Genomic DNA, 144179 nt, shown 5'->3' on the forward strand with positions numbered 1-144179 from the left:
TGAGTGAAGATTTCCTTAATTGGTTTCCCCTTGTAATTCATATTTTTTTCATTAAAAAAATAACTAACGAGTCGGATTCGGATCACATTTAATTCAAACCCAAACTTCAATTCTAGTTAGAAGACCAACGTAGAAGAAATTGAGCAATGTTTGAAGAATCGGGTGAATCATTCGTCATCGATCCTTGTTACGATTAGGATCAATTTGATATGGCTAATCACTCTCAAAAACCTTGGAATCACTGTGTTTAGTATGCATTCTAGATTGATTTTGCATTTTCACAATAAAATAACTATTTTTAGCATTCCAGAATATAAAATCAACCTAGAATACATTCAAATAATGTATACCAAACACAACCATAATCTATCAACTAATTCTAGCGTTATTGGGAGTTCGGGATCGATCCTGTCTGATCCGGATTGGAATCGGCATCCTATCGGTCTTTTTAATACTTTGAAACTGAGCCGTCCATCAATCCGACTTTTAAGTCAGTGTCGAAAACGGCAGTAAAATCCTAGTGCAGCTAAGCTCAGGTGCAATTATGCAAGTAGAGTGAGAAGCACCATAAATTCCTCTCTTAATGATTAATTGCCACAATTGATCAATGAGAATAATTAACGAAGAATACATTTAATAATAATTTAGCTCCTGTCCTTTCGACGGCGACACCTGAAAGCTGTGGAGTTTTGAGTTCGCTTTCTGTAAAACACTCTCAAAGCTGACTCCTTTTTCTCCATTTGTTCTATTTTAATACTTTCTTTTCATCCGCTACTTTCTGCAATTCCCATAAACCCTTGAGATCCCCGCTACTATTACTAACATGCCGTTTCGCAATCTCTGTGACCTTTCACCAATAATTCATTTTAGCTCCTCTTGAGGTGAAAGCTTAGGCTGCCTAGCTCTCGCTCTCTCTATGGTACGTGTGGGTTTCTGTATGATGTAGGTTCATTAATAGCGGTTTTTTTCTTGACAATCTCGGTAATTTGACTATCCAACCTCTACGTTTCTTGTTACAGTAATTGCTGAGGTCGTTAATGGTGTTTCTGTTGCGACTGAGCTTTAGATCTGGTTGTTGAAACGAAGAGAGCTACCCATATGGCTTGCTTAATTTCTTCGACTTTTTAACTTTCAAAATTGGAATTTCGAGCTCTGCTCGAACTTTTCCTGCGTCTCTATCTTCCTCTTTGAGCTTTGACTCTTTTAGTCCTGCAAGTTTTATTTTTTTAATATATCTGTTCGTGGTGTTGGTTGGAACTTGGAACTTGGAACTTGGGGAGTTCTTGTTTCTGGTGGAAGAAGAGCTAGGACTTTGCCTTTTTCTCCTTTCCGAGCTCTGCCCGTGTTCTATCCCTCTTTACAGAGAGTTTTTTCTCGAAGAGTGAAGAAGAGTTCGTGTCCGTCCAAATGCATTTGCTTGGGAGCCTTACCAGTGTCCATACGGACTCCACTTGCAGTGCTTTACTCAGAGAGCTTCAGGTATGTATTCCTCACCTCCTTCATCATTGTCATCTTTTCTTTTCTTTTCGGTTTCAACTCTAACTCAATTCTTCTTTGCTTCTCTTTTTCATGATGAGTTCTGATGTAAAGTTGTGGGAGATTATTGTTCTTAGTGGAAAGAAGCGGCGGGTTTACTTAAAATTTGAAAGAACAAAAGGAGATAAGAATTTGTTAAATTTTGTGGAATCATAACATGACTTTGAATTGTGTTCTTTGGGAAAGTAACCTGCAGGGTTGCAGAATTACTCAATTCTATGAAAAATAATTGATTTCTTATCATTCTCTTTCCTTTTTGTTAACTGAGAATATTTAAATAGTAGTAGAAGATTTCGAAGGTAAAGTGCACAAGTCTATCATTTTCCTTTTCTCATTTTCGTGAGATGTTTTCAAGAAATCGTGCCTTCTCTACCGGCTGCGACAATACTTATTCATTTAATTTTTCTGGTTTTGTTTGGTTTGCATGTTTCTCACAGATTCCATCCGATGGTTTTACGAAATTTATGTAATTCTGTCATTATTGTTTCTTTCATCCTAAATTCTCATTATTTACTGGTCTTTTGCTCTTCGAGCCAAAAGAAAGAATGTTCTGAAGTTTATTTCGCCAATGCCTGTGAGAGCAGCACATATGGAATGAGGTCGGTGAGACAGAACTGGAGAAGGACCGCGTGCTGTTGGAACTTGAAAGGGAGTGCCTGCAAGTGTACAGGAGAAAGGTTGATGAGGCGAGCAATGCCAGGGCACGCCTCCGTCAGTCTGTTGCGGTCAAGGAAGCAGAGCTTTCAGCGCTTATGGCTGCTCTTGGGGAGCTTGCCCTTAACACCCAGGTACGTTCGATATGGGAACAAAACCAGATTATGGCCATCTTTCCTCCTAGTTCTTGGCCTCTTACATTCATCCATGAATATAACTAATCTCCTTTTCCACTCCCTGCTGTTTATTTATTTTATTTTTCCTCCAGAGTTTTTGTCTCTGAATGAACAGGGCATTGTAGTGAGGAGACCTTTGGTTCACCAGAAATCTGATCCTTCTGCTTGAAAAATGGGCAATCATCAAAATTAATCTCAACCCATCCTCCTTGACTTAGACACCACAATATGGGGAAAAAGAAACTGCAGAGAAACTTTCAATGGTCCAGATTAAGTGAAAACAGCCAAAAATGCGGGCTTCATTTATGCTGCGTGGCAAAATCCTTCTGGATTTAGTTTTTAATGCAGGAGTAGGTGCCCTACTTGTCTGGTTTTTGTTCTCCATATGAGCTGCCAAGTTAGCAGATATGGTGCTAATTCTACTAAGCTTGGGGGACTTGGCAGTTCCATCAACACATGCCCAATTTTTTGTTGCATGTGAATAAATAAATATTCATGACTTGAGAGTTAAAAAAAAACCAATTTTTATTTTTACTTTTTTGGTCTTTGAGAGTAGAAAGAAGTGCAGTGAATACATGGAGACATTTTTTTTCTTATACTTGTTAGTTGTCCAATTTTTTTGTTTTAAAATATGTGAGTAGAACCTAGGATGCAAATCAAATTAATTTTTTCCCCCACCATTGTCTTCCTCAACACCATTAATTTTGTATCAAATAGTTGCAAAGTCAGTGCATAGAAATTGAAAATGTGACAGTAATTGTTGATGTTGGAGTAGCAAAGTTAGGAAGCTGGGACTGGAGTTAAGGTGCTAACAAGTGTTTGTAGGAAAACTATGCATGTACGACTTCTTCCTGTCGGAACATTCGCAAAAGTAGTTGTGAACACTCTGATTCTGTCTGAGAGCTGAATCCCTAAATTTATGGCAATAGACTTTGGCGTTTCTGGACTATAACTCAACCTTGAATCCTGATTCTTCATCCATCCTGTTCACTTGGTGAAATTAAATGCATACAGAATCATACAATAGTAGAGTAAACCATGGATTGTGTAGAATTCTCCATCCCTTCCTCTGAATCTGATACATGAATTTGCATGCTTTATGGTCTCGTCTTACAAGTTCTGGAAACATAAGTCATTGAGATGGAGAGAAAGGAAGAATTGAATTTTTCAATTTAACAGTAAGATGACTGACATAAGAACTTGATGAAAGCACTCAGCCTTGCAATTCTGGGTTTAAAGTGGAAGTGCAAATTGGAATGCATGGCTTAAATTTAAGCAATTGATGTGATTGGTAAAAGGAGTTGTATTGGTAGAAATACTGCTGGTAAGAGTTAGAATTTCAATTGGGGGTGCAATTATGAGAACTATGGTTAGGTTTGATTTCAGCAAAAGGTCTGGAAAGAAATGAAGGATATGGTCTTCTTGGTTTCCTTTTCTTTCATAGGTGGTGCATCTAGGTTTCATACAGTTTTCATATGAAAGAATGATTTCTCCATACATGCAGAAAAGGATAAACTCTGAATCTTAAGCAGGTGCAGCATTGTAATTTTTGTTGGTGCAAGTGTGCAACGGTAAGGTTGCTCCATTGTGACCAAGTGATCATGGGTTTGAGTTTGGAAACAGCCTCTCTGTGAAAGCAGGGGTAAGGCTGCGTACATTATGACCCTCCCCAGACACCGCAGTGGTGGGAGCCTCGTGCACCGGGTACGCCATTTATATGTTAGAATTGAATGATGATCCAAAGAATGGTGTAGGGTCGTGGGTTTTGTCTAAATTATAGTGGTGAACAAGGATATATTAACGGCATGAAAGGCTGAAAATTCTGGAAAAAATAAAAGATAAAAGAGGATGAAGAGATGAAGCAATGAAGTTAGTTGAAGCAATCACGTTTTTTAAGGCAACTTGTTCAACAGCTGAAATCTCTAATTTATTAAGCTTGAGTTGAAGCAATTACAACCTTAAATAGACTTCTCCGATATCCATCCAGCCACTCGTTTATTCTAAATTGAATAAAATACCTCAAAGACCATGATAGACGGAATTATATGAAATAAGAATCACATTCATGATGAACTCAAACCCAAGGACAAGTTCTGCATGATTACATAATTGCTGCTAACTGTAATTACTAAGAAACTATTAAATTAAATAATTCTATGTGAGGACTCTTTCCCGATCTTGACCTACTACTTATTTATCATAGTATGTAATTCGATCTCTCCACCCTGGCATCTGAAACTAATCATAAGTAACCAAAAGTACCAAAAGGGTGGACAGATATGCACACAGAGTGGAAGGGGCAAAATTTTCAGGGCATTGGAGAAAAAATGAAGGTCCAAACTAATTTTGGATGATCTTGACTTTTGCTGTCCTCTGCAACACAAAGTACAAGAATCTTTGATTGGAAATCTCATCCCATCCCATGGATGTGTTCTGACATCTCTTTTCCTGACTAGGCTTATGCATTTGAAATAGTTCTTCTATGCTGACAAATGAAAGGCAGCGTTGGATGTTGTTTCTCGGCCCATACTCCATGCCTGGAAGTGGATATTCTTGCTAAGATTTTGCAATGGTCAAAATTGACTACTCCTTGCCCCTTTCTTTTTTTATCTTGTGCATTCCCCTTTGGTTTTCACTTTTGCTTCTGCAATACAATATCCATCATATTCCATGCCATCTCTTTGTTCCTTTGATTTTGTTATGCATCTCTTAAATGGCCTTTTCCCCCTCTACTTTATTACTGTTGATCCCTTTTTATTTTATTTTTTATTATATGCAGAGTAACCTGCTTTTACTCTTGTAGAGTGATTTGTCCATGGAACTCCTTTTGATTTTTCTGTTTTATAACTGAATTTTCTACTTATGTGTTTTTTTTCCAGGTAATAATTAGTTAGGCCTTCTAAGGTGACTGCAACATCATATCATCTTATTTGCTTGATTGTAAACTCAAATAAGATAAGTTTTCATTGTAACATAGTATCTCATGTCTATAGGAACTAAACCGATATTTGTGCATTGCTATATTTTCATGATAAGAGAGCGGGCCTTGGTGCAACGCATAATTGTCAAGGTGGCAAGGCGACCCAAGGAGGTGGAGGGGTGCCTAAGAGTTTAGGCGACCAAGGTGCCCCCAAGAGTTATTTTTTATTTCCCCCCTTTTCTAACATTAATTAGTATGCTACGTTATTTTAGTATGCTATAATATACACCTTATATCATTAAAAATCAACATTGAGCCTCAAGTCATCTAAAATCAACAGTAAGCCACATCAAGTCATCAAAAATCAACATTAAGCCACATCAAGTCATAAAAAATCATTATTAGCCACATGAAGTCATAAAAAAGTAAGCATAGAACTAGAAGACAGCAAAACTGAAGAAGCAAGCTATTAGAAATTTGAAACAATTAAAATATACAATTGGTTTATAATAGTCTCACATTTGGTTTATACTGTTCTTAGAAAATATGATATTATCTGTAAATAATTAAATTGCTCTCGATTTAGAGAAATGTTCATGTTCTCTAAGCAGTTTGACTAATCAAACGATTTTATTTTTATATGAGACTTTTTTGCATTAGGTAGAGCACAAATCCAGCTTTCCAACAAATCCAAAATTGCTTAAGTCTGATTTATATTGAAGAAATTATGTTTCGATCAGACCTTTTTTTGTATTCGCAAATGCTATCAATATCATTATGAATGAAAATATTTCTTTAGATATCAAAACGAATAAATATTTTACCGCACTTTTGGTTTTTAACAATGTTTTACCATATTCAATTTTATGGAAGTTTTAGAATTGAGAAAAACCCCAACATTTGAAAGTTGAAAATTTCACATACCGTCGATCCAGTTTTTGTTATTGAATTGGGGGTTGACTTTTTATCCTTTTGGAATTTGATTTTTTAACTATCTTTATTGGATTCAAATAGGGGGTATTTTCTTATTTATGAATAAAATCTTAAGTAAATGATATTTGACATAAATAAGTGTTAGAATCAGGTTCGATACCAATAAAACCAGTGCAAGGCACCTTGCACTAAGGTGATAGTCGCCTAGACCCCTACAAAACCGCTTGGATACAAAGGCGACGCCTTGACACTACGGTGCAAGGGTAAGGTTGCTCCATTATGACCAAGTGGTCACGGGTTCGAGTCTGGAAACAGCCTCTTTGCGAAAGTAGGGGTAAGGTTGCATACATTATGACCCTCCCCACACCCCACAATGGCGGGAGCCTTGTGCACTAGGTATGGCCTTTTGTTTTTTTTTTTTTTTAATATTTTCATGATAAACATTCTGCCCTAAAAAATTACTCACCTCAAATAACCATAACATTTAGTTGGAATCAAATTTGTCTGCAATAAACAACTGAGCTCATTTTTTGAGCAATAGTTAAAATGTATAATAGATCTTAGTTTGTTCTCAGTCTCTCAACTACAACAACAACTCAGCCTTATCCCAACTAAATGGGGTAGGCTACATGGATCCTTTCAAAACAAAGTAAGGAAAACTAAGATCCACACAAAGGAAATGAAAGTAAGAGGAATGAAGAATAGAAATGAAGAAATGACACAAGAAAAGTGAGAGATGGAAAATGAAAAATAAACGTATGAGGAAAGAGGATAGCCCAGGAAATCAAGAAAATCTCAGCTACATGGTGTCAACGACGTGGATCCTTGGCCTCGAATAGGCTCTATCTGAGGTCTACTTGGCATAAGACCAAGGCTATGCATGTCATTCTTCACAACCTCACCTATGGTCATTTTAGGCCTGCCCCTAGCTCTTTTAGCTCCTTCAATTGAAATCAGATCACTCCTCCTTACTGGGGCATTCCTAGGCCTCCGCTACACACGGTCAAACCACCTCAGACAACATTTCTGAGCTTGTCGTTCATCGGGGCGACTCCCACATCAGCTCTAATACGTCCGTTCCTCACTTTATCCTTCCTAGTTTTGCCGCACATCCATCTGAACATCCTCATCTCTGCAACACATAGCTTCACTAAATGGCACTTCTTAACTGCCCAACAGTCCGCCCCGTACATCATAGCAGGTCAGACAATGGTCCTGTAGAGCTTTTCTTTAAGCTTTAAAGGAATGTTTCGGTCACACAGTACTCCAGCCACACTCTCTATTTCATCCATCCCATTTTAATTCTTTGTGAAACATCATCATTAATGTCACATTCTTTGTGTATGATAGACCCCAGATATCTGAAATAGACACTTGGTGGTATCTCTCTCTCCTCAATTTTCACCATGTCATCATCCATCATAGTGTGACTAAAGTTAAACATCATATACTCTGTCTTTGATCTACTAATCTTAAAACCTCTTGTTTCCAAGGTCGATCTCCATATCTCTAACTTAGCATTAATCCCTATTTTTGTCTCATGCAGCAAGACGATATCATCGGTGAAGAGCATACACCACGGTTCCTACTCTTGGATGTTCTTGTTCTTAGTTAACTCATCCATAATAAACGCAAACAAATAAGGGCTTAGGGCTGATCCCTGGTGTAACCTAACCATAATTAAGAATTCCTTGCCCTGGCCTCCCATAGATCTCACACTGTTCACCATACCCTCATACATATCTCTAATTATTTCTATATGTTTACTTGACACCCCTCTCTTTGTAAGAACATGCCGGATTAAATCTCTAGGGACTTTGTGGCTTTCTCCAGGTCAATAAAGATCATATGGAGATCCTTCTTTCTAACTCTACATCTTTCCATGAGCCTCTTCAGTAGGTAGATAGCTTCTATCGTGGATCTACATGGCATAAAACCAAATTGATTCTTCGAGATATGAGTCTCTCTTCTCAGACGGACTTCAATAACCTTTTCCTAAAGTTTCATAGTATGATTCATTAGTTTTATGCTTCTATAGTTATTGCAGCTCTGGACATCCCCCTTTTTTTTGTAAACCAAAACTAAAATGTTTCTCCTCCAATCATCTGGCATTTTCCTTGTGATCATAACCTTGTTAAATAACTTGATTAACCAATATACCCCACGAACTTCTAGTCCCTTCCACACCTCTATATGGATCTCATCCGGGCCTGGTGTCTTGCTGACTTTCATATTTCAAAGGCTTCTTTAACTTCCGCCGCACTAATGTTTCTTACATATCTTTGAAGTGTGGTGTCTTGATGAGTAATGCAAGTAACCAATTCAATTATATTCGAACTATCTCTATTCAGAGAAGTTCACAAATATACTCATGCCATCTCCTCACAATGTCCTCATTCCATACCAACACTCTTCCATCCTCCCCTTTTATACATCTCACCTGGTCGAAGTCTCTACTCTTCCTTTCGCTCATTTTAGCTATTTTATATATAGCTTTTGCCCCTTCCTTTGTGTTTAGATTAATATAGAGCTCCTCATATTTCCTCGCCCTAGTCATCCCCACCATCTTCTTAGCTGCATTTCTGGCTTCATTATACCTCTTTTATCTTCTGTATCTTTAGTCCGTTGCCATGTCTTAAACCTCTCTTTGTTGATCTTGATGACTGCTTGGATCTCCTCATCCCACCACCAAGTCTCTCTAGGGGCCTAACGCCTACCCTTTGCTTCTCCTAGAACCTCTTTGGCAACCTTCTTAATACAAGTCATCATCTAGTTCCACATCACATTGGTGTCTCCCTTAAAGTCCCACTTTCCTTGTTTGACCATATTCTCAGTCTCTCAATTGGTATACTGTATCTCCAAAAGTACTGCAAAGTACAGCTTATATTAGAAGAGAGGCGGGAGGCGGGAGGCGGGAGGGGGGAGGGGGGGGGGGGGGGGGCAGTTAAACTGTCAATTTACAGCTTCTGCGTAAAAGTGAAAACTTGTGCATGTCACTATGTATTTGTGTTTGCTGTGTGTATGTGAGGCAGAAATGTCCAAACAGTGATTGTCTGTGCAACTTATCATTTACTCCTGCTAATCATCATTGGATAAAGCACTTATAATTTTTATTCATGTATTACTTCAGTATAATGCTCTGCATAGAGGAGATAAGATTGGGATTTCATTTAGTAGTATATCATTTCATACTAATATCAGTGATCACAGATCCTTGTTGCTGGTTATTTACTATGTCAAATTTACAGACACAAACAGACAAGCTTTCTGCAACATTGAAAGAGCAACTTGCATCAGTCTCGCCACTGGTAGAAGATTTGAAAATGAAGAAAGAGGAACGCATTAAGCAATTTTCTGATCTAAAGGCACAGATTGAGAAGATCAGTGGAGAGATTTCAGGATACACTCAACCCAATGGTGCTGTGACCATGGAAGTACAGGACTTATCGTTACGAAAGCTTACTGAATATCAGACATGTCTCCATAACTTGCAAAAGGAAAAGGTATCCATGGTTATCAACTCTCTTTACTCATTCTTTAAACTTTTATTTCCCACTTCAATCCTTAAAACTGGAAGCTTGCGCATTAGTTTCTAATTTACAAAGTGCATTGTAATACAAGACCAATTTATCAATTCAATGATAAAGGCCACCTTAGATAAAAGGAAATAATGAATAAATGCCACTTCACTGAACATGTGCGATTAGTTAACCTAAGACGAGCACAAGTGCACAAAATGGTATTTTCTAAGATTTGAAGTGAAGAATGCCGAATATTGACTCTCAATTAGGCCTTGAGGACCTGAAATCCTACTGCTACATTATATTGCTATGGTACTAATTACTATTGAAAATTCTGAGGTACATAGAAGCAATCTGTCTGATTATATGTTGGAGGCATAGTTCAACATTTCGTTTCATTTCGGTCATAATTTCGAATATTTCGGTCGAGTCGAAACGAAATGCAACCTCAAATTGAAAAAATGCAATATTTTGGAAATTTTGGTAATCTCGTTTCGGTCTAAAAAATGCACTGTTTCGTCAAAATTTTGGTTATTTCAGCAGTTTACACCCACAAATGGTCAAGCAAAACTCAGAAAAATTACAATATTTCGATGAAATTTCTGGGAAATTTCAGTATCTTGGAAATTTTTGTCTGGCCGAAATGGCCTTCCAAAACGAGATTTAATACTATGGTCGGAGGACATAAAAAGATCTTGCTCATTGCATCAAAGAACAAAGTCCCCCCCCCCCCTCCCTTCTCTTTGATAAATATCAAAGAAGTAAGCATGTTGGAACAACTGACTTAGCTCCCATGCATTACATTTGTTGCATTGGTGTGTGTTTTATTTAGTGTCTGATTTCTTAGCATTTTCACTTGCAGTCTTGTCGCCTTAATAAAGTTCTGGAGTATGTGAATGACGTGCATTCTTTATGCGGTGTGCTTGGACTGGATTTTGGGAATACTGTGAGTGAAGTGCATCCAAGCTTACATGAGGCAGGTCCTGAACAATCCAGAAATATCAGCAACAAAACTTTGGAAGGTCTAGATCAGGCCATCCTCAAGTTGAAAACAGAAAGAAAATCTCGCATTCAGAAGGTGATTCAGACTAATGCTGTTGTACATTTGCTTGTTTATTATTATATAAGTAAATCCCTTTTCCAAAATTGTAGGTGAAAAATATTGTGAGATCATTATTCGAACTTTGGAATCTGATGGACTCACCTGAAGAACAGAGAAGTCATTTTAGAAGCATTACTTTCATCCTTGGATCATCAGAACCAGAAATTACAGAGCCTGGGGTTCTGTCTCTAGATGTTATTGAGCAGGTTTGACAGCCTTACAAACTTTTTTTTTCTTATTTCTCTTTTAATGGTCAACTGAACGCCTGTTTTAATTGAATATTTAGAAGATGGATCTGTAGGTCTCCTCTTGTTTTCTGTCAGGCGGCAGCTGAGGTTGAGAGGCTGACTAAACTGAAAGCCAGTAGAATGAAAGAACTGGTCATGAAAAAGAGGTCCGAGTTGGAGGAAATATGCAGAAGAGCACATATTGAGCCTGACAAAAGCACAGCTGCTGAAAAGGCTAACGCTTTGATTGACTCTGGTATAACAGCTTCCTGCCAGCTGCTGTCTAAAGCTAATGGTGAAGATGCATTTCTCAATGTTAACTTTTGTTCAGGTCTTGTTGATCCCTCTGAACTTCTGGCAAGTATTGAAGCACAGATAACTGAGGCAAAAGATGAAGCTGCTAGTCGAAAAGAAATTATGGATAGAATAGACAGGTGGCTTGCAGCCTGTGAGGAGGAAAATTGGCTAGAAGACTACAACCAGGTAAGGTTTAATTTCCTTGTATGGTGATATTGTATTTGCAGTACTTTCTACTTTAATCAAACTTATTAAAGGTCAAACGAATAGCATAGTTGCTCAATAGGATCATTCAAGTCATCAGGATGAAAGCCTGCTTTGGAATAAGCAATTGTGCTGGATTTCAGGATGAGAGTCGGTATAGCGCAGGAAGAGGTGCTCATATAAACCTTAAACATGCAGAAAAAGCTCGGATCATGGTAACCAAGATTCCAGGTATTCCATTCTTCAGTAAAACCTTCTGTTGTCAATCTGAGGACCACTAATCTTTGTTTATCTGATTCTTCAATGTCAGCAATGGTAGAGAATCTGATCAACAGAACACTAGCCTGGGAAGGTGAACAAAAGATGTCATTTCTTTATGATGGGGTGAGTTATAGATTTGCTTAGATTGCCATGTCCATGAACTTCTTTGAGAATCAATTTTTGAAGGAAACCTGCTTGGTGGTGTTATTTCAAGGTCCGGTTGGTCTCATTATTGGAGGATTATAAAGTAACCAGGCAATTAAGAGATGAGGAGAAGAAGAAATGCCGGGTAATTGTTGATTTGTACTTGCAGTTTGAATTTTTTGGTTTTTGCTCTCCCTATACAGTACAGATTGACCTTTCCATTTGTTTTAGCAGGATCAGAAGAAGCTTCAAGATCTGCTCCTTACCGAGAAGGAAGCCATGTATGGGTCTAAGCCAAGCCCAAAAAGAAGCAACAGCTTTAAGAAACTAGATGGCTATCGGGCTAATGGAAATGGATCCATGCCTCCCACACCACGAGCTAATGGAAATGGATCCATGCCTCCCACACCACGAGCTAACAGAAATGGATCCATGCCTCCCACACCACGAGCTAACGGAAATGGATCCATGCCTCCCACACCACGCCGGAACTCAGTTGGGTGTGCAACACCTAAACTAACGACACCAAGGTCGCACTCTGGGCGTGAAAATGGATATCTCAGGGAAACAAGAAGGTTATCGACTGCTCCATTGAACTTCGTGGCCATTTCTAAAGAAGATATAATGTCATATGCATTCACATCTGTTTGTGGTTCTGAGCCGGGGTCTTCTCCTCAAGGTTAAATCCTTGAAACCCAAATTGGTATGATTTTCTTCAAATTCTGAAATTTAAATGCCATTAATGAAGTTCCTTTGTTCTACCTTTTGTTTCTGCAGGATTGAACTAGTTTCTGTATACTGGATTGAAGCGGCATAAAACCTTGTGAATAAGAAAAGAATGTACACTAGCGTTTGATTGTGATTTGTTAGGTGTTCAGAGGTAGTTAGTAGTTTGGAACTACTGGTTAATTTTTTGTTTGTGTCTTTCAAAATAAGGGCTAAATATGGAATGGTGTAGTACTGACCACATAGTTTTGAGGGTTTGTTTATGTTTCCAAAGTGCTGACCATGTATTTTGTGGGTTTGCTTGTATTACACATATACATGTATATATACGTATTGGTGTGGCTAACAAATTTTTTTTAGGCTTAGTCAATTGTAGGGCTTGTGTAAACCTCCATTGAGTGCCTGCTATGTAGGTTCTGAACTATACCACTGTATCCATTACCTTGTTATTGCAGTCCCTTGATGTAAGAACACATGGATTTAACCGTGTAAATAGAACACGGGCCAGGCCCAGTCCAGGGGTAGGCCGGACCCGACCCGACCCGACCCGCAGCGCATGGAGTGAACCAGCCACTTAAGTGGCTCGGTCTCTTCCCCCCTCTTAGATCGATTCCCAGTGGGAGTCTAAATAGGGGCAGGGGTCTTAGGGTTTTGGCTTTAAATAGAAAGTTTGTAATCCTAAGACCAAATTATCTGAGAAACCAAATTCTCTCTCTCTCTAGTGTTTTGTATTTTCTATGGGATTCTATCTTTTCCTAAGGATTTGTGGCGTGGAGTTCTTTGTGGAAAAGCCTATCGTGATCGTGGAGATTCGTTCGTGTGCTTGTAACTATAAGCTTGGCTTTTGATTCTTCTTCCGCTGTGTTTCTGTACACATTCAGGTATGATCCAAACCCGAGTCTATTTGGATTTGGTATATGTGATTTAACAATGACATCAGAGCTATTGGTTTATAGTTCGCTATTGATTTAAGAACTTTTTTTTTTGGTTTCTTGAGATCTGCAACCAGCGGTGATGCACGCTGCCATGGCAACGTGCGTGCACCGCAATTGGTTGCCGCACATGTTGGCCCCTTGCGCATGCCTGCCGACTCCGCAGCCCCTCATTGCCTCTCTGTGCGCCTGCGCTTTGTTGCGGCACTCGCGCGATTGTCTGCAGGCTTGCACCTTGATGGCCTGCACACGTGGCTCCCATTACGCACAATTCCTATGTATATATAACGATTACACCAATCATTATGCTTTTTTGTTTTATGAAAGGCCATACTCAAGTTTATGAACAGTAACAGCCTCCAAAGGGTGTACGGTTATTTAAAAATAAAAATACAAATTTGCAGCCATGTTGTTTTGGCCGCGCCTCCTCATGGGCAAAATTGAAGTTTTTTTTTTTTGTAAATGTTGATTTTAGGGTTTTTGGGAAGGAGATGGGTGAAGGGGGAATCTCCCTTCACATTCCCCCTTCACCCACCCCATTTCTTTTTCTCTAATTGATTGTAATTGTAATTGTATGTCTAATTGATTTTAATTGTCCTTATTTTTTATTTTTGCTATTATGTGTTTTCGAATTTAAATTAGCAATTTTACCCTCTCGTGGCGATATTGACTTTGTTTGACCCACATCATATGGGTAAGAGGTCAAACCCCATCCCATGTAACCTATGTTTTTTTTTTGTTTTTTTTTTTTTGTATTTCATGGGATGGAATAGTGGTGCTTGTATAAGGGATGTGTTTTGACGTATGTGCGAGAGAGTTGGTACCTAGACATGATACAAAGTGCGGTGCTCTCCAGTAGTGATGTAGTAGGATTCTTGAATGTAAAGAATTGGTTGTAATTTTTAATATTTTATATTTTGAGAAGTCATGTAATGGGAGCCTATTGCACTGTGTATTATAACCTCGTATTGACTCGGCATATCACTCCAAGTATCAATCTGGGTCTCTTGTGTGAGTCCCTTGCGCACCTGATGTATGACACATTAAAATGTGGTTTGGAGATGCACTTTCTCCTATTTTGTTCGAAATCAATTAAAATTATACGTTTCTAAACCCACACATTGTAAGATTTGATTATGAGCCTAGCGAAATTTTTGGTCTCACCGTGTGAAAGAGAGAACCATTAATTTTAATTAGGATTTTTTGAACAAATTTTTTTTATGAATTTATAATAAATGTTTTCCCTTGCACACTGTACTGATGGTTATTAAGAATGTTGTTGCTGACCTTAACCAAGGCAACAAGTTGGATGGAACCAACTATGATATGTGGCATCGTAAGATGAGGTTCATACGTAATGAACAAGATTACCTTGAACACCTGACCAATGAAATGACTAACCCCGATGAGGGTACTACCGCCCATCACCGTCAAGAAAAGGAAGCCTATGAGGCTTAGTTTAAGAGAGATCCTAGTGTTCGCTTTATTATGTTAACCTCGATGCACGATGATCTCATCTGCCAGTATGAAAAGTGCAAAATTGCCAAGTCCATGTGGGATCTGGTTAAGTTAGACTTTGGGGGTACATCAACTACAAGGTTGCAAGCCATGACCTTGAAGTTTGAGATGTACCGTAAGGACCCCAAGTACAACATGGTTGAATACTTTAGGGTTGTAAAAGACATGATACGAAAGTTAGATGATATCAGGGTATACCTTACCAATGAGCAGCAAGTTCAACCCGTCATTAGGACGTTACCTGATTCCTAGGCCCAAATGAAAGTGGTTCTCACACATAACGACAGTGTCAAAACTTTCAATGACAGTGCTGCTCATGTGGAGCTAGAGGCGGAGCGCCTAGAGGCGACCTACTCATATGCCCTTGTCGCCCAAGCGGAGCAGCGCAAGACTTCTGAGTCTAAATGCAAGAGGCAAAGGAACACAGGAAATCAGAGACAGACTCAGAATGCTGCACCAAGTGGAGACAAATCCGTCAAGCGCAAACGTGGCAAGCGAGGTGGAAAGAGAGACATCATCAAGGTCAAGTGCTATAACTGCCAGAAGATGGGGCGCTTCGTTCGTGATTGCACTAAAGTGAAGAAGGTGTCATTTCTTTGCTTCTCTCCCTGTACTTTTGTGTGTACGCATGTTTTGGTTGCCCAAACCCAATCTAACTGGATTGTGGATACAGGAGCAACAAGACACATAGCGCGCGATCAAGGGGGATTCGTAGATTATAAAAAGATTTTGGATGGCGTCCAGAATATCTACATGGGGAATGGCACGAGTGAAGCAGTTCGAGGAGTTGGTACCTATCAGCTCACATTACGCACTGGGCGCATCATGCTTCTTCATAATGTGCTGTACGCACCGAAAATCCAGCATAATCTACTTTCTGTTACTGCACTTTTGACTTTAGGTTATTCATTTATTTTTTATGTGATACTTTTGAGATACGTTTGGATGGTAGTTATTTTGGACAATGTTTTTTTGAGAATGGTTTTATTAAAGTAGATTTGATAACTCCTATGGTTGCTTCTTCATCTTTTGTGATTAATGCTGATATTAGCTCGAAATCAATTGCATGACATGCTATACTAGGACACATAGGTCAAGATAGGATGGGACGGTTAGCTAGAGAAGGGCTTCTTGGCCCACTCGCTAAAATCAACCTATCGACATGCGAACCATGTTTAGCTGGCAAGGTCCACCGGAAGCCTTTTGCAAAGGCAATCTGAGCAACCTAGACCCTAGAGCTTGTCCATTCGAACATCTATGGACCAATGAATGTGAAGGCATGCCACAGTGCTTCTTATTTCCTTACCTTTCATAGACAATATTCGCGATATGGCTATGTCTTCTTGATTACTCACCGCTACGAAGCATTAGATTGCTTCAAACGCTCTGTAGCAGAGGTTGAGAATCAACAAAGCAGGAGTTTAAAAACTCTACGCACTGACCGAGGATGCGAATATCTGTCAAATCAGTTTAAAGAACTGTGTGAGAAAAAAGGAATCACCCGACAATTAACTATTCCTTCTACTCCGCAGCAAAATGGTGTAGCAGAGCGAAGGAATAGGTTAATACTAGATATGGTTAGATCGATGATGGCGTAGGCCAACCTCCCAATATCCTTCTGGGGGATGCTCTTTTGACCACTGGCTACATCCTTAACCGCGTGTCCTCACAGTCAGTTCCTTTCACTCCCTATGAATTGTGGAAAGGCACAAAGCCCGCTTTGAGGCATATGCGACCATGGGAATGTGCAGGATAAGTTTATAGTACCTCCCTTAAGTTTGGGAAACTTGGCCCTAGAGCTAAAAATAATATCTTTATAAGATATTTCAATACTTCAAAAGGCTATGTAATGTATGGTGAATATCAAGATGGAGGAATGACTGAGACTGAGTCCCGCGATGTTGATTTTCTTGAAACCGACTTCCCTAGTATTAAAGGTGTTGGCAAAGTTCTTGATCTCTTTGAGATAGAGATTGATGAAAATGTTCCAACTACTCTTAGCGAAGCTGGGGAATTAATAACTCATTATGAGATCACTAGAGAGGGTGAGAGTGATTATCAGCCCAGTGCGAGTGTGCCACTTAGTGAAAGCGCACAACCCAAAGGATAAGATCCCTTCACGCGAAGGAGCACACGTGGACATGTTCCCCGTCGTCGTTTTGAGATTGAAGGGGACGCCCTTGTTTGCATTCCAAGGGATGGATGAGCTGACCTCAATAAGTAAGGCACTCTCCTCGCCAACTAAGGAAATGTGGCAAGCTCTTATGGAAGATGAGTTGAGTTCTATGAGTAAGAACCAAGTCTTGGAGTTAGTTGACCTTCCGCCTAGACGCAAAGCCATTGGGAACAAATGGGTCCTGAAGGTCAAGCACAAGGTAGATGGTTCAATTGACAAGCATAAAACACGCCTTGTGGCGAAGGGATATACCCAAAGAGAGGTAGTAGACTACGATGAGACGTTCTCCCCTATGGTGAGAATGACCTCCATACACCTCATTCTAGCCATTGTCGCAAAGTTGGATTTGAAACTCTACCAAATGGATGTTAAAACTGCTTTTCTCAATACAGAACTGGATGAGGAGATCTTTATGGCTCAACCCGTGGGTTTTGAGAAGGAGGGACAAAAGCACAAAGTATGTCGTCTCAAACATTCCATCTATGACCTTAAGCAATCGTCTAGGCAGTGGTACATTAGATTTCATCATGCCATTACCTCTATAGCTTTTGAAATGATTGAAGATGACCACTACGTATATGATAAATGGTCCTAGGAAGGTTTCCTTATCATATCCTTATATGTAGATGACATCTTGCTGGCTGGGAATGAAATTGAGATGGTTGTCGCCACTAAAGAGTGGTTGTCCTCTACTTTTGAGATGAAGGACATGGGTGAGGCCAACTTTGTGTTAGGCGTGAAGATTGTGAGGGACCACACTAGGAAGCTTCTTAGTTTGTCTCAAGAGACTTACATAAAGAAAGTCTTGGAGCAGTTTCATATGAACAACTCGAAACCCATAGACACTCCAATGGACAAGGCATGCACTTTAAGCCTAGACCAATGCCCTAAGACTGATGAAGAGAGAAATCAAATGTTCAAAATACCCTATGCGGCAGCAGTAGGTAGCCTGATGTATGCGATGATGTGCACACATCCAGATATATGTTTTGTTGTTGGCATGGTTAGCCGTTACCAAAGCAACCCAGGACCAGTTTATTGGCAGGCAGTAAAGAGAATCTTTCGATACCTACGTGGAACTACAGACCTCTTGCTCACCTTCAGTGGTTCAGACTTGAGACTGAGAAGCTATAGTGAAGCTAATTGGGCTAGTGATAGAGACGAGCGTAAATCCACTTCAGGGTCTGCATTTGTCCTAAGAAGCGGAGCTGTTACTTGGAGTAGCAAAAAATAGACTTGTATCACCCTATCCACGATGGAGTCGAAGTACGTCGCATGTTTGACAGCAATTCAGGAGGCCCTTTGGCATAGAAGGTTCTTGCAGAGACTTAGTGTTTCTGCTTACTCAGACGACGATGTGCTTATACATTGTGACAGCACGACAGTACTTACATTTACAAAGGACCCCAAGTTTCATGGTAGAGCTAAGCACATTGATATACGATATCACTACATTCGAGATATAGTCGCGCAAGGTGAAGTAGTTCTACAGCATATCTCCATTGGCAATATGTTGGCTGATCCTTTGACAAAGCCCATTGCCAGAAATGTTTTCCTAGTTCATGTTAGGAACCTGGGACTCAGGTAGGTTTGATGTGTATTTTTGGGAACACTTTTTATCGATGGACATTTATTCGTATTCCTCTTACATTTATTAATGAGAATATTTGTTTGAGCAATTTTGTGTGTATACATTCATTATTGTAAAGATGTCACCAGGCACTGAGTTGACCCACTCACACGGGTGATTCGCCTTGGTGCTTGTAGATTACGAGCAAGATGAGCCTATAAGCATTTGTGCTTCAAGGTGCCTTAGTTAGAGCTAAGATGAGACCTTATCTAGTTCAACTTAGAAGATACCACACTTCTATGTAGCCTATGGAAAGTCGGATGTGAGGTTTCAGGCAAAAACCATGAGGGTGACTGCGCTAGAAACTCAGATTAGGTGCTTGAAGTAGAGACTAGACTAAGATCTGTATGGCTTTATATTTTCGTAATTGACATGCCCACCTCAGTGGGAGTTGTGCTATAGCATGCATATCATACTACATGTGCTTATGCCGATCGACTGTGAGAGTGATTGAATGGATCCCTGCTTCGTCACTGTGTGAGCCACGTGGATTATATTAATCCCATAGTACCCTTATTACCTGACACATTGTCATGAAGAGGACATCTAATGATGCTACTTTAAAGTCCTCCTTAAGATCATGGATGATGCGGTCCAGCGGGAAACGATTGGAAAAGTTGTTGGAGATCATTATATTGACATGAGGGGCTCAAGGAAAACCATCTCACATTAAACCTTTGTTTTGTGACACATTGCCTAGGAGACTTGTTGTATTTGTGATCGACGTAGTCATGAGTGCATTACATATAAAGGGTTAGCACTGCTAATCATGAGGGATCGAGAGTGCTAGAGTTGGTGTAATTGGATTGTTTGGGGTATTTCGAGATTGCTTGTGAATGATGTACTATGATGGTTAGATGGAAGCTTGATATAGTACTCCTACCCTGTATTATCTTGTTAGGTCGCACGCCCCATTTCTTGTATAAAGAGTTACACAATTGAGAGAAACTTAGAAGCATAGTTAAACTAATGCGCCCCATGTGGGCGAGTGGGAGATGTAAATAGAACACAGGCCAGGCCCAGTCCAAGCCACCCACAAGGGGCAGGCCGAACCCAACCCGACCTGCAGCGCGTGGAGAGAACCAGCCACTTAAGTGGTTAGGTCTCTTCCCCCCTCTTAGATCAATTCCCAGTGGGAGTCTAAATAGGGGAAGGGGTCTTAGGGTTTTGGCTTTAAATAGAAAGCCTGTAACCTTAAGACCAAATTATCTGAGAAACCAAATTCTCCCTCTCTCCAGTGTTTTGTGTTCTCTGTGGGATTCCATCTCTTCCCAAGGATTTGTGGTGTGGAGTTCTCTGAGGATAAGCCTATCGTGATCGTGGAGATTCGCTCATGTACTCGTAACCATAAGCTTGGCTTTTAATCCTTTTTCCGTTGCGTTTCTGTACACATTCATATATGATCCAAACTCGAGTTTATTTGGATCTGGTATATTTGAACTAACAAACAGTAATTTACACTTTCTATAGCATGGTGGATACAATGGTGTTGGGGACGAATATGTAACCACGAGGAAGAACCCAAACAAACAATCACTCAACGTAAGAAATTTATCGTGGTTCAGCAAGATTGCCTACATCCACTTGAGAGAATCAAAGATTTTTTACTATTTCTTGAAAAACTCTCTATACCATTCTCAACTTCACAAAGTGTTTTTCTTTGCTTGTTACTAGGGTTTTCCACACAAAGGCAACATATAGGGAAACCCAAAACCCTAATCTCCACATAATTATAATTTTATTCTGTACATGTAATTGACTCAAAACCCATCTCAGTTATAAATATAGATCATTTACAATTGTGGACCCGTAGAATACAAGACATACCCAACCCTAACAAATGGTTCATCCATTTTTGAATTAGACTCTGCACAAGGGTTGTCCTGATTTTTTTTGTTAGGAGTGAGTGAGTGAGAAGCACAAGAAGTGTCAGAGTTTGAATAGAAGAGTGAAGGACGTGGCCCTTTGGAAAGAGCACGAGAAGAGGAAAGGAAGAGTTGTAAGGAGAAGCAATTGGTTCTTAGTTCTTACATTGTTTGGCCACTTTCTTCACCTTTGAGTAGCTGCAAATAATGTTATGGAGGAAGAGACCTTCATCTCCTATTATCGAATTAATATTATGGTTCACCCTCTTGGGAATTTTTTGTTGTCAGTCATAGGATCACCTCTTGGTTCGCCCAATCCCCTAGGGATTGAAAAGATCAAAGTTGAATTCTCTTGATCACCTCCATGGTTGCCCATGGGAAACCAATAAATTTATGCTTGAGTTTGATATAAACATTTTATACAAACCATCTCTTTTCTTGTCCCATAAAAATTATGGGAAAGAAACAAGAAAAGAGAAACATCTCTTTCCATCCCATGGAAAAAGAAAACCATCCTATACCCGAATGCAATGCGAAAAAGAATCGATTCGGGTTTTCTTTCACATCCCATGGGATAATAAAAATGCAATTAACCACTAAAAGAAAAATTAGATTGGCTAACCTGTTGAGCCTCAAGTGTTGCTCCTCCAATAGATAGTGGTTCTTCCTCCAATGAGCACACCAGGTAAACAAACTTGAACCTCCATTGGTGCAACCAAGGTTCTCCAAGTCAATCCTACATTCTCTTCTTTAGATCTTCAAGAACAATACTAGGTTTCCAAAACCCTAACTCTCAAAAACTAGAGAGCAAGAAGGAGAGAGAGAAGAGAAAGGCAGAGAGAGAGAGAGAGATGGAGCCAAAACCATCCAGGGGGGAGGGGAGGGAGCAGAAAACGTCCAAGCTTGGAATGGGCACCCCCTCCTCTTGGTGTGTTTATATAGATAGGATTTTCAAATCTTGTTTGGATAAATCCTAGTGAGAGTCAGTTTCTCTCTCCTTTTTGACTTGGACCTGTTTAAACCTGATGGACTTTTAATTGGTGAAGAAGCAAAATCTAATAGAGAATAGTTAATTAATTATTTGTTATATTTTTAATGGATAAATATAATTAGCACCACATCCATTAAATAAAATAAATAATTAATTAATTAGCAAATTCCAATTATACCCTCATATAATAATAAATTATTATGTACAAACCCACCACTAATCAACATCAGCATTATGGAATCTAGGGGATGTACACATGTACGGCCAAACCCCATTCCATAGTACATGTCCATATGAGAGCATCTATGTACATGATCGGATCCCATAAAACACGATAAACTATTTTTAATCAAAACTACATATAATCTATCATTTTATGTAAAATATGTTTTGCAAAAACCATTTCTGAAACGGTACTGGATCCAGATTTCGATCTGACCATCCACAGACAATCTCTATCTTGATGTTTCCCAATCGAGCAATGGTGATCATATTGAGCAACTCTCTCACTCACGAAATTTTTGCACTTTCTTAGAACACCGGCTTTGACTACCTTGAATCCTAGCCATTGAATCCAAATAATGTATTCACATTTTGTAGTGACGGGGTCCTCTCTGGTACAGGGTTTCGGTGACACATGTCTATCCCATCCTATATGTGGCAGCAATACATGAGGAAATCAACAAATCAGATTCTTCGTCAATGCACATAATTATGTGAACTCGCATTTATATCCCGACATCAACATGTCTAGGCATACCCAATGCGACGACCATTTGATAAGGATGCCCAGCCCAAACCCTAGTCATGACTACCATTTTAAGTAAAACTTACGAACACAAAATGCTCAAAAATTTATATCGCATGTGATAATATTAAACCAAAATGTATCAACGGTTCAATAAAATGTAAATCGTACCCAACCAGAACAAATCGGGTTTGATGGACACATAATGTTACCCCCCAGCAATGGCGACAATCGGACGCGAAAGACTGGAAATGCCCTTTAAACCCATTTTCTTCAAAGTAACCCAGACAACCCCTGTTCCACCTCAAAGGTACACACAACCCCATAGTCTTTGGTGCAACCCCGCGCAAAATCGTGGCCCTGTACGAAACCCGCAGCCCAGCATTGTGGCCCCATGCGAAACCCTAGCCCCGCACAGCTGCGGCACCATACGACAATGCTACGCGTAGTTGTGGCCCCGTACGGTGGCCTAGCGTAAAACTGCGGCCCAACATGGTGGCCCCGTGCGAAACCGCGGCGCATGTAGCTGCGGCGTCTTGCGGCAGTGCTACACCCCATAGGGAAAACTACCCTACGACCCCGCATGGCAGCGCCGTGCCCCGAACAATGACACCACGGGGGACCCCAAAAAAACTTTTTTTCACTTTTTTTTGTCCCGTAGTGCCTCAGATTTCACCGCGGAGCTGCCAAATGCGATTTTTACGTATAAATACTCACCCTTCACGTCTCATTTCAACAAGTCCAAGTAGTGGGAGAGGGGGTACCCCTAGAGCTCCAGTTTTTCCTTTTTTCCTAGTTTCCTTGTTTCGGGGCCTTTCCCTAGTCCGATTTCGAGCCTTCGAGCCTCGTACCTCTGTCCAAAGTTTGGGTCCCCAGAATCCGCCTTCCCTAACCCATTTTCGCCCAAACCCCCGAAGTCTCTCATGGCCTAGTCATTCTGTCCGACGTCCTAATGCCTAGTTTTCGAAGCTTTTCGATGCCGTTATTTTGTCTGAGGTCCTAGTGCGCAACACTTGTGAGCCATTACTCTGCCTGACATCCGGGAGATTACTTTCCAAAGCTTTCTGATGCCGTTACTCTATCCGAGGTTCTAGTGCCCGACACTTATGAGTCGTTACTCTGCCCGACATCTAGGTGATTACTTTCCAAAGATTTTCTGATGCCATTACTCTATCCAAGGTCCTATTAATCGACATCCGTAAACCGTTACTCTGTCCGACAAAGGGCAAAATAAGTCTTTTGCCTCCACCTGAGCTGGGGGACGCGAGCTATCCCGTATAATTATATTGTTTTAAAGAATATAGGTACAAATCTTTTTCATTGCATTTTAATTTCGTAACAATGTAGAGTTTTAAATTACTCTTATGTAGCATACAATAGTTAATTTAAATTCGTTTAACTTTAAGCAGTTTGTGCATCATTTTAGCTAGCATCTAGTAGAAAGACCGGTTTACCTAGGCGAGATAGGTGCCTAACACCTTCCTACTCTCGTATCCTGACCACTTACCTCGAATCTCTGACCAGACCAAACGAAGTCCTGTAGCCCTTCACAGGGCTACACCAATGGGTCCTAGGCCCTAATCCTAGGTGACGACTCCATTTCACTTGATTATATGACCCCCATCCCCCGATAAATCATAACATTCGAGAAGATGCATTCCTTCTCTCTCCAACCGAGGAGCATAATCCAAACCCTCTGAACCAAGCATTGGAACGTGCAGTTCCGAGAATGGACCCTCATAGTGGCGACTCCACTTGGGATTGATGGTCAAGCTTTCAATACTAGATGCTACCGTTGAACATAAGAATATTCTCCCTTCCACATTGTTTGATTGATAATGTGTTTGGCTAACCCCTTTTGTTGTACTAACAACATCATGCATCGTGTTCGAAGTGAAATCAAATGACGAGGGTACTTCTTATTGTGTCTCTACCCCTGGGGAGGTGGGGTAAATCATACTAAGTACTCTGAGATTGAATGATAGTCGCTTCCTACACCACTATCATGCACACACAACACTTCATGGGAACACACAACCACGTGGTTAGTCGCTGGACCCCATGTGTAGTCATGGATAATTCGCGACGAACCCACAACCCTTGATATTTATTGTACGGGTCTAGAATCATCGATGAGGGTATTCGTTAGTGTGCTGTGGGATACTCGCTACCCAAAAAGGGCACTAGCTACTCTGAGATCGCGTAACCTATTCCCTAGGTATATTAAAAGAACCACGTACTTACAATTTGAGACCACGAGCGATAGGTATATCGGTTCTATCAAGGGTAACGTTGTTCTATCCTATCAGCTTACCTATTGCATGCATCATGTAGGAAATTAGACCATATATGATTAGGATACACCACAAACTAACATAGTAGGGCTGAAAGCGAGATTCCCGGTGGTCTACCTTTCTTAATATGGATTGCCTGTCATAAGAAGGGGCTCTATCCATCCCTCGATAGTCGCTCATCAAAAATGACATATCCCTCTGGGCTAGTGTATCAAAAAAAAAATGTTGCCTCGATTGTCCCTCAAAGAATGATACGCTATCCAGTATGGTACATCAATGACAAAGCTCTGAGCGTCCCGCGATATAAGGCATCCCGTATTAGCAAAGGATAGACTACTGAGAGATTCAGAACCAGGTTGTTTTGTTTGCTGTTGTGTAACGATTCCAATTTGACCTAAACCATCGAACAACGAAGGATTTATGGTGTCACTACATCAATTCTAAGATTATAAGGGCCTTCCCTGATTAATCCTAGGTGTCGGCGTAATTACACCATTAATTACCTGAATAAGATGAAACTAAGAGGTCAAACGCAAATTGTTGTGCAGACTAACCTTGTTTGTATTTATTTGTTTATGTATATCTTCTAGTACAAATAAAAAAATATAAAATATAAAATCATAAAAAAATCTTTTCAAGACCTAAAATAAGTTTTATAAAGCACAATCCACGACAAGAGATATTCTTGTTACTCGTGTGGGCCTATCATGATAATGGGCTAACCTGAGTTGGTCCAATTTGATCCTCAGAGGTCTTAAGTACTTCCATTCCTCCACTTAGGCAGAGTCTAGTAAGATCATCACCAAGTGTGGGCACCATGGATCCGTCAAATGTCAAGCCGTCAATTGAAGTACTGAATCAAGAAATGGTCAGCATGCGGAAAGAAATGATAGAGATGAAATAGTTGGTCGCACAGATGGTTCAGGTACTACAGGGCCAGTTTAGAGGAGATAATGCGCAAAGCCCTGGAGAACCTAGGATGACACCGACGGTACCTAGGGTGCAGCCCAAAGTCATGATAAAAGAAGAGGAGGTTGTGATTGTCAATACCCTACAGAATCTGCCTGAGATTGAAAGGGAAAAGCAAATGAGGGAAAAGGTCGAGAAACTGGAGATCGCCGTGAGAGGCAAAACAGTTACGAAACCAAAAGATGATTTGGTTTTCTTTCTGACGTGAAGAATACCCGAGGATTTCTTATGGAAGCTTGACAAGTTCGACGAAACTGGAGATGCCAAAGCCCACTTAAAAATCTTCATCACTGTCGCCAAGTGGGAACTCACAGAAAACCAAATGGGTCAGGCCTTCCTTTACTCATTAGCTGGATCAGCTCTGAGGTGGCTCACTCAGTTAGACCAGACTCAAACTCAAACCTGGTCGGCAGTTGTGAAGGCATTCACAAAGCAATATTCTTACAATACTGAATTGGATATCACACAACGAGAGTTGGAGACACTAAGGTAAGGACCAAATGAAGGGTTCTACAATTTCATCATGAGGTTTAGAGAGAAGGCCACAAAGATATAGAGCCGCCCAACAGAAGAAAAACAGGTGGAGATGATCTTGGAGAATCTAATATGGAGAATATCATGATTATCTCTACTGTCAGTACCTCACAACTTTTGAAGCACTCATAGCTACAGGGAAGCACATTGAAGATAAATTATTCAGAGATGCCAATGATCAAGACAATCACACGATGCAAAATCAGAACCAAAACCCAGAGGTGAATATGGTAAATTTAAGTATGTGTGAGTTCACTGATTTGGGCATGACTAGGTCTATGGCATACATCGAATTGAAGAAACTAGGGCTTCTGGGCACAATTTGACCACGACCAGTCAAAGATCCTCCACCTTCTTGGTATGACCCGGATCACTACTGTGACTATCACACCCAAAAGGGGCACCCTACTATTGAATGCATTACACTCGGGCCTACTATCCAAGACCTGCTAGAAGCAAGAAAGTTCAAGCCAAGTGTAGAACATCAATCTGTTAATCAAACAATCAACGTCCTCAAAGAAGATTTAGAAGGGTTTGACCCCACCTCCTTGATCTAAGCTTCGCCGGTTCCTTCAGAAGAGGTAGTGACAGGTCGAAAGTCTTCACCAATGATGTTCACCCAGGATGTCCATGAATCTTCTCTTCCTTCAACAACCGATATGACCAAGCCAAATGGGCCTGAAGGTAATGAAGAGAGATCAAGGAAGAAGAGGTTTTGGCAGGATTGGAATCTCGGATTGAGCTTTTGCCTCTATCTCCAATAGCAGATCATGCATCAGGCCTGATAATCAAGGAGTAAAGATTGCCTAGAGCTTTTCCATGAAATTACTCTCTTCAGTCATGGGAATGATGACCTCCAAGGACTCCCTATCCATCCAGATTATCCTTTCTTCAATATCTTTGAGATAAGAAATCTATACCAATTGTCTACTGAAGCCCTTTGTTTCCTTTGGTACCTCTGCGAAAGATACGTGGTAGCATTCGGCTTCCGTGTTCCAGAATTGTTGACCTATATGAGCTAGGATGAATCATATCCAGAATTTGTTCCCCCTCGGTCAAACACAATGAAGTTCCTTCTTCAGTTTCAGACGTAGACTCAATGGCTCGAGTAATTATTTGGTTGTGTAAAATGGAATGTCCTCTATACCCTCCACAGTCCTCACTGAATACAGGATTTGTAAGAAGAACCAAATACAAATCAAATCCTGTGTCGACCTCACAACACTTTTCATTCTGGTACAACATTCAGTTTGGTGGATTTCTTTAACAGAGGATATAGAAAGGATGATTGAGAGAAGATAAGGAATCATTTGTATGAGATTAACGGAGTCCCTAAGGAGCGAATTCCTCTAAATTTATGGAAAAATCCTTTTGATGCTACCACAAGTTTTAAAAGAGAATACTTCTTTTGCATTGCCAGCCTACAAACTGATAGAGTCGTCGAAGAAAGTTCTCCATATTCCTCCGATGGAACATGGACAAACACTGATTGAGGACATCACTGTCGCCCGAAGGCGTTAAACTACGATCATTAACTTGATGAGTATCAGTCTCGCTGGCCGACTTAAAATGGATCCAATACCTAGCTCTGGTTAGAAGGGCACTTTTGATGGTACAAACTGCACAGTCCCATGACAAAGTAGTGGCAATACTTCACTCTTATGTAGACAGGGTCGCACTGAAGACATCATTGGGTCCGCGTCCCTTAGGTCTTTAGGTCTTTTCATTCAGTCAAATTTCCACCTGTAATCTCATCCAATGTATTGTCTGTTAGCTGTCAATGAACATTTTTTCTCTTTCCATCTATCCAATTTCTTTCTTTTTACTTTCATTCGAATAACAGTTTAGGACGATCTCCTAACTGTTAATATAGAAAAATTCATTACTGCTTTCCCCAATGTCAAAGTCTTGTTGGACAAAGATCTTGAGCTTTCTATACATCTGATCCCCTTCAAACGAGCCGAAAGCTTAGATGAAGATTTCATCTTGTAAAACCTATTAAGGGAGGCCCTCTTTGGCCCCAAGTTATCCTGGATAAATCCTAAGATAACAAAACCAGCTAGTCCTAGCATTTTCTAAAAATAAAAAAAAATTATCTTGGCCCACCTACACCCCATTACCCATATATCCTCTTGCTTATCAAATATCCCACTAGCTTCTAGGGTCTGATCGGAAGAAGTCTCCTCGATGAAGTAAGATTTCAAAAGGGCAATACGTTTTCGAAGGATTTAAAAAAGAAGTAGCTCCATCTCCACAACCAAAATTGGGCCAATCTCAAAAGAAAAAAAATGAGAGCAACAAAGAAATGAGAGTTCAAAAAATAAAAAAAGAGAGGATGCATTGGCTCAAGATATTGCCGACAATTGGGACCAATTAGACCATGGGGTAAATATTGCCAATTTTCCTTCAGGAATGGAATTGTCAAAAGTACCAAGGTTGAAATTACCAAACTCTTCAGTTGAAACACGAGGGGGATTGCCAAACTTCTTGTTTACACTACTGAAAAGAAAAAGTTCCCCAATAAGTTCAATTACCAGACTCTTGGTAGAATTTTAGGAACAGAAGTGTCAAGTCATGGTTGGATCCTAGGGGCATATTTGAGCCTCTACCATCCTTTGGAACCTAGTGCTAAGCCCCATTACAACCTAGTAAAGCCCTCCCGGGCTAAATGATGATAAGACTCTCATCCACAGCTTTGAGCTCACCCGGCTATGATAGAACTAATTATCAAGGCTTCGATGTTGGGATATCTTTGTCCCGAACTACGTTTGACCTGATCCCTAGTCAGGGTATGTGGGCGACTTGATTAAAGAACAATTAAGTTCGGTCCTCCATCCATCCATTTACTTCTCTATCTTTTTACCCTCCATATTTTGGCTCTATTCTCTTCTTCGTCAATATCTCTCTCTTTGATGAAACCCAATGATAAAAAATAAAAAAAAGGAGCCTGTCTACCAAGGTCATGGGAATTTATGACTTGGAACATCAGCAGCAGTGTACTCACCCTTTTAACCAGCAAGGTGACTAGGGGAACCAGAAGAAGAATCAAGTTATCACTGGGGCAATTTCTATTTGAGATGACGGGGCATGAGGAAGAAAGTTTATTTCCCTGGGGCAGTCTACAGGAAAAAGAGCATCTAAAATATAAGGGACATCCTGTCCATGGAGAACAGTTCCTAATCGTTGAAGAACCTTGACGATCACACAAAAAAGAAAGATAATGCTACCCATAGAGGAAGGGAAGAATGACCTATCCACCCATCATGGTCATATCCATTTTGACTCACTGGGGAAAAATTCTACCCATTCAACCTTGGCCCCTCAATGTTTGATGAGCCTATGCATGTAACAGGGATGTGAATAATATGCCTACGTGGAATTGTGCAATAGGGTTTCAAAATAAATGCTTTTGCAAAATAAAATGTTCTTTCAAGAAAAAAATAAAAAAAATAGTAAAAAGTGTAAATCACAATCATGGAAAACGCTTAACTCCCAGATTGTCTAGGTTTTTTATGATTCCATCACAATTGTTCACTAACCTTTTGTGAAGAACAGGTGTTGTGCAGTACAAAAATGAAGGATATTTGGTAAGTATCTCTAATTGTATGTGATTGCGTTTTATTTGTGCATGTTTACATCATAAACATTTGCATAGGATTGTTTTCTCTTTACATAAAATGTTTTTTTTTTTATTTACATGGGGTTGTTTTCACTTTTCCAATTTCGATTATGTTTTGTCACTGTAGTACCTGTGCAATACTTGACTTCTCATGGTATATATATATATATATGATTGATTTTCAATTTTCATCATGCATAAGGATTGCACTGTCATATGTATCGTCCAGTGCTTTGATTTCTGTTATGCTTACATGCAACCTACTCATTTGATCACCATTGAACTCGTGTACAACTAGATCTCATATTATTTAACTCCCACCAGACTCACGTTTGGCTTGAGCAAACCTTCGATCTCTTCTGCACTCTCGTGCAATTTGATTATTCGATCACTACTGAACTCATCAATGACCTTTAAAAATTCTGCACTCTTGTGCAACTTGATCATATACTCGTGTATAGCCTGATCATTCATTAAACCCATTATACTCATGTATAATTTGATTGCCCTACAAATTTGATCCCCCTTGTACTCGTGTACAAGTTAATCATTGACTTTTCTGATCCTCGCTATACTCATGTGTAGTTTGATCGTCCCATCAATCTTCGCTCTCAGCTATACTCTCATTCAAATCAATCCATCAAAAGATCAAATCCGACCGAGCGATGCTCAAATGTTCGCACATAGTCCTTCTAATCTCCACTATACTAGCGTATAGTCCGACCTCCCATGGTCCCTTGATTTCTGCTATACTCGCATATAGACCGACCTCTTGTGGTCTTTTGATTTCTGCTATACTCGCGTATAGATCAACCTCCCATGGTCTCTTGATTTTCGCTATACTCGCATATAGACTGACCTCCTGTGGTCTTTTGATTTTTGCTATACTCGCGTATAGACCGACCTCCCGTGGTCTCCTGATTTTCGCTATACTCTCGTATAGGCCGAACTCCTGTGGTCTCCTGATTTTCGTTACACTCGCGTATAGACCGACCTCCCGTGGTCCCTTGATTTCCGCGTGTAGCCCGACCTCCCGTAGTCTTCCGATCCCCACTATACTCATGTATGGTTCGACCTCTCGTGGTCCTCTGATCTCCTCTATACTCACATATAGTCTGATCTCCTGTGGTCTTCTGATCTCTGATATACTCGCGTATGGCTTGATCACTGGTTGACCCCATCCTTCTGGTTGAGTGATGCCACCTCATCCTTAAAATCAGATTCTCGCTGAGCGTTGCTTAAAATCAAAACCCTACTAAGCGTTGCTCAAAACCAAAGATCCTTGTCGAGCGTTGCTCGAAATCAAAACCCTATCGAGCAATACTCAAAATACAAAAATTCCTACCGAGCATTGCTCAAAATCAGAATCCAGTAAAGCGTCACTCAAGGCCACTGCCATTTTGAGATCTGATCAGCTAATTGATATCCGATCCTTGGATCACTCATTGCTATTTGATCTATTGATCACCCATTGTCATCTGATCCTTGGATCGGCCATTGCCGTTAGATGCAATTTTTTCCTATAAATACCCCCCTTCACTTCTCATTTCAACATGTCCAAGTGGTGGGAGAGGGGGCACCCCTAGAGCTCCAGTTTTTCTTTTTTTTCCTAGTTTCCTTGTTTCAGGGCCTTTTCCTAGTCTGATTTTGAGCCTTTGAGCCTCGTCCCTCTGTCCGAAGTCCGGGTCCCCAGAATCCGCCTTTCCTAACCCATTTTCGCCCAAACCCCCTAAGTCTCTCATGGCCTAGTCACCCTGTCTAACGTCCTAATGCCTAGTTTTCAAAGTTTTTCGACACCGTTATTCTGTCCGAGGTCCTAGTGCCCAACACTTGTGAGTTGTTACTCTGCCCGACATCTAGGAGATTATTTTCCAAGGCTTTCTGATGCCATTACTCTGTCCGAGGTTCTAGTGCCCGACACTTGTGAGCCGTTACTCTGCCCAAAATCTGGGTGATTACTTTTCAAAGATTTTTCGACACCATTACTTTGTCTGAGGTCCTATTACCCGACATTCATAAGTTGTTACTCTGTCTAACAAAGGGCAAAGCCAATCTTTTGCCTCCACCTGAACTGGGGAACACGATCCATCCCATATAATTATATTGTTTTAAAGCATATAGGTACACATCTCTTTCATTTCATTTTAATTTCGTAACAATGTAGACTTTTAAATTACTCTTGTGTAGTGTACAGTAGTTAATTTAAATTAGTTTAACTGTAAGCAGTTTGTGCATCATTTTAGCTATACATGTGGGAATATGACATTTATAAAGGGAGCATATTCGAAAATCAGCATTTAGTAGAAAGACCGATTTACCCAGGCGAGATGGGTGCCTAGCACCTTCCCACTCTCGTAACTTGATCAATTACCCCGAATCTCTGACTAGACCAAATGAAGTTTGGTAGCCCTTCACAGGGCTACACCAATGGATCCTAGGCTCTAATCCTAGGTGGCGACTCCATTTCATTTGATTGTATGACCCCCAACCCTCGCTAAATCATAACCTTTGAGAAGACACATTCCTTGTCTCTCCAACCGAGGAGTATAACTCAAACCCTCTGAACCAAGCGTTGGGACATGCGGTTCTAAGAACGAATCCTCATAATATCCACATCCAAAGTACACCCTAATTTTTTGGACTAAACTGAATTTTCATTGGTTGGTGTTGCGATGCTGACAACTTTTAACACCTGTGACCTTGGGTCGTGGCAGTCAAGGGGATAGCTGGAATAAAAGGGGTAGAATTTCAGTTTGATGGGCAATGACACCACCCAAGGGTGAGATTTTAACCCTAGATCTTATGTATATGTACCCCCTCAAAGTCCTCGAAATGCGGGCCAAGGCTCGATGCCCTTGGCCTTATGATTTACATTTTTCAGCAAGAACAGACCCACGAATGGACTCACTGCTGATGAATCCGTTCGTGCTGTTTGGTAATTTTGTGAAGGGAATCTCATGGGACCCACTTATCTTGTGTCTAAACCTTGTATTTATGTTCTCGGGCATTGTAGACCCCACCCCCATCTTTCCCCCACCATATTGGACCAAATGGGTGGGCCCACAGAGCCCAAAACTTGAATTAAATGGATTCTTAAGTTTAAGGACCTAGGCAAATAGGCCCTTAGGCCCATTTCAAGTTATAAAAGAAGGGCATGAGCTCCTTAGCTCTTTCATTTTTCCCAAATCAGAAACTGTGGGAGAAAAAAGAAAGAATGAGGAAAGAAAGAAGAGGGGAAGAAGAAGGGAGAAGAAAGAGAGCTTGCTGCCCTCTCTTATACCTCATCTCCCTCCTCTCTTGCTGTTCGGACAAAGAAAGAGGGAACCGTGGAAGCCAAAGAAAGAAGAAAAAGAAGGAAAGGAAGGAGAGGAAAAGAAGAGAAAGAGAGAGAGATCAAGGGGGCTCAGTTGGCCTTGGCTCCTAATTCCTCCATTGGTAAGCACTCCTTCCATCTGTCCCTCTCCATTCCTCTATTTTAGTTTTGGGTATAACCTAGGTTGGATTTGGACTTGGGTTCTTCCGGGAACCTAAGTGATGGTTTTGTTCTTGATTGTAAACCCATTGTGAGGTTAATGTCTCCCCCTAATGCCCATTGATCTCTCCCTTAACCCCATTTAGAGGCTTAGACTTCAAAGACAGCAAAAACCTAAGTTTAGTTCTTGAAATGGATTCAATCTATTGAATCTGGTAATCCCTCGGTTTAGATGTGTTATTTTGACCCTATGTGGCCTTAGAACACTTTTGCCAAGCCCTTGGAGCCATTAATGGCCTTGGGAATCAACTAGGATGAAGTTTGGGCTAAAAACCTGTGTTCTGGGTGCGAACTGACTCAGGAATGGACTCACCATCATGCCTCCATTCGTAAGTCCTTTTCGCTCAGTTTTGTTTGATTGAGAATGGACTCATGAACGAACTCACCAGCCTGCCTCCTTTGGTAGATCCGTTCGTTACTGAGTGCTTGACCTCTGCTCACTATTTTGGCCATAACTTGGTCTATACACATCCTATCGACATGATTCATTGCATTGTAAACTAGAATTAAAGGGCTACATTTATTATGAAGTAACATTGGACCCAATCTAAGTGGAAGGCCCTTGAAAGTGGGCCCAAACTTTCTATTAAGCTTTGACAGCAATATTGGAATTTGGGTTGTACCCAGGTGACCCCGCTTGCTTCGTGGTCGTTAGGTAGACTTATAAAAGATTTTAGTAAGGGGTTTATACATCCTATAACACCCTCCATATATTCTAATTAGGTGACCTATTGTGGTGCCAAGGCATTCCCTTGATGTCCCATCGACCTTCCCCCTTTGTTTTGGGTTTTGGGAGCTATGGGTTGGGTTTGGTCTTGGGTTCCATTTGGGACCAAAGGATTGGGTGAACACTTCAATGTGGATCCACTCATGGTTCTAATGACCCTAATTCAATACACTTGAGACCCCCATTAAACCCCTGTAATAACTCAAGTATAAGCTAATGCCCAATTATTGAACCCTAGAGACCCCATTCCATTTTGGGTTTAAAGACTTAGCATCCCAAACTCTAGAAATGAATCCATAGGGGTTTCCAATTCATTTGGGTCTTATAGCCCTTAGATTAATAAGATGATTGGCTCTAATGGGTCAAATACACTAACTTAATACAACCATAAGACCCCTTGTGATTGAATCATAGACCTAGGGTTCTAATCTTCCAAACCCTAGGTTTGGGTATTAGTACTTTAAATCCCTTAGACCTTGATCCATTGTTTTGGATATGGTAGTATAACCTTAAGAAACCCTAGGGCATCCTTCCATGGCCTCTATGACCTTAAGTTCCAAAAATGGAAGTTGGAAAGTGAAAATCATAAATTCGAGCTCATTCTTGAACAGAACCACGACCAGATCCACCATCGTGTCTCCATTCGAGGTTTCGTTTAAAGCTATTAGAATTAAACTGTGAACAGATCCACGACCGGACCCACTTATGTGAATCTGTTCGAACTCTATTTAGCTGTTCTAGCAAGTAAACTTTGGGGATCCTTTGTGGGGCCCTCCTACATCTGCTTATGCTATTTTCACACATTCCTAGGCTATTTAACTAATATGGGGGAGCGTGTACCAAGGCGATCATTAGCAAACACTTCAAACCTTATGCGAACTATTGGTGAGTGTGTTTTGGATGACTATATGGGTTTACTTACTATTACTTATACATGTATCATCTTACTTGCATTATCATTCAAGCATGATTGCATATTTGCATTTATTATTACTTAATTGATGATGTTGTGGATTATAGCGGGTTACGGTGCCGGAAAGTACCGGTATTGGAACCCCAGGTTTATGTAAATTTCTAATTGCATGTCATTCTTGTATGTATGCACAGTGTTGTACTGGTACCTGGGTGTTAGATGGAATGGGACGTTGATACACCTAGATTACCTTTCGACATGATAGAACTAATGTAGCATTTCTGTGGTTAGGATCAGTTCCCTATGCTATGACCCTTACCAACAGGGGTTTAGGTGTTGGGTAACCAGAGCACCTGCCACCTGTGGAGAGTTAGAGAGGCTACGCTAGGGGTAGTAATGGTTATCGGAGTCTCCTTCTGGGTGGTTTGAGGCTATGGCCGGCGCGGGCCCAAGGTAAAAACTGAGGTTCCCTGTGGCAAGAATGGAAGGACCCACAATGTTTTTCGAGTTATTGCAGTAGCATAAACCCTTGACTTAGAATTGTGTGATAGGTGAAAAAATGTTAATAATATCATGCACCATGGACTATTTGTGATTTGTATGTGCTTGTGCATCCTTTTTCCACCTCACTGGCTCAATGGAGCTAACCCATGTGTACATACTTTTTTAGATGTTAATGCAGATGATAGATATTTGGCAGGTCTTGAGGTTTATTCTTCAGACTGCGACACTATTGGATCTGAGGACCTAGAAGCTGTGACAGAGGTGCATGAAAATGGATGTCCTTGAGATGACTGTGCCTATGGGGTACCCTAAGTTGGGACTTGATCCCTTTTTGCTTCTTATGGGGCCTTGTGCCTTTGTTTTAAACACTTCATTACTTCACTTATATTTGAGTAGTCATGTTATGGTTAGTGGGTTAACTAGTAAATTTTGTATGTATCACTTAGCCGATTTAAACATGTTATAACTGTTATTTAGACGCTTCTGGTATATTTGATCCTTTTGGAAATGTAATATTTCTTTCCTTCCGCACTCGGATATTATTGTGATGATTATATTAGTTTTGACTGTGATTTGGGACACTGCATTTATGATCCTGGAGGTGATGTGGGATGACGTGTGTTGTCCCAATCATACCCTTTGATTGTCGTTAACCACATTCGACGATTTGTCAGAGGCGGGCCAGTAGATTGAGGATGCTATCTAGATGTTGCCCTTTTCATTCAATGGTTAGAATGACCAAATCATTTTGCCACAAGACAAAATTACATGGGTCAACCAGATAAGCTTATCTAATTGGGCTGTGAAACACATTTTTTTTTAAGGGCAATTGGAAAATTTCCAACTCCTACTTACAATTGGTTAAAAAAGATTTATAAACCCCTCTAAGAAATTGTGCAAATCAATTAAAGCATTGCCATTTGGAGTCTATTTGACGACTCCCATATATTGGGTTGTACTCCCATGTACAATTTTCCTCTCTCCTATTTTCTTGTCCATTGTGCACATCTAACTTTAATGCAGAAGAGTAGGGCAGGGCAGGGCAGCCATTCTGAAGATCCCAATATCGATATGAGGAAGATAGATTGCTCTAGGGAGCCTTAAGAGATGAAAAATTATCGGTGAAGTCAGAAACCCTTTTGTTACAAAACTCCCAAAATCAGATTCATAGTTTAAGACAACCTCTTCTTGCACATCAGCAGATGGTTTGCTACTCCAGCTTTTATGTGGAAATTGGTATGGAATTGTCACATGTTACCCAAAATTAAATCTTTTCTATGGCGTGCATGTGTGACTAGGCGTGCAATAGGAGAAGGCCTCCTCCAACGTAATCTGGCTTATGATAATGCCCTAGCTGTGGAACTATGGTGGAAACCCCTGATCATGTAATCTTTCAGTGCCCCTTCGCCCAAGTTGTTTGGTTTGGTTGTTCCCTCACATATAGAGTTCCAAACCATGAGGAATATAATCTATAGGATTGGATCCAATCTTGGGACTTTTGGAAAATATAGGGAAGACACAATATAAAGAGCTAAGCAGCTTTATAGATTCATAGCTTGGTCCTTGTGGCTGACTCGAAATGATAAGATCTTAAGCAGAAAAGAGTGGAATCCTAAGTATGTTATTACCTCAACAAGTATAGCTCACAAAAAATTCATCCAAGTCCATCAACCCACTGTGGACAAAGCCCAACCTCCAAAGCCACCCCAAGAGTCAGCTCAGTTATGGAGGCCTCCTACCCAGCCCTTTCTTAAGTTCAACTGTGACGTATCATGGGAACCTGACCACTAATAAGGAATTATTGGTATTGTTATTTGTGACTATAGGGGCCAGCTTATCTTTACAAAATCCGAGATCCTAGCGATGGGGAGGCTTTACCTACCCACTCTGGTCTTTTGATAGCTTTCTCTTTGTGTATGGATATTATTATTGTCGCTTTAGATTGCATGGAGGTTATATATCCTCTTTTCGATCAATCAAGATTGGCTCCCCTATCTTCTCAGCCAATCTTAGCCGATATCCTCCACTTATCATCTTAATTCAGAGATTGTAAGTTTTGTTCAATTCCTAGAGAAGGTAATTCCTCAGCTAATTCTCTAGATAGGAAGACCCTGTCGTTGGCGTGCATGACGGTTTGACCTCTATTCACTCTTTGGTTAAAGGAGATGTGTAATCTTTCTTCCACGAGTTCTTCACATCAAAATGAATAAATTCCTATTAACAAAAACAAAACAAAACAAAAAAAAAAAAAAAGTTAGCTAACTATGTAACACCAAACAAAATGACAATATCAAAGTTGGAATGTTTGGATGTTTAGTAGAAAAGATTCATTGTCCAACAATTTCTTATCTCCCCCTTTTCCCTATATTTAAGATATGGTCTCATATTTACTATTTGAATGATGAACTTCTTGCGGCTTCTTACCCAGTCCACCTCCCTAGCTCCTACGTCAAAGTAGAAAGGAAAGTTGCATCTTTCTACTCCACCCCAAAATCCAACCAAACAATGTGAATAATACGAATAAAAAAAAAAGTAACATTTTTTAAATTTCACTATTTTGCTTTAACACTCCACAATATGTGAGTCCGACAAGTACCCTTTTTTTTTGGATATTGAGTACCATTTGTTTTTTAGGTACTTTGAAAAAAAAATAATAATTGTGTTTCCCTTTATCTATAGTGAAAAAAGTATTTAATTCACGAAATCTAATCTTGCGATTGGTCTTTCATCAATAGTGATGGCATTCTTTGTGGTTACAGGAGGACCAACTGTATGTTACAAAATTATTAGTTTAAAAACCAAATCAGATTGGTTGAACCAGATACCAACAAAAACTCGAAAGCCATGGGAATAGGATCTGACTCCTTTCTAATGAGCCTACTGGCCAGAGTGTGCTCAATGAGGCATCCGATGGCTGGTTGGTTGGCATGTACACATCCCCAAATATGCCGATGAATGCCTCATTGGGTAGATTCCTCATTGGAGAGGAGCCTGACGCATGGGAATATGAGATTATTTTTTTTTTGGGAAGCAGTTTTTCTGTCAAGGAGTGTGGCCTATGCCAACACTTCCATGTGTCTATCTCTCTCCTCAAAACAAGGGGGTAGCATAGTTGGAAAACCAGGTTTTGACTCTGCCGAGTCAAGTATAAAATTTTCAAAACCTGGTCAAGAGTCACGTAGACTTGGTTTATATAAAAAATGACCAAACTCGTGTGAATCAGTCCGAGTCATATGAAACTCGGTGTTTTGACCTGAGTCACAGAAAACTCGGTGAGTTCGGTCCTTTTTTACTAGGTCTATGACTCTAAGCTTAGCTTCCATCCTTTACTTCTCTTTTGAATCAACTCTCCAATCGACAATAGTGAGGTGAGATGAAAGGTTTGATGGTCAAGTAAGATTCTTCTTGGGCCTCTTAGTCTCTTTCTCTGTCTTCCAATGTCATTGACGCATAGGCATAAAGGGACACAAGCGGTTGGTGGAGGAGATATGATTGGCAGTGTAGTCCAATGATGGAAGAGTGACGATGAAAGGTAGGAGCAAATGAGTCGATCGTGTACGAGATGTTGTAGATTGAACCAGAAGGTACCATACAATATGGGATAGCAAGGAAAGAAGGGGGCGGTGCTGCAACATATTCGCTACCAGACATTCACCGTGTTGTCCAACTGAACTTGAAGGCTGAAGCGACCAAAATAAAGAAAATAGAGAAGGAAAGGAGAGGGGAGTTAAAATCAGATCCCAAATTGTAATCAATGGCCCAAAAGTATAGGGAAAGTAAAAAAGTCACTCTTTTTTTACATAGTATACACACTGATGAGCAGTGGATAGACTGTCATGTGATGGCCTTTGGGTTTTTTTTTTTTGATTAAAAGAAAAATATATTAAACTAGGGAATAAACAAAGTATTTACAGCATCCAGTTCATACAAAAAGTGGCGATGGTGAATCATAGCTTTCCTAGCAAAGTTAATCATCCAAACTAACATGGTACTATCAGGGTTTTCTAAAATGTACATACTATCCGGGACATACTCATTAAGATCAATCAACAAAGGCACCATATCCCACGGCCAAGAGTTTTTAGATGGTTGTGGAATATGCTGAAGCAGCTCCTTTGTTGAAACCCAAACTTCTTTGATCTTAATATCCATACTAGAGATATGTCGAAGGCCAAAAAATAAAGTTGTCGCCTCCGGTTCTAGGGCATTATACGCCATCAAAAAACTCGCATGAGCCGAGATCAACCATCCCTAGAACATAATGCAAAAAGCCCAAGTGGAGGAGTCTACGCTTGGTTGGAAGCTTCCTGCACATAATAAAATAGGAAAATCAAAATTAGGTAAACTCAAATCAGAGTTTATCATGGGTGCACTATTACTATCAATAATCAAGGGTGGTTCAAGATTGAGATTTGTTATCCAATGATTGATTAGTGTCATGGTTTTAATTGGATCAACCTTAGCATTTCCAACAACAACTTTGTTTCTTGAATCCCTTGATTATTGGTAGTAATAGTGCACCCATGATAAACTCTGATCTGCCAATAACTATTATTGATTTGAGTTTCCTTAATTTTGATTTTCCTATTTTATTATGTGCAGGAAGCTTCCAACCAGACGTAGACTCCTCGGCTTGGGTTTTTTGCATTATATTCCAGGGACGGTTGATCTCGGCTCATGCAAGTTTTTTTTTTTATCATCTTCCTAATCTGTTTATAGGGAATACCATTGTCTTTCCTTTCTTTATCCTTACTCATGATGACATTAATAGCATCTTACACGTTTACCCAATATCTTAGTGTTTTCATTTACGGTGTTAATATTCAAAAATAAAAAGTACATGACTCGTTATGACCAGGTTTGACTCGTTCGAGTTACCAGGTTTTGAATAAACTGAGTCGAATAAAAAAACCTGGTTCCAACTATGGGGGGTAGAGGTGCCTTTTCAGGGAAGAGAGAAATAGACTCATAGGAGTGCTGGTGTAGGCCACACTCCCATTTAGAGATCTTCTTCCTATTTTTTTAGGGTTTTTTACAATTATCACCCCAAAAACTTTGATATCTACTATTACCCCCCTAAAAACTTTCAAACAACTACTACCCTCCCCTGTTACATACTAATAACTAACTAGGCCCCACCGTTACATTCCCGTAATGGAGAGGGTTAGTCGTGAGAGTATGCCGTTGTCACAGATTTTTTAGGACCAAAATGCCCTTTTGGGGTGGTAATTATAAAAAGGGTTTTTTACCATTACCACCCCAAAAACTTTACTATCTACCATTACCCCCCCCCCCAAAAACTTTGAAACAACTGTTACCCCCTCGTGCTGCATACTAATAACCAACTGGCCCCCGCCGTTACAGACCCGTAACAGTGGGGGTTAGTCGTGAGGGCTTGCCGTTGTCACGATTTTATTAGGACCAAAATACCCTTAGTAGTGAAATAAACCATTGTCACAGATTTGTTAGGACTAAAATGCCCTTAGTAGTGAAATAAACCCTAGTTCAAAGGATATCTTCACTTTCTCTTCACCTCATCCGCTTCACTTCATCCTCTTCGATTCAACTGTTGCAGCAAACCAGAGGAAGAAGAAGAACTTCGGCTCAGCCTTCTTCTCAGGCCACCATTTCTTCCACCGTATAGAGAGGTGCCACCGTTAAAGCTCTCGGAGCAGGACAGAAGGAAAAAATGCAGTTGATTGCTCTCTAAGAAGCGCAGAGAGAACCGAGAAAGGGCACAAAGGTATATTTTTTGGCTCAAACTCACTAAGAACTAAGGTTTTTCGACTCAAATTTCTATTCATTTTGAATTTTTTGAAAAAATTCTGTCAATTTGTTGCTACCATGTCTCTGCATCATAAGCCGCGTCATAGGAAAAAGGGGGAGGGGGAGGAGGACGAGGACGAGGAGGAGGGTAATGGGGATTGGGAGATGGGTATGGATAGGGAAACAATTTACTGTCAATTTGTTGTAGATAGAGATCCTGAGTCATAGCTTGTTTGTCAACATCTTAACCTTCGATTCTCAACTAAAACCATTTGCCTAAAATGTAGTGTCTTCAGTGAAAGATTAAAGAGGGTGCAACTACATTAAGAGAAGCTGATGGTATATACAATATGCAAAGAATACAAATTTCTATTTCCTTCCCTCCCCCTCCCCCCCCCCCCCTCTTGCCCTCTTGCCCTCTTGCATTTCCAATGAACCGGATATATATCCACCTGACTGAACATTTAGAAAGCCACATTTTCCTCTTCAGCCAGCTTCCCACAAATACAGTGAACATTTACAAACATTAAATAAATAAATAAAAAAGAAGAATTAGGGCAACAACGACAAAATTGAGAGCCAACAGACAACTAATACACATTATACATTGGCTGTGATTAGATTCAGCTGTTAAGCTCCATTAAGCTTTGCTTGAAACTGGTTGAGATTGTATTCCTCTGTGTACTGTGATTGATCCCAAAGTTCCTCTAGTCCACCAAGTATAGCTTTCAACCCCTTCCCACCACCAACTGATTTTGGGTCTCCGTCAAAGCTACTGTCTGAGCTCTTTGAAACAGTAGCACCCTAGTTGATCCAATAATGTCCAAAATTTTGGCAAGGTGAGAGTGAGAATTAGCAGAATCTCAACTGTGGCTAAAGAATTCAATATCTAGTCTTCCTCACCAAGTGGGAGAGATTTGCATTTGTGCTTTAAATCCATAAAAGAATCATGGGTATATTCAGGTTTTAATTATGCCTCATCTGAAAAAAACCAAAGTAACTTATTTTTCCGGTGTAGATATGTAACAATTTTCTTCATTTATTAAAATGTAATATAAAATGTAGAGAGTGGTCAAGATTACCTTTCTGCTGGTCTGGGCTGATGTGAATAGATCAAGCAACTGGACTGTATTCGTTGTCTCTAGGCTGGTGTTCTCTGCATTAATAACTGCATTAGCAACTGAAACTTTGAACTTTTGGAGGCTCATAACTTTCTCTTCTAGAGTTCCACAGTAGTTCTATCAAAGTGTTGGGGTTTGTCTTGTTTTAGGGATGGTTGTGGGGTATGCAATAGCTATAGTAACCTTCAATTAAAGCACAAGGATGGATGCTTTCCTTTTCATGTGGTTCCAAGGGGAACAAACCCAACAGAATCTTATGGGGCAGTCCTTGACTCTTTATAGTGGACCATCTACATCACCTTCTGATTGCCTTCTCCCCTTACCTTACTTGCAAAACCTTTATCTTTTAGTTTCCATGCATATGTGGCCCATAGAGGGCTTGGTTGGTTGGTTGCCTTTGAGATCTCATATTTTCCCTATTAATGTGTCATTCCCAAAGCATGAGCCATTCTTTCATGCATGTTCAATATAACCACTCATGAAAGTACTCCAATTTCTACAAGAAACCTTGCAGCATATCTTTCACTCATAATAGCTCATCAAATGGAAGTCCAACCATGTTACTTCATCTTTTTAATATTTTCTTTTTTGGTCCCCAGTTATTAAAAGATGTCACATTAATAAGCTTCACATCATGTGACTGATTTTTCTGTTAAGTTTTATATTGATACTTGGATGTAATTTGTCAAACTTGAATTTTAATGACTGTTCTTGACAAATGTGATGTTTCTCCCACTTTTCTATAAAATCCATAACCATGCAGCCAAACAGTCTATAATCTTCAAGATGACAACAACTAAAGTACAGTACCACTATCTTCAAGGGACATTTACAAAGATTATTGATGTTGAACGATTTGGTTACCTAGATATGATATCTGACATATATAATTCACTTTTGAGTACTATTCCCAAAGGGAGATCTGTGGACTTCAATGTCAAATATATGACAGTTGACAAGATGAAAGATATGGTAGTGAAGACAGATAAAGATGTGATGGAAATGGTAGACATGCTTGGTACTCAGGTGGATTGTATCCACATGTATGTCTACAATGTCCAAGTTGGTAACAACACTGATACTGTTACCATCAATGGACACCATGTCAAGTTTGTGGGTGATACTGCAAGAAATAGACCAGAGATTGGAGCACCATATCCAGCTATTCCCCTTACTAATATGTCTACAAGTACTAGGCCAAAAGCTAATATAAGAAGGGGTGGCCTCAGTAATCCTCAAAGGGATGGTGGCAGAAATATTCAAAGGGATGGTGACATGAATGTTCAGAAGGGTGGTGCTATTTTGATGCATAATAGCAGTCAGACTGCTGTTCTTGGGTCAACTAGTGCATCTCATAACCGAGTCACATTTGACAATATGAGTTCTGCAGTTATGCATGATAGTGGGGTTGCTTTTACTGAAGTTGGTATGTCTAGTAGGTGTAGGAGTGCTAGTATTGTGAGATCTACTACAACTACTACTACCACTATAGATTTGGGAAGTAATGATGCAATCATTCCATCATCTGATCCAACCAATCCATCAGCTAGCAGGGTACTTGAGGGTGAGGAACAGGAAGTGAACAATGACACATCAGATTCTGATTATGTAGCTGGAGAATCTGATGATTTAAGTGACAGTTCAGAGAGTTGTGATGAAGACTATGAAGAATTTGGAAGTGATGCAGAAAAGGAAGAGAACAGTAAAGAGGGATCAAATGGTGAGGAAGAGGATTATGATACTCAGTCTGATATACCGAGGGATCCAAGCAATAGGATCCATTTGATAGTTGAACAATTGTTCAAGAATGGGCAGCACTTCAGAGAAGTTTTGAAGGATTAAGAAGTGCAAGAATGTTTTAAGACATTGAAGATAAAAAATGAGGGCAAAAAGGTGAGTGCAATTTGTGCAGGAAAAGGGTGTCTATGGAAGAAATATGCTTCACGTTTAAAAGATGGCATTACATTTGCTATCAAGACATTTACTCCCACTCACACATGTATGAAATTGGTTAGAAATGAGGGAGTAAGTGCACGTTGGATAGCAGGAAAGATTGGGTCCAAAATTAGATCGGACCCAGATATGAGTCTGAAAACCATGGAACAACTGTTGAGTGATCAGTATTCATTGGACACCTGCAATATGCAATTGTATAGGGCTAAATGGATTGCCCTAGGGGAAGATAGTTCATGTCATAAAAAAGCATTTAGGAGACTGGAAAGTTATGCAGACGGGATAATGAGAGCAAATGTTGGGAACCAAGTAGCGATAGAATATCAGAATGGATTCCAACATGGATTGGTAGAGAGTGAATTATTCAGAGATGAATACAGAGTAGATCGTCAATTCAGGCGTTTGTTTGTATGTTTTAATGCTTGTGTTCAAGGTTTTTTGAAGGGATGCAGGCCATTCTTGGGCCTTGATGGATGTCATTTGAAGGGAATATATGGGGGAGTTCTTGTATCTGCTGTTTCAATGGATGGAAACAATGGCATGTATCCAGTTGCTTACGGTGTGCTTGAGAATGAATCCACTGACAGTTGGTTATTCTTTCTCAGTTGCTTACGTGATGCCATAGGTCCAGTCACACCTACAGGACTTCCATATACATTTATGACAGATAAACAAAAGGTATGACTAATATCATTGACATTATATTTGTGATTTTATGGCATGATATTTAGGTTTTTGACTAGTGAATATTCTTTTCATTTATAGGGTCTTATTGAAGCTATTGCAAAATTATTCCCTGAGGCACACCATAGGCATTGCTGCAGACATCTATACAATAACTTCAAGTCACGATGGGATAGTGGCATTCAACTGAGGAGTCAGTTCTGGGCTGCATGCAAATCATATAATCCCTATGGTTTCTAAAAGGCTATGAATGAAATGAAGGAAGATAATGAAGGGGCCTATGATTGGTTGATGAAGACACCAGTACCGATGTGGGCAAGACATGCTTTTGATCATAGAGCCAAAAGTGACCACATCACCAACAACTGTACTGAGTCATTCAATCACTGGGTAGGACCCTTGAGGAGTAAGCCTATCCTTACTTTGGTGGATGATCTTAGAGTGAAGATGATGAAAAGGTTACATAAAAGGTATGAGAGTGGCTTAACCAGTTTCACAAGGCTGACTCCAACAATTTGTGAGAAACTGGAGGCAGTATGGAAGGGTATGAGGCACTGTGTACCCATTTCAGCAGGTAGAGAGATGTTTGAGATACAAGATGGATCTGGCCTAAGATATGTTGTTAACATGACTGAGTCAACTTGTGAGTGTGGGGTGTGGGTAGCCACGGGGTTATCTTGTAAACATGTTGGAGTTTGCATTCCAAATTATAGGGGAACTTTAGAGGACTATTGTGATCCAGCTTACACCACAGAAAGATATTTAATGGCCTATCAAGAAATCATTTACCCATTGAGTGATCTTAGTACACTGCAAGAGACTGACTTGCTTCCTCCAATATTAAAGAGAGGGATTGGTAGACCTCGTATGAGTAGGAGAAGAGAACCAGATGAGGCAACCCCATGCAATTCAAGGAAGAAGAGAAGGAGTATCAAATGTCAACTCTGTGGAGGTATTGATCATAACAGGAGGACTTGCAAGTATAAAGACAAGAGACCATCCACTTCTCGCAGTGCTCCTAAGGTATGGCATGATAACATACTCAATGTCATATTTAGTTTTGCATGATAAAACTATGTAGAATGTAATATTTTTGTTCTTGTCTTTTTTTTAGAGAAAGAGAAACAACAGGGATGATGATGCTACCTCTACATAGAGGATAACCAGGTCCTCACAGAGATCCTCACAGCAATCTACTATAACTTCAGACATTGTGTGTGCACAAGAGAAGGTGAAGGGAAAAATGGCTGCCAAGTCTGCAAAGGTTATAGCATTCAGAAGAGCAAACCCTCAACAATAATGGTATGAGTCCTACTAATTATCAATGGGGTGTAAAACTTGATTAACTTGATTTGTTTAAAACAAACATTTAACATTTACTTAAGTATAGTTGGTCACTTGGAATTTGTTTCATCACTTGTAGGTATGGTGAGGTGATCTTGAGCTGATGAGCCAACTTCAATGAGATGCTGCAACCATGTCTTTCAGATTTACAATTATGTCTTGGGGTTGGGCTGGTATTAAGGTGCAGGGTCATAGGTTGTTTGTAACATTTTTAAGTACAATGAGTCTTTGTAATTTCATTGTGACTTTTTTAGAGAGACTATTTACATGTACTCCTACTGGGGTTCTTGACTTATTTGGGGCTTGACTGCTATCCTGCCCTTTGGACTTGATTTTCAGTAACTTTATTTGTGAATCTCTGTGTTTGAGGTTCTTTGTGCTGTTTTTTATTTGCTGTTCAAGGACAATCATGAATTGAGATGTTGATTTTCATGTTTTTTTAGAGAGACTATAATTACTTATTTTTTTAACCCTCCTGCAGAACATTTTTCTGCCTTTACACTTTTTTTCTGTTAGATCTATTGTTTTATCAAAATTGAAAGAGGGGAAGTTGCACATATGACCAATACAGACTACAGTTCCTTCTGATAAGGAACCTTCAAAGCAAAAGGTCTTGCTTGTATATGGGTACTGCCCATCTATATATGAACAGATTTGGATTAATTGCAAGAAGAAAAATCTGCCAGAAAATTTCCAAACAGATTTGAGGGAACTGCAGACATGAGATTTCACATCTCTGTGAAACAGATTTCATGCAACAATGCATTTTTCTAGGTTGATCCATCTTTGACCTGAAAAATGTGTATTTACAGAACAGATTTCCTATTCTATTGTTTTGTATTCATTCCACCTTATTTGTTTATACTCTTAAAAACTTGAAATTTACTTCCTACGTTAGTGGTAGTGATTCATCGCACTTTGTTCTTTTGCTTGATCAAAGTTGAGGCATATTCCCTCTTTTGCAGCCCCTCTTTAAATCATTAGCACAATGCACTTCCATCAGGGGCTGATCTTTTGATTCTCATGACATTAAAGTGGGCAAAATGGCTGCAGGAAGAAGTTCACAAGATGCAATTTTACTACACAAGATGCTACTTTACTACATATTCTAATAACAGAGAACAGTTCACAAGATGCTACTTTGCTACAATATTCAACCATAATTAACATCCATCATTACAACCCAAAACTAAAAAACATCCATGATTACAACCCAAGACTAACCAAAATAGACTTCAACAAAATGACTTTGATATTCCCAGACTTAAATCACTACGTTCCAAATACAGTACAATACAATCAGAACTATTACTACTTGATTTGTGATCTTCATTCTTGCTACAGTCTTCTCCACAGTATTCAATCTAATATTCAGACTGCCAATCTCTTCACTTCTCTGCTGCTCTATGTCACCCTCATTGTTTGGTGCATCACTAGCATGCACAGATTGGCTTGTTTCACCAATGGGTACTGCCCATCTGAAGAATCTACAACCACCATTATCTCTGTTGAAACAAATATAATACAGCCTATCTGGGTTGTTCATTGACTCTGATATCCTCACAGCAGATCTCCTCCGGCAATAACATTCCATGTTTTGGAACCTCACCCACCTTGCACAGCCGCTATTCACACTCCCAGATGACATCTTACCTGCAGTAACATTTTTGTTTTGGATGTTCAGATGGGAAACACAACAATAAAGTTAGATAAAATTGTGGGAATCATCTCTGAGATGATGCTTTTCATTTTAGTATTTAGCTTGAGAGATGGGTTCTACTATCTTGTATGTATACCATTCCTGCAATAGTGTGGGGGTTACTTCCATCCCTCATTTACTTTTACTTCAGGTGTGATAAAATTGTTGTTTGCTTTCTATTTGTGTAGAATGCAGCTTACCTTGCAGAGTATCAGGGTTTAAGTGTAATTGATGTAGTTTTTGATTCCTTAGACAAGTCTGGTTACAATAACCAGACAATCCAAAAAGTAATGATCCAGTCCACCAACAACTCTGTTCTGAAGGTATTTAAGGAGAAAACTAGTTATGAGCTTGTATACTAGGTTGATGAAACTATCTGTAATGCCCTTAACTCATCCACCGAAGGCATCAAGGGATTTGCCCATTCTGTGTCCCTTACCAAGGAGACCATCTTTCCAGAAAATCAGGCTTTATTCTTCACTAGTGCTACTGAAATTGTAAAGAAGCTTCAGTTGTATAACATTTCAATCTGTGTAAATTTGTTTACTAATGAGTTTGTATCTTAAGCATGGGATTTCTTCTCATACCCAATGGTGGAGATAAATACATTTGTTAGCTCAACTAATATTGATGGAGTCGTCACTAAATTCCCAGTAAGTATGCATCCTAAAATTGCCTTCAATTTAAAGTGTGCCAGAATGTCTAATACTTTAAAAATCACTATCTTCATGGTAGGGTTCTGGAAGAGAAAACCATTAAGAAGTGTTTTCAATTTCTCATTAATAAAAACAAGGACAAGGATACCGGGAGTAGAAGACTAATTAGATGGGCTGGGTAATTTCATTTACAGCAAACATCAAAAGGGTACAGCAAGACATTGTGATTTTATGCCCTAATCGAAGAGAGAAAATAAGGAGAAGAAGACATGAATGTATTACCTTAACTTCGCCGGAAATTGCAATGTCACCTGAGACGATGGAGATAGTTAAACCAGAGAGGGCTAAAATCGTGGCCTGAGAAGAGGGCTGAGATAAGTTCTTCTTCTTCCTCCGGTTTCACTTCTCTCTTCCCTTCTCATAGAGCAATCAACTGCGTTTTTTCCTTTAACGGTGGCACCTCTCTATATGGTGGAAGAAATGGTGGCCTGAGAAGAGGGCTGAGCCGAAGTTCTTCTTCTTCCTCTGGTTTGCTGCAACAGTTGAATCGAAGAGGATGAAGTGAAGATGATGAGGTGAAGAGAAAGTGAAGATACCCTTTGAACAAGGGTTTATTTCACTACTAAGGGCATTTTAATCCTAACAAATCTGTGACAATGGTTTATTTCACTACTAAGGGTATTTTGGTCCTAATAAAATCATGACAACGGCAAGCCCTCACGACTAACCACCACTGTTACGGGTCTGTAACGGTAGGGGTCAGTTGGTTATTAGTATGCAGCACGAGGGGGTAACAGTTGTTTCAAAGTTTTTGGGGGGGGGGGGTAATGGTAGATAGTAAAAGTTTTGGGGTGGTAATGGTAAAAAACCCTTGTAAAAAAACCCCCACCCCATCAGCGTCTCTTCTCCTCCTCCTCCTTCTCCTTCTTCTTCTTCCTCCTCTGCAACCCCAAACCTTGTTTTCTCCACTTGAGGTCCTAACTCCAAACCATGACAGCAAGAATCATTGTACCAACCATCACCCATTCATTTCTTGTGACAGGCCCCATCTGCTCCAACTTCTTTGTAGCCATGGCAGGGGCTTCTGGTGTGTCCTTAGTTTCAGGAGGATAGAGGTTATACAGGATATATGGAGTGGCTAGAAGAGAAACAAATGTAGGCAAACTAGCAGCCTTGAACCAGGAAAGCCACGGGCTGGCAATTTTGACCTCAAGTTCCTCAGCTAACCGGAGGTAGAGCAGGTTTTGAGCTGCAGCAGTTAGGAAAAGAGCACTTGAGTTACCAGCGGACTGTCATACATCACACAAGAGCGATGAATAAGTAGCTGAGAAATAAACAGATGATCAACTTCAGAAGATTAAGAGAACAAGGAGCTTTTTCCAGTTGCTGAAATGTGAGATACATCGACTGTAACATTTTCATTCACAGTGATTCAGAAAGAGTACCGTTGCCCTGAAACTAGAACAGATTCACAATCTAAATCAATCATGGCTATTATGAAGGAGTCAATTTTGGACTAAATAGATACAGAGCATTCCAATGAGATGCTTATAATCCGTTAGGTTGTCCAAGAAAACTAAATTCATATTTGATTTTCCAGGGCCCTAAAGCCTTTTTTATCGTTTCTGTTCCAATTGGGGTTCGTTGGTTCTAGTTCTGATTCATTTCGTGCCTTCTCATGCCTGAGACGGTGAGACCACGTGCAGCTTCATCGCCGAAACCTTCTGATACATGATTCAAACTCTCTTCCTGTGTTAATTTCTGCTCTTCTTCGTCGTCCTTGTCTTCTTCTTCTTCTTCTAGTGCTTCTTGCAACAGGCGCAAAGAAGCTTCAACTACATGAATCAGAGACGTTGTCTCTCTTTTGCAGTTCCCTGGATCGATTCTCTCTATCTGTGACAATCTCCCTTTGCCTTTCTCATGCTATGGAAGACGAATCTGTACCGTATTAGTAATTTTGTGTTTACTTTTTCAGTAGCAGAGGTTTCTTACTCTTCCAGTCTTATTTTACTCTTATTATCAATAATTGTTTGTTTTAAAATCGAATTAAGATGATGGGCTCTGAGAACCAGGGCTTCGACCCATCTCTTTGCATCTTGAGAAGAAATGGAGAGTTTGATCCTCGACGAGCCATCGAACGAAAAATCCTTCGCTGCCTACCACAGCGCCATGTCTTCCTTGGCTGACACACACCATCCTTTATCGCCGCCCACAGTCATAGTCACACCAGGCGATGATCCCTTGCTCTCGCCTTCGCCGCAATTTAGAGACATTCGAAACCCTAATCTATCTGATAATTCGTACGTCGAACCTCCTCTGTGTTACTATGTACACGCCATTTTGGGGTGATATTCAATCTCAGAAAGGACACATATTCCTTTCCCCATGACAGTTGGTGACCTCAAGTGGAGAAAACAAGGTTTGGGGCTGCAGAGGAGGAAGAAGAAGAAGGAGACAAAGAAGGCAAAGGAGGAATTGGAGGAGGAGGAGAAGGAGAAAGAGAAAGAGAAGGGATGGTGATGGGGTGGGGTTTTTTTAACAATTACCACCCCAAAAGGGCATTTTGGTCTTAAAAAATCTGTGACAATGGCATATTCTCACGACTAATCCTCTCCAGGAATGTAACGATGGGGATTAATTAATTATTAGTATGCAACAGGAGAGGATAGTAATTATTTGAAAGTTTTTAAAAGGGTAATAATAGATATCACAGTTTTTGAGATGGTAATTGTAAAAAACCCTTCTTTTTTTCTTTTTAAGTCATTATAACAATTTTAACTACTACAAAGGACAAACGGACAAATGAACCAAAAATGAGTTCCGATTATAGGATTGAAAATCGAATCCAAACAAGAAAGACAGCAATGGCCACTGGTCGGTAGAGCAGCAGAGAGTGGACGGAACCAGATTCAGTAGTTCAGTTACCAGGACCTCCATATCCATATTTCGCTTAAATTTAGAAATTAAATAAAAAAAATTTAGACAAAAAAGTAAATATTCCGTAAGATTAGGAAAAATTAATAATTAAAGGGGAAATGGATGTGCTCACCTTTGGTGTGATAGTGGCCATTATTGTTCTTTTTCTTGCTGCAATTTGTTTCATTAGCATTGAAGGCACTTGCATACGCACTCCTTCCGCTTCTTCTTCTGGTTAAGAGGTTTCTTGATTAAACCCTGTAACCCTTTTGTCTCTTTCTCCACTCTCTTCTTGTTTTTGTGCTTCTGAGAAGCTTTGGAAGATGTTGGTCTCGTCCGAACAGAGATTAGCAGTGTTGCTTCTAATTTGGGTCTTGGGACTGAGGATCTGCTTAGGGCATGGAGAGGAATCTGGATCTTGTCCTTTCAGCAGACCTGAGCCTCACCAACATCATCACTGCGACCACGGCCATCATGGTCACGAACATCATCATCATCAACACCACCACCACCATCATGAGCATCATATGGGTCTATCGGAGAGCAAGCTTGCGGAGGAACTGGCAGAGGAAGAGGATCTCAAATTGTATGGGTTCGGATCCCACCATGGCCACCACGATCACCACCATGACCACGACCACGACGACAACCACCACCACGGTCATGATCATCTTGATTCAGAACTCTCGAACCTCGGTTGGTACCTTGACTTGTTTCAGATTGATTTCTTAGTGGGCATTTCTTTCTATTGCATTTTATTATATTCATTTGGATCTCAATTCCAGATTTCCTTCCATACCTTTCCTTATGTTTCTCATTTTGCAGAATTAGATTGAATTTTGGAACGAACTTGATTAGTGTTTGATCATATTCGCGATTATGTGTGGTAGTTTCATGGGTCATCAATGTTTTTATGACTTCAGATTGTATTGCATTGAGGTCGACTTCATTTGTTTGGACGTAATTTGATTTGTTCTTGCTTTTATATCACGTGGAAGTTGAATTTGCAGAGTCATACAGTCAAGTACTCTGTAGGAGTTGGAGGACATTGTTCTTTAATGTGGTTTCAAGGAGTCTCCATAGGCATGGACTCAATGGTAGTGCAAGGAATTGAGAATAAGTATTCAGTTAATGAACAGGGAAAAGGGTTACTTTCTAAGCTTTCCTGCCTTACACTATCTAAACTAGATGAGAAGGCTAGAGTTTTCCAGCATGGTATTGGATGTAGATGATGAAATATAAGAGAAATTTTAAACTGCACATTGATTTTAAGCGACAAATATTCTAATGAGAAGAGGCGAGTATTTTCAAATTGATTGGTGGCTCAGAACACTCAGATTTGAACCCGTTAAGATTCTAGCAAAATGGGACAAGTTACAAAATCTAAGGAGTACTGCCATGTACTATGGTTCCCAATGGTTTATTTTAAGTGGCTATTTCCTCGACAGAGTCTATTCTGAGAACAAGTGGTTCTGATGAGCTCAGTTGTTTGAGTTTCTTTAGATCTAGGTGTTAATTATAATTTTTGTTTGCTATTAGTTAAGCTTGAGTTATAATTTGTAGCCTACCTCTCCAGTTTTGCTGATCTTCTTTACAAACACATGTATACATGTAAAAACCAGCGTGGAGAATTTCCATTTATTGCAAAGAAGAGGACTGATATGTTTTGAAGCTCAAAAAAGAATATATGGTGTTCTCAATTCAATCGTTTTTTTTTTGGTAAAAGTCTCAACTCAATCACCATCCTTGAAGAAGTATACTGCTGATTTAGATTAAATCCTAGTCTACTGTTTCTGATATTATAGTCATTTTCAAGGTCTCATTCCCACTACTCAAATGCTTTGTCCAGTTATTGTTCTCCCTAAATATTGGCCCATTTTCATTTCCTTAATTCGACTCTTAAATATAGTCATTTTCAAGGTCTCATTCCCACCCTGATATGCTTTGAAGTTCAACAAAGAATATATGGTGGTCTCAACTCAATCACCATGCTTGAAGATGTATACTGCTGATTTATATTAAATCCTAGTCTATTGTTTCTGATATTGTAGTCATTTTCAAGGTCTCATTCCCATCACTCAAATCCTTTGTCCAGTTATTGTTCTCCCTAAATATTGGCCCATTTTCATTTCCTTAATTCGACTCTGAAACCTTGCCTTGCTTTATTGACTAGTGCTTCCTGCTATTAAGTATCACTTACTAAAATTTGCACCTGTATGTTCCCCCCCCAAAAAAAAAGGAGAACGCAAGAAGAATCCAAAAGAAGTTCCGTTTCCATTCCTCGACTGTTAAAAAACAAAAAATTAGCTTTTTTTTCAGTTTTGTAGAAAGACTGTAACAGTATAAAAAACTAATAACCAGCAATCACAAGAGAGAAGAAGAAGAAGAAGAACTGAGACTGCTAGAGTCCACAGAACGGTGCTCTAGCAGTCCCCCTCCAATCAATATATATAATCTCAAGTTACTAATAAAAAAGGAAACTGATTGACTTGTCCTACTCTAACAAGGAAATAGTATCCTAGACTAATAAGGAAATAATAATAACCTTTTTTTAACAAACACAAGGACACGCAAGAGAGGAGAGAGATCTCTGGTATCGTTGCACCCGTACCCCTTTGTATCCCAACGGTACAAAGGGTCCAATACACTTTCTTAACACTCTCCCTCAAGCTGGAGCATATAGATCTCCCATGCCTAGATTGGAATGTCCTTTTCTGAACAAAGGACCAAACAAGGGCTTAGTAAACACATCTCCTAGTTGGTCAGCGGAAGCAACAAATGGAGTGACAATTAACTTCTTCATTTCAGCATTGTGCACAAATTGACAATCCACTTCAATGTACTTGGTTCTTTCATGAAACATGGGATTACTTGCAATATAGATAGCCGTCTGATTATCACAGAACATCTTGAAGGACCACTGAGTGATCGGAAAAACCCAACTCATGAAGTAGTGACTTTAATCACATCAACTTGGTTGCAATATGAGTCATAGCTTGATACTTAGCCTCTGCACTGAACCAAAGACTAAATCATGGAAGAGGTGGGAGTGACTGCCCCATGACCTGTCACTTTAGTACATGGAACAAGAACTCGCCGAGATCTCAGTAATAGCTCGCTTTTTTCAATAATCGAGACGAGATTAGACGCGAATAGAAAGACTGCATTGTCTCGGCCGAGATCTCAGTTCGACTGAGATTGAACCAAGCCTTTGTATAAAATAGACTTAATCTTGACCGAGACCAGTCGAGATCTTGACTGCTTTCGGTTGTCTCGCTGGTTTCCGCAGAGAAGCTCTAGAAAACACCAAAAACTTGGTTTTGATTCCATTTCGACGGAATGATTGCCGGATTGAGCGGAGATACTTCAGCAAACATCGAACTTGCAAGATCTGCAACAAATCCAAAGAACTTCAAATGCTTATTTAAGTTGTTTTACATTAATTGATAGAGGTCTATGGTAAGATTGATGTATTTTACATTTTTACATTTCTAATGCATATTTAAGTTGTTTTAAAATAACAGAAGAATTGGTATTTTGGAGAGTGAAGAAAACAAGTCAGATATACCAGTCATATGGCAGGAAGCACCAGAAACAATAATCCACGAAGGAGACAAAATAGAGGTAAGAAAGGCAGAGTTACCTGTGTGGGCTAAAGTAGCAGTAGAAATGGAAGTATGCAGACTCAAGCTGTTGAAGGCGCTTAAGGATCTGATTTAGTCATCTCGTGACATAGCAGCGCTGGAAGAAGCTCCTGATGTAGATGTAAAAGTGTGGTCTCTCCAGATGTAGCATGCTCAATTGAAGGCTTAGTAATGGGGACCTTTATCCCCTGAGGTTCGCTGACCGGTATGGTTGTGCGGTTCCTCTCATAGGGAGGGCTGAAATGACCATTCCACCCCCTGACCGAACACACTGCCCGGGTGGGGTCCACCCCCTTTTATTAGAGGCACTAGGGAACTGTACCGGGCAGGGGAACCGCAGGTGATAAAAATTCTAGTAATGGCAGTATTGACTAACTCATTAGCCCAGTCCGGATGATCATGTTTAGCCCAACATGTGTCAATAGTATGGTTCAGCTTACCACTATAGGTGCATTGACGTAAGGACTTGTCAGTGGGGGTGTCACCTGTACCACAGCCACTAGGGCCACGACATCACGCCAATTACCACGGCCAGCAATGAAGGCTGAACTATGCTTAGGAGAATAAGAAGAGTCAACCCTAGACGGTGTAACCAAACGTTGAAGACGGGAGAAGACCTCGTTGTGAGAGGGCACCTTCTCCCCAGTAAGGAGTTGACCTTTAACAGACTGATAGTCAGGGTGAAGTCCAGCAAAAAGTTTAGCCACATAGAACTCAGCTTGTTGTTGCTTCAACTCTTCCAGATTAGTGGTAAGGGGCTGATGTATCTGGACGTCTTTAATAATATCTTTATACACACTGAAGTACTCATTCAGTGATTTATCTCCCTGTTTGAATTTGAACATCCTTTTGTATAAATCATAAGTGCGAGAATATTTTCTCCTGGGTGAAACTCTTGCACAAATCTTCTCAAATACCTTTTGCAAGAGTGTGAAACATTACATTGGCAGCAATGGATGGTTCGACACTATTCCACAACCAAATTTTAATAGTAGAGTTCTCACACATCCAATCATTATGAGCGGTAATACTAGCAGGATCCTTAGGATCAATAGAGGGAGGATCATCTGTGATATACTTCATCTTCTCTTTTTCATGAATATAGGCCTGTACAGCTTGGCCCCATAATAGATAGTTAGACACCATTCAGTTTAATGGTGGTAATCTGAATGTGCACAGTATCAGAAGGAAGCTTAGTTACAGCCATCTCTAATCAAAGAACAAGTAGTAGAACTGATCTGGAGGAGATACAATAGTCAGCAGCAGAGAATCCCAAAAATTGCAGTTGAAAAAACCCAAAATAGAGCACTTGCGGCAGCAGAATTGGTGATATTGCAGTACTCACAAACAGCAGGGTAGTATGACTTCATGGCTTACCGGAGTCTATTGTTTCTGATCATGCGTTAAGTTCATGAGTTATTTTTTGAAGACCTTGTGGATGTGGTATACAAAATTGCAATTCTCTATGGACTTTCATCCTCAGACTAATGGGAAAACCGAGGTGGTTAACCGGAGCTTGGGTAACTTGTTACGGTACCTTGTTCGCGATTGTGAAAAGAAGTGGTCATCGATACTAGATATGGCCGAGTTTGCCTACAATAGCTCCGTTAACAGGACGATGGGTTTGGGCGATGGCGGTGACAGTTGGACAAAGAAAATGGGAAGGGAAAATAGGTTCGGCCATGGTATGATGGGTAATGGAGGCTGAGCTGAGGTCTCGGTTATGGTGAAAATGGATTTTGAAATGATGGAAATGGAAAGGGAAAACGGAGAGAAGGAGTGGAGAGGGTTTGATTAGATTTTAGAAGGAATAAGAAGAGAGTGGAAGTCTTGGCTGGTTTGTTTTATGGGGTTCAATCGGTGGGTTTTGGGAAGTGATGCAGGTCGTGGCTTTGGGATTTGGTGGTGCTGGCCATGATTAGAAGATGGAGATGCTGGGTTTTGGTTTTTTTTTACTGGAGCAAAGATAGGATTGATGGGATTAATAAAGGGGCAAAGTGGGTTTCAGCCACTGCTTGTAACAATTTTAAAAGAAGAAAAAGGAAGAGGGTTTTGAGATTACAGAGGAGAAATTGGTTGAGGGTTTCAGTCGATGGAGCTGAAGAAGATGGAAGAAAGAAAAAGAAACAGCGATGGAAACGACCCATGGCTTCAAGGTTAGGGTTTTGGTCAGATTAAAGAAAAGAAAACAAAAATTAGAAAAGGAAAAAAGGTAAAGAAAATGGATTCAAAGATGCTCACCAAAGAAGAGAGGTAAGAGTAGAAAAAAAAAAAAAAAAAAAAAAAAAACGAAAAGCAGAAGAAGAAGCCGGTTTTCAGTAGCTGTAATTGTTCTCCCTGGCTCGGAGAACTCTCGGCCGTGCTGTCTAAGTTCATTTCCTTTTCCCAAAGCCTCTCTCTCTCCCTCCATGTATTCCTTTTTGTTTCTTCAAAAATCAAAACCAGTCAAGCCTTCCATCGTTTTTCCTCTCTTGTCTCTGTCTTTTCTTTTCTTTTCTTCTCTCCTTTCTCTCTCCTTTTTTCTCTCTTTCATGCTAGAATAACGTCTCTCCTCCCAAATTTTGCTGACCTCACTTCTTTTTATACTCCCTTTTTAGGTTTAGGTTTTGTGTTTTTTTTTTCTTTCCTTTTTTAGCCCTCCCCCTTTCCTAATTTTATGTTTTTTTTTGTTAGGGTATGGGTTAGGTGCCATGTGGCACCCCCTCAGGGTCCATGACCCTGAATTGGGTTCAAACCTTTGGGTCATCCTGTGGGTTGGGACCCGATTGCATTTTATTATTTTTTGTATGTCTGAGACAGTCGCTAGTCTTCTTTGTATCGTCATCGCTTGGTGGGGAGATAAATATTACGTCTATATAACAACTGCATGAACAAAGCGCTGGAAAAATTCACCAAAGCATGCCACAAGAAAAGATATAGCATGAACAACCAAAAAGAAGATCGGATCGGAGAATGAGCCATCAGATCTAGCTTAAACCATAGGAATCAAACAAAAGGGACCGTTGGTGGGAGAAAAAATCACCACCAAGAGTTAAATAAAGCTCACGGTTCCAAGGAAGGAACCACAAGAGGAAGGGAGGCGAGAGGCGGAAGGCGGAAGGCGGCGGTGTGATGTAGATCAAAACATGAAGAATAGGCCAAAACACTGTTCACGGTACTGTTCATGTGAACAGTGTCACAGCCCCTTAATTTGGTTGGTGAGAATATTACTAGAAGAACCGTGGGGGCAGAAATCTTTTATTTATTAGTGATTCAAGTCTTTAAGTGAGGGGTATAATTGTCTCTTTGGGCCTAAGTATTTAAAGGATACTTGCTAGAATCGATGGAACCATATTGAGAGGTGGGGACTACCACTAAAGAGAATCGACAGCAATATTTGATCACTTAAAAAGTGGGGTCCACAAGGAGCAAGCATCAGCTGGAATATTTGAAGACTCCTAGAAGACTTGAAGATTATATCTAGTTTCTATTTTTGAGTCAATCCTAGTTACTATTTTCTTAGTTTCTATTTCCAGGCTTAGATTCTAATTTTCAGTTTAGTAGTTTCTATTTTCTTTGAACTTGAGGTGCAAGCATAGCCCTCTATATAATGTAAATGCTGTAGAAGCCTCCCCATGATTTTAGTAGATGAATGAAAGCTTGCTTTATGCATAGAGATTCTCTTGTCCATTGTGAGTGACATGAAGGGCAGGGAGAGCCTGGCTGGTGAGAGCCAAAACCCCTAGGACTGAGAGAGCCTGGCTGAGAGAGCCGAATCTCCTTATCTCCCTTTCCTTTCTATTTTCTTATTCCCTTCTTCTCACTGTCTTCTACACCCAAATGAGCCATACTTCTGCTGTGTTTTGTGGCTTCTATTGTGAGCAGACAACTGCTGCTGAAGACCAGAAGTGATCCTCCAATCAACCTCTTGACTACTGCTGCTAATCATGACCAGAAGAAGAATCAAGGCTCAGCTCTGCAGATCTGTTTCTGCCCTGCTGCCTGCAACTTTCGAACCAATTTTTCTCTGAAGTCTGAACTCTGTTCCAGAAGAGCTTTGGAGGTTTGAATCACAATCAAAACGAGCCCACTCGATCCCAGTACCAGCCCAGTCTGCTGGCTGGATTGTTCTACAGCACCAGCCTTCTATTTTCATTCCCATCTCATAACCCCCCTTCTGACCATCAGAATTACTTCAAATTTTCTGCAGAACTTCCTCTCAACGAGACCTCCACTCGATCCAGACTTGAGTCCAAACTGATGGCTGGTTTGGCCTATAGGTCTTAACCTTCTAATTTGGTGTTGCTTCCATATCTCCCAACTCCACCATCAGAATTGAGTGAAACTTTCAGCAGTGCTTTCCCTCCATACAAGCTTCAATTGATCCAAATTTGGTTGCATTCCCATGGCTGGTTTGGTCTAAATTCTTAAACCTTCTAATTCTGACTTTGTTTCTAATTTTGTGTTGTGTGTATTCTTGGGGCTAGGTTAACCTTAATCTAGTCTTACATTACGGTGCTGGTGGCAGCGCTAGGAGAAGTCGGAAGATGGTGATGTCAGTAGTGTCCGGCGGCTTGAGGTGGAGACGATAAGTGGTGGCGGTGCTGTGAAGAGGCGGAAAGAGAGAGGAAGAGAGAAGGGGAGGTGGCAGTGCTTAGGGTATGGCAGAGAGAGAGAGAGAGAGAGAGAGAGAGAGAGAGAGAGTAGGTCATGGGGAAGATCCCAAGGTGGATCTCAGCTCTGATACCATGTTGGGATTTGGGAAATTGTGACTTGTGTCAATAATGACACTAGCCCCTTTATTTGTAATAGAATGAAGTAGGGTTACATTAGGGTTACAATAGAATGACCAAAAAGACTAAACTACCCCTGCTACCTATTTTACAATAATTTGGCTATTTCTGGTCCCCACCAAATTAATGTGGACAATGTTTCTTGATAAAATTCTTTTTATGCATCATTACATCCTTGCTAAAAAGGTAGGAATGCGGGTTTTCTTATTTGAGATTCACTGCATCTTGCCCCACACCTTGATGAAGTTGGTGTTATTATTTCTAATGGCTTTTAGTTAACACTAAGGAGAGATCTCTCTGAGTCTTGTTCCATTGGTTACTTCCTATGTATTGAGTGATGTAACCCGAAAGGATGTTTTGGGTTTTTTTCCCCCATAGCTAGTAGAGTCGGCTATAGAGGGGCTTATTTGTAATTCTGTCCATTATTTCAATGTTATAAATAAGAGAGCTTGATGATCACATTGATCGTTCAAGCATTGCATTCTCAATTGTTCTGCTAACATGGTATTAGAGCCTAAATAATCTGATATAAGTTTCAGAACACCCCCCATCTAGGCTGCCCTCCAGCAATGATATACATAAGTTTTTTGCTATAGCTGCTGCTTCCCTTTCTTCTGCGATTTTTGGAGCTTCCCTTCCTCTTGAAGATCAAGTCTCGATTACCACTGGAGATTGATTGTTTGTATTGGAGATCCATTTTGGCAGCCTTGGACAGCATCTATCACAAGTAATCATCAACAATTGAAGCACCCTACCCTACATCGAACCTTTTAGGGTTTTCTAAAACCCTGACTCTTATCGATTTTAGGCTTAGGGTTGTCACCTCTTGCTGATTTTTTGAGGGGAGTTCTATTCATACCAGAGGAGCACTCGACCTTAATATCAGCCACATCTTCAAACTAATGTGGTCTAGATCTACTCAAGGTTTGAAGTATCAGTATCGGGTATCGTATAGGTTTGGAGATTTTAAGAGACGTATCGTATCGGAGATACATATCAATCGGTGCAGAAACGCATGAAAATGATCAAAATACACTACAACATAAACAAGTAATTAATGTCATAAATCATGCATATACAGTAATAATTGTGAATAATGTATAACCAGACAAGTGCGGCACTTTAAAATTGTTATAAAAGATTAAAAGATGAGATTTATTACATGTATAGTCACTCTATTTCCATGAAGAATGTCGGGGTGGATCAAAGTCATGTCTGTAAGGATCTTCAAGAATAGGAGCGACTAGGATGATGTTGTGTACTGACCGAACATAAGCACAATACTGAGCCTAGTTGAAATACTGATGGTAGTGACTCTCTCACTCATAGTAGAATCGTGTGTACTGCTCTGGAATGGCTAATGTCGTGAAAGTACTAGGTTGTGGGGGTATCCATAACTTCCATACCCTACAGAAGTCCGATGTCCATAGCCCGAAGAAGAACCTGATGCATAATGCCCATGACCTGATGAAGCACCAACATGATTAGAACTAATGCTAAGTGATTCCATGCCACTCATAAACACGTCACTATCATATGGATTATGGGAACGCTTGCCAACCTTGCCATTCCAACTATAAGTCTTATGGCGACCACCATAATGAGTATCTTGGGTAGCATGTGTGTATCCTGCCTCACCTGTGAACTGCATCCCAGCGTAATGTTGTGAAGTCCCATGGCCACCACCACCACCTGCACCAGCACCACTACCACCAGTACCACTACTACCACCATGGCCACCACTACCACCACCACTACCATCATCATCAGCAGCGGCAGCAACACCACCATCACCACCGTCACCATCCCCATCACCATCACCATCACCATCGTCACCTTCTTCATCATCATCATCAACATCTTGTTGAGTTCCTCCATACGGATGACCTGACCTCGTCCTCCTAATTAAACCTTCTTTAGGGCTACGGTCATCCTCTTCAACATTAGGATAAAGATCTTCTGATGGTGCCTGTGTTTCATCATCATCAATCTGTCGAATGATGTTCTTTATGATTGGATCAGATTTGGTTGTCTGGCGATCCTTACTTAACTGATCCATCACCAATGCCTTATCGGTGTCCTCTATCCATGCCCTAACTAGATCTTCATCGTCAAGTAGGTGGTTGATGTTGATTGGGTTGACATCTACTTCATCCCCTTTTCTTTCCAACTCTAAATATTTAAGCTTCAGCTTTATGTTGTAATAGACATACACTAGCTTCTCCAACTTTGAATAACTGAGACAATTGCGGGGTTTTGGTGTGGATCAACCCGAATGTATTCCAGTTACGTTCGCAGCCACTAGAGGATGCCGTTAGGGATAACACTTGAATTGCAATTGTGGTTAAGTGTGGAGCACTAGTACCTCCATAATTGAGCCACCAATCAGCTGCACAATAGTAAATGAAATATTAAAAGACATAACCTGAAACAAATTTTAAATAACATAATAAATTATTAAATCTAACTTACCTGGGCGTTGTGTGCCCCTAGCATGGATTGCCATTCTATCAGCAAAACCACGAGTGGCCTCCCAAAAATACTTAGCCTAGAGGTATTAAAATATTAGTTCATTAATCACCACTGAAACTGTTATTTGACATATTCTTGGTTTCAATCTTTTATACAACTAATGTATTTTGACAACATTCCTTAGGGTACTCAATAGATCCGGTCTACACCCTATATCATTGTTGTTTTGAATATCTGGATTCAAATAATATGCTGCACATGGTTTGTAATTGATGGTTAGAAACCTAGAATACTAATAAATACATAGTAACTTAGTAAGTGTTTAAAATGAAACCAAAGTCATCTACATAAGTATGAGTTATAAGATTACCTGTCCAATGAACATCTTGGACCAGCATCTTCTCCCATCGATCAGTTATAATCTTCAAATACTTCTTGCTTGATGTTGGGTTATCATCATGTATCTTCTTCCTAACCTCTTGCATGAGCGCTACCATCTTACCCGTGGTCTGCTCTTTATCCCCATCAACCACTCGAAGAAGACAAAAGAGTGGGTGTTTAATAATATCAAGTCGGCGCATCTGATCCGAAAACTTTGAGGAGGTGACAAGATCTTGAACATATCTCCTAATTTCATACTCTGCATAACTGCTAGTCATCCAGTCAGCAGAGGTGAACATCTTAAGCAGTCCATCCTTTCAGGAAATGAGGCTGTCAATTGCAATGTAATTTGTTGCAAATCTTGTGGTTGCAGGTCTCACTAAATCCCTTTTTGTGTGACTCCTCATCAATGCCAAAACCCAACTATGGTTATAAATAAAGTTGGTGATCTTCCTTACATTACCAACCAACTGTTGAACCTTTGGCAATTCTCCTATGTCCTTGAACATCAAATCTATACAATGAGCCGCACATGGTGTCCAAAATAGATTTTGTCTCTTCAACATAAGCAACTGACCAGCCTTTTTGAAATTTGCTGCATTGTCAGTTACTATCTGGACAACATTTCTTCTCCTACCTCCTCCACAACTTCATCCATTAACTTATACAAATAATGGGCATCTTTGATTTCACTAGATGCATTGATCGACTTGTGGAAGATCGTTTTTCCGTCATAATAGATGAGGAAATTGATGATGGATAATCTTGTTGGTCCACTCCATCCATAACACATGATGGTCACTTCATATAATGGCTACTTCTCCTTGAACCTCTCAACATACTCGTTCACCTCTTGGACAATATCATCCAAGTAAGGCCCAACAATCTCATAAGGTGTGGGTGGCTTAACATTTTTCCCACACCGCTGAATCTCCTTTACCATGGCCTTGAAGTGGGGATCTTTGGCCTTATGTGGTGGAATCATGGAACTGTGGAATAATCTGAAGATTGCTCTACCTATCCTTTTCCTCAAAGTTTTGGGTTGAAATCTTTCTTCAATCCTCTATTGGTCATCATCTCTTGGTCTGTAGACATTAGGATCCATGTCTCTGATATCTAGGCTCTTCTTTCTCTTACCCTTACCACTCTTAGTAAACCGGTCAAAGATTCCCTTGACACTGGTTGCTCTACTAAGGTCAACAGGCTCTTTACCCTTACCTACAAATGGACAACAAGAGGAGCCAACACCAATATCTACAGGGCCCTGACGTTGGGGTCGAGCTGATTGACTTCTTACCAATTGCTCAGCTCTCCATTGTTTCTCTCTTGCTTCATGTCTTGATTGTCTCATCGCCCATGCCAACTCTGGGTCCTTCTTCGCTTCCATATCTGATCCTTCATAACCTTCAAAATCTTTCATCAAATTTTCTACCAAAACATCCTCATCCTCATCTGCTTGGGTGGATATTTTTTTTGAATCTCTAAGGTGTTTTTGCATTGTCGTGCTTAACTCTACAGGGCACTTTGTACACTTGGCAACATTTCCATATCCTCCTGCCATGTGTTCTTTTTGCCGAGTTACCCCACCTCCAAGATGTTGAGTGTCACAGAAGTTGCACTGTGTATGCAATCTGTTGTTGCTTATCTTTGTACAATAAGACCACCTAATGTCTTGTTGTCCCGGCATTGTCCTAAACACCAAAGATAAGTGGATAACTATATAAGTATTAAACTATATTAAAATCCACACATCAATAATTCATATAAGTAAAGTACATGTCAATATGATGCATTTCATGCATTGCATGTACTTAGCAAAGTATATTAAGCAAACTTTAAACATTTTTATATTTTCCACAATTAGTTTCACATTATTTAATTTTTCCGAAATTTTAAAAATGACATAATAATATAATATAGTACATTAGCATACAAATAATATGAATCTAAGTCTTCTCATGTATTTCAGCCATTGAGACATTTTATCAAACTATAATGAAAGAATAAAGATGAAAAAAATTCATAATTTTTTCATTTTTATAAGTATTTTATAATTTTAGAAAATAGCCAAAAAAATAAAAATAAAAATAAAAATACAGGTTATAGGGTAAAAATATAATCTTGATGCAAAGTGATAGATCTGTACATTATGTTATACATAAATTATACACATAAGCATTGGTTGAAATTTTTGGAAGAAACAAAAAAAAATCAATTTGAGAAGCAATTTTCGTTTTGGGTGAAAAATGCAAAGATTTGAGTTCAAATATTTGCAAATGTATACAAAGAATGCATCACTAACTTAGTTTAACCTATTCTCTTTGAATCATAGCAAAAAATGGAACTAAAATCAAAGATTTGAACCAAAAAATCAAGTTTTTTTAAAAAAAAACCTACCTTTCCCTTCAAGAACACCTTCAATCTTCGAATCTGGGTTGTTGGATGCAGAAAATGACTTGATTCCACCTCCTTTAGAGTCGTTTTTCACCAAGGAATTGAAGCCCTCAACAGATTTGGTCGAAAAAATGGGTTTGATGCTTGATTTTGGGGTTTTTCCCTTGGCTGGACAAGTGTTTTTTCCGCCTGGATAGTCTCTGGTTCGTGTTCTGCTGGAAAAACTGAGAAAAACATGTGTTCATTTAAGTATCGAGGTGTATCAATATGTATTGGTACGTTTCGATATGTATCGGTTGATACATATCGATACGTACCGATATGTTAAAAAAATAATAAAAAAATGAAAAAAGTACGTCTCGATTGTATCAATACATATCGACCGTATCGTATTGTATCGACATGTATCGGTCGGTACATATCAATACAGTCGAGACATTAAATAGATACGTATCGGTATGTGTCGTATCGACACTGACCGATACCGAGACGTATTGGCCGATACGGTACGATACACACCGATACTTTAAACCCTGGTCTACTTATTTGACCATTGCTGGTTGAGGACTTATTGGCATATTGGTAGTGACCCAAAGCCAGCCGACTCTGGTCCTCTTCAGGATCGATGGGTTTCCAATGATGCTATGGTGATGTCCTATTTGCTGTACTCTATGCAATCTGATCTCTCCAGCAATTACTTATTATTGGATACAGCCCATCAAATATGGAGTGTTGCCAAGGAGACTTATGGGCTGGTAGGGAATGATGCTTAGGTGTACGAGATTCGAAAGAAGGTTCATGACTCCACACAGAAGGAATTGTTAGTCTCTAAATACTATGCTGCCCTAAAGAGTCTATGGCTGCAATTGGATCACTACTCAGATTTTCAGCCTTCCAATGCAGCTGATATTTCTGCCTATCGCAAACACGTGGACGAAATTCGTGTCTATGACTTCTTGGCAGGCCTGAATGTTGAATATGATCCTATTCGTGTGCAAGTGCTTAGCCGATCTCCTTTCCTACATTCTAGCAGTCTTTTGCTTTGGTTTATACTGAGGAGACTCGTAGGGCTGCTATGTTGCACACCTCTATTGTTGAGAGATCTGCCTTATAAGCTGGTTCCAGCCCTACTCCCATTACCATACCCGATGGCAATGCTGCCTCCAAGGAGCCTGTAAAGTGTGAACACTGCAACAAACTCTATCACACTAAGGCTACTTGTTGGAAATTGCATGGGAAACCTGTTGACTTTGAGGCGAAACATGGTCGTGGGAAGTCCAAGTCCAAGGCTAATCACTCTGAAACTATTGCTGCTGCACCTTCTAAAGACATTGGTCTCACTCCAGATGAACTTCTAGCTTTCTATTGCATGTTAAAGGCCTCTCCAGCTTCACCTGCTCCAGCATCTGCACCTGCTGCCCCTTTTGGTTCTCATTTTGCTTCAGGTATTCTAGAAGGCAGTCATTGTACATTGGTTGTCTCCAGTCCCCGGATTATAGACTCCGGTGCTACTGACCAAATGACTGGTTCCTCCCATATTTTTCCCCAGTATTCTCCCTCTTCCAGGAAAGACACTGTTCGTGTGGTTAATGGTTCTCTTTCTCCTATATTTAGAAAGGTTTCCATTCGCTACTCTCCTACCCTTACATTATCTTCTGCTTTGCATGTTCCCTTTTTTTCTACTAATCTTCTTTCAAGTTTCAATTAGTAGTCTTACCAAAGATTTAAACTGCAAAAAACTTTTTTTCCTTCTCATTGTGTCATACAAGTTCTGGTGAAAGGGACGACGATTGGGGGTGGTAAGATACATGGTGGTCTCTACTTGCTTGACACGGGTCAAACTTCTCTTCCAGCAGCTTCATCTCCAGCTGTTGGATTGTATGGGCCAGAATACTGTGGGGGTATTATGGATTTTTTACCTCTTTATTGCTCTTTATTATTCATTCTAGTATGTAAGGGAAATTCTGTCCATGTAATGTTTTTTATTATATAATTCTCGATTTTCCCTTTACTCCCTTTCACACTTGATCTCTTCTTCCCACCCCCCTCTTCTATTTTGATCCTCTCTCTCCATTATTCTCCCACTAGGGCAGCACTGATGAGGTGATCGACAGATCCAGTTGTTGCCCTCCATTACCTCATTCTATGATAAGGTTTTTTGATCGATAGGGACAAGTTCCAACTCCAGTTGCTGCCTGCGATATTTGATGCTTCAGATTTTTTTTGGATTGCTTCCACTCCTTTCCAAGGAACCAATCTACCTCATTGAAGACTCAAGAACTGCGGCAGTGTTTACTTTTCTGGATCAGTTCCTATCTCCAACAGAATTGAAGACCTCCTAGATCAATTTTTTTTCCACCAACTCAGGGTTTTCTCAAAACCCTGACAAATATCGATCTATGAGTTTCAGGTTCCCATTGAGGCTGTTCTTTGGTAGAGTGATTCAGCATTCATAGAAGACCTCTCGGTCCAAATTTCAGCTCCATCCACTTTGTTTTTGCGTGCCTTCTTCCCTACATTGATCTCAACATATTCAGGGTTTTTTCCAAAACCCTGCAAAAATCGATCTAGGGGATTTTTATCCCTGTTGCTACTGCTACTTTGGGACACCTATTGTTGCATTTAAAGAAGTATCTCCTCCAAAGTCCAGCACTTATATTGAGGTTTACCTGGCTTTCTCATCACATCAGCTCTTCCCTGCGATTTGGGTCCTTCTCGGCTGCAATTATGGGTGATTCTGACAATTCCACTACTACTTTTGATCACAATGGCCAAGGCAAAACTGAATACCACAACTTTCCTCCTAATTCAATCAAGCTGGAAGGCTCCTCCAACTACTTGCTATGGTCTAGATTAGCCTCCTTTGCCATTGCTGGCCGTGGCCTTAGAAGCCATATCAATGGCACTAGTGTTATGCCGGCTGAATCAGGTCATGCTCAAGATAGTTGGCTTGCTAATAATGGAGTTCTTATGTCATATCTGGTTGGTTCTATGAATTCAGACCTTGCATAAGGGTTTCTTCTCCTTGATACAGCTTCTCAAATTTGGTCGGCTTGCAAAGAAACATACAGGCAGCTTGGCAATGATGCCCAGGTTTATGAACTCAGGAAGAAGGTCCTTCATACTACTCAGGGAGAGTAATTAATCTCTAAATACTATGCTACTCTGCGCAGCCTTTGGCAACAATTGGACCATTTCTCTGATTATCACCCTACTACGGCTGCCGACGTTGCTGCCTATAAGAAACATGTGGACAAGATCAAGGTTTATGACTTCTTGGCAGGGTTGAATGTGGAATATGACTAGATTCGTGTTCAAGTGTTGGGCCATTCTCCTTTTCCCACACTAAAACAGTCTTATGTCTTGGTCTCATTTGAAGAAAACCGTAGGGCTGCTATGTTACATCCTCCTATTACTGAAAGATCAGTCCTACAGACTGTTGCCTCGGTTCCTATTGCACCTGTTGGGAATCTATCTCTTGGTCCTACTACTACAGGCACTGTTACTTGTGAGCACTGTCACAAACCTTACCATCCAAAGATAAGTATTGGAAAATTCATGGGAAACCAGTTGACTTTGAAGCTAAATGGGCTGCTAAGAAGAAGACAAAAAATAAGGCAAATCACTCTGAATTTTTTACTACAACCCTGGCTACTGACAATGGTCTATCCCAGGATGATCTACAAGCATTCCTACGTGTGCTAAGGTTTTCCGCTACTGCTACCTCTACTACATCTACTGCTACTGCCAATTCCTCTACTCCTTCAGGTTCACACTTTGCCCGGTCAGGTATTCCATTTGGTGGTCATTGTGCTTCTGTAGCTTCCCATCATTGGATCATAGATTTTGGAGCTACAGATCACATGGCCGGTTCCTCTAGCCTATTCCATCGATATTCTCCCGCTTCTTGGAAAGATAAGGTCAAAGTAGCTGATAGTTCCCTTTCTTCCATCTCTGGAAAGGAATCATCAACTGCACTTCATTCCTTCCTTTGTCTTTTGTTTTATACATTCCTAATTTTACTATTAACCTTCTTTCAATTAGTAGTATTATTTGTGATCTTAACTGCAAAGTAACATTTTTTCCTTCCCATTGTGTTTTTCAGGATCTGGCATTTGGGAAGACGATTGGATTGGGTAAAGTGCGTGGTGGATTGTACCTGCTTTATGATGGTCGTCTCTCCACCACCATTCCCTTCTTTGCTACACCAGAATTCCTTGGTCTCTTCTGAACTTTACCAATGGCACTTTATATTAGGTCACCCTCCATTAGGAATTTTAGAACATTTATTTCTTGCTTTGGTCACCAAATGTAATAAAGATGACTTTTTTTGTGAGGCTTGTGTTTAGGCCAAATAGACACGTTCTACTTATTCTCTATCAAATAAAAGGAGTTCTTCTTGCTTTCATTTGGTGCATTCTGATGTTTGGAGACCTAGTCGTAAAACTTCTCTTTTTGGTCATCGTTGGTTTGTTTCCTTTATTGATTGTCATTCTCGAAACACATGGGTATATCTTATGCACACCAAAAATCAAGTTTTTTCATGTTTTCAGCATTTTCATAAAATGATCCAAACTCAGTTCCAGGGTACTCTCAAAATTTTGAGAAGTGACAATGGAACCGAGTATAAGGAATCTCAATTTCAAAAATACTTTGCTGATCATGGGATTATTCACCAAACTAGTTGTGTTGATACCCTAACCCAAAATGGTGTGACTGAAAGGAAGAACCGCCACTTATTGGAAGTGGCCAGAGCATTGATGTTTGCTCGACATGTTCCATCCCAATATTGTGGTGATGCTATCCTTACCACAGCTTATCTAATTAATCGGTTGCCTTCCCGTGTTCTTGATTCCCGTAGTCCTGCTGATGTTTTGCTTGGGGATTCTTCCTTTGTGGTTACACCCAAAGTGTTTGGCTGTGTTTGCTATGCTAGGGATACAAAATCTCCGGGCAAACTTGAACCCCGTGGGTTACGGTGTATTTTTTTGGGTTATTCTCCAACCCAAAAAGGTTATAAGTGTTACCATCCTCCTTCCTGTCGTACTATGGTCAGTATGGATGTCATCTTTCATGAAAACCTTTCATATTATTCTTCACCACCTCTTCAGGGGGAGAGTTCTAGTGAAGATGTGGTTCCTTCACTTGAGGTTCCCCTTCTTTTATCTCCTATACCTGCTGTCCAGCCTGCTGCTCATCCCCCTTTGGCTGCTGTCCAGCCTTCTATGGCTGCTGCCCAGCCTCCTTTGGCTGCTGCCCATCCTCCTTTGGCTGCTGTCCAGCCTTCTATGGTTGCTGCCCAGCCTCCTTTGACTGCTGCCCCTTCACCCGAGGGGAATCCTTTCCAGGGGGAGACCATGGAAACAAGTGGTAATATTCCTATTCAGGGGGAGTTGACTCCAGTATAGAGAACCATTAGTAAATTTCGGAAGGCCGTTGACGACTTCAACATTATCATTTATAAAAAGAGATGTTCCAGCAAAGGGCAGCTTCAATCCACTGTAGCACCAATCCCTATGTAGTAGCCAACTCAGGATCCAGATCCTTCTTCTCCTGGTAAGCCGCCTTCTTCCGACCTACCTATTGCTCATCGCAAGGGTAACAAGACTTGCACTCAGCATCCCATATCTTATTTTGTGTCTTATAGTTCTCTTTCTCCTTCCTTTTGTGCATTTGTATCTTCTCTTTCTTCTGTTTATATTCCTAAAACTTGGCAGGAAGCCTCTACAGATGGAAAGTGGAAGGCAGCAATGTTGGAAGAAATGAGAGCATTGAACAAAAATAATACGTGGGATCTTGTGGCCCTTCTTCCAGGAAAAAAACCAGTTGGATGTAAATGGGTGTTTATTATCAAACAGAAGGCAGATGGGACAGTGGATCGATATAAGGCATGTCTGGTTGCATAGGGATTCACTCAAACATATGGAGTTGACTATCAGGAGACCTTCACACTAGTGGCAAAACTCAACACTGTGAGGGTATTATTGTCGTGTGCTGTAAATCTTGGGTGGGATCTTCAGCAGTTGGATGTTAAGAATGCCTTCCTCCATGGGGAGCTGGAGGAAGAGGCATATATGGATATTCCACCAGGCTTCTCTGATGATAGGACCAGGGGCAAGGTTTATAAATTGAAGTGTGCTCTCTATGGGTTGAAGCAGTCACCTAGAGCCTGGTTCGGCAGGTTTCACAAGGCTATAATTTCAGCAGGATATAAGCAAAGCAATGCTGATCATACATTGTTCATTAGGCGAGTTGGTGACAAGGTAACTATTCTCATAGTCTATGTGGATGATATTATGGTCACTGGTAATGATGGTGAGGCAATCGAGAAATTGAAGCACTTCCTTGGCCGTGAGTTCGAAATAAAGGATCTATGACCTCTTAAATATTTTCTAGGGATAGAGGTTGTCGGGTCTTCAAAGGGCATCTTTCTTTCTCAATGGAAATATATCCTAGATCTGTTGTCTGAGATAGGGATGTTAGGGTGTTAACCTGTAGACACTCCTATGGAAACTACTGCAAGGCTCAAGGAGAAAGAAGGTGAACCAGTTGACAAAGGTCGTTATCAGTGATTGCTTGGCAAGCTAATCTACCTCTCTCATACACGGCCAGACATAGCTATTGCAGTGAGTTTTGTGAGCCAGTTTATGCATGATCCTTATTCCTCTCATATAGAGGCAGTTATTCGCATCCTACGATATTTGAAGTTTGCTTCGGGAAAAGGAATTCTTTTATCTCCCAATGGCCATTTAAAGGTTGAAGCTTTCACTGATGCCGATTGGGCTGGCTCCACAGACAGAAAATCCATCTCTGGATATTGCTCTTTTGTGGGTGGGAATTTTGTCACATGGCGTAGCAAAAAGCAGAATGTTGTGGCAAGATCCAGTGCTGAAGCAGAACTCCGTGCCATGGCTCATAGAATCTGTGAATTATTATGGCTTAAAAGTCTGTTACATGACATTGGTGTTGCTGTCCATCTTCCCATGCTACTGTATTGTGATAACAAGGCTGCCATTAGCATTGCTCACAATCCTGTCCAACATGATCGCACCAAGCATGTTGAAGTTGATCGACATTTCATCAAGGAGAAGATTGAAGGTGATCTTATCTGTGTTCCTTTTATGACGTCTGTTGAACAGCTAGCCGATGTGTTCACTAAAGGGTTGAGTAGCAAGGTGTTCCATCCTATTCTAGGCAAGTTGGGTATGTGTGATATTTATGCACCAACTTGAGGGGGAGTGTTGGATTGTATGGGCTAGAATACTGTGGGGTTATTTTGGACTTTTTACCTCTTTATTGCTCTTTATTATTCATTCTAGTATGTAAGGGCAATTCTGTCCATGTAATGTTTTTTATTATTATAAATATAGAGCTTGGGGTCAGTCTTAGACATCCAAGCATTAGTCTTTCCTAATTCTAACCTATCAACACCAGCTCATCAGTTACACTTAGTCTTGTCTCCTAATCTCCACCTATGGCATTGTCGGCTCGGGTATCATCTTCAAACTTTTGTCTTTTTATTTCTTCAGTTAGTCAAAGATTGTAAATTGGATGAGTTTTTTATGTGAGGCTTGTGTTTTAGCCAAACAGACTCGTTCTAGTTATTTTCCTTTGAATAACTGAAGTGTTTCTCCATTTGCTTTGGTTCATACTAATGTGTGGGGTCCTGCCTATTGTGCATTCATTTCTGGTCATAGGTGGTTTGTTACTTTTATTGATTGTTATACTTGTACCAGTTGGGTGTACATGAGACAACATAAGAGTGAAGTTTTTCACTGTTTTAGCTCTTTCATCGTATGGTTCATACCCAATTCAATGCAACTCTAAAAATTCTGCGTAGTAACAGTGGCAGAGAATACATGGAGGGATAGTTCTAAACATATTTGGCTGATAATGGGATACTTCATCAAACTAGCTGTGTTGATACTCCTGTCCAGAATGGAGTCGCTGAAAGAAAGAATCGTCACCTCTTGGAAGTTGCTTGGGCCATTATGTTTGCACGGCAGGTTCCTTCTCAATACTGGAGTGATGTTGTTCTTACCACTGCCTACTTAATAAACCGCATGCCTACCAGTGTTCTTGATGGTTGTGCACCTACAGACATCCTCCAGGGTTCCTCTTCTTTTGTTGTTCCACTGAAGATATTTGGTTGTGTTTGCTATAGTAACCATCATCCTCATGGCAAACTTGTTCTTCGTGGCCTTCGGTGTATCTTTTTGGGTTACTTACCTACCCAAAAAGGATGCAAGTATTATCACCCGCATACCCGGTGTACTTTGGTCACTATGGACATTGTCTTCCATGAATCCCTAGCGTATTATTCACAGCCACCTCTTCAGGGGGAGCATGATTCGGGTATTGAGGATATGCCTGCTATACTACCTGTTCCTAGTCAGGTGGAGCCATCTCCTTCAGCCTTGGTTCCTTTCTAGGGGAGTAATTTGTTCGTAGACCTGTGAGTCAGATTCCTATTGATAAAGTCTATACCCGAATCCCTAAGCACAAGGAGTAAGTTGAGACTACCACCACTACTGTACCTCTTCTCCAATCGTCAGACCTTGATCCAAAGCCTACTACTCCATCTGGTATGGATCCTTCTCTTGAATTACCTATTACCATTCGTAAAGGCATTAGGTCTTGTGTCCAACATCCCATCTCCAATGTTGTTTCTTATGATTTCTTATCTTCTTCCTATCGTGCCTTTGTCTTCTCTTTCCTCTGTTTCTATTCCACAGAAGTGGTAGGAGGCAATTGCAGATCCAAAGTGAAAAGCAACCATAATTGAAAAGATGAAAGCCTTATCCAAAAATGAGACGTGGGAGTTGGTGGTTCTTCCTCCAGGCAAGAATACAGTTAGCTGTAAATGGGTATTTGTAGTCAAGCAGAAGATGGATGGGTCAGTAGATGGATACAAGGCAAGACTTGTGACCAAGGGATTTACTCAAACCTATGGGATCAACTACCAGGAGACTTTTGCCCCAGTTGCAAAGTTGAACACTGTTCGGGTTTTATTGTCATATGCTGTCAATCTAGGCTGGGATTTACAGAAATTGGACGTAAAAAAAAGTATGTTATGGACCTACTTCCAGAGACTGGTTTGTTAAGGTCTAGATTGAATGGTTCCCGTTCTTCCAATGGCATTTTTCTCTCCCAAAGGAAGTATGTTATGGACCTACTCTCAGAGATTAGTTGGTTAGGGTTTTACCCTTGTGATACTCTTTTGGAAGCCACTACTTGTTTGAAAGAGAATGATGGTGATCCTATTGATAAGGGGCGTTATCAACGGTTGGTGGGAAAATTGATCTACCTCTCCCACACTAGACCAGACATTGCATTTGCAGTGAGTGTGGTCAGTCAGTTCATGCATGATCCCTACTCCACTCATATGGCTGTTGTTCTTCGTATTCTCCATTACTTGAAGTTAGCTCCATGAAAAGGGATTCTCTTGTCTCCGCATGATCATCTTTGTATTGAGGCCTACACTGATTCTGACTGGGGTAGTAATCCTGATCAGAAATCTATTTTAGGCTATTATACGTTTGTAGGAGGTAACTTTGTTACTTGTGTAGCAAGAAGCAGAATGTTGTGGCAAGGTCTAGTGCTGAAGCAGAGTTCCGTGCTATGGCCCAAGGAATCTGTGAGTTATTGTGGCAATGATGTTGTACTGTGACAACAAAACAACAATTAGCATTGCCCACAATCCAATGTAGCATGACCATACCAAACACGTGGAGATTGACAGACACTTTATCAAGGAGAAGTTAGAGAGTGGACAGATTTGTATACTGTAGGTACCGTGGCCTCCAAATGCGGGTTTCTCTGCCTTGCGGGTAGGATCCGTTAGGTTTTCGTGCTCCCTTAGCTACAAGGGTTATGGAGGGCATTGCATTTCGATGTATCAACATAAGGGGTTGGGATCATGCTTCATAAATTAAAATAAAAATGGAGTCGCCACCTAGGATTTGGGCCTAGGGCCCAATAGGTGTAGCCCCATCCAGGATAAATGGAAAGGGCTACATGATTCCATCTGGTCTGGTCAGAAATTCCAAGTACGTGGTCAGATTACGAGCGTGGGAAGGTATTAGCACTCCATCATGCCCGATTAAACCGGTCTTTCTACTAGATGCTAGATTTAGAAGATTCCTCCATAATAACATGTCTTATATCAACATACAAGGCTAGATTATGATGCATCAAACATAAGAAATAAAGAATAAAAATAATTTACTTTGTACACTAAAGTGAACTACTTTAATGGTTTACATTGTGCCAGAAATAATAAGAAAGAAAGTGACAAATACCTATCAAGAAACAAAAGAAATAAAGGAAAATGTATCAAATATGAAATATACGATGTTCCACGGCTCAGGTGGAGACAGACGATCGGCTTGCCTCTCTCTTGTCAGACACAGTAATGGCTTATGTAAAAAGGGGTTTCGTTACTCAAACTTCGGGCAGAGTAATGGCTGTATATAGGATTTCGCTACTTGTGTTTGGATAGAGCAACAACTGTATATGAGCTAAATGTGGGTCAAGGATTGAGGGAAAGTAAGACTTCGAACCAGAACAACCTTTAGGTAGGGTAATCGAAGGATCTACCTATGGGGAAGGATGATCGAAGCTAGCAAAAGGGGGACTAAAAGGGATGTGGGAAGGCTCAAAAGGAGCAAAATTGGGAGAAAAATGGGGTCAGAACCCGTCTAAGGGTCTTTCTAGCTTGAAAAATGAGGGTGGGGGTTACCCCTATTTATAGGGGTAATCCGGTCATTCGCGGTACCGCGGATGAGGTCATCCTGCTGACGCAAGGCTGTGGTCCCCCCCTCTATGCGGCGTGGTGGTTTTTCCGCGACGCAAGGGGTTAAAACCCGCGGCACTGGACCGCCTGGCCTTCGCAAGGATTTTGCGCATGGTTCTCTGATGTCCACACCATGCACAAGGATCGTCTAGCCTTCGCAAGGATTTGTGTCGAAGTTTTTGTAGAGGATACTCTTCCTTCCTTTATCACCATCAATGAAGGCGAGGACTATTCGTTTGAGCAGGAGGTGCACTACGATTGGAAACCACCGCACTTCCTGGTTTGCAAAGTCTTTGGCCACGACTCCCACCTGTGCTCTTCGAAGACTCAGATCACCTCGTTTGAGGCTTTGTCTCCTGGCGAGAATGGTGTTGACGGTCAGGCTTCTGTTGTGGCTGCGGTGGGTGATGCCTTGCCTCCTTCTCGCGATGTACCGGAGACTGCTCTTCCCAGGCCTCTTGCCGGCAGACCTACCTCTCGTGGGAGGTCTCGTACTAGACCCCGGCGCCGGAATCAAAGAGAGTGGAAGAAACCGCTGGTTCCCCCTAAGGACCTGTCACTATCGAAGCTCCCTGCTTGGACCGATGGTCAAAACCGGTCAGTCTCCTGTCGACTGACGAAGACTCTGATCCCCTCACCTACCCTGAAACTCTCCAGTTTGATGTTCTCCCTCGAAGCAGATCTTGCATGTCAGCTTCTCCCTCGGTAGATCTTTCCATTCCTAGCTCCGGTGTTGCTCCCAATACTTTGTCGTCGAAGGATCAGAGAAGCCTGGGTGAGGTAGCAGCTTTACCTTCGGTTTCCAACGCTCTGCCCCCCCTTTCGTCTCCCTCCTCTCCATCGTTGCTTTTAAGGAGTCCTGCTGGTGCTGAGTCATCCGATGTGGCCCCCACTCCCTTACCCCTGGTGGGTCCCCTCCCCTTCTCCCCCTCTGCCTTTGGGCGTGATTGAAGGGCCCCTTTTGAACCTGCCCACTACTGGTCCCCGTTTGTCTGGGCCTGGCCCTGGCCCATTAGCTACTTTAAATGGCTGTGGTCTTGGGTCGGGTCTTCCACACCCGAAAGAAACCCAGTTGGACCCGTCTTCTACACCCGACAAGTCTGTTTCATCCTGCTCTCTGGCACCCAGCATTATTCCTCCCCCTTCGCCTGCTCCCCACGCTGGTAGCTCCTACAGGCGCCGTCACCACAGTGAAACTCGATCCCAAGCTGCATTGATTGGATTCCTTGAGTCTTCGTTGCCCCTTCTCCCCCTACCCAAATGATCCGTGGCTTTATTTGGAACACCCGAGGGCTTAACTCTCACTCGAAACATTCTGCTGTGCGCTCTTGCATTCGCTCTTCCCATGCTAGTTTTTGTTGCTTGTTGGAAACCCATATCAAAGAGCCCAACTCTCAAAAAATTAGTTCTTCCATTGCCCCGGGCTGGTCTCTCCTTTCCAACTACCCCCATCACTCCATTGGTCGCATTTGGATCCTTTGGGACTCGAAAAAAATTTCTATAGCCCTCTCTTCCTCCTCCTCTCAGTTTATGCACTCTAGTTTCTCGGACAGCTTGGGGCATTTTTCTTTCCACCTCACTGTGGTCTATGCTCTGAACTGTCCCCTTCAGAGGAATTCTCTTTGGTCTGACCTCAGGTCCTTGGCCCCGCAAGTTGGATCCCATCCATGGGGGCTTGGTGGTGACTTCAACAACATTAGGTACAGCTATGAGAAATAGGGAGGCGAGCAGCCTGACATGGAAGCTTTGAATTCTTTTAATGAATGCCTGGAAGATATAGGTGTCAATGATCTCAGGTGGTCTGGTTTCCCTCTTACTTGGAGCAATAAAAGGGCAGGTTCTAACCGTATTGCTTGCAAGCTGGATAGAGTTCTTGTCAATGAAGAATGGCTAACCTCATTCCCCACCTCTCATGCTATATTTGACAATCCGGACATCTCAGATCATTCCCCCATCTCTCTTGAGATTCTGCCCTTCACCTCCTTTGGCCCCAAACCTTTCAAGTACTTTGATATGTGGTCCTCTCATGAAACCTTTTTGCCTCTTGTCCAAGAGGCTTGGAATAAGCCTGTTTTTTCTTTCTCCTCTCCTCTTTTAGCCTTCTCCAAGAAGCTTAAGAATGTCAAGGCTGCCCTCAAAGTTTGGAACAACACCACCTTTGGCAACATTTCTATTCAAGTCTCTGAGTGTAAAGAAAATCTTGCTTCAATTCAGGTTCGGCTGCAATCTGATTCTCTAAATGATCTTCTTGCTGAGGAAGAGAAAGAGGTCTCCAGGTATCTGTCCTCTTTGCTGGCTAGAAAAGCAAGCTTCCTCAAACAAAAATCTAGAATCAAGTGGCTTGATTTGGGGGACTCTAATACAGCCTATTTCCACAGGTCGGTGAAAGCTAGAGTCAATGCTAATTCCATTGTGCAGCTAACTCTTCCGGATGGCTCTCACTGTCAACACCTGTCAAAGATATTAAAGACCTGGCTGTTCAGCACTTCATATCCATCTTCTCCGGATCTCAAGAGGACGCAGAGCCCATCCCTAACCACCTGATCAACAAGTTCTTAGACCCGGCTTGCTATGCTTCTTTGAGCTCCATTCCTAATGAAGTGGAAATTGTCAAAGCTATTCACTCCCTCAAAGCCAATGAAGCCCCGGGGCCAGACGGCTTTAGTATGGGATTCTTCACAGCTGCCTGGGACATAATCAAGCATGACCTCATTGCAGCCATTAAAAGCTTCTTCTACAATCCAGCTCAAATCAAAGGGGCCAGTCACACCTTTTTATGTCTCATCCCTAAAAAAGAAGGTGCTACTGCCATGTTCGACTTCAGGCCTATTGCTCTCTGCAACCTGCTCTACAAGTTTATTGCCAAGATCCTTTCTTGTAGGCTCAAAAATGTTGTTGACCTTCTGGTGAGTGACAACCAAACAGCCTTCATTCCTGGCAGGAACATCTCTGATAACATTTTGCTTTGTCATGACATTGTTCGAGGGTTTGATAGGAAAAATCACTCTCCAGCTCTCCTCCTGAAGATTGACATCCACAAGGCTTTCGATTCTCTAAGGTGGGACTTCATTTCTTTGGTCATGTCTAAGATGGGTTTTCCTGCGATCTTCACCAATTGAATAACAGCCTGTATCTCCTCTCCAAATTTCTCAGTTTTGGTGAATGGCAGCCCAGCCGGCTACTTTGGAGCTTCTGTGGGGATCAGACAAGGCTGCCCTCTCTCCCTCTACTTGTTCACCTTAGCCTTGGAAATCCTCTCCAGAGAGATTCAGATTAGTACTGATCAGCAGCTTATTGCCCCTATGCCCAAGTGTAAGGCTCTCAAGCTTAATCATCTGGCCTTTGCTGATGACCTGATGATTTTTTCTAAGGCTTCCATTTCCTCCCTGGAGTCTATCCTCTTATGCCTGCAGCACTTTAAAGAGCTCTCAGGTCTCCGTATCAACCCCACTAAGTCTCTGATCTTTTTTGCTGGGGTTCCCGACTTTGAAAGAGCTGCCTTCCTTGGTCTTGCTGGCTTCTCTGAAGGTAGGCTGCCGGTCATGTACTTAGGGCTCCCCCTCATTCCGGCTAGGCTTACTGCCCATCACTGCAGCCCCATGTTAGATCTGATCTGGAAAAGGCTTCAACTTTGGAAAGGCAAGCTTCTCTCCTATGCTGGAAGATTGGTTCTTATTAGATCAGTTTTGGAGGCTTCCCACATCTACTGGTTGGGTTCTTTCGCCCTTCCCCACTCCATTATCAAGTCCTTAGAAGCTCTCATGGCTTCATTTCTCTGGAAGGGTACAGATTCCTCTCGGTTCCTTCATCCTCTCAGCTAGGCTGCAGTGTGCCTTCCAAAGAAAGAAGGAGGTTTAGGCATTAGAAGAATCAAAGAAGTTAATACAGCAGGCATCATTAAGCTTCTCTGAAAGGTTGCCTCAAAGAAGAAAAGTATTTGGGTAGATTGGATCTACTCCGGGCCTCTATGCCAGAACTCCATTTGGACTGCCTCTCTTTCTTCTGAAGCCTCGTGGGTTTGGCGCAAAATTCTCTCCTGCCGCTATCTGGTTCACCAGGCCATCTGCTCTCAGATTGGAGATGGGAGCTCTACATTCCTTTAGCTGGACAATTGGCACCCTAGGGGTATCCTCCTTCACTTGGTCACCCCGAGAACCATTTACGCCTTAGGTCTCCATAGACTCTCCTTGGTGGAAGACATCCTTGATTCTGATGGCTGGACTCCCACCCCCATCCCTGCTCTTGCTCCTTATTGGAATGATCTCTCATCTATTCCCAGAAGGCAGAGGACAGTGGAGATTGTGTTACTTGGTCAACAGACAAGCCCTATGTGTTCTCCTCCAAAGTGGCCTGGAACCATATTCGCCTAGAAGCCCCAGCGGTCCCTTGGTGCAAGCTTATTTGGTTCAAACACCACATCCCCCGGCACAGCTTCACTGCTTAGAGAATCTTCAACAACTGCCTCCCTACTCAGGCATTTCTTCACAGCCGGCAGATTCTTGTGTCTCCTACTTGTTGCCTCTGCTGGAACAATGATGAAGATTTGAATCACCTCTTCTTCGAGTGCCCTACCACCAAAGCTATCTGGAAAGGCATCCTCCTCATGTGCTGGCCTACCCAGAGACGCATCCGCCCTTTTCCCAGAGAACGGCAGTGGATTGCCAAGCACTTTGTAGGCTCCTCTCTATGTGATTGCGTGGGAAAACTGGCTTTTTGTGCAACTCTCGATCATATTTGGATGGAGCGTAATGTCAGGAAATGGACCTCCAACTCTAGATCTTACCAGTAGATTTGGGATTCCATTTCCTTTGAGATCTCAGCAAAGTTATCCTCTGCGCCTCCTTCCCAGTGATTAGATACCCCAAGGAACAGGCTTATTGTTGATTCCTGGGGCCTTCTTAATGTTTCTTTTGTTGTTTCGGATCACTCCAGCTAAGTTGGGGTTGGCTGTATTTTTCTTTCTTTCCCTCCCTTGGGGCCTCCTGTTCTTTCTTTTCTTCTTCCTTTGTTAATGAATTTTTTTTTTCACCCAAAAAAAAAAAAACCCGCGGCGCCATTGTGATGTCACAGAGGTTTTCTGCGGCACCAAAGTTAAAAATCCCGTGGCACCGCGGTTATAACATCCCTTCTTAGGTCAATTTTTTTTGGGGTTTCCTCCCTTTTGATTCTTCATAAAATTTTCCTTAGTCAGGGAAGGTAAGCAGTACCTCCTTCAGCATTTGGTAAAAGGGTCTTTCAAATCATTTTTAGGGATGTGAGGATGATATGGGTTGGGTACAGGAGCAAGAGTCCTTCTTGAGAGAGATATCAATGTCTGTCTGTGTCTTGTTGTCATCATCGCCGGGGGGGTGACAAAATTCAGTGTCTACATATACCTTTTGTGAAGTCAAGTGATCAACTTGTTGATGTCTTCACTAAAGGATTGAGTGGATAAGTGTTTCATCCTAATTTGGTCAAGTTGGGCATGTGTGATATCTATTTCAATGGTATAAATAAGAGAGCTTGATGATCACAGTGTTTTGCTAACAGTGTGCATGTAAAAGAACATCCACTTGCTTATAGCCAAACATGTTGACTTTGTTAAAGTAGGTAAATAGTCAATCCTTTATTCTTTTGATACTCGATTCTAGGAACTTCAAAGGAGCCAGAAATTGTGGTTTCTCTTGGGATTGGAGGATGTTGTTTCCCCGTTCAAGCTGGTCTAATAGGACTTGTTATACCAGTGTTTAATGTATTCTCTACATTCTTTTCTTTTTTAAGCATAGTTGTCAAGGCAACTAGGTGACTCAAGGCGTTGGAGAGGCACCTAGGTGCCGGCCTAGGCGTCGCCTAGGTGGCCTATGTGTGCTATATATGTAATATACCAATGATAATTTTATGGGAGAGGGATCCCCATGATGCCAGTGTGGGGGGAATCTCTCACAACACACCAATGCGGTGCAGAGAATGGTTTCACATGGGGCCCACATGGTCAGGGCATGGGTGAGAAAGCAATGAGGGCATGGGTGAGAAAGCAATAAAAAACCATTTGAGAGGCGATAATACACTTGCATCGTGTGAAAACTTTTTCACCTAATTTTGTATAATTATGCTTATATGCAACATAGAAGCATATCAATGCAGTATGACATAATTAGGAAGCATATCAATGCAGTATGACATAATTAGGCTAGTAATGACCCAATATTAGAAAACCAACATATAATAAACAAATATAGGCTATGATATAAATATTTTCGTAAAAAAGAAGCAATAAATATAAATCAATGTAAACTTGTGAAGTGTCAAACATGACGTGCTGTCGTCATGGATCCAAAAAGGAGCCGTCCACATTTCTGATCTGGACGGCACACCTAGTTGTGCCACGTGGAAATATGATGTGGTAGTTTCCACTGTTGGATATCTAGGGAATGGTCTGGATTGCCCATGTGTCAAATTTCATACACTAATTCAATCATTTACCTTTCATGTATTTCTCTGCAACCCCTCGTACTCCATACACCATGTTGGTGGTCCTGAATTTTTTTCAATGCTTTATATTGCCATGTGGCAAACTCCGTTTGTGTAGAAATTCTACATGTCAACAGGAGACCTTAAGGTCTACTTATCTACCAAATTTCAGCCCCTCACATTGCAGAAATGTGTGATCTCCATCTAAGGAAATGTAGGCAGGTCATCTACATAAGAAGCATCTCTCGCTCTCTCTCTGAGCAACGATTACCATTGAGATGTTTTCTTCTGATAAATTGTGGGTTTAGACAGCATAATGTCCCTTTTCTTGTGTCTTTCCTTCTTTGTGGTGGAATCTTGAAGCTTCCAGATATGGTAAACTGTAAATATAGGTAGTTGTATTGTATGCCATGGTTTATGATGTTCGTGATTTAGTGGATCCTAAAAACCTCTGCCTTATTTGGAACTTTCTTTGCTGGGATTTCTCCATCTATCGCTGTTTATTGTCTTCCTCATATTTTTGTTTCTGTATTATCAGTTGATTCCTACTGCCCAAACATCATTGGAGCTTTGTCTTAATGCATGCATAATTTTCGATATGGTGATCTTTGGTCAAAGTATATCTAATACTATATCTTTTTTCACTCTTATCTTGTCTCCATTTTTTGAATTGATAAGGTTTGTGGATCCAAGCGATGGGCTGCTCACTCTTGGTGAGCCTGGCTTCCCTCGTTTGCCTGATTATTTTGCCGGTGATCTTTTGTAAGTTCAGTTATTTATTATTTATTTTCCTGTACTTTCCTTGACTTTGACTTTGTGGTTGTCCTTCAAAGTTTTGTTTTATTCTAACCTGTGTTTTTCTGCCAACAAGGACTAATAAGTTTTGTGCTATTTCAGTACAAGGAAAACCATCCAAGGTAGTTGTTGATTCATTGGCTGCATTTGGGGTGAGATTCTTCTTGTTCTTTGCTGTTTTCAGGACTTTGCTTTGTTCATTTGAAATTTGAGCATATGGATTGCATTGTAGATACTGCAAGAAGTTTATTATTTTCTCAATGGTGGCTGGGAGTATGGAGAATGATGGGGATAGTTCTGCTTGGGGGCGCTTTTAGTTGGTTAAGTGTTCTATGATTACTACAGAATAATATTATAGTAGAAAGACTGGAATAAGGAAGTTAGTCTCGCCACTCCCAAGAAAAGACTCTTGGGAAAGGTGGCATCAATCTATGTCTTCTAGGGATGGAGTTGCTGCACCCAAATTAGAGCATCACATTTTGCATTAGATCCAAGCGTCACATGTAAAGAAGAAATAAGATTATAATAAAGGGCGTACCCAGTGCACAAGGCTCCCGCCACTGCAGGGTCTGGGGAGGGTCATATACTCAGCCTTACCCCTGCTTTCGCAGAGGCTGTTTCCAGACTCGAACCTGTGACCACTTGGTCACGATGGAGCAACCTTACCGTTGCACCAAGGTCCACCCTCAGAAATAACTTTATAATAACAGCAATATTCTATGTTTCCTATAAAAAAAATAACAGTATTCTACGTTCAGTTCTTTGTAATGGGTAACATTATTTTAGAGAGATAAGCTCTTTTCTCTTTATATTAAACTGGAAAATAAAAACTCATACTGCTAAAAACTGTTTCCTTTCCATATTTCTGGCTGGCATTTTATTCAGAGATTAACAACTTCCTGAGGACCTTAGGATAAAGTCAGTCTCTTCTGTGTAATGGAATTGGTTACACCTTCTTGCATTCTGCATGTGATAATGATAGTTTAAAATTTAAGTACTTATAAAAAAATATAGTTTCAAGTAAAACTGGTCCTGAATAACTTTGTTATTTTCAGGCTGGGGCTATGCTGGGGGATGCCTTTCTTCATCAGTTACCTCATGCTTTTGGTATGATATGGATCAGATTTCTTGTATTAGATGACATGTACACTGCTTCTTGCTTAAAACTCTCACATTTAGTTTCCTTATCTTATTGAGAATTTATACAATTATTCTTCCTCTTTAAGATCTCATGGACATAGTATCATGATTTCACCTAAAGGCAGCAAATTTCAAGTTTGAAGACTTAAATTTGTTATGAACTAAGGTTCAGTGATGACTTAAATTTGTTATGAACTAAGGTTCAGTGATGACTTAAATTTTCTTTCGACTGAGGTTCAATATTTTTCTCTGCAGGTGGCGAGCACTCTCATTCACATGACCACCATGTGGATCATACCCATGATCATTTTCATCATCTTGGGCATGTCGATTCACATTCGCATTCTCTAAAAGACCTTTCTGTTGGATTGTCCATTCTTTGTGAGTGCAAAATGTAAATGTTTATGTTATTAACTTTCTTGTTGCTTATCCCTCCCCCCATTTGTTTCCCTTTCTTTTAGGATTATCTTCTAGGCGTGTAAATATTTTTAACATTTTCAAATTCATTAGTCTACACTGGTGTAATTAAGATGTCAGTCAACTAGTTGCTTTTGTATATATACTGATGAAATCAATCTTGCAAATTGGGAGAATGACTTGTGTCAATGAGACACAGGCCAGCTTTATTATGACATGAATAGAATATTCTAGAATAAGTACAAGACCAAAATACCCCTATAGACAATTCTACCCTTGTACCCATATTACAACACTCCCCCTCAAGTTGGTGCATAGATATTAATCAGGCCCAGCTTGCTAACAATAGAACTAAATAACTTAGGACTTAATCCTTTTGTAAGAACATCAGCAAGCTGAGCATCTGAAAGAACAAAAGTTATGCACATCTGACCACTGTCAAGCTTTTCCTTGATGAAATGACGGTCTATCTCCACGTGCTTTGTTCGATCATGATGAATAGGATTGTGAGCAATGCTGATTGCAGACTTACTGTCAGAGTACAATCACATTGGCATCTCAACATCAATTCCAAGGTCTTGCAACAACCCTTGAAGCCAAAGAGCCTCACAGATACCCTGGGTCATCGCCCGAAACTCAGCCGTTGCACTAGAACGAGCCACAATTATTTGTTTCTTGCTCCTCCAGGTGACAAGATTTCCTCCTACATAAGTACAATGGCAAGAAGTAGAACGACTGTCATCAGGTGACCCAACCCAATCGGCATCTGTATATGTTTCAACCTTCATGTGACCATGAGGTGAAACCGAAATCCCATTCCCAGGTGTGGTGTTCAAATACCTCAAAATTCTGTAAACAACATCCAAATGGGTAGAATACGGGTCATGCATGTACTAGCTTACCAGACTCTCTACGAAGGCAATAGCAGGGCGAGTATGAGACAGATAAATAAGTCTTCCCACCAGTCTCTAGTACTACTCCCTATTCACTGGTTCTCCTTTAGGCCGAAGGTGACAATTAGGTTCAACAGGGGTTTTGGCTGGCTTACATCCAAGCATACCCGTCTCAGATAATAAATCCATGGTAGCATAGGCAACCTCAATACCTAGGACATATCTAAGTTTTCCCAGATCTTTGATTTCAAACTCAGTGCCCAAAAATTTCTTAAACAGCTCAATCTCCTCCTGGCTACTCCCTATGATAACTATGTCATAAAATTATACGATCAACATAGTTACAATGTGGTAGTCTTCTTAATAAACAATGTGGGATCTGCATTGCTTTGCTTGAACCCAATGGAGACCATTGCTTTATGGAACCTACCAAACCATGCCCGAGGAGATTGCTTCAACCCATAGAGAGCTCGATTGAGTTTACACACCTTTCCTGGAGTCTTCTGAGAATCAAAACCCGGGGGAATGCCCATGTAGACTTCTTCAGCCAATTCACCATGCAAGAATGCATTTTTTACATCAAGCTGAAATAAGTCCCATCCCTGATTCACTGCATAAGATAGGAACACTCTCATAGTATTCATTTTGGCCACTGGAGCAAACGTCTCCTGGTAAGCGATCCCATACGTCTGGGTAAAGCCTCTAGCAACCAGCCTGGCTTTATATCTCTCAATGTTTCCACCAGCTTTATGTTTTACTGCAAAAACCCATCTACACCCTACAGCTCTCTTTCCAGGTGGAAGCTGGACTAACTCCACGTGTTATTTTACCTAGGGCTATCATCTCTTCCTCCATAGCTTCTTTCCAATCCGAGTGTGCCACTGCCTCCTGCCAAGAGTTAGGGAGAGAAATAGAGGACAAAGAAGCAAGAAAGGTCTGGAAATTAGGAGACAAAGAGTCATAAGAACCACATTGGAAATAGGGTGATGAGTACAACTACGTTTACCTTTCCTAACAACAATAGGAAAATCTAAAGTAGGATCACTAGAAGGAATAGATGGGAGCTTACCAGAGGGAACAGGGTCAATAGGACCTGGAACCGTTTCAGTCAATTCAATAGGAGAGATGGTAGTAGGCCTGTGCTGCTCTTGCTTTCTCTTCGTGGCAAACACTTTAAGTGGCTTATCTCCCTGAACCATATTTTCCTGTCCTGGCTGAACCGTGGCTTCAACTAGCACAAGAGTCTCCCCCTGAATAGGAATCTCACTTTGGCTTTGATCTTGTTCTTGACTAGTAACCCCATCTTCAAGAACTTCTTCTTCTTCCCATGGCTGCCCTATAGGAGGAATTTGAAGGACCTCTTCTTGGTGAACAGAGTCCCCCTGAAGAGGGACAAGGTAGAAGGGAACATCTTCCTGAAAAAACAACATCCATGGAAACAAATACTTTCCGGAAAGAAGGATGATAACACTTATATCCCTTTTGGGTAGGAGTATCCCAAACAATACACCGGAGACCCTGGGGATCTAATTTCCCATGGACATGATGATTGCGAACAAAAGCAACACACCCAAAAACTTTTGGAGGGACAGGAAAAGTTACAATTTCAAGAAGAGTTTCTATGGGGCTTTTATTATTCAGGACACGAGAGGGCATCCATTGATAAAAAAGGCTGCAGTGGTAATAGCATCCCTCCAAAAAACAAACATGAACTGTTGGATTGTATGGGCCAGAATACCGCCACGGTATTCTGGACTATTTACTATTTCTATTTTGTGTACAGCCATCTCGGCTATGTTAGGGGCAATTCTGTCCATGTAATTTTGACTCTTTATTATAAATGCATAGCTTGGGGTCTGTCTTAGACTATCCAAGTATTATTCCCTAATTTAGTTTTGTTGACATGGCAGTAGAGCCAAAATTTTCTTTGATCTAGGTTTTCAAAACCCACCACCCTCCCATCGATTTTTCTTCCCCCTCTCTTTCCCTCGATTTTTTTTTTCTCTCCTTTCTCTTTGGTTCTCATCCGTCCCCAAGGGCAGCACTAATGAGGTGATCATATGATCTAGTTGCTGCCCTCCTCCCTACCTCTTTTCCGTTTTTCATGACCTAATTTATGCTCGATAGCTGCTGGAACTACATCTGCGATATTGGAGTTTTCCAGAATTCCTTGAAGATCAGGCCCCAATCACTGTTGAAAGCTGATTTTCCATTGTTGGAGCTTCTGCAACCTTGGCCGGCATCTATCCAGCCTCTACCAATTGTTTGAAGACCCTAACCCCAATCGATCTCCTTTTTTAGGGTTTTCCAAAACCCTGACATCTATCGATTTTGGGTTTAGGATTGCTTGTTGCTGCTATCCTTTTTTTGAGGAGTTTCTACCATCAAGAGAGTCATCTACAGGTTCCTGGCCAGCACATATCCAGCTCTACAACAGTTTTTTTTAGAGCACATCACCAACATCAATCTCACCTTTCAGGTTTTTTTTTCAAAACCCAGACCCCATCGAAATTTGGGATAGAGTTCTTCCTTGCTGCTGATTTTTTCGGAGGTGTTTTCACCATCCAAGAGGACCACTTGACCTTGCTTTCAGCCCTTATCTTGGAATATTTGTTGGGTTTCTCTTCACAAGAGCCCATCTCTGCGATTTGGGTTTCTCTGCTGCAATTAAGGGTGACCCAGCCACTTCCACTACTACTTCTGATCCCGATGGCCAAGGCAAAACAGAATATCACAATTTTCCTCCTAATCCCATCAAACTGGATGGGTCCAACTACCTGCTATGGCCTTGATCTGCAGCCTTTGCCATTGCTGGCCGTGGCCTTACTGATCATATTGATGGCACCAGTGTTATGCCGACTGAATCTGGTCCTCTTCAAAGTAGGTGGCTTGCCAACAATGGGGTTCTCATTTCATACCTGATTGGTTCTATAACTTCAGACCTTGCACATGGGTTTCTTCTCCTTGATACAGCTTATCAGATTTAGTCTGCTTGCAAGGAAACATACAGGCAGCTTGGCAATGATGCCCAGGTTTATGAACTCCGGAAGAAGGTCCTTCACACTACTCAGGGAGAATTATCCGTCTGTAAATCTGCGCAGCCTCTGGCAACAATTGGACCACTTCTCTGATGTCCATTTTACTACAGCTGTTGACATTGCTGCCTATAAGAAACATGTGGACAAGATCAGGGTCTATGATTTCTTAGCAGGGTTGAATATGGAGTATGACCAGATTCGTGTTCAAGTATTGGGCTATTCTCCTTTTCCCTACACTTGAACAGTAGGGCTGCTATGTTACACCCTCCTATTACTGACACAGACTGCTGCCCTGACTACTACTGTACCTGTTGGAAATCTCTCCCTTGGTACTTCTAATACAGGCATTGTTCCTTGTGAACACTGTCACAAACCTTACCATACCAAAGAGAAATGTTGGAAACTTTATGGGAAACCAGCTGACTTTGAGGCTAAACGGGTTGCTCAGAAGAAAACAAAAAACAAGGCAAATCACTCTAAGACTGTTACTACAGCCCCGGCTACTGACATTGGTCTATCCCAGGATGATCTATAGGCATTCCTACGTGTGCTAAAGTCTTCCGCTGCTACTGCCTCTACTACATCCGCTACTGCCAATTCTCCTGCTCCTTCAGGTTCAAACTTTGCCTGGTCAGGTGTTTCATTTGGTGGTCATTGTGCTTCAGTAGCTTTCCATCCTTGGATCATTGATTCTGGAGCTACAGATCACATGACTGGTTCTTCTAGCCTTTTCCATCGCTATTCTCCTACTTCTGGGAAGACAAAGTCAAGGTCGCTGATGGTTTCCTTTGCTCCATCTCTGGAAAGGGAATCATCAACTGTACTTCCTCTCTTACTTTGTCTTTTGTTTTGCACATTCCTAATTGTGCTACTAACCTCCTTTCTATTAGTAGTTTTACTTGTGATCTTAATTGCAAAGTAACTGTTATAATACCAGAAACTGAGCAACCAGATTAAAGAGAAGAGAAGAGAAGAAAGAAGAAGGAGAAAGAGGAGGAGAAGAGGAAGAAAGGGCAAACCCCAAGAAAGAGGGGACCTGCGGTAGAACGGAGTGTTCTATCGCAGGTTACTTAAATGTATTACTTATAATAAAAGGTGTTTTGGACAAAACTGCCCTTACATCAACTTAACACTAAAAGACAAATAAAAATAAAGGAAAAGCCACAAAGACCTATTTGCCCTTACAACTATCGACTTCAATACTCCCCCTCAAGCTGGAGCATATATATCACCCATGCTCAGCTTGTTACAAAATCGAAAACTAGGAGCAAATAAGGACTTTGTGAACACATCAGCAATCTGATCAGAAGAAGAGACAAACGGTGTCTCAACCAGCTTCTTCAAAACGGCGCTACAAACAAAGTAACAATCCACCTCTATATGCTTAGTTCTTTCATGAAAGACAGGACTACTAGCAATATAGATGGCTGCCTGGTTGTCACAAAACATCTTCATTGGGGTTGGAACAGACAAACCCATCTCAAGGAGAGACCTAACCCACATCAACTTTGCAGTGGTATAGGCCATGGCTCTATATTCCACTTTAGCACTGGACCTGGCAATCGTGGTCTATTTCTTGCTTCGCCACGTAACTAAATTTCCCCCAACAAATGTGCACTACCTAGTCGTAGATCGTCGATCACTAGCTAAACCTGCCCAATCTGCATCAGAGTAGGCAATAAGCTCCATATGCTTATTGGGTTGATAAATCAGCCCCTTCCCAGGGGCCCCCTTCAAATACCGAAGAATCCAAATGGCTGCATCCCAATGAGACTTACAAGGAGATTGCATATATTGGCTGAGAACACCAACAACATAAGAAATATCTGGCCTAGTGACTGTCAATACGACAACTTCCCAATCAAGCTTCTGTAAGAATGAACATCCTTCAGATCCTCAACATCATCAGAGCCAAACTTGTGATTAGGATCCATAGGAATATCTACTGGTTTTGCAGAAAGCATACCAGTTTCGGTCAAGAGATCTAACACATATTTCCTTTGGGACAGGCTGATTCCTTTTTTACTTCGAATAACCTCAATCCCAAGCTGGCCCAAATCTTTAGTTTGAAAGTTCTGCTGTAAATAATTTTTTACTTCTTTGATTCCACTCTCATCATTCCTTAACACAATAATGTCATCAACATAAACAACCAGTACAACCAATTTCTCTCCTTGGCGACGAACAAATACAGAATGGTCAGAGAAGCATTGAGTAAAACAAAAGTGAGTCACAACAGAACTAAACTTCTCGAACCATGCACGTGGAGACTGTTTCAGCCCATAAATGGCCTTGTGCAATCTACACACACGACCACTATTCTCCCCCTGAGCAACATAGCCTGGAGGTTGCTCCATATAGACCTCTTCAAGTAGATCACTATAAAGGAAGGCATTCTTGATGTCTAACTGGTACAAGGGCCAATCAAAATTCACAGCTAGAGAAATAATGAGGCGACCAAAATTCAGCCTAGCTACAGGAGAAGGTCTCAAAATAGTCAACACTGTAAATCTGGGTGTACCCTTTAGCTACCAGGCGGGCTTTAAGCTGCTCAACAAGCCCATCAGAATGGTATTTAATAATGTACACCCACCGACACTTGACTAGGTCTTTACCAGGAGGTAAATCTACCAACTCCCATGTATGTCGAGTCAGTAAAGCATCCATTTCCACATCCATGGCCTTTTTCCAGGTAGGGTTATTAAGCGCCTTAGTGTGAGTGCGGGGAATAGTATAAGAAGACAAAGAGGTAGCAAGACTATGATGACAAGACGGAAGATGGGATAAAGAAACAAACTGCTCAATAGGATAGGTAACTAAAGACTTGTGAGTACACGAACGTTTACCTTTCCGAGTGGCAATGGGTAAGTCATCAGGATCTGGATCTGGATCAGCTAGTAAGTCAGGAAGAACTGGTAAGACTGGACCTCCACCAGAGATTGAAGAAGGTATAGAAAGCGATGCAGAAGGGCAGGGTCTGATTTGTATGGAGCTGCCCAAAGTACCCCTTGCGCCGATACACTTGTACTGGAGAGGTAGACAAGGGAACAATGGCAGGAGTAGGAGGAGGAGCAGACACAGCTAATGGATCACTGGACACAGTGGGCTGATCAGAAAAATAGGATGTACCTTCAAAAAAGGTGACATCCGCATTCACAAATTACCTTCTAGTAAGAGGGTCATAACACCTATATCCCTTTTGGGTTCTAGAGTAACCCAAGAATATACATTTGGTTGACCTAGGATCTAATTTGTCGCCATGGATATGGAGATTATGAACAAAGCAAACACACCCAAAAACTTTAGGAGGCAGACTAAAACTCGAAACACCAGGAAACAAAATTGAAAAGGGTGACTTGTCACCAAGAATAGAAGATGGCATGCGGTTAATAAAACAACAGGTAGTAAGAGCTGCATCACACCAAAAATGTTTGGGCACCTGCATATGCAACATGAGGGCCCTGGCAACTTCAAGTAAGTGCCTAATTTTCCGTTCTGCTACCCCATTCTATTGAGTATAGGAGCAACTAGTTTGATTAATCATCCCGTTAGCAACACAAAAAGAAGAGATCTCAGTTTGAACAAACTCCAAAACATTATCAGACCGAAAAAATTTTAACAGAAGTATTAAATTGGGTCTTTATTTCATTGCAAAAATTTTGAAACACAGATAAAAATTTTGATCTATCCTTTAAAAGGTACAACCAAGTAGTTCGGGAATAATCATCCACAAAAGTGACAAAATAACGAAAACCATGTCTATTGCTTGCACGACAAGGACCCAACACATCTGAATGCATTAAGGAAAATAAAGAAGCACTACAGGGCATAAAACGAGAGGGAAAAATAGCACGGTGATGCTTACCCAACTCGCGGCCCTCACACTCTAATTTATTTAAAGACTTGAACTGGGGAAAAACAACTTGTAACCTAGATAAAGATAAATGGCCTAGCCTACAATGCCATCGAAACGGAGACTCTTCACCAACAGTAGTAGCTGCAGCTGAAATAGATGGGGCAACACCATGCAAATAATATAGTCCATCTTTCTCACACCCTCCACCAATCGTCTTCCTCGTGTGAAGATCCTGAAAAACACAGTAAGAATGAAAGAAGGTTACGGAACAATTCAAACTTTTAGTAAGTTGACTAACAGAAAGAAGGCTTAAAGGGAATTGGGGAACATGTAAGACAGAAGAAAGAGAAATATTAGAATTAAAAGGAACAGTACCATGTCCGGTAACAAGAGTAGAGGAACCATTGGCCACAGTAACAAGAGGGGTATGAGAGCTAGGAGAAATAGAGCTAAAAATAGACGACTTACCAGTCATGTGATCGGAAGCCCCTGAATCAATGATCCAGGGCGTGGAAGTAGTGGAAAAGAAAGCAGCAGGTGTACCTGCATGAGCTAGAGCGGCAGTAGTAGTGGTTGCCCCAGAAGTGGAAGTGGATGACTCCAGACTCTTGATGCGACACATGAGTTGTTGCATCTCATTACTGATGTTGGTAGAAGAATCTCCCACAGCCGAACCAGTCTTAGTATCACTAGGTGCAACAAAATCAATACCATCTTCAGAAGCTGTATGATGGGCCAAGTTTTGAGCCCATTCGGGTTTCCCATGCTTGGACCAGCAAGTATCAACAGTGTGATTTGTCTTCCCATAATAAGAACACACTCGGACTGCTTTATCAATATGCTGCCCACCAGAAGTACGACCACCAAAGCCACATCCTCCCCCTAAACCACGGCCTCTACCACAGCCTCTAGTAGTAGTGAAAGCAGAATTTTCCTTGGGGTTAGTTTCAGGCTTGGAACTAGAAGACGCTGCAGCTGAGAAAAAGTGTAATTCAAAGTAGGGACAGATTCACCGGCCAATAGATGTCCTTTAACAGCCTTAAGACTAGTCCTTAAACCAGCCAGAAACTTAGAGACAAAGAACTCATTCCTTTGAGCCTTCAACTTTTTAATGTCAGTAGTAAGAGGCTGGAAAACATTCAACTCTTCAACCATGCCCTTAAAGGCATTGTAATAGTCTTGGAGAGGCTTGTCTCCCTGCTGAAACTGAAACAATTTCTCATAAAGATCGAAGATCCATGTCATACTCTTCTCTTGAGAGTATATCTACTTGAGGTCATCCCAGACTTCCTTCATTGTGGAGTGAAACATAACATTCGCAGCGATATCCGGCTCCATGCTGTTCCAATAGCAAATTAAAATAATTGCATTCTCCTTATTCCAAGTGTTGTAGTCTTTAGAATCAAGTTTTGGAGGAGGAGAGGTAATGTAGCTAAGCTTGTCCAGTTGTCCTTAGCTATTATGTAAACCCGGACAACCTGTGCCCACAATAAGTAGTTGGAATTCCCCTTCAACTTTATGGATGTAAACTGAACATTAACATTGTCGTGGAGAGTCTTTGAATCAGCCATAGTAGATAAGCTTCAAACAATCGATAAAACAAGCACACCGGGTAATCGATTCTGAAGTAATAGAAGTAGAGGATCAGCAACCAATAACAGCAACTGATAATAAAGGACAGTCAAATGCAGCAGGAAAAGGAGTAATAAGCAGCAGCAACACCACACTCGATAGAGGCAGCTAAGGCCGGGAACTAAGCAGAATCGATGTCAGGGTTATTGGGAGGAAGAAGAAAACCTTCAGCCAAGCAGCACCATCACTCGAAATAGATTACAATAACCCCCAAAAGCACTAAGCATCATGTAGAAGCAGGCCTGAACCATAGAAGAACATCAAACCAAACCTTCCCAGAGAAAATCGATTATTGTCAGGGTTTTATCCTAACATCGATATCAGCAGTCTTCAAAAAAATATTTGAGGAAGAACTCCAAGTAGTCATCAAATAAGGTATATAGCAGAAGAAATCACTCCATTAATTCTTCGAAGGAGTGGAATTACATCATAGAAGGAGCAGCTATAGGTGGCTGCACACCACAAGCATAAATCGATTAAAGAAAACCAGAAGAGGATCGTGAGAAGGTACTCCAATCTGATTAGATAAGCTCTGATACCATGTTATAATACCAGAAACTGAGCAACCAGATTAGAGAGAAGAGAAGAGAAGAAAGAAGAAGGAGAAAGAGGAGGAGAAGAGGAAGAGAGTGCAAACCCCAAGAGAGAGGGGACCTGTGGTAGAACAGAATGTTCTTTCGCAGGTCACTTAATGTATTACTTAGAACAAAAGGTGTTTTGGATAAAACTGCCCTTACATCAACTTAACACTAAAAGACAAAAATAAAAATAAAGGAAAAGGCACAAAGACCTATTTGCCCTTACAACTATCGACTTCAATAGTAACTTTTTCCTTCCCACTGTGTTTTTCAGGATCTGGTGACAGGGAAGACGATTGGATGTGGTAAATTGCAAGGTGGATTGTACCTACTTGATGATGGCCGTCTTTCTCCACCAACGACACCCTTCTCCACTCCACCAGAACTCCTTCGTCTCTTTAGAACTTTACCAATGGCACTCTAGATTAGGTCACCCCCCATTAGGCACGTTATCTTATTTATTTTTTGATTTAGTAAAAGGTTGTGATAAACTTGATTTCTTTTGTGAGGCTTGTGTTATGGCCAAACAAACACGTTCAACTTATTCCATATCAAACAAAAGGAGTTTTTCTTGTTTTCATTTGGGGCATTCTGATGTTTGGGGCCCTAGTCGTAAAACTTCTCTTTTTGGTTATCGTTGGTTTGTTTCTTTCATTGAGTGTCACTCTAGGAACACATGGGTATATTTTATGCACACAAAAAATCAGGTTTTTTCATGTTTTCAGCATTTTCATAAAATGGTTCAAACTCAGTTCCAGGCTACTCTCAAAAATTTGAGAAGTAATAATGGAACCGAGTATAAAGAACCTTAATTTCAAAAATACTTGGTTGATCATGGCATTATTCACCAGACTAGTTGTGTCGATACCCCAGCCCAGAATGGTGTGGCTGAAAGGAAGAACCGCCACTTATTAGAAGTGGCCAAAGCTTTGATGTTTGCTTGACATGTTCCTTCCCAATATTGGAGGGCTGCTGTTCTCACTACAGCGTATCTCATAAATAGGTTGCCTTCTCGAGTTCTTGACTCTCGTAGTCCGGCTGAAGTTTTACTTAGGGATTCCTCCTTTGTGGTTTCCCCCCAAAGTGTTTGGCTGTGTGTGTTATGCTAGAGATACAAAATCTCTGAGCAAACTTTAACCTCGAGGGTTACGATGTATTTTTTTGGGTTATTCTCCAATCCAGAAAGGTTATAAGTGTTACCATCCCCCTTCCCGTCGTACTTTGGTCAGTATGGATGTTAATTTTCATGAAAGCCTGTCTTATTATTCTTCACCACCTCTTCATGAGGGAGAGTTCTAGTGAAGATGTGTTGTCCTTTAAGGTTCCTCCTCTATTATCCCCTGTGGGTGCTGCCCAACCTCCTTTGTTTGTTGCCCCTTCATCCAAGGGGAACCCTTTACAGGGGGAGACCATGGAAAATAGTACTGGGGATGTTCCTATTCAGGGGGAGCTGACTCTAGTCCAAAGAACCATTGATGAATTTCAGAAGAGAATAGACAACTCCAACATTATCACCTATACAAAAGGATGTTCCAGAAAAAAGCAACTTCAATCCACTGTAGCACCAATACCCATCCAATTGTTAGAAGTCATGTAATAGGGGTAGTTTAGGAACTAGTCTATCACTAGTTGCCTTATTATGTAATTCTTCTATTTCTTCTTTATTTCCCTTATACCTCCCTAGGGAGGTGGATGTAATTCCTATTAGTGATGATTAAATGAATATATGGTGAATGGAGAAGTCTCTCCATTCACAATCGTTACAGCCCAATACACTCTTCTCTCTTCTCTCTTCTCTCTTGCTATCTTCTTCCTCCAACCTCTTCCTTCTCTCTTCTTATTTCCTAAACCTATATTCTAACTTGGTATCAGAGCCCTAGAGTTTGAGAGTCGAATCCAGCTTCCTGTTCTCATTTTTTGCTTCTCTTTGAAATCATTTATTTCAAGGGGAAGCCTCCTATGTAAACAAATCTGTGAGAAAACTATGAAATAGGGTTGGAATAACCTATTCTAGTGATTCCTACTGCTATTCGAGCTTGGATGCAGCTCATTTGGTGATTTAAAGTTCAGATAGCTACTGTTTGGAGTTACCGCCAGCCCTCCACTGCAGTTCCTATATCTCCTTCGATTGGCCTGGTTTTGTGGATTGGAATGGGTCATTAGAATCGTGGAAGGATGGTGTTCAAGGGCCATGTATCGCTTTTGCGATTGAAGACGACATCTCGAGCACAACTTTTTGTGGGAACCAGTTTCGCCCAGATTTCGATGTTGCGGACTTCATTCCCTTATGTCTTTCTCATTTCGGCATGGATTTGATGGTGGAGCAACTTATTAGGATCGTAGAACGATCCTTTTTCCTGTCTTTTGTGCTCCTTATGGTTGGATGAGTGCTTCTCTTTGATAAAACTCAATCTCATGGTTCCTCTGTTCTGCCCAGGTAACACTGAGAGTAATTTTCTTCTTTTTTCTTCTTGCTTCGAGTTGAAGGTTGATGCTCTCTTAGTTGATTGGATATGCATAGACTTTGAGCAGTTTTATCACTTGTTTGAAGCTTTTATTACTACTTGCAAGCCTTTGTGAGGCCTTTTGAGGGACTGACCTGTTGGGTTGCTATTATACTGCCCGTGAAGTGTTTGATTTAAGTCCTCTTAGACATTTGCTGCTAGGACTGCTTCGGCAGTGTGCTATCCTAGGTTGTTTATTGTTGGTATCCATCATGGCTGGTTCAGATACATCTGTGCTTGGTATTGCTGATTCTCAGCCTCCCACTGTTGTCCCTCAGTTGGCTTATGAGAGTACTCATTGACAGATTTCTTTTGTGAAGCTTGATGGTACTAATTACCTGGATTGGTCACATTCTGTGAGACTTTCCCTCAGGAGTAAGGGAAAGCTTGGATATATAACAGGTGGCTATCAAGGCCCCCACGGCTGGTTCACCGACCTTTGATAAATGGGAGACCGAAAATTCTACTGTTATGACCTGGTTGATCTTGAAGCCCGAGATTGGGAGAAGACTTATAAGGAAGGAAACTGCCAAAGCTATTTGGGACAGTGTCTCTGTGGCCTTTGACAGAGTAGGTGACACTGCCAAGGCCTATCAGCTCCATCAACGAATCCACTCATTGAAACAGGGTGACAACACTATTTCTGAGTACTACAGTGCGTTCCTTAGTCTTGTGGAAGAGTATGATCATTACAGAGACCTTCATTTGACCAACCCAGAGGATGAAGCCAAGGTGTATCTGACTCTTGAAAAAGAGTGTGTCTTCTCTTTGCTTGGTGGTTTGAACTCTGACTATGAGCCAGTTAGACTCCAGCTGTTGGGCCGGTCTCCCCTTCCCTCTCTTAGTGAAGTCTGTAGTTACTTACAGAGTGAAGAGACCAGGCGACTTACTATGGCACCACCACCAGTACCATCTGAGAGGTCAGCCCTCAATTCTAAATCTGTTCGAGACACCCGTGGAGGTGGTAGAGGCCCAGGGCCTAACCATGAGGAAGCTAGTACTGTGGAGACAGTTGGTGCCAGTGGAGTTGGGCGAGACAGATTTAAATGTGATCATTGTGGTCGCATTGGACACACCAAGGATAGGTGTTAGTCTCTCCATGGTTGTCCTCCTGGTATGCGTGGTCGTGGTGGCCGTAGTGGGGGAGCTCAGGCTCATTCCGTAGCGGCGACTGATGCTGATGCCCCACAGGATGACTCCACCTTTATGGATGCAGTGGTTCGCAGGGTTGTGTCACAGTTGAGCACATCTAGTATGGCTGGATCCTCATCATCCTCAGCTTTGTAGGTCTCCACCTCAGCTTCCACTGCTGCCCAGTCTTGGGTCATTGACTCGGGTGCCACGGACCACATGATTGGTACATCTCATTATTATGATTCCTATACCATTTGCTCTGGTAAGGACAAGGTTAGGGTAGTTGACGGCTCCCTTTCCTCCATATCTGGTAAGGGTAATATCCCTATGACATCATCTATTTCACTTTCTTCTGTTCTTCATGTCCCTAACCTTACTCTGAATCTTCTATCTGGGAGTCATCTGACTAAATCTCTCAACTGCTGTGTCACATTTTTTCCTTCTCACTGTCTTTTTCAGGATTTGGTGACGAAGAGGATTATTGGTAGTGGACGTGAGGAGAAAGGCGTCTACTTTTTTTATCTGTTTTTGCCCACAGCTCATTCCTATGTGTGTGGCCGAAACGATAGTAGTTCTGTGGATTCTGTTATGTTATGGCATCGCCGTCTTGGCCATCCATCTTTTGTTGTAATGAGGAAACAGTTGCCTTACTTATTTTCATCTATTGCCTCTTCTCATGTTTTTCAATGTGAAACCTGTATGTTTGCCAAACATTGTAGGTCTTCATATCCTTATCATGGTAATAGAACTGTTGCTCCTTTTCATATTGTGCATACTGATGTGTGGGGTCCTTCCCCTACTACTTCTTTATTTAGCTATCATTACTTTGTGTCATTTGTTGATGATTTTTCACTTGCCACATGGACTATTCTTTTGAAGCATAAGAGTGATGTTTGTGATGCCTTTCAGAATTTTTACAAAATGATTCTTACCCAATTTGAGACCCGCATCAAAATTGTGCGTTCTGATAAAGGGGGAGAGTATATGTTTGGTGGCCTTCAAGACTTCTTTACTAATGGCATTATCCATTAGCTAGCGTGTGTTGACACGCCCCAACAAAATGGGGTTGCTGAGAGGAAAAATCGCCATCTCCTAGAGGTCACCCGTAGTCTCTTGCTGGGCATGCATATCCCCAAGACCTTCTGGTCTGTGGCTCTTCTAACCGCCTCCTTTCTCATCAATCGTATGCCTACCAAGCTTCTTAACTACAAATCTTCCTTGGAGGCTTGGACATCTTATCTCCCAAGGCCTCTGTTTTTTCTCTTCCTCCTAGAGTCTTTGGTTGTGTTTGTTATGTGCATGTTAACAAATCTGCTCGCACTAAACTTGATCCCAAAGCTCTTAAGTGTCTCTTTCTTGGGTACTCTTCTACTACCAAGGGGTACAGGTGTTATCATCCTTCTTCCCGCCAAAGTTTCATTTCCAAGGATGTTACCTTCCTTGAATCTGTCCCTTTCTTTGTTCCTTCTCAGCATCCTCTTCAGGGGGAGAATTGTGGGAGTGAACAGGCTACTGATGATTTCTTCTTTTCTATTCTACCTACATCTCCTTTTCTGCTTGACATTGGAAAACACAGGACTGTAGATGTGGTTGAGATTAATGATCAACCAGGGGGGAATACAGATTTGGTTGTTGAAAGTGGTTCTGGTAAGGAGAAGGATTACCACCTTACATACAAAAAAGGTGAAAGCTTGCATAATACGAGAAAGATGATCTACCAAGAGTCCTCTTCAGATCCAGATCCACATCCTGAGATTCATCCTTCGCAATCAGGTGACATTTCCGATTTGGACCTTCCTATTGCTATTAGGAAAGGGAAAAGAACTTGTACTAATCCTATATCCCAGTTTGTTTCCTATGATGCAATTTCTCCTACAGGACTTGCCTTTATTTCTGCTCTTTCTACTGCTTCCATTCCCAAGAATGTCATTGATGCTAAGTCTGACCCAATGTGGAGACAAGCCATGTCTGAGTAGATGATGGCACTTGAGAAGAATGGTACTTGGCAACTTGTTAACCTTCCCAAGGGACGTGTCCCAGTTGGATGCAGATGGGTCTACACAATCAAGTATAAATCTGATGGCAGTATTGAGAGATACAACGCAAGGTTGGTGGCCAAGGGGTACAGTCAAGTCTATAGAATTGACTACCAGAAGACATTTGCCCCTGTGGCCAAGCATAAGTCAATAAGAGTTCTTTTATCCTTAGCTGCCAACAAAGATTGGCCCTTATATCAGTTGGATGTGAAGAATGCCTTCCTTCATGGTGATTTGGAAGAGGAAGTGTACATGCAAACTCCACCAGGCTTCAAGATGCCCTCAGCTGAAGGGAAAGTGTGTCTCCTTAAGAAGGCTCTATATGGTCTCAAACAGTCACCAAAGGCATGGTTTGAGCGCTTCCGACAGGTCATTCTGAAAAATGGATATTCCCAGAGCCAAGCTGATCATACTCTCTTTACCAAGCGGAGTAATGGTACTATCACAGCTCTCATTGTCTATGTTGATGATATCGTGGTCACAGGAGATGATACAGCTGAGATAGGTAAATTGAAGAGCTACCTGGCACAGCAATTTGAGATCAAAGATCTGGGTCCCTTGAAGTACTTCTTAGGAATAGAAGTATCAAGGACCAAGAAAGGGATCAACATATGTCAGAGGAGGTTTATTCTTGACCTGTTGACAGAGACAGGGATGTTAGGCTACAAACCAGCTAGCTCTCCTATTGAGCAGAATCACAAACTAGGAGAGGATTGTGGTCCCTCTCTTGTTGATGCAAGGAAGTATCAAAGGCTAATGGAGAAACTTATCTATCTCTCTATGACTTGGCCAGATATCTCTTATGCAGTGGGAGTTGTCAGTCAATTCATGCATGCTCCCAAGAGTGGCCATTTGGATGCTGTGTATCGCATTCTAAGGTATTTGAAGTCCTCTCCAAGGAAAGGATTGTTGTATGCAAGGCACAACCACTTGAGAGTGGAAGGCTTCACAGATGCCGATTGGGCTGGTTCCATTACAGATAGGAGATCTACCTCCGGCTATTGTACCTTTGTGGGAGGTAACTTAGTCACATGAAGGAGCAAGAAACAGCATGCTGTGGCCAGATCTAGTTCCAAGGCAGAATTTAGAGCTATGGCACATGGAGTGTGTGAGCTCATCTGGCTAAAAAAGACTTGTTCAAGAACTGGGATTTGACACTGAAGGGCCCATGAGACTGTACTGTGACAACAAGGCTGCCATCAGTATTGCCCACAACCCTGTGCAACATGACCGGACTAAGCACATTGAGGTTGATAGGCATTTCATCAAGGAGAAGATAGACTCTGGCTGTATTTGTACTCCTTTTGTGAAGACTGGGGATCAGTTGGCCGATATCTTCACCAAAGCTCTTGGTTCTCCTCAGTTTAGTTCCTTCCTAAGCAAGCTGGGAATGCATGATATATATTCTCCAGCTTGAGGGGGAGTGTTAGAAGTCATGTACTAGGGGTAGTTTAGGAACTAGTCTATCACTAGTTGCCTTATTTTGTAATTCTTCTATTTCTTCTTTGTTTCCCTTATACCTCCCTAGGGAGGTGGATGTAATTCCTATTAGTGATGATTAAATGAATATATGGTGAATGGAGAAGTCTCTCCATTCACAATCGTTACAGCCCAATACACTCTTCTCTCTTCTCTCTTGCTATCTTCTTCTTCCTCCAACCTCTTCCTTCTCTCTTCTTATTTCCTAAACCTATATTCTAACTCCAGTTGCTGACTCAAGATCTAAATCCTTCTTCTCCTAGTAAGACCTCTTCTTCCGACCTACCTATTGCTCATCGCAAAGGTACTAGGACTTGTACTCAACATCCCATATCTCGTTTTATTTCTTATAGTTCTCTTTCTCCTTCCTTTCATGCATTTGTATCCTCTCTTTCTTTTGTTTCCATTCCTAAAACTTGGCAGGAAGCATCTACAAGTGGAAAGTGGAAGGCAGCAATGTTGAAAGAAATGAGAGCATTGAAAAAAAATAATACGTTGGATCTTGTGGCTCTTCCTTCAGGGAAAAAACCAGTGGGATGTAAATGGGTGTTTGTGGTCAAACAGAAGGCAGATGGAACAGTGGACTGATACAAGGCACGTTTGGTTGCAAAGGGCTTTACTCTGACATATAGAGTTGACTACCAGGAGACCTTCGCACCAGTAGCAAAACTCAACACTGTAAGAGTATTGTTATCTTGAGCTGTGAATCTGGGATGGGATCTTCAGCAGTTAGATGTGAAGAATGCCTTCCTCCATGGAGAGCTAGAGGAAGAGGTATATATGGACATTCCACCAGGCTTCTCTGATGGTACTACCTGGGGCAAAGTTTGTAAATTAAAGTGTGCTCTTTATGGGTTGAAGCAGTCACCTAGAGCTTGGTTCGATACTTTTCACAAGGCTATGGTTTCTATGGGATACAAGCAAAGCAATGCTGATCATACCTTGTTCATCAAACGAGTTGATGATAAGGTAACTATCCTCATAGTCTATGTTGATGATATTGTAGTGACCAGAAATGATGGTGATGAGATCAACAAATTGAAGCTCTTCCTTGGCCGTGAGTTTGAAATAAAGGATCTGGGAACTCTAAAATATTTTCTAGGGATAGAGGTTGCTCGATCTTCAAAGGGCATCTTTCTTTTTCGAAGAAAATATACCCTAGATCTATTATCTGAGACTGGGCTGTTAGGGTGTCATCCTTCAGATACTCCTATGGAAGCTACTACATGACTTAAGGAGAAAGAAAGTGAACTTGTTGACCAAGGTCGTTATCAGCGATTAGTGGGCAAATTGATTTACCTCTCTCATACACGACTAGACATAGCCATTGCAGTGAGTTTGGTAAGCCAGTTTATTCATGATCCTTATTCCTCTCATATGGAGGCAATTCTTCGCATCTTGCGATATTTGAAGTCTGCTCCAGGAAAAGGAATACTTTTATCTCCCATCTAAAAGTTGAAGCTTATACTGATGTCGATTGGGCTGGCTCTACTGACAAAAAAATCATTTCTGAATATTGTTCTTTTGTGGGTGGAAACCTTATCACATGGCGTAGCAAGAAGCAAAATGTTGTGGCAAGATCCAGTGCTAAAACAGAGTTCTGTGCCATGGCACAAGGAATCTGTGAACTTTTGTGGCTTAGAGGACTGTTGCAAGATATTGGTGTTGCTGTCCATCTTCCCATGATGCTATATTGTAATAATAAAGTGGCCATTAGCATTGCTCATAACCTGTCCAGCATGATCGTACTGAGCATGTGGAGGTTGATCGACATTTCATCAAGGAAAGGCTCGAAGCCGGACTCATCTGTGTTCCCTTTGTGAAGTCTGCTAATCAGTTAGCCGATGTGTTCATTAAGGGACTAAGTGTCAAAGTGTTTCATCCTGTTGTAGTCAAGTTGGGCATGCATGACATATATGCACCAACTTGAGGGGGAGTGTTGGATTGTGTGGGCCAGAATTCCGTGAGGATATTCTAGATTTTTTACTATTTCTATTTTGTGTACAGCCATCTCGGCTATGTTAGGGGCAATTTTGTCCATGTAGTTTTGACTCTTTATTATAAATACATAGCTTGGGGTCTGTCTTAGACTATCCAAGCATTATTCCCTAATTCAGTTTTGTTAACAAGAACATTCATAGCAAAAAGTAAGGACCTAGCAACCTCAAGAAGATGATGGTCCTTCCTCTCTGCTACTCCATTTTGAGGTGGAGTGTCAACACAGGAGGTTTGATGGATAATCCCATGGGCAGAAAAATAGGACTGAAAGGTCCCAACCGAGTACTCAATGCCATTATCAAACCGTAGAATTCTGTTTTTGGCATCAAACTGAGTAGTAACCATGTTATGAAAATGCTGAAAAATATGGAACACATCACTTTTTTGTTGCACTAAATAAACCCATGTAGTTCATCTATAACAATCAATAAATGTCACAAACCAACGATAACTAGAAGAGGAAACCACACGGGCATGGCCCCACACATCAGAATGAATTAAACTGAAAGGAACTAAGCTATGTTTATCTGAAACATGATAGGTACTTCTGGTTTGCTTTGCAAGAATGCAAGCGTCACAGTGAAAATTGTTCAAATTACATGACTTAGTAAAACTAGGAAATAAACTAGAGAGAATTCTTAAGGGTGGGTATCCCAATCGACGATGCCAAGTGTGCAAATCAGCAAGGGCTTTGGAAGCAGATCCTGGGAGAGAAGCCATAGTAGATAATGCAGTAGGAGGCTGCTCTAACAGGTTCAGGCTACCTTCCATCTTACCACATGCAATCGTACTGTCGTGTCCAAGTCCTGAAATACACAGTGAGAAGGAAAGAAATTGACTTTACAATTCAGCTCATGTGTAATACTACTAATGGATAACAGGTTAGTAGAAAATTTTGGAACATGGAGTACAAAGGATAAGGAAAGAGAAGGTGAACATTTTATAACACCCTTGCCTGAGATAGGTTAAAAAGGACCATTAGCAACCCAACCTTATTATTACCAGCTAATGGAGAATATTGAGAAAAAATTGAAGCAAAACTCGTCATGTGGTCAGTAGTTCCAGAGTCAATAATCCAAGAAATCGATTTGATAGAGGAGTTATGACCACAAAACGTAATACCTGTGGTGGAACTCTCATAGGAAGGGGCAATAGTGGTAGAGGCAACACTGGTATGGGCCGAAGGTGCTGGAGTAGTAGATTCCAGCCTAGACATCAAACTACGCAGGTGAGTCAGCTCATCGGTAGAGAGAGGTGTACTCGAAGAATCATCTTTAGAGATGGACTGATGGCTTCCTCCAGACCGTGGTTGACCACGCCCACGAGACTCGGGTGGTCGACCATGGAGCTTCCAACAACGATCCTTGGTGTGGCATTCTTTCCCATAGTAGTCACATTTCACAGGAGGTCTACCAGGCTGAGTAATACCACGAATAGGAGCCCCAGTGGATCCGGCAGAAGAGGTCAAAGGCCCTTTGGAAGGGGCCGTATAAAGGGCAACATGCTCCATAGGTGGGGGATGAACCATAGCTTCATGCCGGCTTTCTTCGGAAGCCACAATTGTATAGGCTTGTGCCAGAGTAGGAAAGGGATCCTTATTCAACACATGAGAGCAGATCGGGTCGTACTCCATATTCAGCCCAGCCAAAAAATCATAAGCCCGAAGCTTTTCTTCCCACTTGCAATAAGCGATAGTGTCAGCCTGGCATGTAGCTGTAAATTTCCCATAAAAATCCAAGGTCTGCCAAATTCCCCTCATGGTATTATAGTACTGGCTGAGAGTAAGATTCTTCTGTTCCATCTTATGAATCTCTAGGAGAAGATAACTCTGGGAAATTATAGGATCAATAGAACTGAGAAGGAAGGACGTCATAAGGCACTCATCGATATCCCATTTTTCCTAGGCCTTACCAGCAGCAGTAGGACGAACAGAGGTACCAGTCAGGTGGCCTGTCAAACCACGGGAACCAACAACAAGCAAAACAGACCTCAACCACGTGAGGTAATTGTTTCCATCAAGTTTGACAGAGTTAGTTTGGAATGTAGGGAAATCCTTCTCATGATGCACGGAGGACCCTCCTTGTCCAGAAGATATGGTTGAATGTTCGTCGTCAGACATGGTTGCGGATGAAGGCAAAAATCACAAATCTCACTTAAAGAAGCATCACATAAAAATCTCCAAGATAAAAGGGAGATTTTATCTCATAATAGAGAGAAAAAAGAACCCTTGGTGGGATACACTCACCACCATGGGAGGCCGAAAGGGAGAAACAGGGAAGGGGGCCCCTGCGGTTATGGCGGTGGTGGCAGAAAGAAGGTGGGTACGGCAGAAAAGGGTTGGAGGGGTGAAAAAGGCGGAAAAAGGTTTGGGGGGCGGTAGTCTCGCTGGAAGAGAGAGAGACAGAGAGAAAACCGAGAGTTGAGAGAGAGGCGGAAGTGGTGGTGCTGCGATTTGGTGAGGGATGGCGGCTGCTGCGATGTGGCTCTCATGCATAGCACAAAACCCTAGATCGATTTCTCTTGGCTCTGGATACCATGATGAAGAAATTGAGTGAATGAGTTGTGTCAATGAGACACAGGCCAGCTTTATTTATAATATGAATAGAATATTCTAGAATGAGTACAAGACCAAAATACCCCTATAGACAATTCTACCCTTGTACCCATATTACAACATATACCAACATTTACTTAGGTACTAGTTAGGCAGGGTGGACTAGAAGCAACTAGGTGTCGACTAGTACCAAGTTTTCAGTTGACTGATGAGTCTGACCATTTGGCATATTCTTTTTAACTTGAGTTAGTGACTTGCTATTGTTTGCTGTCTTGTATATATGGTGTTGGTCTTTGTTACCTATAAGGCTTTTGGTTTCTACTTCTGATTCTTGTTCTCGTGAGTCACACAGTATAGGTTGTTTCAATATCTTGATTTCCTGATGGTGATATTTTGGTTGTTGCAGCTGGAATTGTTCTTTTTCTTCTGGTAGAGAAGGTTGTGAGGTATGTTGAAGCTTATTCTGGAAATGGAGTGAAAGCATGGGGTCATGGTCATCACCACCATCACCATAAGAACAGTAAGAAGTCAGATGACATTGATGTTCATGATAGCCATACGTTGCAGTCTGTTGATGAAAAGGATGGGAATGTAACAGAAAAGTTATCGAACGAAAAAGTATTAGATGGAGTCTCTGATAACAACTCAAATGAAGAAAACTATGCTCAGCATGAATCTCTTCTTCGTAAGGTAATCTAAAACTAGTACATTATGATGTTTCATATGCTTCCAAAAAGAATTTTCATATTTTGATGCCTTTATAAAGTCTTCAATTATCATTGTTAAAGTTTTCTTCTGACTTGAAATCTTTGAGTATCATGCTAGCCCAGAGGCTTCCATTTTTATTCAGGACTTCAAAATTTCCTTGTGCGTTCTTGGAATGTATCTTGTGATATACTGTAAAATCTCTGTTTAAAAAAGATTTGGTTTTGTTTTTATTTTTTCACTTGGTAGTGGTTGGTAGTTCATTATGAACAACACTTGTCCACTGAAAACTAGCTTACAGACAGTAAAACCAGTCTTAGTTTTGTGAATAGACTTTAAGAAAGTTCCTTTCTTAATTCTGAAAACATAACATTTTCTTTATTTCTTATTTATTTATGTTGGTAACGACAGACTTCAGCAGAGGCAACTATTACTTATGACTAATTTCTTCTGATGACATTCCCTGCTGTAGCATGTCTATATACGTTTTATCATCAATGACTGAATGGTGTGCTTCTCTGCATCAATCTCAATTTTCGATCAATTTCTCATTGCGTTCAAGCTATGAGAGTTTTGCATTTATTTATCTTTGCAGCATATGAGCTTGTAACTTTGTTGAGTAGATAATTGCATCCAGTTCTTGACCACAACTGTAACATTGCATCCCAGATGCAGATGCGAAGAATGCTAAATATGATATAAATGATACAGATTGAAGAACTGTAGGAAATTTCATTTTTACATGCCCTTATTGACTCCTCTTCTGTACAGTAAAGATGAATACTTTAATGAGAAAGACTGGCCACATTATCATGAAATATTTTTAAGACCATAATATTGTTTTTTTCTTTCTGAAACAGAGAACCACAACTACGGTTGCCAGTGATGATGGTAAACCAGGTTTTGATGCTGCAAATGGCTCAGCTAATAAATTGACTCCCTCCACTGAAAAAGGGCTTACTTCGTCTCCCTCAAATTTAGTGTTTGGTTATCTGAATCTCTTCTCTGATGGTGTTGTAAGTCTGTCTCCCTGATATTGATCCTGAAGCTCCTATGAAATTATTGAAGAAATTTTCATGTCTAGCAGGGAACTAATTTTATTTCGATGTGACTAAAGCAAGTCTTTATGTATTCAGACATTATTTTTTCTCAATGTTGCAGCACAATTTCACTGATGGCATGGCTCTAGGAAGTGCTTTCCTGCTTAATGGTACTATTGGTGGATGGTCTCGGACATTATTTCTGCTCGCACATGAGCTTCCTCAAGAGGTTCCTCTCTTTGACCTTACTGCACCTTTTTTCTTGATATAGCATGTACATAAGCTTTCTCAAGAGGATAGCTTTTGTTGCAGTTTCTGGAGAAAGAGGGAGGATTATATGATGATTTTTATTTTTTAAAAGAAAATTGAGAAAATAGAACTAATATGGAAATGAAATTTTGAAATATTCTGATTTTTTAAGAGAAGAACTCAAAAGAAAAAGGTAGGTTGAGGATAAGAGGAAAGGCTTGGGAGAAAAAAAGAGTCCCTTTTAATTTGTATTATAGATGAGTATTGGAAGTGGGAAAAGCGTGGAATTTTGGAAACCCTAGAACCCCAGAAGAGGATCTGTGCAAACAGAAGCATATTTAATCCAAGGGAAAAAAGATCCCTGTCAGGTTGTGTGGCACCTGCTCCCAAACACAGAGGGGTTCGAAATGACGGCACTGCCCCCTGTGAAATGCGAAGATCCCATCCTATTGATGCCGTGGCGCGTTCCCTCATAGGCCCCCATGCTGGTGCAGGGGCCACCAGCCTGGCAGCAACTTATTTGGAAGATGAAAGATATTTATTAATGTGACATCTAAGAAATCATGTGTTTCAATATGTAAACTAATAACAAAATTGTGATAGCATATCTGCAACATTAGGATAGAGATAATTTCTCAAAGAGGAACGTTAAGGCAATCACAACTGCTGCCAGAGAATCACCCCATAACGTAAATTTCAGCTGCAGGGATTCTTGGAGGATTGTTCGATGGATTTTAGTGTCTCCTGACACTTTGACCACTCCTTACAGCCATTTGCACGGTCCTCTCTTTGTACTTAGTTCCTGTCTATAATTGGAGTTAGAATCAAAGGAATTTGTAGTATTAGGATGTTCAGACCAATGGATAGCAAGAGCTGCCCATCTCTGTACAACCATTTCTTTGGATTTTTAGATCGGTTTATCCTTTTTTGCAGGTTGGTGACTTTGGAATCTTGGTGAGGTCAGGTTTCAGTGTCTCGAAAGCCCTCTTTTTCAACTTCTTGTCCGCACTTGTGGCTTTGGCAGGAACTGCATTGGTAAGTACATTTGTTTGTGGCTTTTTTTATCATCTTTAAAATTTTCTCCCCTTCCCTTGCAAAATAAATAAATAAAATAAACAATTATTGTCTCTGCTTTCACAGGCTTTGCTCATTGGACGAGATCCAGGACAATCTTCATTGATTGAGGTGAAAATCTCCCTCTTAAGGATTGCGTGTGTTTGGTCCAGTCCGGTTGTTGATAGATTACGACTTTCTTTGCAGGGATTTACTGCTGGTGGGTTCATCTACATCGCTGTTGCTGGTGTTCTCCCAGAAATGAATAGTGGGAACTCCACATTTAAAAGTTCAGCAATCCAACTGACCTCACTAATTATGGGCATGGCAGTTGCACTCTGTATTTCCCTTGTGGAGTGAAAGTGCATTCACACCACCAGTTTCTGTAATCTAGATATAAGTGTCAATCAATTTTTTTTCTTCTATTTATCTTTTTTACTTTCTGTTTGTGCAATCAGTTCCATTCTTCTCTGCTCGTTGTTATGGAGGGTATTGTAATTGGTCACATGGGATCTCTTTTTTATTCTGAGAAGGCTGCCTTGATCCCTGTACAGTGTGTGCACACACCTTTGCCCCATAATTTTTTGAAACTAGGCTGGGCCATCTGGTGAAGCAGAACTTTCCTGGTTTGCGATGAACACTGGTAGTCAAACCAGGAAAAAAAAAAAAAATTTGAACCGGACTTTTTCATCCTTTGACCTGGTGCATTTTTCTTAAAATGTAACCAAAGTTTATTTTAAAATGGTTGGAATCCAAGCAAGGAAAAGGAAGGGCCTAACTATTCACATTGGGCCTGGTGCAGTTTTTTTGTATAATGGGTAGCTTACTTGTGGTTCAACCCAACATTTGCCTCCATGCAGATCACAAGGTTGGTAGGGTCCATCATCTCTGGCAATTTTTATTTGAAAATCAATTGATCAATTTGTACCCATTTGCTGACATATAGCTGCTAATAAACACTTATTGCTGATATAGTTTGGTATTTGGTAGTAAAAATAATCTTAAGTGTTAATATACATTGTTGATGCTTTTGTTTAATAGCTCGAGCTTTTGTTTAATAGCTCGAGCTTTTGGGATAAACGGTTTATAGCCAATTTTGTTTGCTATCCTCCATAAACTGTCTATCCGGTAGTATGTAGAAGACATGCGATTAGGACAAAATAGTATCCTTTAGGAACCGTACAAGCACCTATGGATGCATACGGTTCAAAAAAAAATTTGCGAAAAATCAATGTGTCGATCCTAGCCCTCTTTCTTTTTTCATAGCAGGTTTTTAACTCCTAACGTTGGGGCTTTTTCTTCCATTTTTCAAGAAAGGCTTCCAGTAACAGTTCTCAGCCGTAGGCTTCCGGGATCCATTCTCAGCACTCTTCGACAACAGTCATTCTTTTCCTTCCCAATAAGTAGCAAGATCAGTTTTTCTTTTTTGGTTATATAATGGAGCTAAGAAAAGAATCTATTGAATCTTTTAGAAAGAGCGAGGGCGGATGTAGCCAAGTGGATTAAGGCAATTGATTCTGAATCCACTATGCGCGGGTTCAATTCCCATCGTTTGCCCATTTTCTTTTTTCTTTTGTAAAGATGAAGAAAGATATTCAATTTTCTTTCTGAATTCATTTAATTCCGAATGAATCAAATCTCCCCAAGTAGGATTCGAACCTACGACCAGTCGGTTAACAATCGACCGCTCTACCACTGAGCTATTGAGGAACAACGGGAGATTAGATCTCATATTCTCTCCGAAAACAACCATCTTTTTTTAAACCCATTTTAAAAGAACTCGAAAAAAAAATCAAAAAGTGAAAAAGAAATTATCAATTCAGAATGGCATATACATCACACATCCTGGATCCAGTAAAGACTCTGGGTTTCTAGCAAGCCACTACTACATCCATTTCATTAGGAATTGATGAACTTTTAACAATATCTTCTCAGGGATGGCTAGTCCAAGATGTTAAACAACAAAGTTTGATTCTGGAAAAACACCATCATTATGGGAATGTACACATGGTAGAAAAATTACGTCAATCCATTGAGATATGGTACTTCGATCAGTGGGGGGAATCTTTGGCTCTATCGAACATATAGGGAATTGGAGGTAACATTCCACCGATGTCAAGTCATGGACCGGTTCCTCCAGCCCTTTTTCTATGTGTTGGTGTTCTATATGACCGACATAAGACTCGACTTGCTAGATATTACGGAGGTTCAGTGAGCACCATGCCGAATCTCTCTACCATTTCCTTCTCTTCCACTTTGGCCTAGAGTGAATAGAAAGAGTGGATTGTGAAACTAACTGCCCGGTCTTTCTTATCCTCCTTTTCCCGGATGCTAGTCTAGAAGCTAAAGCTAATCACCAGGCTCAAACCCTTGCCAATTAGAGGAGCCAAAGGAAAGACTTTCATTCAGCTTCGAGCGATAAAAAAAAGGGGTTGTGATGATACAAGAACTTCGTTTCCTTCCCTACCTTTAGCCCTCACGTAAGGGCCATCCTTCCAACCTTGCCCACCTTTAGCCCTCTAATCCAACTACCTACATTCCACGAAATTGTGCACCACAAATAGGAGCTAATGAACAGACCTGCGATACCATAGAAAGACATCACAATCCCTTGTGGCCGGCTTGTACTTCCACTACAGAATCGACAATAATGCTACTGAGTGAATTGATCGAATCAATCTACCCCTACTATTATTTACTTGAATCGCAATCCCACTTATATACGTTGTATCATTTGAGAGGTGAGCGCCCCTACTATTCATTGGTGCGATGGTGCCTACCCACTTGGAGAAGCAACACGATCCGCTTATCAAGCATACAATCCGGGCAATGCCACCCATCTCCAACCATCACTTTTACCCCCAGTAGGTGGGTGGGGAAGGAATAGTAGCCCTGAACAAGAGAGAAAGGAATCCACTAACCTTGAAACCACTTTAAAAAGACCCACAAAGGGTTATTGAAAAGGAGGACATCCGAACAGGAGCCAGCAGACAGGGCGCTTTCCCTAATTTTTAAAAAAAACAACGTCTCCCATTTTTCAAGATTCGGCGAGCCCTTTACTCATTGATATAGTGAGGTCGCTCTACTTCGTAGATAAGGCGGCTCACTCCTAGGGGGAACGTTAAGATATTGGGAGTTATAGAGGTATAATCCCACATTGGTTTGGACCTAGGATGTGTCTTTAAGTACTCTTTGGTCATCTTCACCTAATGCCTTAAGTTTTTGTTTTGTCTTTATTTGAGCATTATGTTCCCAAAACTTAGTAAGAGATGTTTTCTTATCTTGGGTTGAATATTTGTCTCTAGAAAGAAGCTTGTGAAGTGTCGTTGGGTTTATCCTATCAAGTATCACTTTGACCACATTGTTGAGTGGTTCAAAAGCTCATTTAGTTGCCAAAGACTACACTTAAGGCATATGAAGATCGATTATTTTGAATCATATTCCCCTATTGCATGTCTCAATTTTGCAAGTGCGGAGAGGGGTGTTGATATACATTGTTCTTGTCCTCAACTGTTTGAGCTTTTGGGTTAAGAAGGCATTCAATCCTTGGCAAGTGCGAGAGGTTTGTGTCGTGTTTTCATGCCTCTAAGCCTTTTTTTTTTTTTTTTATGGAAAGAAAATATTTATAAGATTAGCAAAGAGGAGCATTTGTACAATAGTCTATGCAGTAAGGGGTATGGGGAGCAGTTGCTATAAAACACCTAAATCAGTTAACAAGAGAAGGATTAGTAATCTGCTTAAAGGAGACTTCAGGAGTTCTAACCCTAATCTTCAAAAAATAATCTAAAACTTCAAGGGGCCATGGGGAAAGGGATAGAGTTGGAAGAAGTCCTGGTAGCACCTCATTTGAGCACCAAACTTCTTTCAACTTCAAACCTCTCAAGGCAGCAAAATCTAGTCCGTAGAGAATCCCAGTCAGCTCTGGTTCCAAAAAATGGTTTTTTTTACTTTGGCCGGCTGTCAGAAAAAGAAGTTTCCCATCTACCAAAAAACCAAAGACCCATCCTGGCTTACCTATATCTTTGCAGTCAAATCCTGCGTATAACAAAACAGGAAAATCTAATATTGGTAAATCAATCCTAGAAGAAGATGCAGAGTTAGTATAAACTGAATAATCCGAATGAGGAGAAGACAAAACATCTGATTTATAAAATAAGGGGAGGAGGGGAAATATTCAAATCCGATAACCACTGGTTTATTCTTCAAAGAACTTGGCCAGGGTTAGGACGCACAGAATTAAATACATAATTGTTTCTAGTCGGCCTGCCAAATAACATAGCAATTATTAATAAAAATAGAAAAAAACCAAATCAGAGAGGGATTGTCAAGCTATCGGTCAAGCAAAGCAGAGATGCAGTAATGTCTGAGAGATGGGAATAAAATGAATTCAGTCCTCAGACCCAAAGGACCAGCTACCCAGATGTGCTTAACCCAGTCACAAGAGAGGAAGATATGTCAGAGGGTCTCATTATAAGTGCCATAGAGAGCACAAGTGGGTTCGATCTAAGTCCATTTCGAAATAGAATCCTTAACCGGAATCCCTGCATTTAATACACGCCAGAAGAAAAATTTAAGCTTAGGATGAAGTTTGAGTTTCCAAAAAATTTCCACCAAGCGATAGAAGTCAGTTAAAGAAGTGCTAGAAAGAAAAGAAGCCGCTAATTTGGTTTTAAAGCGACCATCCCTAGCAAGCATGCACCACCAAGAGTCTGGGGACTCAGAGCAGGGGATGTTAAGGATCTTTGTCATCAGAGATGGGGTTGTATCTCTGATAAGATCCTCATTCCATGACAGGTTTGAGAGGAACAAATTAACCTTCTCGGGATAGACCCTCTGAGAAGTGTCAGGTTTGATGGTAAAGGCCGGAATAGAAGGTATCCAGGGATCAGTCCAAAAATAGGTATCCCTACCATTACCAATCCTTGGAAAATAGAAAGATTGGAGGGGCTGGATGATCTTGGAGATACTGTTCCAACACCAGGATCCTTTTTTTAATCTAGTAGCAGGGTCAAAAAGAGAGGTCTAAGGAAAGTACTTAGCTTTCAACACCCTAGCCCAAATAGAGGTACTCTCAGATAACAACCGCCATCCCAATTTAAGAAGGAGAGCCTGATTATGGGTATGGGCTGGACGAAAGCCAAGACCCCCAAGGTGGATGGGTGAACTCATAACCTTCCACGAAACAAGAGATTTTTTTTTATGCAAATTAGTCCCACCAGACCAGAAATTATAACTTACAGAATCAATTTGCTTATAGATAGCTTTAGGAAAATAAAAACAGCTCATGAGACAAGCAGAGAATGAATTTAAAACAGATTTTATAAGTACACTACACCCTGCAAAAGAGAGGTGGTTAGATTTCCATGAAGAAAGTCTAGAAGAGATTCTATGCACCAGTGGGATCAATTGTTTAGCCTTAGATCTCTTAGGAAAAAGTTTAGTCCCTAAATATGTGGAATCTAGCTGCATCTCAGGAATTCCCAAAATCCTACTTAAATTAATTTTCTCAGACTTGGAGACATTCCTACTAAAATGTAAACCACTTTTGGTGAAATTAATTTTCTGGCCCGAAAGATCCGAAAAAAGATCCAAAATGGCCTTAATAGTAAGCAAATCCTCAGAAGTGGCTCTGCAAAATATGAAAACATCATCAGCAAATAGAATGTGAGTAATCTCAGGAGCACCTCTGGCAACTTGAATGTCTCTGAAGAGATTGAGATCTCTAGAAGCAGCAATCAACCGGGAGAGAACCTCCATACCAGTAATAAACAAATAAGGACTCAAGGGGCATCCTTGCCTCATCCCTCTTGATACCTTAAAGAAACCAAAAGGGGTGCCATCAAGCTTAACAAAATAGGTCATGGAGGAGAGTAGCTGCAAAATGAAATCACACCACTGTTGCCCAAACCCGAGGAATTTAAAAATGGCCGTAATAAAAGACCATTCCATATGGTCATAGGCCTTAGACATATCAATTTTAATGGCAACCCACCCCAACTTGCCTTTCTTGTGGTTGAGGTAATGGAATATTTCATGGGATATGATTACATTATCAGAAATTTGTTGGCCCAAGACAAAGGCACCCTGAAAAGGGGAAATAGAGGATGGGAGGAAACTTTTTAATCTATTAGCAACCAATTTAGCAATTATTTTATAAAGAACAGAATAGAGACTAATGGGTCTAAATTCACTAACAAAAGAGGCAGAATCAAATTTAGGAATGAGACAGAGAAGAGTATGGTTAACCTCAGCAGGATAGAAAGAGTGGAGAAGCAGTTGCTGATGAAGCAAAGGAGAGAATCCTTGATGTCCTCCCAAAACTTCTGAAAAAAGCAGGTCTGAAAACCATCAATCCCTGGGGCTTTAAGAGGCCCAAAAGAGAAGACCACATACTTTAATTCCTCAAAAGAGGGGGGGGGGGAGCAAAGGGAAGAAGCAGCAGAAACAGGGACACAGGGGGAAAAGAGACATTCAACGAAGCCAGCATCAAGAGGAGAGGATGTTGTGAAAATTTTAGAGAAGTGATCCGCAAAAGCCAGAGCTATCTCTTTGGTGTTGATAACCTTCTCCCCATTTTCTAAACAAAGAAAATCAATTTTATGACACCGAGTATTCTGTTTGGCCATGGCATGAAAACATCTAGTATTTCTATCACCAAACAAAATATAGTTCTGTCTAGATTTTTGCAACCAAAAACACTCATCGACATCTAAAATCCATTTAAGCTTATTTGAGGACAGAAGCAAGTCATCCTTGTGTAAAGGGGAGAGCTCCTCCAAGTTACCAATCTCACAGACCAGTTGTTTTTTAAGAGTATCAATATGGCCAAAGACATCACGGTTCCAGCATTTCAAAAGATTGGAAAAAGAGGATAACCTGCAGGGGAAGGAGTCAGAGGACTTGTTGTTCCAAAAGGTCGAGACAAAGTTACTAAAGTCAGGGTGGTGTATCCAAGCAAGTTGAAAGTGAAATAACTTTTTATAAGAGGTCCTAGAGGGGCAAGTATTTAAAATAATAGGATGATGGTCCAAACAGAGAGACAAGCCCTTTTTTCAAGGAGGTCAGTGGAAAAAGGTTAAACCAAGTGGGGGAACAGAATGCCTTGACACCGAGTATTCTGTTTGGCCATGGCATGAAAACATCTAGTATTTCTATCACCAAACAAAATATAGTTCTATCTAGATTTTTGCAACCAAAAACACTCATCGGCATCTAAAATCCATTTAAGCTTATTTGAGGACAGAAGTAAGTCATCCTTGTGTAAAGGGGAGAGCTCCTCCAAGTTACCAATCTCACAGACCAGTTGTTTTTTAAGAGTCAATATGGCCAAAGACATCACAGTTCCAGCATTTCAAAAGATTGGAAAAAGAGGATAACCTGCAGGGGAAGGAGTCAGAGGACTTGTTATTCCAAAAGGTCGAGACAAAGTTACTAAAGTCAGGGTGGTGTATCCAAGCAAGTTGAAAGTGAAATAACTTTTTATAAGAGGTCCTAGAGGGGCAAGTATTTAAAATAATAGGATGATGGTCCAAACAGAGAGACGAGCCCTTTTTTCAAGGAGGTCAGTGGAAAAAGGTTAAACTAAGTGGGGGAACAGAAGGCCTTGTCAAGACATTCCTTTATCAGGTTGGGTGGTTTCCTCAAGTGAACAAGAGTTGATCAAACTAGAAAGAAGGGATGAAGTAGTGGTAGAATGAAACGGATTCGCACCCAACTTGTCACATTGCCTCAGGATCTCATTAAAATCACCAAGAATGCAGAACGGTTCCGAGATGGAACAAATAAAGTTCAAAAGGACTTTCCAAAAATCACCACGCAGCTGGGGTTGGGGTGGAGCATATATAAAAACACACCAAAAGGCACCAAGATGTCATGCCTCTAAGCCTTATACTATCAGTCACGTGCAAAGTTATGTATGTGGTCCTACACATGGGGGAGTGTTGATATATATTGTTAGGGATGATGTTCTCTGCCCAGGAGTGCAAGATGCACCCAGAGACATGGCAGGTGGATTCCAACCATCCCTCTTTGTATTTTTTTTTTTTCTCTCTGGATATGCTCAATTGTCCTCCTATAACATTTCTTTCATTTTAATACAATTCTTTCTGATCCTTTGCGAAAACAAAAATGTGGGACATCCATTGCATTTAAGTTCGTTTTCCTTAATGATGAGATTAAAAAGCATATTTGTTGAGGAGAATAAACATCATCACCCATTGTTCAACCCAATTTCAAGCTTAGATGGATACAATTATTTGGTAAAGTGATTCTGATCTTTACATTTAGGCTATATGTACAATGTTGAGCTCCTGATAAATTTTAACAGTGAATGTATATAGACTTATGAGAGCAAAACGTATCCTGATCAGGGTTCATGTTTGATTACTGAACACATGAAGGTATAAAGTAATCAGATACTTTCACATTGAGCTATACCATGGTTTCCAAATACCCAATAGAATACTTATCCCCATAGACATTTCAAGTCCTTCCCACTAGCAGATTTAAATTTTAAATTTGGGCTTTTATCTGTATTTATAGAAGATATGTGGAACTTTGAGATATTGAATACTAACTATTCTGTAATGGCAGGTACACACCAAACTGAAGAAGTTGTAATCATCTAATATTGCATATCTTGAATGGGTTCATCATACTCATTGCACTGTTGAAGCATTTGAAAGATTGTACTATTCTGAGTTTGTAAAGGAGGAAGAGGAGCCCTCTTGAGCAGCGGCGGTATTGAATGGTTGCGAGTGAGAGTATGATGCCTCTTACGCACTGCTCGAGCTGGAGGCTCAACAGCCACCACCAACATTCCTTCCTCATTCATATCTGTTGATACTTCTCCCCTCTTCCTCAAGCTTTCGGCTAACCGTTCCTCCCGCATTTGTACATCCTTTTCATACAAAATAAGAAATCTATCTGTGAGATGTAAGAAGATTAAACACACTTTCCATATAAAGTTGATGAGGTTTTCCTTAATGTGGAAACTACTAAGTAGATCAAACAATGAAGCAGCCTAGATTCCAAACTGATTCCAAAACTATCAAACTTGCCCAAAAGATAATAACTTTGGGATTTTATAACTTGGTAGATATACAGGGATAAGTGAAACTCAAAATATAAGGATTTAGGTTTTTTGGGTTCTCAAGTATATGAATTCATTGCCTTAACATTCCTTGGAGATGTTTCAAGAAAAAATTGAAAAGATATTTCCTTTCCCAACTTGGTCAAACTATGTCTTAAGGTTGGAATCTATGCTTGTCTCCTCTTCTTATCTAGGACTTGTCTTGGTGGGTAAGTGCATGTAGTGTGTTAAAACTACACTATATATGGAACTAATTAGAATATTTGTTGACATTACCAAAATAAATTCTCAAAGAAAGAACAGAGGAAAAAACCCATCAGAGAAAACATAAGATGGTTTGAGGATTAGTTTCATTTAGTCCATAGAAAAAAGCAAAAGTTTCAACAATGTAAGAGAAACTGAAGTAGGCATAGTGAAAACCAAAAGAGGAACCAGAATGCCAAAAGGAACATAACAGATTAATATCAGATGAAACCTTACAAAGAAGAAAAATGGAACTTTTCCTTACATTTGACACTGAAGAGCCTGGCATTGGGCATTTGACTGGTCTGTCCTCATCAGATGGCTCCACTGGGTGCTCTATTGGCTTGAACTCTAGATCTAGTTCCAACCCATGACCACCCTGCATATCTACACCTCTTTGAACCTCTGCCTCTTCAATCTCAGGCCTCAATGGAACTTTGGCTTCTCGTTTATCCTAAAAAGACCAACAAAACAAGAGACTGGATTAAAATCCAGAAAACTCAAACGTTTAAGCAAAAAAGAAAACAAAAACTGACCCAGAATTTGAAGACTAAAGTTGTTAAAAAAGGGAAAAAAGAAAAGAGTCTTACAAATCCATCTCCACATGAAAAACCCATAGAGAAATGGACATTAGCTCAAGCCAAAACCATGACCAATCTCAGGAAGTCACACACACATAAAGCCTGAGAATGAGAGAGATAGGTAGAGAAAGAAGGAGAGATGTGATTGTGTGTGAAAAAAAAGAGAAAGGAGGGGCGGGGGGGGGGCAGAGAGAGAGAGAGAGAGTGCAGTGGGATCAGATATACACTGGAAAACGAGAAAGATTCCCACAATGCCAAAACCTTTTCCTTTCTTTATTGCTGTGTATCTATCTCTATGGCAGAGCTTTTTTCCCTTTTGCTTGCTTTAAGAACAGTAATTGGGTTTTCTTTTGAAATGGGTGCTGTTCGCTAAAGCAAGAAAAGAGGGAAAAAGCACAAAAAAGAGAAGAGAAGGCAAGGAAATGAGCAGAGCTAGAGAGAGAGCCAGAAGATTGCCTTCTCTGCTCTGCTTTTAGTAGCCGTTGTTCATTTCAATGTTGTGTAAATAAATCCTTAATAGCTTTAAAATATAAGAATTACAATGAGAGATACGGAATGAGGCAGGCAGGCAGCAGGGCTGGAGCTTCAAGAATCCTTACCATCAGACCATGTGATGTTTCATGAAACAGACAGACATTTAAAGGGTACTGTAAAAGCAAATATCTGATTGGGTGATCTTTGTGGTCCCACCATGGACATTCTCTTTTGGGACCGATGCTTAAAGAGTTTTCCAAATAAATAACCGTTATTAGGTTTTGGATCTTTTTATGTTAGAAGGTATACAGTATACACAGGTTCTACGGCCATGTTTGAACGCAAATAGTGGTATTTTGATCCTGTAGCAGTCCGATACGATCAATACGTATCAGCATCTTATACCAATATCAAAACTATGGGGACAAGTGTTTCATCCATACCAGAAAAGGAAATAAATAAACAACTTTTTTTTTTTTAATTTTATGAAAACAGTTTATTATCTTTGGAACAAAGTTCCAGCCGCATCAGCAGCAAGAGCCGAACAAATACAATTAAGAGGATCAATGATCCAAGTACATTGAGATTGAGAGGAGGCTTCAGTAGATGCTAACACATCAGCTACTTGATTTGCTTTACGGAAGACACAGACGTGGGAGATTCTGGAAACAGGGAAGAATGTAGCTTGCAATCTTCAACCAACTAAGAAATTCTCCATGGGATGGCTGAAACTTTGGAGTCCAGAATATCCACTACCAACAAATTATCACTCTCAATGATCAACGTCAAGGAAACAAATTAGAAGATATATCATGGGGTGGCAGTTTCTCTTTTCTCGAGGGATTGAGGTTTGGGTCTCGGGATGCTATTTTTATCATATGCGGTTCCTTAGTGCCTCTCACAAGAGGAAGGTGGACCCCACCCGGGCAGAGTGTTTAGTCAAGTGCCCCGGGTGGGTCCCACCCCCCTCTTGTGAGAGGCACTAAGGAACCGCACTGGTCAGGGACCGTAGATGATAACGATTCCTCGGGATGATATTGATAAGATTTTAATCTACTCCATTACTGATACGTTCCATTTTGCTCTATTACACTCTTAGATGATTGACACATGTATCTGACTGATCCAACGGTCAGAAAACCAAATTAAAAATTTACTTTGTAGTTTTGCATTTTAACTTTTACTGGTTTTTTACTTTTGGTTTTTAACTTTTTGATTTTTACCTTTCCCTCTCATTCTCTCTCCCCTTTCCTGATCTGAAACCTTTCATTTCTCTCTGGTCTTCGGTCACTCTGAAGAAAGTCTCCGCTGGATATGAAGCACCTGTGATGTGAGCTCTGCGGTTTGCACGGTTAAGTGTCTGGTCCAAGCTCTTCCGTATCTAACCTCTTTCGTCTCTCTCTTCCCTTCCCAATCTCAAGAGGAGAAGCTGCATTTGAGAAGAAAGAAGCAAGAAACCAGAGTTCCATTTGTGATTGAGCCCCTGCTCCAACCTCTTCCATTTGCTGGTCTAGGAGCGCGACCAAAGCTCTGCTGGAGTACCCTAACTCGGTGAGATCGATGGCTTGGCCCTCCCCCATTGATCTGATTTCTTCCTTTAGCAGCAAAGTTACTTGATGGGTAGGGTTCTTAATAGTTCAGATAGTTACGGAAAAGCATAAAGAATCGCCAGCTAACCAGACTACCTGCATAGTAATCCCAAGTCACGGTTCTGAAGCTCAAATAGATCAGAGCTCGACTCACTCTCTCCTCCATCATCCTCTTCAACAAAGTTCCTCAATATCTTCTCTGATGTCCTATCTTTCTCTAAAGAACCACACCCATAATTCTTGCTTTTCTCTAAAAACTCATTATAGAATTTGAATTTTTCATCCAACCAAGCTAAATCTATGTTTCTATTCTCATCTACTAACTCATGTTGTAAACCCGTAGATGACCGTACCTACCCATTGTGATTTGACAAAGGCACCACTTGCTTGTGATCAGAATAGCTTAGAAAATCCTTAAAGGGCTTTGTGGGAGTGTCTACATAAGGAGTGCTGTCACTTCGAAAATGGCTAACATTCCTCCTCCTTTTTCTTCATTCTCCTTGGCTGTCTTCATCTTTCACGGATTGAGTAGTGGATTTTGATTTCTTCTTTTTAGAATCTACATGACTGAAAATAGAATTCAAAAGCTTAGCATGTCTTTCACCAGGAGAACTGGGTTGCTTGTATTTCTTCTCTTTGAATTGTTTTTCCACTGTGGTCGGCGGAAAGGGCTTAAATGAAGATGAGTCAACTGAGAAGCCAAATCTGAATATTGTGAAAGGGCTTAAAAAGAAAGAAAGGAAGAAGAAAGGAGGTTCCAATCCAAGTCGACAAATTAAAAGTTGTATTGAAACACAAGGAAAAAGAAAGAAAACAATGACAACTAGTACCTCTCTAGCTCTCCCTACACATTCTATATATCCTTCCCAAGCTTCTATTTCTCAGGTATTGATTTAATAATTTAAGTATGTGCTCATATAAACACAAAATCAAATTTATTATTTATATTTAATTATTCATGTGTAGGTGAATGTTGATCTATTTGCCTCCCAGTATTTTTGTCCTCCTGCACCCGCTGCTTCAACGGTGGAATTGTCTCTTGGGTTAGGATCATAAGATAGGTTAGTTATAACAATTTTTGGTTCGAAGATAATAGTATGAGTGGTTTCAAATGATCTTGTATTGTTTGTTGTAAAACTAATTCGTACTTTTGCTGAATTTTTTCTCATTCAGATGGTCTATGGCTGGTTCAATGGATTCTAAGTTTTGGATTTGGATTCATGATGGGTGCTTCAGTTGGTGATTAGTTGGAATTACTGTTTTTTTTATGGATATGACTAGGAAAATTTATGGAGAAACACATTATGCTCTCTAAAATTAATGTATTTTTTTTAATTGACGTGGTAATATTTGTTTTGATGATTTAATTGACTGGTGATATGGAGAGTTAACAGGGGAAAATTTAGGCTAATTCTCTGATTTTAGATCACTTTCAAGTCGCTGTCATGACCTCAATTAACAAGAATATCTAGGATATCTACAGCCTCCGAGATCCCCCAAAACACAAAACTGGATCTCAGATGGAAAGTCATTGAAAGAGCAAATTCTTCCTACCAAAACCCATGAGCAATTTGGAAGTAAGCACAGTTGGCCTGTTGGTTACTCTGTACCAAAACCCACTTCCTTTTCTCTATGGATGGAAGTGTTTATTGGTATCGAATTGGTTTAACTATTCAAGTTGGTGCAGAACAATGATGGGTCGCAAAAAATCTCAGGAGACGCCCTTAAAGATGTTTACAAGTCATTTGTGCAGTTTTTGCTTGCAACTAATAAGTTAATTGTAATTATAGAAGAAAAATAAGTTGATGGTTTGGATGAGAAAAACTGATAGCTTTTTTTGAGTTTCTTGTGATGGTTGTTCAAAATGAATTCCTGGTAGTAAGATGGATGTAAGAGTAATGGAGTATACCATTTTCCTGGGTCCTGAGATATCTTTCCTATACTTTATGTCATTTGCACTTTAGATTGTGTGAATTTCCTTAAGAAATCAAGATCTGATGTGCTATTAACTCACTGTTTGGCAGTGAGGGCAGATTTTCTATTGCTCTTACAGAATCTAAACTTTGTAATCTGTTTTCTTCGGGTAAATGTTAGTTTAATAATGAAATATATAGAGATGTTTAGGGGGTCAGGTAGGTTGTTAGTGATACCCAGTACTGAATCTGCCCCATTGCATTCTTACCCTATCAGAGGGTCAAGAAATGCTAGTAAACAGGTACTGTTTGCAACCTTAATGAGATCCAAATCTGTTCCAAACCAACATGATTACATCAATATATTTTGCACCTTTTTTTTAAACTTGAAAAACCCTTTATGATCTTCCACCATACTCATTAAGTAATACATCTAAAACACTACAGCAATACATCCAAAAAGCAAACCGTGAAATGAGGAGATCTAAAAAGGTAAAAATGCATTATGTGTATGTCTGACTTACCATACAAAACCCAATTCCCAATAGTTTTAGTTAAACCTCAAATCCAAAACATATCAGTAACCACAACACATTAGTCCCTTTGAACTTAGCCCTTAAAGTGCAATACAATTATCACAACCAATAAGCCTATTACAATATTAAACTTATTTTTTAGTGTTTGATCTGACTTCTCCATTCGCTTCAATATATTTTTTGTCTTGCGGTTTTCTTCCTTGATATGTTGCAAGTCTGGACTTCTTTCACTTACATCTGTCTGTGGGTTTTCATTGGTCCTTTGGGTCCTTGTATGGGGTCACACCAAGAGAAGAAATTACAGCCTCCTCCGGGATACTCTGTGCAATATTGGTATAGCCTGTTCGGGTTGTCTGGAGATTGTGAAATTCTTACCGCTGCTTTTCTATTACAAGCACATTTTATGTTCAAAAACTTCAAGTAACCTTGATTTTTATTAACACTGGATGTTGACATTGTTTATCTACAAAATAAACAAGATATACCGCCACCCACCATTAACACCATCACCACCGTGAAGCCCCACCTCCAGCACCTCCTCCAATTCCTCCACCTTTACCGATTCCACCATCGAGTCCCCCTCCCTTGCCTATTCCTTCACCAACGCTGTCGCCTTTATCAGAGCATCTGTGAACCTCAATCTTCCCCATCAACATCCCAACCCAAAAGCTGTCGTTCAAGAAGTTCAAAGGTAAGGCATTGTGAGAATGACTGTGGGTTGGAGCTATTTTTGAGTTCTAATGTGACTCTATTTTGACCTATTTTTGTGTTCTAGGAGAGTTAATGCATCGGTGTCGTGGAGGCAAATGTTGGGGGTTTGGGAGAAGGAGCAATCTTCATCGTCGACGTCAGGCCCTTGACCCATTATAACGATTAACGAGTCATGATTTCAATTTAACGGATTGGAATTGTTAGAGATAAGGGTAACGTTGCATCATCAACCACTCTTGAAGAGATCAAAGGATCAGACGATAAGAGAACTACTGTGGTTATCCCTTATCCAACGCACAAGGCAGCAGCAGTTATAGAGTTGCAATCAAACTCTTCCAAGCTCAAGGATCGCAACTCTCCCAAGTTCAAGAACTGTGACCAAGTACATTCAACCTTTGAAACCTATTGCTCCTATCCTTATCCCAATGTTAATCCATGTAAAACTGATTGCTCATATCCTTATGTCAATGTTAATCCATGTAACAGCATTATGCCTATCTCTAAGCCTCTATATCAAGAGAGGATCGATGAGGGCTGAGAGTGTGAGAAATTAACAAAGATCTGTGGACGTAGGTTTCCAGTGAAACCGAACCACGTTAAAAATGTCTTGCACTGTTTGACTTCTTCTCTCTTAAACTCTCTCTGGTTTCCTTAAGTTTAAACATGGTATCATTTGATCAGGGTTCCCTGGGTTCCGCTAGCAACCTTCCCACTCTAGGCTCTGCCTCCTCATCATCCTCTCCATTTCCATCACTTAACCATGCTGTTGCAATCAAGTTAACCGATTCCAACTACCTGCTGTGGAAATCGCAATTTGTTCCACTTCTTCGGGGCTATGATCTCTATGATCTGGTCACTGGAGTTGTTGTTTGCCCACCTCAATACATTCCAGCTGCACAAGATGCATCTCCTACAGACCAACAAGTGACTGAAGGATCCACAGCAACTCCAACAATCAATCCGGCATGGATCACCTGGCAGCGACAAGATCAGCTTATCATAAGCTGGTTAATATCTTCTCTCTTCGAACCAGTCCATGCACAAATTATCGGGTGCACTACATCTCATGAAGTCTGGAGCATGTTGGACCGATCCTACAATAGCCTGTCCAGTGCTCGAGTACTACAGCTTCGCTATCAGCTGCAAACCACCAAGCATGGATCCTCTAGCATTCAAGAGTATTTATTAAAGATCAAATCCATCACCGACCTTCTTGCGGCTGCTGGTAAGCCTATAGGTAATGAAGATCTCTGCCTGTACACTCTTGCTGGACTAGGCTCAGAATATAAGGATTTTGTGACTTCGATCACAACCCGGACTGATGTTATCACATATTCCGATCTACGTGGTATGCTTCTTACCCATGAAATCAGGCTCCAAGATGAGCAAAAGTCTGAAACAAATATCAGTGTTAATACTATAACAACCACTGATAATAGGGGAGGGCGATCCAATCGTGGTACTTATTCCCCACGTGGTGGTAGATCTTCCTATCGGGGTGGCCGTAATGGTCGTGGTGGTTACAAAAAGGGCCATCCCCGACAATCTAATCAGGGAGTGGTTGCTTCCCAGCCCCACTCTCAAAATCAGGTCACTTGCTAGGTGTGTAACCGTGTGGGTCACAAAGCTCTTGACTGTCGCCACCGTTTTAATCATGCCTAGCAGCCCGCACAGGGTGCCAACCCATTGGCTGCAAACAATGTTGACTATAATGGGCTGTTGCTACTGATAATACTTGGTTTCCTGATTCTGGTGCAACTAATCACATCACCGCGGACATGGACAACCTAAGCCTATCAATTGAGTACACTGGCACAGATCAGGTTCAAGTCGGCAATGGCTCAGGTTTGAAAATTCTACACACTGGTTCAGCTCATATATTTTCTCCTACTAAGAATTTAACTCTTCCAAGTGTACTGCATGTGCCTGATATTACAAGGAATTTGCTATCTGTTTCACAGTTTACCAAGGATAATAAAGTTCTTTTTTAATTTCATCCTGACCATTTCTTTGTAAAGGATCGATGCACGGGGAAGTGCCTTCTACAGGGCATCACTAAAGATGGGCTATACCAGTTCAGTTTGAATAAGGCTACTTCAACTAATAACATTTCAAAGGCTTTCATTGGCAAAATGACATCTTTACATCAGTGGCATAACAGGCTAGGGCATCCTGCTCTACGCATTGTTCGACAGATTACCAGCCATTTAAATTTACCTACTAGTAGTCATAAGAGTTTTAATATTTGTAATGCCTGTCAACAAGGTAAGAGCCATAAACTTCCATTTTATTCATCACCTAACCGGTCCTCCGAGCCTTTAGATCTTATTTACTCTGATATGTGGGGCCCCTCTCCCATACCATCTTCAGATGGACATCACTATTATGTTCACTTTATTGATGATTTTAGTAAATTTATATGGTTGTTTCCTATAACACTTAAATCTGATGTATTACCTGTATTCAAAAGGTTCAAGTTACTTGTTGAGAACTTGTTTGACAGGACAATCAAGCGGCTGCACAGTGATTGGGGGGTGAGTACCGGTCTGTATCGCACTTCCTGGCCAGCAATGGCATTGAACACAGGGTTTCTTGTCCACATACCAATGAACGGAATGGTTCGGCTGAGAGACGTCATAGGTCAATTGTTGAGACAAGGTTGGCTCTTATGTCCCACGCCAGTATCCCAAAATGCTATTGGCACCATGCTTTTACTACTGCAGTATTTTTACTTAACAGGCTACCTACTGTTGTGCTTGGGAATATTTGTCCCTTATTTAAATTGTTTGGGGTTCAACCGGACTACCTGACCTTAAAGGTCTTTGGTGCAGCCTGTTACCCATTATTAAGGCTATACAACAAGCACAAACTTGATTGCCGTTCTGAGCTTCATACCTTCTTGGATACAGCTCTAGACACAGGGGGTACATTTGCTTAAATATGTGCACTCGGGCGATTATTATATCCAGGCATGTGGTGTTTGATGAGGATCGATTTCCATTTAAAGAGGCTACGGATACGTTTCCGATACCAAACCCATCTTCATCTATACTTGGCCCTCCCCCACTCCTTCCACTATTTTCCTTGTCAACTCCTGGCTCCACAATACCTATTTTCTCACAACTACCATCTAATATCAGTCCATTACCACAACCAAAGTCCACCATGGACTCACCACATACTGATGTCCCTACCGACAATAATATCACTAACCCAGCCGCATGTGCATCTCAGCCTTCTCCACCATTACCTACATCAGCTCCACCACTACCTACATCAGCTCCACCACCTTTAGCAGTCCCACGCCATCCCATGGTCACAAGAAATCGTGATGGCACCAGGCGGCTAAAAATTCTTCTCACAACCAAGCATTCCCTACCCATATCTCTCCTAACCGAATCCTTGGCTCATTCTATTGAACCGACGTGTTATTCCACTGCCTCTAAGGATCCACATTGGCGCCATGCAATGGATGCTGAATTTAATGCACTCATCCGTAATAGAACTTGGACTTTAGTACCTCAAAAACCCAAGATGAATGTAGTAGGGTGTAAATGGGTATACAGGGTCAAACGGCAGGCTGATGGAACTATAGAGCAATGCAAAGCTCGCTTAGTGGCCAAGGGGTTCCATTAACAAGAAGGCCTAGATTATACAAAGACCTTCAACCCTGTTGTGAAGCCTACAACAATCAGACTTATTCTTTCCTTGGCTGTTTCCAAAGGATGGGTGATTCACCAACTAGATGTTTAGAACGCCTTTTTACATGGTGTTTTACAAGAGGAAGTATACATGGCTCAACCACCGGGTTTTACAAATTTACAGTTTCCTCAACATGTTTGCAAGCTCCATAAGTCCATTTATGGCCTTAAGCAGGCCCCAAGGGCTTGGTTTGAGAGACTAAGTATGTTTCTTCAGGATTTTGGTTTCACAGGTTCCAAGACGGATACATTATTGTTCATTTATTGCTCCACCGGAGTCACAATGTTCTTATTAGTCTATGTTGATGACATTGTACTCACAGGTAATGATAGCCGATTTATAGCTCGCTTTCTCGAAAAGCTTGCTGATACATTTGCCATCAAGGATCTAGGGCATCTTCACTACTTCTTGGGCCTCAGTGTTGATTGACAATCCAATGGGCTGCATCTCTCACAACGCCGGTACATTCTTGATCTCCTAGATCGGACCAATATGACTGGTGTAAGCCAATCTCTACACCAATGGATGACCCCACACTCTATCCCAGTGTTGTAGGGGGTCTACAGTATGCAACCCTGACTCAGCCAAACATCGCTTTTGCTGCCAATAAGGTGTGCCAATTTATGCACAAACCTACTATCACTCACTGGTCAGCTGTGAAACGGATCTTGCGGTACCTCAAGTCCACCATTGACCATGGACTCTATTTCCAGCCTCAAAACACCATGCAACTCTATGTGTACTCTAATGCTGACTGGGCTAGCTGTCCAAATGACAGAAAATCAACAAGTGGTTATGCAATCTATCATGGTACCAATTTGATCTCTTGGAGTTCACGTAAATAAGCCACAGTTGCTCGGTCGAGCACCGAATCAGAATACAGGGCTGTGGCAAATGCGGCAGCCGAGCTCACTTGGCTATAGTCTCTAATATGTGAACTAAGTATCTACATGGCCCATGCACCGATTCTCTGGTGCGACAATGTTGGGGCTACCTACTTGACAGCAAACCCAGTGTTCCATGCTCGCACCAAACATGTGGAAATTGATTTCCACTTTGTCAGGGATAAAGTTGCTAAAGGTGACCTTGATGTCCGATTTATCTCCACTAAGGATCAAATAGCAGATATTTTTATGAAAGCCTTATCACGTCAACGGTTCAGTCATCTCAGTACCAAGCTCAAGGTTCAGCCACCCTTGAACTTGAGGGGGCGTGTTAGAGATAAGGGTAACGTTGCATCATCAACCACTCTTGAAGAGATCAAAGGATCAGACGATAAGAGAACTACTGTGGTTATCTCTTATCCAACGCACAAGGCAGCAACAATTATAGAGTAGCAATCAAACTCTTCTAAGCACAAGGATGGCAACTCTCCCAGGTTCAAGAACTGTGACCAAGTACATTCAACCTGTAAAACCGATTGCTCCTATCCTTATCCCAATGTTAATCCATGTAAATCGATTGCTCCTATCCTTATCTCAATGGTAATCCATGTAACAACATTATGCCTATCTCTAAGCCTCTATATAAAGAGAGGATCGATGAGGGCTGAGAGTGGGAGAAATTAACAAAGATCTGTGGACGTAGGTTTCCAGTGAAACCGAACCACGTTAAAAACGTCTTACACTGTTTGTCTTCTTCTCTCTTAAACTCTCTCTGGTTTCCTTAAGTTTAAACAGGAATTGACTTTAGGCTTTGGCCATACCTGCACTTCCCCGGTGGAAATGGAGCAGTCGGAGAGGGAAGCGATCAGAGATGCTTCTGAAGATGTTTCTCGGCAGTTCAATACACTAGTTAACGCTAACGATATCGATACACTCAAGCAATTGCAGGAACTAGTCTAATCTCTCTTACTCTTTCTTTCTCCCACTTTCTTCTTCTCTTTCTCTTTCTCGATGAAAAGTTAAAAATTCATTTCGCTGCTTTCTGAACTAGGTTATCTGTTGGGTTTTGATGTCAATGATATAATCATAATTGAGTGGAGTGAATTGCGTGTTGCTTTTCGGTTCATTCTGGCATTGTATATAATTCACCAGAGTTGAAGATACTGTATGTAATTTGCGATGTTTTGGTGTTCAATTTGTCGTTGCCTGTGTTTTGATGCACTGCAAGATTAAATTTTCATGTGGTTTCTTGACCTGCATAAAATTAGGTGTGGTTTGATTGCTAGAAACTATAATCATTCGGTTTCAATTACATTCTGAAGGTAAGGGAGGGGGACTCGGTGGTAGAATCAGTAAAGGTAGACGAGTTGGAGGTGGTGCTAGAGGTGGGGCTTCATGGAGGTGATGGTGTTAATGGTAGGTGGTGGTGGTGGTGGTGGTGGTGGTGATAGGTATGTAAAAGAAGATGATGATTTGGGGAAGATGAGGGCATTTTGGTCTTTTTAAATTATAGCAAATAGATCCGGGCAATTAGTTCTTTTCAAATTTTAGAAAAGATAGAAGAAGGGGTAGTTTGGTAATTTTTTAACATTTTGGACTTAAATGACTTTACGGAGATAAAGTAGGGGTGGTACATGAAATTTTCAGGGGTGGTACGTCGAATTGTCAGAACCTTAGGAGGTACGAGGAATATTGGGTGCATTTTAAGAGGCACGCATATTTAACCCTAATAAAAAAGATGACTTAAAGTATCAACCCTTCGGATATCCCTAGACAGTATTATGTGGTTGAAGGTTGCGCCTTTAACCTTGACCCTAAAGGAAACTAACAAAATACAACTGAAAACTCCATAATCCTTAATTCATACTTGAGTTTTTCTATTTAGGTAACTCTGATTAGGACAAACATGACATGAGATCGGTCTCTTGCCCAGAAACCCTGCGCTCCCATAAACACACCCCCCCCCCCACCCCCCAAAAAAACTAAAGAAAAATTTTTTTTTTTTTCTTACGCTGAATGCAATATTAAATTAAAATTTTTATGGGATGGGTTGTGCCTAGCATAGAAGCCCTAGGGTTACACCATTTTGTCTGGGACCATATGGGGATACAATCTGTATTGATCTTGGCCCAACAAAGTGCCAGGTGGATCACCTTTAGATGATCAAAACCAATAGGAGAAAGAGACGCATGACCCATCCATTAAGTTTACATGCCTAACAATAAGATGACAGCTTGTATTCAAAAGGTTGCTAAAGAGGTAGAGGATCTAACAATAATCATGATCTACGAATTGCTTTTGAGATTGTTGGAATTTTTCAAAATATTGATGTGGACTTTTAGTCCCACATCGGCTATGAAAGGAAAGCTCATTGGGTTTATATGTGTTAGTAGTAAGTAGTTATTATTATCACATGTAATGCTAGAAGAGATTGTATGGTGCAAGTTATAGCGAGGACGGTACCGCCCGAGCGAATGCGCGCGCTGTGTGAGGCGCAATGTGGCGCTTTGATGGCGCACTAGGATCGACGGTGTCTGATCAAAGGGTGCTTAAGATCGATCCGACCGTTGGATCGGTGGCAAATCAAAGAGGGAGTGCAACCCTTGGTTTAACATTGACCCCAAGAGTTGCAGCCCACACGAACAGCCAAGGGAGCCCGCCCAATAGTCATGACCTGTCGAGTCAAGTCATATGAGCGATGGGTGTGACCCATCCGAACAGGCCTTGTGGGCCTATAAATGGGCCACGAATTCTCTCAATCCCGTATGATCAAAAATATCTCGATAGCTTCACAAGTGTTCGTCCCCGCAACCGAATAAATCCGCCTGATTTATCTTGGGAGGCGGGTTTGCCGCAACCCTTTGCGGGATTAGGAGGGTGCAAATACCGTCTTAAGGACGAACGATTTCGCTCGACTCAGCCCTTCTTCTGTCCTCTCCTTTTTGTTCGATTTCTAACAATCTTAAGACAGTATTTGTTCAATGGAGGAGATTGCAATCATGAAGATACGGAAGCGAGATAAGCAAACTTGAGAAGTTTGATGGGTCATTTTTCAAACGTTGGAAAGGGAAGATGTATGTCTTCCTCATCGCTTTGAAACTTGCTCATGTCCGAACGAAGAGCAGCCGGAGAGCACCGACACCGACACACCACTGCAGAAGCTTCAAGTGGAGAGACACGGTGCAGTAAACAAGATGCTGAGAGGTGGGAGCAAGACGACTTCATGTGCAAGGGCTACATCCTCAATGGGTTATCAAACACACTTTATGATGTGTATGAGCCCAAATTTGACAAAACGTCGAGAGAACTATGGGAGGATCTCGACAAAAAGTACAAAATTGAGGATGCGCAACAAGAAGTTTCTTATAAGTAAGTTGTTTGATTAAGGATGGTAGGAGATAAGTCTATTATTTCACAAACCTATGAGTTGCAAGGTCTCATGAATCAAATCATCTCCGAGGGCCATTCTCTTGACGAATCTTTCCAAGTGTCATCTATTATTTCAAAGTTACCTTTGCTTGGAAAGATTGTCGGAAAGAGTTGAAACAGAAGAAGGATGCAATGACTATGCAAGAGTTGATTCAAGTATATCCAAGTTGAAGAGAATTCTCGCAAACTGGATAAACTTGAATTGAAGGAAAAATCTCCAAAGGCTCATGTCATAGAAAATGCATCTTCTAAGGGCAAGAAGAGAAAGTATGATGGGAAAGGCATTGCTTTCGAGAAGAAAAGGGTACATTTATTAACCCCAAAGCGGTTTGCTTGGAAATGCGGAAAAGCCGATCATTTCAAGAAATAGTGCAGAGTTTATATCAAGGAGAAGCAACAAAAGGACCAAGCCAACATGGTGACAATGATGACTGGCTGCTATGATATCCGAGGTATATGCAAAGGTGATGATGAGGAATGGTGGATCGATTCGGTGCAACCAAACATGTTGCCAAGAACAAAAATTTGTTCAAAGTTTATGAACCTATAGCAGATGGACAAGATCTCTTTATGGGAAATTCTTCATGCTAAGGTCATAGGTAAAGGCACAAGTGGTTCCGAATCTCACATCCTGGAAAAAGCTTACTTTGAATGATGTACTTCATGTTCCCGATATTAGGAAGAACTTAATGTCCGTAAGCTTGCTTGACAAACATGGATTTAAAATCCTGTTTGAGTCGGGAACATCATAGTGTCCAAAGGGGGAGTTTATGTTGGGAAAGGATATGCATCGAACGGGATGTATAAATTTAATATGATTAATGAAAACTCATCTTCGCTTACATTGTTTCTACTTTTGATACATGGCATTCTAGACTTGGGCATGTTAATTATAAGTGCATGAGAAATATGGTTAAATTAGATTTATTACCAAAATGCACATCTTCTAGTCATGACAAATGTTCTCAGTATGCATCAAGTCTAAAATTGCTAGGAAATCTTTTAAGAAAGTAGAAAGGAATACACAACTCTTAGAATTAGTACATTCTCGATTTGTGTGAGTTAGAAGGTATTCTAACTAGAGGTGGTAAAAGATATTTCATCACATTTATAGATGACTGCTCAAAATACACATATGTATATCTTAAGGACTAAAGATGAGGCTTTGGAGAAATTCAAAATCTACAAAGCCGAAGTGGAAAAACAATTGGATCGTAAGATTAAAATCTTACGAATCGATAGGGGAAGGGAATACTTTTCCACCGATGATTTTTGTGAAGTTTATGGAATTATCCATCAAACAACGGCACCCTATAGTCCTCAAATGTAATGGAGTAGCGAAAGGAAAAATAGGACTCTAATGAAATGGTGAATACACTTTTACTTACTTCGACTTACCAAAGAATTTATGGGGAAGCATTAATGATCGCTTGTCATATACTTAACCGTATACCCCATAAAAAGACTAATATCACTCCCTATGAATATTGGATGAAGAGAAAACCTTCTTTTGGATATTTCAAAATATGGGGATGTAGAGCATTGGTAAGATTAATCGATCCTAAAAGACCTAAATTAGGTGAAAAGGCGATTGAATGTATTTTCATTGGCTATGCCCAACATAGCAAGGCCTATAGATTTCTAACGATGGAATCTACAGAGACCGTTAGCCAAAATACAATTTTGGAATCTAGAGATGCTTGAATTCTTTGAGGATTCATTCTCTAGGAAACGGAAGAATGAAAATACAAACAAGGAGGATTAAGATATTGTTCAATCAAATTCGAGAATAATGAGAGTGTTGAACTTAGAAGAAGTAAAAGAGTTAGAGTGAAAAATCCTTTGGTCCGATTTCTATCAATTCTTGGTAAAAGGAAACAGAAATGAAGTTACATATTCTTGTGTGTATAATGTTGAACATGATCCATTGACTTTTCGAGAAGCCATGAATTCTCAAGATTCTCGCTTTTTGGCAAGAAGCTATAAATGATGAAATGGATTCTCTCATGGGTAATAAAACATGGGTTTTAATGCATTTACCTCCTGAATTTAAATCTATTGGTTGTAAGTGGATTTTTAAGCAAAAGCTTAAAGTTGATGGAACCGTTGATAAGTTTAAAGCTAGGCTTGTAGCAAAGGGCTTTAAGCAAAAAGAAGGCATTGATTATTTCGATACATATGCTCCGTTGCTAGAATTAGTACAGCTTAGATTGTTAATTGCTTTAGCATCGATTAATAAACTTGTTATACACCAAATGGATGTTAAAACCGCTTTTCTAAATGGAGATTTAGAAGAAGAAGTTTACATGGAACAACCTCAAGGGTTTGTTTTGAAAGGCCAGGAAAGTAAGGTTTGTAAACTAGTCAAATCTTTATATGGTCTAAAACAAGCTCCTAAGCAATGGCATGATAAATTTGACCAAAAGGTTGTAGCAAATGGATTTAGAATAAATGAATCGATAAATGTGTTTATTCTAAATTCAAGAATGGACATGGTGTTATAATATGTTTATATGTTGATGATATGTTAATCTTTGGTACTAATACAAGCACTCGTTTTGGAGACAAAGGCTTTCCTATCTTCGTGTTTTGATATGAAAGATATGGGTGAAGCAAATATAATTTTGGGAATCAAAATTGTTAGATCCTCTCGATTGTATTTCTTTAACACAGCCTCATTACATAAAAAAATATTAAAGAAATTCAATCATGAGGATCGTGAAACCATTGCTACCCCATATGATCATTCTATTAGATTAATTTCTAATGAAGGAAATTATATATCTCAATTGGAATACGCTAGTATCATTGGCAACTTAATGTATGCCATGCGGCACTCGTCCCGATATAGCTTTTGCAGCTTGGTGTTTTGAGTAGGTTTACTCATAACCCTGGACAAATTCATTGGAATGCGTTTCTAGAGTACTTAAGTACTTAAAGGGCACAATGAATTATGCATTAAGTTATAAGGATTTTCCCGCGATACTAGAAGGATACATGATGCTAATTGGATCACGGGATCCGATGAATCAAAGTCCACAAGTGGTTGGATATTTACCTTAGGTGGAGGATCAATTTCTTGGGGATCCAAGAAACAGATCGTAGTTTCACACTCCACTATGGAGTCCGAATTTATCGCTTTAGCAATGGCAAAGGAAGCGTAATGGCTTAGGGACCTCTTAACAGAGATTCCTCTCGTGGCCTAAGCCAATACCGCTATATCAATATCTTGTGATAATGAAGCAACATTATCAAGGGCTTATAATAAAGTCTACAATGGAAAGTCAAGGCATATCGTTTAAGACATAGCTATGTAAGAGAACAACTCATCAAAGGAGTTGTGACTATTAGTTATGTAAAGTCAAAGGAAAATTTGGCTGATCCCTTTACAAAAGGCCTGGGTAGGGATGTGGTATGGAAGACTTCCAGGAGATGGGTTTAAAGCTTTTAAATGAGAGGTAACCTGCAAGTGGAAACCAACTAGACACTAGACCAACATCTAGTCAACTAGTTCAATGGAAAAACACTTGTAGTAATAACCGGTTATGCACTCAACTAGTAGAGATAAGATCTCTTGACATCTCAAGGTAGTGCATGTTTGTATGGAGAAACCGACAGAGGGTAGGATTAGTCCTTCAATGAGTCTATGCCTTATAGGAAATGCAAGTCATACAATTGCATTTTATTAGATTCACCTATATAAGTGCAGAAGTGGGGCCGTCATGCGAGATTCAAAGCTTGTCTCTAAGGCACTTATGAAAACCTAAGATGAAAGCACAAGGCCATAAATGTGCGGGTGTTATTGAAACTATGTTCAAGTAAGTCATACGTCTAGTATATTAGATTTGTCGCTATAAAATTCTAAGTTCAAGGCTACGGCTACTTCATTTTTGACAAGTACTAATGTATTTTGACAACATAAAGGTTCAAGTCGAAAGACACCTTTATGTAAGTATGATTTAGAAGTACAGAGAGTTTATCGATCGAGGCTCAATTATTTTAAAAAATTGGGGGAAATTGTTGGAATTTTTCAAAATATTGATGTGGACTTTTAGTCCCACATCGGCTATGAAAGGAAAGCTCATTGGGTTTATATGTGTTAGTAGTAAGTAGTTATTATTATCACATGTAATGCTAGAAGAGATTGTACGGTGCACTTGCGGCGAGGATGATACCCGTCCGAGAGCGTATGCGTGCGCGCATCAGGGAGCGCGTGCATGAGGCGCAATGTGGCGCTTTGATGGTGCACTTTGCACTTCGCACGTGCGATCGCCGCAAAGATGTCGCCTTAATCTTTTCGGGATCGACGGTGCCGATCAAAGGGTGCTTAAGATCGATCCGACCGTTGGATCGGTGGCAAATCAAAGAGGGAGTGCAACCCTTGGTTTAACATTGACCCCAAGAGTTGCAGCCCACACGAATACCAAGGAGCCCAGCCCAATAGTCATGACCACAAAGTCAAGTCATATGAGCCAATGGGTGTGACCCATCCGAACAGCCTTGTGGGCCTATAAATGGGCCACGAATTCTCTCAAACCCGAGATGATCAAAAATATCTCTCGATAGCTTCACAGTTGTTATCGTCCCCGCAACCAAGAAAAATCGCCCGATTTATCTTGGGAGGCAGTGTTTGCCGCAACCCTTGCAGGATTAAGAGGGTGCAAATACGCCTTAAGGACGAACGATTTCGCTCGACTCGTGCCTTCTTTCTCGTCCTCTCCTTTTTGTTCAGATTTCTAACAAAGATCTTTTGGGATTATTAATAGTTCCTTTTGACTGCTTATATGAATGAATACAAGAAAATATATTGTTGGGATTGCTTGTTACTTTGTTAAAGCGAAAATTTTCCCATTTAATTATCTTTGGGAAGAACCCAACAGTGGCATACTATTATCATGACACACGTGGCAACACAGCCATATATGTAGAATGGTTTATGGCCTAATAGTTTTTAACTTTCTTTACTGACCTGTTTAAGTAAAGGATCCCTCCCTACAAGAAAGGTTAATGTTTCCTTTTTGTTTGAAAAGGTGTCCTTAAATTGAAATTGATATGATAATGTGAATAACATGTGCACAAAATTTGAGAATCAAATAGATTGCCATTACTTATATTTAAGGTTGCTACTCCCTTAAAAAAACTACATAAAGGACCATTTTCCTATTATCTCAGGGTTTTAGTTCATGGTATCGGTGTTAATATTAGTCAACGTGGATACCGATACAAATTGGATGATTTTTCCCCCAAAGATTCCAATTACAATTTTTTTACTATTTTTCCATCAATAATTTGTGAAAACTTATACAGATCGATCAATCCAATACTGATTCCTATATCCATGCGTTGTCCTATTGTCAATGTTCCATATCTTCCACTATTTCTTGACTTGGCAAACATGTTGATGCCCTTCTATTGACAACCTGCTACTCCAATCAATTTTTTTGATTCAACTATGATATATGGGAAACATGCCAGTGATGCTACTCATCCATGATATTCTGGTCAGCATCTGGAATAGTTAACTTGAGAACTGTTGTTGGTGAAACTTGATTTGGTCCAGAAAGTGCGGTTGAGACCTTCAGAGCGGAGCAGCCCACCCCCACCATGGCGTTGCTGCCTTTACCCTCAAAGCTTCCCAGGCCAAAGCCACTGAGAACTGTCCTGAAGAAGAGAGACCCCACACCCGGCAATCCTTTCTATTAGTTCTCATAAGATCGCCAAGAAAGAGATAGACATCTAACCTTCATATACCGAGATTTTACCGGTAAGAGACGGAAGAAGGATAGCCAAAAAACCAACACTTTCCAGACCAAAACCAGAGATCGCGAGCTTCGTCCCCGATTCCAACTTTTTTTTTTTGTTTTTTCAATATTTGACAATTCCCTCCGGTATCTCCGATAAAGGGTTTTTTTTTTTTTTTTTTTTCAAAATTTTACTCTACTAACCGATTGAGAAAACTACAATTAGCCAGTTTACCTGTTATTTGTATGAACGGTTAAGATCGTCCGGATAAATCTCAATGGTTGAGATTTAACCGGTGTGTTTAGTGTTGCACTTAACCCACTTTATCAGTCGTGCTGCGACTTTTTATCCTTTTTTTATATCTGATAAAAACAAATCTACATCAACTACTTTCCATTTTTGGAAAGAATACACAATCCCCAAGTGCATTAGTACTATGTCATAAAAGAATAAAATAAAAGCAAGTTTCCAAAAATTTATTTTAAAATAAAATGGGAAAAATAGGAGGGCAGGGGCACGCAACTTTCTCTACCTATTTTTTTTTAATTGTTTTCTCTCACTCTCATTTTTGAGTTTCGTGATAAAAAAAATACTCATCGTATATTAATCAGAATAATCAGCGACAATGAATAATCAGCGACAATGACCACATACCACAACATGCCCTTTGGACTTTGACTTTCATGGTTCCTAATCTCGGATCAATATCGGCCAATTTTTGGTGTACAGATAAGAGTAAAAGGTAAAAATATAGTTTTTTAAAGAAAAAAAAACAAGGGTAAATGTGTCATATTTGGCTCGATTCTGGATCGAATCCCCATACCAAGATTACAAACCATGTTGACGCCAAGGTTTAAAATCTAGGTAACGGTCTCTATATCGGTCATGCCTGATACCTTTCCGCATCGGTATAAATCGGTTCGGATCGGTCAAAAACACTCAAAAATATTGGGTGAACCATAAGATGGTGGGTGAACCATAAGATGATGGGTGAACCATCCTCTATGGTTGGAATACAGCGTAGAAGGTCGAAACTAAGGGTATTAATCGGTTCGGTTCGATGCAAGCTTTTTAAGGTAAAACCAAAACCGTTTATAGTTGGTTTCAGTTTTATAAACTTTTTTTTTTTTTTAATGTTTTTAACTTTTTTTGTTCAAAGGGCTACTTTCCATTACGGTTTTAGAAGGAACATATATGTTGGTGGTGGAGAGTGACAGCCAAGAGATAATCTCTTATCTGCATGATTTCATGAAGATTTTGGCCCTTTCAATTAGACCGATTGTCAGTGATATTAAACAGTTGTTTACTTATTTTGACTAGGTTTCATTTTAGTATATAACAATGGAAGCTAATGTTGTCGTTGATTCCCTTGTCAGAAGGGCTCTATCTCTTACGAATAAGATAGTTTGACCCAATTTCAATCCATGTATTTCTGTTGATTCAGTCTCAGATACTAGTGGTGTAATCCATGTTCTTCAATAGTATTTTTGTTTACCAAAATTTTTTAAATAATTATTTATTTTTCCATAAAGGTAACCAAAATCTCACCAATAACAAAGAGGTCGAATTTTGAAGTGCCACATCAGTAGACAAAATAATTAATGATGTCCTCTCAGCTTTTGTAAGTATAAATGGGGACTAAAGGGTTTTGCACGTTCGGTCGAAACAATTGGATAGGGTTTAACATGACTCCCTAAAAACAGCCATATAAAAAGTAAGTGTGTTGTGCAACGCAACGCATACATGGAAAGCCTTGTCTTTTTTTTTTCTTTTTTTTTTTTTATGAGAAAAGAAAATTTTATAAGGTTACGAAGGCAAATGTACACAAGAATCAAAAAAACAGCAAGTAGTAGTACTATTAGTTAGCCTAACATAATACTGCAGCCAATTACGAAGTGAGGATTGAGAAAGAGTTTTAAAAGACATTCCTTTAACTCGGTCCACTATCTGCAAAAAAAGGTTCAGGACTTCAAAAGGCCAGGGAGAACGGGATGGAGTTGGAAAAAGTCTTGGTAACGCTTGATTGGAACACCAAATTTCTTTCCGCTTCAAACCTCTCATAAATGCATGGTCCAAACCATAAAGGATTCCAGTTAACTCCGGTTCCAGAGTATGTGTGGTTTTAATCTGTCCTGCAGCCAACAAAATGAGTTTGCCATCTAGCAAAATGCAAAAGGCCCAGCCAGAGTAATCTATACCTCCTATGTCTCTGGGATCAAACCCTGCACATAACAAAACAGGAAAATCTAAAGTAGGTAAAAGCATATTAGGACATGATGAGATAAACGTATCAGCATATAACAGAGAATCCAACTTGATTAAAGGAGGGGCTAGATGGAGATCCAGCAACCAATGTTCAATCTTCCGCAACACGACAGAAGGATCAGGCTTAATAGAATTAAAACTACAACATAACAAGTTATTATAAAAACAGAGATAAACCAAATGAGGGAAGTCTTATCAAGCCGGCGGCTAAGAAAGCTAGAGATGCAGAAATGTCTGATAGAAGGGAAAGAAATGAATTCCATCCTCAGACCCAGTGGACCAGGTGCCCAGATATGTTTAATCCAATCACAGGAGAGGAAGATATGCCAGAGGGTCTCATTACAAGTGCCACAGAAAGCACAAGTGGGATCGACCTGAGTCCATTTCGAAACAAAATCCTTAACCGGAATCCCTACAACTTCCACCATGTGGCACAAGAAAAATCATTTAAAGTTGAACAGGGAAGAAAATGTGCCACTTTTTTTTGTGTTGAAACGCCCATCTTTAGAACGAGAGCACCACCAAGTGTCAGCAGAGTCAGAACAGGGGATGCTGTAGATATTATTAACATAAGTAAGAACTGTGCTTATAAGCAACCCCTCATTCCAAGAGGAAGCATTAATAAATAGGCTAACCTTTTCAGGATAGGTCCTTTGGGATTCAGCCGGTTTAATAGTAAAGGTTGGAATCGAAGGTATCCAAGGATCGGTCCAGAAATAAGTATCACAGTCATTTCCTATCTTTCTTAAACAGAAGGATTTGAGGGGCTAGATAATTTTAGTGATATTATTCCATGTCCAAGAGCCCCTCTTTAGCTTAGTACAGGGGTCAAAAAGGGAGGTGTGGGGAAAATATTTAGCCTTAAGAACTCTAGCCCACACATAGTGATTGTCAGTTAATAATCTTCATCCTATACGAAGGAGAAGGGCAAGGCAGTCGAGCAAGGCGAAATCCTAAACTGCCCAAATAAGTAGGAGAGCATAATTTTTTCCAAGACAGCAGGGAGGTTTTCCTTACATCATTGTTACCACCACACCAAAAAGTATAGCTAATAGAATCAATTCTCCTACAAATCAGTTTAGGAAAATAAAAGCAACTCATTTGATAGGTAGGTAAAGAACTTAAAATAGATTTTATAACCACTCCACGTCCTGCATAGGAGAGACTGTTAGAAATCCAAGTAGAAAGTCTACAATTAATTCTGTTAACCAAGGGCATAAGTTGTTTAACCTTAAATTTTTGGGGAAAAAGAGAAGTACCAAGATATAAAGAGTCAGGATTCATAGGAGGGATGCCCAGAAGGGAACTAAGTCTAGACTCCCCAAACTCTGAAACATTCTTACTAAAATACAGGCCACTTCTAGTTAAGTTAAGCTGTTGGCCAGACAAATCAGAAAACAGATCCAAAATTGCCTTAATGGTTAATAAGTCCTCATCAGAAGCTCTGCAAAAGATAAATATATCATCAGCAAAGAACAGATGGGTAATTTCTGGAGCACCCCTTGCAACTTTGATTCCATGAAAAAGGTCTAGGTCCTTATAGGCAGAAAGAAGATGGGACAGAACCTCCATACCAGTGATAAACAAGTAAGGACTTAAAGGGCACCCTTGTCTTAGTCCTCTCGTACCCCTAAATAGACCACAAGGGCTTCCTTCCAGTTTAACAGAGAAAGAAGTAGAAGAGATTAAAAGTGAGATGAGATCACCTGAACGACTGCCAAAACCGAGAAATTTAAAAATTGAGGTCAAAAAAGACCATTCCATTCGGTCATAGCCCTTAGACATGTCAATCTTAATAGCCACAAAACCCTCCCTTCCTCGCTTATGGTTGAGGAAATGAAAGACCTCATGTGCAGTAACAATATTATCAGAAATTTGACGGCCCTGCACAAAAGCACCTTGGAAGGGTGAAACAAAAAGTTGAAGCAGAGGTTTAAGTCTATGGGCAATGAGTTTTGCAATAATTTTATAGGTAACAGTACACAAACTGATAGGTCTGAAATCACGCATGTGGTTAGCAAAATCAAACTTGGGAATGAGATAGATCAAAGTCTGGTTGATAGTCGAAGGTATGGATAGGGAAGAGAAACAATCAGATATGAAGTGTGAGAGAGGATACTTAATATCTTCCCAAAATTTCTGGAAGAAACAAACCTGAAACCCGTCGATCCCCTGGGCTTTAAGAAGGCTAAGAGAAAAAACCGTATGCTTGATTCCATCCAGAGTAGGAGGAGAGCAAAGAGAGTCACTGTTACTGGCAAGAATGATAGAAGGGAATAGACATTCAATAAAGCTTGCATCCAAAGGATCAAAAGTTGTAAACAGCTGGCTAAAATGATCAACAAAGGCTAACGCAATTGAATTTGGTTCAGTTAACCTAGAGCCATCATCCAATAAAATATGATCAATTTTCCTGCGTCTTAGATTGTGCTTCGCCATTTGATGGAAAAAACGTGTGTTGCGATCACCAGATATAAGGAAATTTTGTTTGGATTTCTGAAGCCAATAACATTCCTCTGCATATAGGACCCATTTAATTTTAGCATAGCAATCCTCAATATCATTCAAAGGAGGGGATGGTAGGTCCTCAAGGGATCCATACAGAGAGATAAGCCGGTCTTTCAGTCCATCAATATGACCAAACACATGTTTATTCCATCCTCGAAGTAAATTAGAGAAGGAAGCAAGTCGGCCGGGAAACGAGTCATGAGAAGTATCTTTCCAAAAGTTGCACATACCTAGGAGAAGTCAGGGTGATGGGTCCAAGCAAGCTGAAAGTGGAAAATTTTCCGGAAAGAAGGTTTTGAAGATGAAGTAGTAAGGATAATAGGATTGTGGTCCTAGCATAAAGAGGGTAGTTTTTGTAGAGAAGTCAAAGGCGAAAGATGAAACCAAAACTCAAAGCAGAAAGCTCTATCAAGACATTCTTTAATGATAGTGGGTGGTTTATGTTGGTTAGACCAAGTAAAATGTGATCCACAAAGTTTTACCTCCTCCAAAGAGAGAAGAGAAATCAGATCAAGAAGCCAATTAGAGGAAGCAGAGGGGTGGAATAAGGAGCCACCAAATTTCTCAGACTGATCAAGGAGTTCATTAAAATCACCAATAATACAAAAAGGTTCTTGGACAGAAGATAAAACCAAAAATAGTTCATCCCAAAAACCAAGTCTAAGGGACAAATGTGGTGGGGCATAGATAAAAAAACACCAAATCACACC

At 40.6% G+C, this 144179-nt stretch overlaps 7 protein-coding genes and 1 non-coding gene across 17 annotated transcripts in view; 4 read left to right on the forward strand and 4 right to left on the reverse strand.

The window, feature by feature from the left end:
• Positions 1-919: 919 nt before the first annotated feature.
• On the forward strand, positions 920-12965 carry LOC122669160 (65-kDa microtubule-associated protein 6-like). Of its 5 annotated transcripts, none has more exons than XR_006333973.1 (14): positions 921-1479; positions 1974-1986; positions 2116-2324; positions 9468-9722; positions 10603-10818; positions 10893-11048; positions 11166-11325; positions 11401-11552; positions 11714-11801; positions 11881-11954; positions 12046-12120; positions 12210-12336; positions 12443-12654; positions 12753-12965. XR_006333973.1 is itself a non-coding variant. In XM_043865843.1 (13 exons), the coding sequence occupies exons 1-13, from the start codon at positions 1408-1410 to the stop codon at positions 12493-12495; spliced, it is 1650 nt and encodes a 549-aa protein (XP_043721778.1). In that variant the 5' UTR covers positions 921-1407; the 3' UTR covers positions 12496-12736. The 5 variants fall into 5 exon arrangements, 2 of the variants coding, with proteins under 2 accessions (XP_043721779.1, XP_043721778.1); XR_006333975.1 differs by having other exon boundaries at positions 1379-1479; positions 2121-2324; XR_006333974.1 differs by lacking the exon at positions 1974-1986 and having other exon boundaries at positions 2121-2324.
• Positions 12966-41998: 29033 nt separating this feature from the next.
• LOC122666557 (TATA-binding protein-associated factor BTAF1-like) lies at positions 41999-42633 on the reverse strand. Its single transcript, XM_043862569.1, has 2 exons — positions 42502-42633; positions 41999-42223 (listed from the first exon to the last, which is right to left on the reverse strand). The coding sequence occupies exons 1-2, from the start codon at positions 42625-42627 to the stop codon at positions 42050-42052; spliced, it is 300 nt and encodes a 99-aa protein (XP_043718504.1). The 5' UTR covers positions 42628-42633; the 3' UTR covers positions 41999-42049.
• Positions 42634-45423: 2790 nt separating this feature from the next.
• LOC122668609 lies at positions 45424-46333 on the forward strand. Its single transcript, XM_043865147.1, has 2 exons — positions 45424-46200; positions 46292-46333. The coding sequence occupies exons 1-2, from the start codon at positions 45424-45426 to the stop codon at positions 46331-46333; spliced, it is 819 nt and encodes a 272-aa protein (XP_043721082.1).
• A 5564-nt stretch (positions 46334-51897) lies between these two features.
• On the forward strand, positions 51898-110229 carry LOC122667875 (IAA-alanine resistance protein 1). Of its 4 annotated transcripts, XM_043864331.1 has the most exons (12): positions 51900-52244; positions 52302-52488; positions 83379-83462; positions 83598-83647; positions 84551-84602; positions 84891-85016; positions 107161-107444; positions 108320-108475; positions 108621-108728; positions 109682-109783; positions 109889-109933; positions 110009-110229. In XM_043864331.1, exons 1-12 carry the CDS (start codon positions 52116-52118, stop codon positions 110159-110161), a joined length of 1476 nt encoding a protein of 491 aa, XP_043720266.1. In that variant the 5' UTR covers positions 51900-52115; the 3' UTR covers positions 110162-110229. The 4 variants fall into 4 exon arrangements, with proteins under 4 accessions (XP_043720267.1, XP_043720266.1, XP_043720265.1 ...); XM_043864330.1 differs by having other exon boundaries at positions 51901-52488; XM_043864333.1 differs by lacking the exons at positions 51900-52244; positions 52302-52488 and adding an exon at positions 83268-83301.
• A 1210-nt stretch (positions 110230-111439) lies between these two features.
• On the reverse strand, positions 111440-111511 carry TRNAN-GUU. Its single transcript has one exon. It is a non-coding gene; the product is annotated as a tRNA-Asn (tRNA).
• A 6638-nt stretch (positions 111512-118149) lies between these two features.
• LOC122667876 lies at positions 118150-119887 on the reverse strand. 3 transcript variants are annotated; one of them, XM_043864335.1, is made up of 4 exons: positions 119726-119886; positions 119401-119589; positions 118417-118700; positions 118150-118358 (listed from the first exon to the last, which is right to left on the reverse strand). In XM_043864335.1, the coding sequence occupies exons 1-3, from the start codon at positions 119750-119752 to the stop codon at positions 118425-118427; spliced, it is 492 nt and encodes a 163-aa protein (XP_043720270.1). In that variant the 5' UTR covers positions 119753-119886; the 3' UTR covers positions 118150-118358; positions 118417-118424. The 3 variants fall into 3 exon arrangements, with proteins under 3 accessions (XP_043720270.1, XP_043720269.1, XP_043720271.1); XM_043864334.1 differs by having other exon boundaries at positions 118150-118700; positions 119726-119806; positions 119837-119875; XM_043864336.1 differs by having other exon boundaries at positions 118150-118683; positions 119399-119589; positions 119726-119887.
• Positions 119888-121871: 1984 nt separating this feature from the next.
• Positions 121872-124878, reverse strand: LOC122668610 (protein BIG GRAIN 1-like E). Its single transcript, XM_043865148.1, has 4 exons — positions 124764-124878; positions 123962-124025; positions 122301-122484; positions 121872-122132 (listed from the first exon to the last, which is right to left on the reverse strand). The coding sequence occupies exons 1-4, from the start codon at positions 124876-124878 to the stop codon at positions 121872-121874; spliced, it is 624 nt and encodes a 207-aa protein (XP_043721083.1).
• A 15431-nt stretch (positions 124879-140309) lies between these two features.
• LOC122669360 (fructose-bisphosphate aldolase, cytoplasmic isozyme-like) overlaps positions 140310-144179 on the forward strand; it is an 11767-nt gene continuing 7897 nt past the window's right edge. The window contains exons 1-2 of the mRNA XM_043866111.1: positions 140310-140317; positions 143566-143571. The gene's annotated coding sequence lies outside the window, so the exon portion shown is untranslated. The remainder of the gene's footprint in view (positions 140318-143565; positions 143572-144179) is intronic.

The sequence above is a fragment of the Telopea speciosissima genome, chromosome 7 (assembly GCF_018873765.1).
Source record: "Telopea speciosissima isolate NSW1024214 ecotype Mountain lineage chromosome 7, Tspe_v1, whole genome shotgun sequence".
In the NCBI taxonomy this organism is placed as follows: domain Eukaryota; kingdom Viridiplantae; phylum Streptophyta; class Magnoliopsida; order Proteales; family Proteaceae; genus Telopea; species Telopea speciosissima.

What these genes read in the sequence shown, in the direction of transcription:
- LOC122666557 (XM_043862569.1), bottom strand. Translation starts at nt 42,627, where the DNA reads ATGAGCCTCCAAAAGTTCAAAGTTTCAGTTGCTAATGCAGTTATTAAT. An exon ending in CAGCCCAGACCAGCAGAAAG is followed by an intron (nt 42,224 to 42,501) that starts GTAATCTTGACC and finishes TGGATCAACTAG; the next exon opens with GGTGCTACTGTTTCAAAGAG.
- LOC122668610 (XM_043865148.1), bottom strand. Translation starts at nt 124,878, where the DNA reads ATGGGGAAGATTGAGGTTCACAGATGCTCTGATAAAGGCGACAGCGTT. An exon ending in AGGTGGAGGAATTGGAGGAG is followed by an intron (nt 124,026 to 124,763) that starts GTGCTGGAGGTG and finishes GGTTTGGAACAG; the next exon opens with ATTTGGATCTCATTAAGGTT. An exon ending in TTTCTTGACCCTCTGATAGG is followed by an intron (nt 122,485 to 123,961) that starts GTAAGAATGCAA and finishes CACAATATTCAG; the next exon opens with ATTTGGCTTCTCAGTTGACT.
- LOC122669160 (XM_043865844.1), top strand. Translation starts at nt 1,408, where the DNA reads ATGCATTTGCTTGGGAGCCTTACCAGTGTCCATACGGACTCCACTTGC. An exon ending in AGCTTGCCCTTAACACCCAG is followed by an intron (nt 2,325 to 9,467) that starts GTACGTTCGATA and finishes TCAAATTTACAG; the next exon opens with ACACAAACAGACAAGCTTTC. An exon ending in CATGGTAACCAAGATTCCAG is followed by an intron (nt 11,802 to 11,880) that starts GTATTCCATTCT and finishes CTTCAATGTCAG; the next exon opens with CAATGGTAGAGAATCTGATC.
- LOC122667875 (XM_043864330.1), top strand. Translation starts at nt 52,116, where the DNA reads ATGTTGGTCTCGTCCGAACAGAGATTAGCAGTGTTGCTTCTAATTTGG. An exon ending in TCAGTTACCTCATGCTTTTG is followed by an intron (nt 84,603 to 84,890) that starts GTATGATATGGA and finishes TTTTCTCTGCAG; the next exon opens with GTGGCGAGCACTCTCATTCA. An exon ending in CTTTGGCAGGAACTGCATTG is followed by an intron (nt 109,784 to 109,888) that starts GTAAGTACATTT and finishes CTGCTTTCACAG; the next exon opens with GCTTTGCTCATTGGACGAGA.
- LOC122667876 (XM_043864335.1), bottom strand. Translation starts at nt 119,752, where the DNA reads ATGGGTTTTTCATGTGGAGATGGATTT. An exon ending in TTTCATGTGGAGATGGATTT is followed by an intron (nt 119,590 to 119,725) that starts GTAAGACTCTTT and finishes TGGTCTTTTTAG; the next exon opens with GATAAACGAGAAGCCAAAGT. An exon ending in CAGGCTCTTCAGTGTCAAAT is followed by an intron (nt 118,701 to 119,400) that starts GTAAGGAAAAGT and finishes TTGTATGAAAAG; the next exon opens with GATGTACAAATGCGGGAGGA.
- LOC122668609 (XM_043865147.1), top strand. Translation starts at nt 45,424, where the DNA reads ATGAATGAAATGAAGGAAGATAATGAAGGGGCCTATGATTGGTTGATG. An exon ending in CTTCTCGCAGTGCTCCTAAG is followed by an intron (nt 46,201 to 46,291) that starts GTATGGCATGAT and finishes TCTTTTTTTTAG; the next exon opens with AGAAAGAGAAACAACAGGGA.